At 36.5% G+C, this 144,179-nt stretch overlaps 1 long non-coding RNA gene across 2 annotated transcripts, besides 7 other annotated features; it reads left to right on the forward strand.

Annotated features, from left to right (window-relative positions):
• Positions 14,093-14,172: an enhancer, noted in NCBI's record as "active region_27335". NCBI's record gives its function as "activates an Ori minimal core promoter by ATAC-STARR-seq in GM12878 lymphoblastoid cells {active_cell/tissue: GM12878}" and the evidence as "EXISTENCE:reporter gene assay evidence [ECO:0000049][PMID:35858748]".
• Positions 15,482-15,551: an enhancer, noted in NCBI's record as "active region_27336". NCBI's record gives its function as "activates an Ori minimal core promoter by ATAC-STARR-seq in GM12878 lymphoblastoid cells {active_cell/tissue: GM12878}" and the evidence as "EXISTENCE:reporter gene assay evidence [ECO:0000049][PMID:35858748]".
• Positions 30,427-31,626: an enhancer, noted in NCBI's record as "P300/CBP strongly-dependent group 1 enhancer chr8:50079889-50081088 (GRCh37/hg19 assembly coordinates)". NCBI's record gives its function as "activates an origin of replication core promoter dependent on BRD2, BRD4, P300/CBP, MED14 and CDK7 cofactors, with strong dependence on P300/CBP, by STARR-seq in HCT116 cells {active_cell/tissue: HCT116}" and the evidence as "EXISTENCE:reporter gene assay evidence [ECO:0000049][PMID:35650434]".
• LOC105375826 (uncharacterized) lies at positions 31,590-92,004 on the forward strand. 2 transcript variants are annotated; one of them, NR_188094.1, is made up of 7 exons: positions 31,590-31,628; positions 31,781-31,906; positions 56,204-56,354; positions 77,806-77,971; positions 88,035-88,147; positions 91,237-91,317; positions 91,655-92,004. It is a non-coding gene; the product is annotated as an uncharacterized LOC105375826 (long non-coding RNA). The 2 variants fall into 2 exon arrangements; NR_188095.1 differs by lacking the exons at positions 56,204-56,354; positions 77,806-77,971.
• Positions 70,216-70,368: a silencer, noted in NCBI's record as "fragment chr8:50119678-50119830 (GRCh37/hg19 assembly coordinates)". NCBI's record gives its function as "represses an EF-1alpha promoter that drives an FKBP-Casp9 reporter gene in an ReSE screen in HepG2 liver carcinoma cells {active_cell/tissue: HepG2}" and the evidence as "EXISTENCE:reporter gene assay evidence [ECO:0000049][PMID:32094911]".
• Positions 114,604-114,783: an enhancer, noted in NCBI's record as "active region_27337". NCBI's record gives its function as "activates an Ori minimal core promoter by ATAC-STARR-seq in GM12878 lymphoblastoid cells {active_cell/tissue: GM12878}" and the evidence as "EXISTENCE:reporter gene assay evidence [ECO:0000049][PMID:35858748]".
• Positions 114,804-114,923: an enhancer, noted in NCBI's record as "active region_27338". NCBI's record gives its function as "activates an Ori minimal core promoter by ATAC-STARR-seq in GM12878 lymphoblastoid cells {active_cell/tissue: GM12878}" and the evidence as "EXISTENCE:reporter gene assay evidence [ECO:0000049][PMID:35858748]".
• Positions 126,927-127,221: a silencer, noted in NCBI's record as "tiled region #5408; HepG2 Repressive non-DNase unmatched - State 24:Quies". NCBI's record gives its function as "represses a minimal TATA promoter and a strong SV40 promoter by Sharpr-MPRA in HepG2 cells {active_cell/tissue: HepG2}" and the evidence as "EXISTENCE:reporter gene assay evidence [ECO:0000049][PMID:27701403]".

Below are 144,179 nucleotides of genomic sequence, written 5' to 3' on the forward strand. Positions count from 1 at the left end.
TTGACTGGGAATCCTTTCCCCATTGCCTATTTTTGTTGACTTTGTCAAAGATCAGATAGCTGTAAGTGTGTGAAATTATTTCTGGGTTCTCTATTCTGTTCCATTGGTCTATGTGTTTGTTTTTGTACCACTACCATGCTGTTTGGGTTACTGTAGCCTTTTAGTATAGTTTGAAATCAGGTAATGTGATGTCTCCAGCTTTGTTCTTTTGGCTTAGGATTGCTTTCCTTCTTTGGGCTCTTTTTTGGTTCCACGTGCAGTTTAGAATTTTTTTTCTAATTCTGTGAAAAATGATGTTGATAGTTTGGTAGGAATAGCATTTAATCTTTAAATTGCTTTAGGCAGTATGGCCATTTTAATGATATTGATTCTCCCAGTCCATGAGCATTAGAATGTTTTTCCATTTGTTTGTGCCATCTATAATTTCTTTCAGCAGTTTTTTATTTCTCCTTGTAGAGATCTTTTACCTCTTTTGTTAGATACATCCCTAAATATTATATTTTATTTTATTTTGTGGCGTTTGTAAGTGGGATTGTGTTCTTGATTTGACTCACAGCCTGAATGTTACTGGTGTATAGAAATGCCACTAATTTTTGTACATTGCTTTTGTATCCTGAAACTTTATTGAAGTCCTTTATCAGTTTTGAGAGCCTTTTAGCAGAATCTTTAGAGTTTTCTAAGTATAGAATCATATCATCAGTGAAGAGAGAGCATTTGACTTCTTCTTTTCTATGTGGGCGCCTTTTTCCCAATAAAAGCAAGGGGGACATAGTGACCAAAATTGTCAAAATCTACTTTCTTTGAACTCTGGAAATTCACCAAAGGCTTGCAACATTCTGAGGACCAAAAAGGCAAGAAAAACAGCTGAATATTGGTAGGAAGAGCAATCACTGAAGCATTTAAAACTTGCTCTATTTTGATCCCTCCTCTGAACTCTATGGCAGCCTTGAAAACCAGTTGCCTCAGAAGCATGGTGATGTGAAAACCAGCAGCCTAGCAGCCACTGGAAAGAGTGGAATAGGTCCATAGTTTCTGATAAAATCCCATCCCCAGAAAGATGTATCTATTTGATCTGAGAGCTCTCCAGAAAAGTCCCATTCACAAACTGTCTATAGTTCACCTGACACAAAATTCACTCAATGAGAAAGTCTTTTTTTTTTTTTTTTTTTTTTGAGACAAAATGTCACTCTTGTTACCCAGGCTGGAGTACAATTGCATGATCTCAGCCCACTCCAACCTCTGCCTCCCAAGTTCAAGCGATTCTCATGTCTCAGCCTCCTGAGTAGCTAGGATTACAAGCGCATGCCACCACACCTGGCTAATTTTTGTATTTTTAGTAGAGACATGGTTTCACCATGTTGTCCAGGCTGGTCTCCAACTCCTGACCTCAAGTGATCTACCCGCCTTGACCTCCCAAAGTTCTGGGATTATAGGTGTGAGCCACCACACCCGGCTGAGAAAGTCTTATCCTCTGAGTACTTGTTGAAAATGATTGGTGAACCAGGCACAGTGGCTCATGCCTGTAATCCTAGGACTTTGGGAGGCAGAGGCAGGCAGATCAACTATGTAGTGGTGGTGCTACCAGTTGGGTAAAACAAAAGACCTGAAAAAAAAATTTACTTCAAAAATAAGTTAAATGAGATATACTTAGGGTTTTTGAAAAGTTCTGATCTGATACAACTCTGGAGATCTATAAGACCATACATATGTGCATATTAGCATGCACAAGAAATACCTTAATGTCTCAGCAATGAGTGACCTTGAGGCTCCATGAAGGCAGAAAGCAAATGTCTGGGAAGAACTGTAAACTGCTGAAATATTGAAGATGTGAACCAACAGATACACAGAGCCCATTGGCAAAAGATGATGTGCTTGCTGAAAGGCATTTAACAAAATCTCTGTTCAATCGTTAGCTGACTAGTAAGCTAACTGAGAAGAGACATCAGAGGCAGCAGCTGAAGAAAGAGAAATACTTTATAGAATGAGTCTTCAAAAGTCATTAAAACCCAAACAGGAACAAAACCAATTCTTAGGAAAGAGGGAGATCTGATTTCCACAATTGCCACATTATATTTTTTACAATCTTCAGGAAAAAATATAACACATGCAAATAAACAAGAAAGTATTGTCCATACACAGAATAAAAGCTGTCAATACAAACTGTTTTTGAGGACAGTTGTACTCACTAGACAAAGACCCTAAATCAGCTATTCTAAATCTATTAAATAACAAAAAGAAACCTTGTACAAAATATTAAATGAAAACATTAGTGCAATGTCTCAACAAATAGATGTTATAAATAAAGAAATAGAAATTATAAAAAAGAACAAAATAGAAATTCTGGGGTTACAAAGTACAATAACTGAAATTAGAAAGAAGTTCTCTAGATGTGTTCAATAGCAGATATAAGTAGACAGAAAAAAGAATCAGTGAACCTGAAGATAGGACAACTGGGATTATTCATTCTAAAGTGGAGAAAGAAGAAAGAATTAAAAAACAAAGACTCAAAGAAATGTCAGGCATTATCACATGTACCAACAAACACGTAATGTGGGTATCAAAAGGAGAAAAGTGACAAAGAGGGGAAGAAAGAATATTTCAAGAAGTGATAGCCATATTTGGCCAAAACATTGCACCTCCAAGACACAATGAATTCCAACTGTAATAATCTCCCCAAATTTAGCATAAACCCTTTAGAATCACTTTTTTTTTTTTTGAGATGGGGTTGCATTTTGTCACCCAGGCTGGAGTACAGTAGTGTGATCATAGCTCACTGCTGCCTCAAATTCCTGGGATCAAGGGATCCTCCTGCCTCAGCCTCCCAAGTAGCTAGCACAGGTGTGCACCACCACACACGGCTAATTTTTTCATTTTTTTGTAGAGATAGGGGTCTCATTATCTTGTCCAGGCTGATCTTGAGCCCTTGGACTCAAGCAATCCTCTGACCTCAGCCTCCCAAAGTGCTGGGATTACAGGCATGTGCCACTGCACTCGGCCCAAACTTTTAGAAAGCCAAACACACGGACAGAATCATGAAGGCATCAAGAGAAAAGTGACTCATCAGACAAGAGATTCTCAATAAAACTAATAGCTGACTACTTATCATAAACCATGGAGCTCAGAAAGCAGTGGGATGATATACTCAAAATGCTGAAAAAGATTTGTAAACCAAGAATAGTTCAACCATCCCTCACAAATGAAGAATACATTAAAACATTTCCAGGAAGCAAAAACAAATAACCTGGAGTCAATAGACCTTCCCCACAGGGTGTAATATAGGAAGTCTTTCAGGCTGAATAAAATAATAGTAGACAGTGCTGTAGACTCCAAATCACAGGAAGAATAAAGAACACCAGTAAAGGTAACTACATAGATTTTTTTTTTCTACATGTCCAGTCTAAAAGATAATTGCATAAAGCAATCATTAAGAAGCTGTGTTGATGGACTTATGATATAAAACAATCTAATTTTTATGACAATAATAGCATAAAGCAGAGAATAGGAAACACAGCTATATTAGACCAAAGTTTTTGTATATTTTTGAAATTTAGTATTTAAAAACAAAATTTGGGCCAGTCGCGGTGGCTCACACCTGTAATCCTAGCACTTTGGGAGGCCGAGGTGGGAGGATCATGAGGTTAGGAGATCGGGACCATCCTGGCCAACACGGTGAAATCCCGTCTCCACTAAAAATACAAAATATTAGCTGGGCGTGGTAGCGGGCGCCTATAGTCCCAGCTACCAGGGAAGCTGAGGCAGGAGAATCACGTGAACCCAGGAGGCGGAGCTTGCAGTGAGCGGAGATCGCACCACTACACTCCAGCCTGGGCGACGGAGCGAGACTCAGTCTCAAAAAAAAAAAAAAAAAAAAAAAAAAGTAAAATTTAGTAATCCAAGCCAGAATGTTTTCTGTTAAGATGTTACGTGTAATCATCAGGACTATAACTAAGAAAACAACACAAAAACAAAAAGTAAAAGACATAACAAGGGAATTAAAGTTTAGACCAGCAAATATCTATTTAATGCAAAAGATTTCGTAATTGTATAAGAGAGGGAAAAAAAGGCTTAAGACATTTAGAAAACAAAGAGCAAAATGGCTGACAGAAGTCCAGTCTATCAGTAATTACATTGTATGTGAATGTGTTAAACACTTCAACAAAAGGACTGAAAATAACAAAATTGACTAAAAACAAAATATATGATTTCACTGTATGCTTTCTAGAGAAACACCTGATAGATTCGAATACATTAACAGGTTCAAAGTGAAAGGATGAAAAACGATACACCATGAAAATAATAACGATAACAACAAGAAAAGTTGGAAGGGCTCTAATAATATGTGACAAAATACACATTAAGACAAAAAAATTTACTGGAGATAAAAAGGACACTTTCCAATGAGAAACTGATTAATCTATTAGGAAGCACATCAATTATAATAGTGTATGAAACTAACCACAACAATAAAATAAATCAAATAAAGTCTGACAGAATTGAAAGGAGAAATATATAATTCAACAGTAGTTAGAGATGTCATTACCCCACTCGAATAAAGATGCAACAACTAGACAGAAGAGGTACAAAGAAATAGAATAGTAAAAAAGGCTAAATCATGCAAATCTAATAAAAGTAACTTCACCTTGCAAATACAGGATGCATGTTCTTTAACTTTCACAAGAAACATTATTCAGGATAAATCATGTATTAGGCCATAGAGTAAATTTTAATGCATGTAAACAGATTAAAATGATACAAAGTATGTTGTCAGGCCAAAATACAATCAAAATAAAAATTAATAAAAAAGGCAATTTGCAAAACTTACAAATGTGTGGAAATTGAACATTATACTTCTAAATGAGTGGGTTAAATGCAAAGTCTTCAGGGATATCAGCAAATACTTTGAGACCATATAAAAAGAAAACACAATATTGAAACATATAGAATGCAACTAAAGCAGTGCTTAGAGAAAAATTATAGCTGTAAATGCTTATATTCTAAAAGGAGAAAAATCTCAAATTGATAGCTCAACTTTCCATCTTAAGAAACTAGCAAAAGTAGAGAAAACTTAATGAAAATTAAGCTGAAGCAACAATGTAATTAAATTAGAACAAAAACAAAATAAATGAATAAAAATAGAAAAATGAAATCAAGTTTTGTTATTTAAAAAATAAACAAAAATGATAAACTTTCATTTATATTGGCAAAAAAGAGATGAAACTTTCATATTACTAAAATAGAGATGAAAATGGTGACATTCCACTGACTGTATGGAATTTTTTTTAAAAAAGGATTGTAATCAACACTAAAAAAATTTGAATTAAACTAATTTGATAACGTAGATGAAATTGACTAATTTCTAGGAACATAAAAACTACCAAAACTGACTCAGCTAAAAAAGTATAAAATCTGACTAGATTTATACCATGTAGTGATGTTAAATTAGTAGCTACAAAAATTTCTCAGGCACACAAAGTGCAGGTCCAGGAGGTTCTATTGTGAATCCTACCAAACAAATAAAGAACAATTAACTCCAATTCTTCACAAACACTTCCAGAAAACAAAAAGGCAACGGCAACCAAAATAACATGGTACTGCTTGGTACCAAAGCATACATATAGACCAATGGAACAGAACGGAGACCTCAGAAATTACACATCTACAGCCATCTGATCTTCGACAAACTTGACAAAAACAAGTAATGGGGAAAGGATCTCCTATTCAATAAATGGTGCTGGGAAAACTGGCTAGCCATATGCAGAAAACTGAAACTGGATCTCTTCCTTACACTTTATACAAAAATTAACTCAAGGTGGATTAAAGACTTAAATGTAAAACCCAAAACCATCAAAACCCTAGAAGAAAACTTAGGTAATATCATTCAGGACATAGGCATGGGCAAAGACTTCATGACAAAAACGCCAAAAGCAATTGCAACAAAAGCCAAAATTGACAAATGGGATCTAATTAAACTAAAGAGCTTCTGCACAGCAAAAGAAACTATCATCAGAGTGAACAGGCAACCTACAGAATGGGAAAAAATTCTTGTAATCTATCAATGTGACAAAGGTCTAATATCTAGAATTCACAAGGAACTTGAACAAATTTAAAAGAAAAAAACAACCGCATCAAAAATTGGGTGAAGGATATAAACAGACACTTCTCAAAAGGACATTTTAATAAATCTGTTAAAAAGTTAGTAGAACTAAAAAGTGAGTTTAGCAAGGTCCCAGGTTACAAGGTCCATATACAAAATCAACTATATCAACTACCTTAGACAAATCAAATAGAAAAAAAATCTCAAACAAAAACATACAAATTGAAATAAAAATGCAATTTCATTTATAATAGCATCTCTGGGAATAAAATATCTAGAAATAATGTATAAAAATATGTGCAAGACCTGTACACTGAAAACTACAAAACTTCTTGTAAAAAAATTAAAAAGCCTATGTGACTTGAGAAAAATATTCATAAGTTGAAACATGCAAAATTTTAAAGATGTTGATTTATTCTAAATTCATCAACAGATAAAACAAATCCAATCAAAATTACATCATGTTTTAAACTGACAAGCTGATTCTCAAATATATGTGGAAGTGTGAATGGCCCATAACCACCAGTAAAATATTAAAGTGAAAAAGCAAACTTAAAGAATTTATATGATCTAGTTTTAGTTCTAAGTATAAAGCATTTTTACATTAAAACAGTGTGGTGAAGGATTCACATATACATAAGTAAAATGGAATAAAGTTCCCAAAAATAGACCTATACATATAAGGTCAGTTTATTTTCTATTAAGCTGTGAAAGCATTTCAATGAGAAAAGGAGTGTCTTTTCAACCAATTGTGCTGGAATAACTGGATAGTCACATAAAGAAACTAAAAATTTACCTTATATCACTTCATCTCAAACCTTCATAGGCTTAAATGTAAATGCTAAGCTTATATAACTAGTGGAATAAATACCTGTGAACTTGGGTTAAACGAAGACTTTGATAAGACACAAAAAGCAAAATCTACAAAAGACAAAAAGATAAGTCAAACTTTATCCAAATTATGACTTTTGTTCCTTACAGGACACAATAAAAAATAAAGCTACAAATATATGTATACATAAATTTGTGTCCTGAATGAAAAAAATAAAAAGACAAGCTTCTATAACTCAATAGTAAGGCAAAAAGCCTAATAAAAATGGACAAAATCTTTTCTGACAAACACTTCACTAGAAGAGATGTATGAATGACCAATAAGCACCTAAAAAGGATGCACATCATTCCACATTGGAATGCCACTATGTGTAGTAGCTAAAATAAAATACTGACATACTAAGTGGTGGTGAAGAAAACGTGGAGCAACTGGTGCTCTCATACCTTTTGGTGAATAGGAAAGTTTTGGGCAGTTTCTAAAAAATTTAAATACACACTTATTACATAACCAAGTCATTCAAGTCATAGGTTTGTCACCAAAGGAAATAAAAATAAATGTTCATACATAAACCTGTGTTCACATTTTTGTAGCTATTTTTCATAAAATCACCAAATTAGAAATAAGTCAGATGCCAATGACTTTGAAATGGATAAACAAAATGTAGTATATCCATACAGTTGAATACTAATCAGCAATAAAATAAAACAAATTACTGACTCACACTACAACATAGATAAAACTTAAAATAATTAATAGAAAGTATCCAGGCCCAGAAGTCTATACAATGTATTATACCACTTATATGAATTCTAGAAATTTGAACTATTCATCATGGCAACAACAGATCATCCTTCACTTGAGGAGGATGTTGGAGGGATGCATGGACTAAGGGGCACAGGAACTTTGGGGATGAAGGAAATGTGTCTTTTAATTGTTGCTGCCATTTAGTGACTGACTATAACTGTCAAAACTTATGAAATTGTATACTTTAAAAGGATGCTGTTTCTTGTGCAAAAATGATATCCTAATAGAGTTAATTAAAACAGTAAAAGAAACTGGTAATCTGTGCCTCATTCAATGTCAAAGTTGCTATGAACCTTGTTTGCTGCATGCTTTGCTGTTTCCCTCTGTTGCTGGGAGGTTTCTACTGTGTTACTCCTACATCTCCGATTCAGAGAAATGGCGTTTGAGGAGTTTCACCTCAGGAACAAATCCAAAGAGCTTCATCTGCAGTTGTTTTGTTCTTCTCCTGGTATAATAAGTGTTTCTAATAAAAAACAATGAACAAATATTAATAAGCAATCAATTAGTGAAAGAACATCACGATGAAACATGGAGTGGCCCTGGCCCATGGAAGTCATCCTTTTTGGAGCAGAGTGCATTAAGCCTAGGACTTGAAGGTGTATAGGATTTGAACAATTGAAGGACACGGAAAGATCTAGACAATGGTGACAAAGGGAAAAAGCAGAACTCGAACTAATGTGCTGGGAAGTAAATAGCAGATTGCTTGAGGAAGAATAAATTTGATAAGCTCATCTGCATCTCAACCTAATTTTGATGAGAAGATCCTTGGTCTTGGCCTCAGCCTCAGCCTGCTGTTGCTGCAGGCAGTGGAGAGATGCAAAGCACTAGCTACCCCATCACTCCTCAGAACCAGGGGAAAGCATAAAGGATTTGCACTATTCCAAGCCCCTCAGCATTTCTGAGTGTATTGACATGCACCAGTAGATAACTGGAAGACACTCTTCTGTACAGACTGCTCTACGTCTCTCCTCTCCTTTACCATGACAGTTTAATCAAAGAGCCATTTCTGTATTTTCTGTTTCCATTTTCTCCTATTTGTTTACTCTCAACTCTTCTCAAATGCATTCCTGTCCCATCATTGCACTGAAACCCTCTTAACTGAGATCAACAATCACTTTTTATCAAATAAGACATATTTTTAATTTCGTTAGTATTTTAGCTTTCCATAACATTAGGCAATATCGACGTTTTATTCTTTCTTGAGACACCCTTCCCTTGGCCTCTATGTCATAATCTGTCACAGTTTTTAAATTTGCTGTAGCTGCTCCTTTTCATATGACCCCGCTATCTCTTCCTTCCTACAAGACATTTAGATATCAGTTTTTTAACTTTCGGCCTCAAGCCCTCTTCTCTTCTTGCACTATACTCTATCCATCCACAGCCATGCTTTCAATTACCATGTATAAGTGACTTCAGGCCACTCCACTGAGGTCCAGATCTATTTAGCAGCTGCTTTTCCAATATCTATACTATCTGTCTCAAATACATGTCATAGTCAACATGCTCAGGAATAAAGTCATGCTCTATTTCCTCAATAATTACTTTTTCTTGTGATCCCCAATTTCATAATTGCATCTATTTGGTTTTGCTAGCCAGAAATTTAGAAGTCATTTTAAACATTTATTTGGCCTCCTCTTTCACATTGTACCAGCACCAAGTTTCAGTAACTTTTTTCTGTTTCTGTCTACATCACCCTACTCCAGTTTTTCTCCACTGGAGCACTATTAGCATCTTGGGAGAAGATTCATTTGTTGTAGGCGACTATCTTCTGCAATGCAGCACATTTAGTGTCTCGGCTGTCGCTTAATAAATGCTGTTAGATTTTGTATCCACTGTGACATCCAAAATTCCCACACTCATTTGTAAACGTCCCTGGAGGAGTGAGCACCTTTCTTCTGATTGAGAACTGTTGTCTTGTCCAAGTTGCTGACATTTCTTGCATGCATTTAAATAGCCATTTGTGTCTTCCCTTGGTCATTTCCCCAACTCTGTGCTAGTCTTCTCCCTACACTGTAGCACTGATAGTTTCAAAGGTTAAAACTGATAATATCACCAATAAAATCCTACCTGCTTAAAAATTCTTCCACTGTTGCCAATTGTCATTAGGATAAAGATCTCTGGCCCAGGATGGGTGTCCACTGATGCCATCTGTGAGGCAACACACTGAACAATTTCCCTTCCTTGACCACACTAATGCTCCATCTTTCATGGAACTTTCACATGCAGATATGTTTCTTCTCCCTGAAACATGCGTTCCTCCCCCTGTGACTAGATTACCGTTAAATATTTTATATCTCAGCTTATTACCTCCTCAAGAAGGCTTTTCTAATTCCATAGTTTAAATACTTCCATAAAGCCATGTTTTATTTTTCTTTAGAGCAATTATTTCAGTTACTTATTTTATAGTCATTGTGATTACTAAATTATTAAATTTTAATTTCCATAGAAATAGGGATCATGTCTATTTTTCTTCACCAATTTTATTCTTAGTCCCTATCTTGTTGTCCCTTAGCCCCTACCTCACTGATGCTGACCAAATGTTTATGGAAAGAAATCAATATGTATTTGTAGGAAAGGTAGACCACCTCGAGTTCCTTTCATGATTGTCATTGTACAGTCAGTATTTCTCAGGCAATTGAGAAATTGCCTCAATTCCCTCTATTTCTCAATATTTCCATTGAGAAATAGAAGATTAGTTGAAACATCTCTTAGAGGAATCTCACAATGTAAATATCATATGTATTGAAATGTAGAAAAAGTAGATGAAAGGAGAAAAAACAGTGGGTGTGTCAAGGATAGTTTTTGAAAATTATACTTGTTCTAATTTGATTGACTAGCAGCTAAAAAAGGGTATTTCACACTCAAGTGACCAAAACCTATAACTCATGCTCTAAGAATTTAGGCTAAACTGAATAGAAGCTTGTTTCCACTGTGTGTTAGTATATTTAATCTGTAGGTGGAGATGTTCTTTCATGCCGAGGTAAGAGCATATCATAGAGATATGTGTTTTGATTTGATTATCACGTGCCGATTCTTCCGTGAAATGGTATATAAGGCTCTCAGTAAGGCAGCTGGGGACCTGCAATGTGCAGGAAAGAGATGTATTCCTCACTTTGTTCCTGAGGCTGAATATAAAGACATCTTCATTCTCTAAACATTATTAGCAAGTTACTAAAGGAAGCAAACATAGCTATAGAACCAGATGGATGTTTACATAAAATAAATACAGAGCTTTAAAAATGTACACATAAAACAATTACTAGCTCAGAGAAATGTAACAGTGAAAAGTAAGCTCCTGAGCCTAGTGGGTTTAATTAAGACCGTGTTTCCTGAACCTAGGGGCTTCAGGATCACTGGGTTGGCAGAGGAGGGACGGAAGGAAGAGAAAAGGGAAATATTTTGATGAATAGGATTTCAGTTAAATTGGAGCAGTACTTAGGGCTTCATTTCGATAAACACAAATAAAGGGGGATTTTAAAACATGCCAGTAGATCATTGTTAATATCCCTTCAAGGATTCCATAAATCTGTAGAGATGGATAACAGTGTTTGGAAATTATGAAGAAGAAAACTTTTCATTTGCATCTGGATTTATGATATGAAATTTTCTTCCTATTCCTTCTTTACTGGGGTGTGTGTGTTAGTCTTATTGTGACTATAGATGCTGGTGCAACAAAAATACCCTAATTACTGCTGATTTTTAGAAGGAATGTTAATTTATTTTACCATTGTCACTGGGGTGGAATTGAAGAAATTATGGGTAATTAGTTAATTAACCATATAATTGGCTATATTGGAAATAATATTGTATGCTTTAATTATAGAAAGTTTAGGCAAATACGTTAGTTGGGAATACAAATTTATAAATAGCTGCTGAAAATGTAAGTATGAAAGAATACAAACTCATACAATCTATATGCAACATACTTCATGCAGCTTTGTGAACAATTATTGTTAGCTTAGATCAGGTATCTGATTGTTAAGTCCTGACAGGTTGAATTATATATGCTGTAGGATATGTCTTGTTTCATCTCAATCTTCCTTTCCAAATTTCTGAGAGCTGCTTTCACAAATAGGGATTCCCCTGTTCCCAATCCAATGACTGCACTACTAGCTTCCTGCATCCCTTGTTTTTATTTTTTTATCACCATGCTAGGTATGGCTGTGCCTAATAGGCTCTGACTTTTCTGCTGACTCCATGAGACACTTTCAGTGTAAATTTGACCTTAAATGATTTTTGGCAAAGGTGAGACCCTGATGCCACTCTATCTCTGAATCTTAGAGACAGTTGAGAATTTTGCTCACTGAATTTGTTTTTGTTCATAGATTCTCTGCTCATTCTTCTATTCCTTTGTTTACTTATTCAATAAACATTTGCTTGGTGTCCACTGTGCACCTATAGTGTGCTCTAGTCCCTTCCCTTAAGGAGGTTATATTCTTTGTGTGTACTGTGAAACGCAGTGTGTGCAGGTGTGATGTGTGTAGGTGTGTGTGTGTTGGTGATTCTGTGTTTGTATGGGTAAGAGTACAGTGCTCAGACATACACAGCACATTGCAGTTGAGTGTGATCTTTTACAGAATTATAGGAAAATGGTGCTGGGGCAGCATTCTGAGGTGGGCACAGACCTATGTTTTGGAGAAACCTAGAAAGTGCATAGAGAGGACTTCATGGAAGAAGCAAAGCTTGAGGAGAACTCAGGCAGACACATAGGGTAGCCTGGGCTGGAGGGCAGGGGGAGAGGCATGAACGTATGTTACCTTTGAAGAGTTGGAAGCCGTTCAGCACAACTTGGAGACACGAGTCACTCCTTACTGGAGAGGTTATTGGGTGGAAAGATGAACATGAGATAGACAAATCAACTTTAAAAATTTTCTCTTTACTGGCAAATGGTGATTGCTTATGCACTATATGTCAAGCACCATGCTAAGCATTTGGGTCCCTTGTCAGAACAACACAGTGCCCACCCTCTAGTGGTGATGTCAAATCTCCTCATACACGATACAAATATTAGGAATTTATCATGTCGGCCATGGGAACTATTGAAGAATTTTTAACCTTTGTATGATTTAATCAGGATTATATTTTAATAATACAGAGGGGGCCTACTCTAGCAGTATGGGAAAGGAAATGGGAGAAACATATCTAGAACCAGAAGACCATTTTCAGAAGGTACTTCCAAGTTCTTGTTGGGAAATAAAGAAGTAATGGCAGCAATGCTCAAGGGAAGAGGGGACTAAGAGGCCTAAGAGTTTGGATTGACAAGACTTGGTTGAAGTGGAACCATCCATAATTCATATCTATGTACATGTGTATAACACCGATCTCTCTAGCAATCAGTTTGGGATGATTTGGGTAGGGAGTGCATTTGGGCAACAAATATATTAATTAATTATTTAACTCAACAAATATTTATGGAGCATTAAATATGTGTCAAGAACTTCAGGAAGCTGAGGCAGGAGAATCGCTAGAACCTGGGAGGTGGAGGTTACACGGAGCTGAGATCACACCACTGCACTCCAGCCTGGGCAACAGAGTGAGATTCCAAAAAAAAAAAGAAAGCAAGCAAAGCAAAGCAAAGCAAAGCAAAGCAAAGCAAAGCAAAGCAAAGCAAGAAAGAAAGAGAAAGAAAGAAAGAAAGAAAAATGCTCTAAGCTCTGGAGACACAGCAATGAAAATAAAAATGGCCTACTTACCTTACAGGAGGAATAAAAACAAGTGAAGACAGTGTCAGTGGGTAAGTGCCGTTACAGAAAACAAAGAGAGGTGAATGCCACAGCAAGTGCCAAGGGCTGGAGGAACAGCTATTGTATACCAGGTGACTGGCGAGGAAAGGCCATTTAGTAAGACAGCATCTGATTATGTACTTGGAAAAAAAATGAGAATCACTACACGGGGAGCAGAGGAAGGTGGAAAACTGAGTGATAAGGACTCAAGATGAGAGTGGAAGCCAGAAAGGATACCATGGGCCTGGCAGGAGTGAGAAAAGAGGCCGGTGGAGGAGAGGCGTTCAGAGAGTAGCAGGGCCTGTATCCACTATTGGGAAGACTGGGTCTTCCTGAGTGCCTGAGTCAGACTTGGGGGATTCTGAACGGAGCAGTGACATGATCTGGCATTTCAAAGGGACTCCTGTGGCTGCTGTGTAGAGAAGAGATGATGGGTGTGCAAGAGGAGAGGGAAGCACTGAGTGGAGCAGATGTTGCTGTTTTCCAGGCGACAGGTTATGATGGTTTTGACCCAGGAGGGCAAGGTGGCCCTGAAGGTTCATATCATGAATGTTTTAAAGTAGGACCAACAGAATTTTCTGAAGGATTGGATGTAGAATATTAGCAAGGAATCAAAGAAAAACATCAAAATTTTTTCCTGATTGTTCAGGTCAGAGAGGAAGAAGTTGCCATTTACTAACATTAGAAAGATATGAGAGTGTTAATGCTGGGGAATTTTGTTGCAGTCATTGATACGTTCAAGTACAGGAAGCTGGGGTGGCTTGGGGGGTAGTAAGTAGTACTCTGGTGGTTGGTGACATGCAGTCTGCGAATATATGGAAGGGGATACCCAGTCTGGGTGGAGGCATTAGCATTAGACCAAAGCTCGCACCTCTGCCTCTGAAGAAGTGGAACTGAGCAAAAAACAACAGGGCTGCAAGTAAAACCGGAGAGTGACTGAAAAAGTTCATACGATACCATCCATATCTCCTTGAAGTCCTAAGCAAAATTATCTTCTCACATTAGAGACTAGAATATCTTAAAATGCTTGAGAACTAATGAAACTTTCAAATAAAAGAGAAAAGCAGAAGAAAGCAAGACTTGGAGCTTGTCAGAGGCCCTGTGAGGGAATGTGGAGTTGGGTAGATATCCTGTTTGATGGAAGGCCCTGTGGTCGTAGACACAGCCATGAGCTGGGCCACTACAGAAAGGAGCAAGAAAACAAATTCAAGTGGTGGTGCTCCTGGAGCGTCCTGTGGTGCTCCCCTGGTGCTCCTGTGGTGCTCCCATGGTGCTCCTATGGGCCCACAGCTGCAGCAGGCCAAAGCTGGAGACTGGGACAGGCGAGCAGTGGAATGGGCCAATTCTGAGGTCTCTGGTGCTCCAGCTTTGGTGTGGCAGGAGTGGGGCTGACAGACTGAGGAAAGGGAGGGGTTCCAAGTTGGGTGAGGGGAGCACCTGCATCCAAGAGCAGGAGGCTGGAGGAGGGGACGGTAGACTGACTGCAAGAGCTGTGGGTTCACCATGCACACCCTCCTGTGTTCTGGCCTGATCTGCCTGGAGTTCTATTATGAAGTCTTCACAATTCCTTCCCTCTCCACTCCCGTACTCCCCTCCCCTTTCCTCTTCTCACCTTTTCCCTTTTTTTTTTTTGGGGGGGGGGTTTAAATTAACCAGAATATGTTTCTGCAATTTGTGATTTAGTTTTCTGACTAGCAAACTGTTGAAATGTTTTAGAAATATACTTTATTTTTTAGAATGGTTCACGGCAAATTGAGGAGAAGATAAAGGGTTCCCATCTACCCTGTCCCCACACGTAGATAGCCCTGCCACTATCAACATCATCCAGCAGTGTGGCATGTTTGTTACAACTGACGAACCTATTGACACCTTATTGTCACCCAACGTCTGTAGTTTATATGAGGGTTACTCTTGATGTTGTACATTCTATGGGTTTGGAAAAATGTATAATGACACATATCTATCATTATGGTATCACACAGAGTAGTTTCACTTCCCTAGAAATTCTCTGTGCTCTAGCTATTCATCTTAAAAGTTTTTATGGCTTTATGTTCCTCTCAGATAAAATATCAAATTAGAGGAAAATCTGAGGTCCTTTTGTGGTGTGGCCTCTGCTTCCCTCTTGATGGAAGGACCTGTGGTCATAGAGACAGCCCTGAGCTGGGGGCACGATCGGCTGCCTGCTCCTCTCCTCTCCCCAGCAGGCTACAAGAATCCTGAGGACTTTCAGAAGCACAAAGCCATCTTAATCTTCTCACACTCAGGCCACTGAAAACGCTGAGGCCAAACCTCTAAAAGCCATCTGATCTCACTTAGGAGATGAAAAGTGCTATTTTGTTCTTGTTGGACTCAAAAGCTAACTGCCAAGGGACTATGGGAATGGAATTTCATTATTGTTTAGAAAAAAATATGAATATTGACTTAGGAAAATTAGAAGATGTTTTTTACTCTCATTCAAATTATCGTAGGAAAGGGAAAATTATCATTTTATTTATTTTATTTTATTTCAATAGTTTTTGGAGAACAGGTGGCGTTTAGTTACATAGATATGTTATTTAGTGGTGATTTCTGAGATTTGATGGCACTCATCTCCCAAGCAGTGTACATTTACCTAATGTGTAGCCTTTTATCCCTCACCCACCTCCCGCCTTTGCCGGAGCGTCCCCAAAGTCCATTACATCATTCTTATGCCTTTGCATCCTCATAACTTAGCTTCCACTTATAAATGAGAACAAATGATATTTGGTTTTTTATTCCTGAGTTACTTCACTTAGAATGATCATCTGCAACTCCATCCGTGTTGCTGGGAATGCCATTATTTCATTCCTTTTCAAGGCTGAATACTATTTCATGCTGTACACATATCACATTTTCTTTATCCACTCATTGGTTTATGGGCATTTAGGCTGGTTCCATAGTTTTGCAATTGTGAATTGTGCTGCTATAAACATCCATATGCAAGACTCTTTTTAATATAATAGCTTCTTTTCCCTTGGGTAGGCACCCAGTAGTGGGATTGCTGGATAGAATGGTGGTTCTACTGTTAGTTCTTTAAATAATTTCCACGTTGTTTTCTATAGTGTTTTGTACTAGTTTACATTCCCACTGGCAGTGCAAAACTGTTCCCTTTTCACTACATCCACACTAACATCTGTTATTTATTTTTTAATTATGGACATTCTTACAGGAGTAAGGTGGTATCTCATTTTGGTTTTTATTTGCATTTCCCTGATAATTAGTGATGTTCAGCATTTTTCATATGTTTGTTGGCCATTTGTATATCTTCTCTGAGAATTTTCTATTCATGTCTTTTGCCCACTTTTTGATGGGATATATTTTTTTCTTGCTGATTTGTTTGAGTTCTTTATAGATTCTGGATATTAGTCCTTTGTCAGATGCATAGATTGTGAAGATTTTCTCCCATTCTGTGAGTTGTCTGTTTACTCTGCTGATTATTTCTTTTGCTGTGCAAAAGCTTGTTAATTTAGTTAAATCCCATCTATTTATCTTTGTTTTTGTTGCATTTGCTTTTGAGTTCCTGGTCATGCACGCTTTTCCTAAGCCAACGTCTAGAGGAGTTTTTTTTTTTTTGATGTTATCTTCTAGAATTTTTATAGTTTCAGATCTTAGATTTAAGTCTTTTATCCCCCTTGAGTTGATTTTTGCATAAGGTGAGAGATGAGGATCGTTTCATTCTTCTACTTGGGGCTAGCCAATTATCCCAGAAACATTTGTTGATTAGGGCATTCTTTCCCCACTTTGTGTTTTTGTTTGCTTGTTGAAGATCAGTTGGCTGTAAGTATTTGGCTTTATTTCTGGGTTCTCTATTCTGTTCCACTGGTCAACATGACATTTTTATACCAGTATCATGCTGTTTTGGTAACTATAACCTTGTAGTATAGTTTGAAGTAAGGTAATGTGATGCCTTCAGTTTTGTTCTTTTTACTTTGTCTTGCTTTGACTATGCAGGCTCTTCTTTGGTTCCCTGTGAATTTTAGGATTGTTTTTTCTAGTTCTGTGAAGAATGATGATGGCATTTTTATGGGAATTGCATTTAATGTATAGCTTGATTTTAGCAGTATGGTCATTTTCACAATATTGATTCTACCAATTTAGAAGCATGGGATGCGTTTCCATTTGTTTGTGTCATCCCCTGAGTTCTTTCAGCAGTGTTTTGTAGTTTTCCTTGTAGAAATCTTTCACCTCCTTGGTTAGGTATATTTCTAAGTATTTTATTTTTTTGCAACAGTTGTAAAAGAGATTGTGTTCTTGATTTGATTCTTTGCTTGGTTGTTGTTGGTATATAGCAGTGCTACTGATTTGTGTACATTGATTTTGTATCCTGATAATTTACTGAATTCATTTTTCAGATCTAGGAGCTTTTTGGATGAGTCTTTAGGGTTTTCTAGGTATACAGTCATATCATTGGGGAACAGGAACCGTTTGACTTTCTCTTTACTGATTTGGATGCCCTTTAGTTATTTCTCTTGTTGATTGCTCTGACTAGGACTTCCAGTATTATGTTCAAGGGATAAAAGTAGGCATCCTTGTTTTGTTCCAGTTCTCATGGGGAATGCTTTCAAGTTTGCCCTGCTCAGTATAATTTGGCTATGGGTTTCTCATAGATGGCTTTTATTAACTTGAGGTATGTCCTTTCTATGCCAATTTTGGTGGGGGTTTTTATCATAAAGTGATGCTGGATTTTGTAAAATGCTTTTTCTGCATCTATTGAGATGATCATACTATTTTTGTTTTTAATTCTGTTTATGTGCTGTATTACATTTATTGACTTGTGTATGTTGAACCATCCCTGTATCCCACTTGATCATGATGTATTATCTTTTTGATATGCTGTTGGATTTGGTTAGCTAATATTTCATTGAGGATTTTTGCATCTATGTTCTTCAGGGATATTGGTCAGTAGTTTTCCTTTTTTTTGTTATGTCCTTTCCTGGTTTTGGTACTAGGGCAATACTGGCTTCACAGAATAACTTAGGGAGGATTCTCTCTTTCAATATCTTTTGGAATATTTTTAGCAGTATTGGTACCAATTCTGCTTTGAATGTCTGATAGAATTCAGCTGTGAAATCATCTGTCCCTGGATGATTTTTTTGGCAGTTTTTAAAATTACCATTTCAATTTCGCTACTTATTATTGGTTTGATAATTGGTGTTCCTGAGGATAAGATAAATTTAAAAGTTTGGAAAACTTATTTGAGAGAGTTCTTGAGGAACTCTTCCCTGGCCTTGCTAGAGATCTAGACATCCAAATAAAAGAAGCTCAAAGGACACTTTGGAAATTTATCACAAAAACATCATCACCCAGTCATATAGTCATCAGGTTTTCTAAAGTCAAGATAAAGGAAAGAATATTAACAGCTGTGAGGCAAAAGCATTAGGTAACCTATAATGGAAAAGCAATCAGATTAGTTGATTTCTTGGCAGAAACCTTTACAAGCCAGAAGGGATTGGGGTTCTATCTTTAGCTTCCCCAAACAAAATTATTGATAGTTAAGAAATCAGTATCCAGCGAAACTAAGCTTCAGAAATGAAGGAGAGTTAGTCTTTTTCAGAAGAACAAATGCCGAATTTGCCACTACCAAGCTAGCACTACAGGAAATGCTAAAATGAGTTTGAAATCTTGAAACAAAACCTCAAAATACACCAAAACAGAACCTCCTTAAAGCATAAATCTCAGAGGGCCTATAAAACAATACCACAATGAAAAAAAAGTTATTTAAGCAAGAACTAGCAGGATGCATAGAATAGTACCTCACATATCAATACTAACATTGAATGTAAATGACCTAAATGCTCCACTTAAAAGATATAGAATGGCAGAATGGATAAAAATCCACCAACTAAGTATCTTCTGTCTCCAAGTATCTTCTGCATGTCAAACTGTTACCTTCATTCTTTGTCTTTTCCTAATGGTCTTCTTTGTCTCGCAGTTGCCCCATATCCTCCTCCATCTCCATCCCTTCCCTCCATTCTCTAGCTAATATTAGTCATTCTTAAACCAGTAATCTTCCTCTCTAGGATGCCAGGCATACTCTTTTTGTGCTTCCCCTGAGTGCACATCTTTTTATTGAAATTACTGTGTTTCCTTTGTATTTGTACAGTTGATGTCATCTCCTCAAAGAGAGCAATTGCACCTTGTTTACCGTTGAATCCCCATTGCCAAGCAAAATGTTGAGTACATGGAAAGTACTCCAGACATATTTGTTGAATTGAGCTCTCCGCAGTTTGTCTTTGGTGCAAAGAAAGCAATTAGAGTCCCCCATGGTTACATGAGCCCCGCTTCGTCTTCCTCTGACCAGAGGCTTCCCTGGAAACTCTTATTTTTGCTTTCTTCTAACTTTCCTTTTCTATTGCAAAATGTCTAATGTATTTTCAAAGTCTTGGTTTCTTTTCTAAACACTGCAGGAGTCTGCCAATTTTAGACTGTCATGTTTGCAAGAGTCATCTAAAAAGGGATGAATTGTTTCTTTTTTTATCATTTCAAAACACATTAAAACACAATTTGTGAAAGAAACGTAGAATAGTTTTTTTTTTCAAAAAGTTAATAGGAATGAATTTTGCTTTTTACTGAGATTGCATGAAATCACATCACAGGATGCCTTAAGGGGAGGGGTGGGAAGCAAGTAGCTAGAACAACTTTTGCTTGTGAGTTTTATTTTACATAGCAAGAGTGAACAAAGTCACTCACCTTTCATTTTTTCTCTAACACAATATGCTCTGAATGTTCTCATCCTTCTAATCCAGTAGCAAACTCTGTCTCCTAAGCTAATTTGGATTTCCATCTTCTCCCTGCTCACTCCTCTGTGGTTATCTGAAGCCCAGGGGGACCTCACTGTCCATATCCAGGAGTGTTGGTCTCAGGATGGTTATCACTGACCTTAGACTCTTGAAGTTGGTAGTATCACTGCTCCTGGGCCTACTTTGGGCAGAAGGATGTTTTTTAGACCAGAGCCCAGAGCCCAGAGCCCAGAGCTGTGCATTCCTAAATTAATTATACAACAATTCCCTTCTGAGGGCTTTGCATCTCCTCATGCATTCAAAAGTGTGGGACAGATCAACTCCATGTTGAAACATTTTGGACATCTGTCACCTTTCCAGTATTGGGAGGAATTTCCTCAAAAAGCTACATGTCCCTTCTCCCTCTTTGAGACTCTAGTTCTAATGTTTTACCTCTAGGATAATTCGGCTCTTTCTGAAAATAAAAGCATTTCACTATGATGAAGGTTATAGACAGGAAGTTCCAGAGGTCTACAGCTCAAAAGCCTGCTATCCTCAAATCCCTCCTTACACTCCAGAAGTATAGGGGAGCAGAGTAAGGAGGGAAAAATATTCATTCTTTCTGATATTTCTACATTAGTAGGAATTAGTATTAATATTTTACTGAGACACCGATTATCCTGCCACATGACAATTTATTGTATACCTACCATGTTTCAGAAGTTTCCTTAAGTACTTTACATGTTCCTTATCTTGGTGCATTCTGTGTTGCTATGAAGGAATACCTGAGGCTGGGTAGTTTATTGAAAAATGAGGTTTATTTAGCTCACACCTCTGCAGGCTGTACGAGAAGCATGTCACTGGCATCTGCTCAGCTTCTGGTGCGGGCATTTGTGCAGAGACAAAACATGGCAGAGAAGGTCAAGGGGAAGTGGGCTCGTAGGAAGAGGGGCCAAACCCAGGGCATCCTAGTTTTATAAGATCTCACTTCCACAGAACTAATCAATTCCCTTGAGAACCAACCCAGTCTCACAAAAGTAAGAACTCACTCACTACCATGATAGCAGCACGGAGCTTCTCATCAGAGATCCACCTCTATGAATCAAATACCTCCAGCTCAGCCCCGCCTCCCAACACTGCCACACTGAAGATTTAATTTCAACATGAGATTTAGTGGGGACAAACAACCATATCCAAGCCATAGCTCACCTCATGTAAGACCCATAACAAATTTACAAGGATACTGTATTGGTGAATAAACCAAAATTTCGAGAGGTAAAATTGTGCAAGATATCACAGTTGTTATTGGTCAATCTAAGAAACAAATTGTGACTTTAAATTTGGAATCTCATAAACTGAAATACTCTGCTAGCTAGAAGTCTGGCGAACCTGAAAATAACATGTTTTTGCACAGAAATTGGATCTTCAATGATGGAATAACAGTACTGCTCTATGTGGCCGAGCGCAGTGGCTCACGCCTGTAATCCCAGCACTTTGGGAGGCCGAGACGGGCGGATCAACGAGGTCAGGAAATCGAGACCATCCCGGCTAACACGGTGAAACCCCGTCTCTACTGAAAAAAATACAAAAAAATTAGCCGGGTGTAGTGGCGGGCGCCTATAGTCCCAGCTACTCGGGAGGCTGAGGCAGGAGAATGGCGTGAACCCGGGAGGCGGGAGCTCGCAGTGAGCCGAGATCGTGCCACTGCACTCCAGCCTGGCGACAGAGCGAGACTCCGTCTCAAAAACAAAAACAAAAACAAAAAAACCAAAACAAACAAACAAACAAACAAAACAAACCAGTACTGCTCTATGTATAATCCTAGGCAAAGGCCTTTCCTTTTTCAGTGTGAAAGATAATGGATTTTCAGAAGGGGAATTTTTATTTAAGATTTACTGTTTGTATGTTCTTAGCGTCTTTCCCAGAACCTTGGGCATTGCAAATGTTCCATGTTTATATAAATGCATAAAATGTTTTTATTGAAGAAATTTATCTCTAATGGTGGTTAAATCATAGAATTTCAAGTTATTTGGATCTCAACAGGGAAAGGGGTTTAGTGGAAAGAGCATAAGTTTTAAATCACTTCTCTTGGATTCTGGCTCAGCCACTAGGTAATCAAGTCCCGGTTACTTTGCAGCTCTGAATTAGATTTCCAGCTCTGTAGAATGGAATTAATGACTGTTGTCTATGAAGGGTGTTATGAGGATTAAACTCTCAGTCTATGTGAGTCTTTAATACACAGCAAGCATCCAGGGAGTTTCTTTCCTCTTTTATCCTCCCACTGGCACAGGCAATCATGCCTGGCCACTCATAATCACGTAGATTCACGGAATAATATGGGCCTTCATGTATTTTTTAAGGGTGGGCTGCATCTTCTGGTAACACACCATCACTGTGTGAATTCTATCTGCCCTCATCTGACTCCCAGTCATTGATGATGGAAGGCAGTTTGGTCAGATTCTGGGAGAAACACTAAAAAACTCAATAGTCAGAGATGCTGGTTCCCAATGACTTGCAGCCTGATAGCCAAAGAAAGGTCATTTACTTCAATATCTAAAGTATATGAGAGGAAAGGAAGGAGCTAATATGAGTTGCATATAAGGGGCTGGAACATTTCATGGCAGGGAGAGAAGAAAGTCCCAGTTGAGGGTTCACTAATGCTTTTGTGGGAAAGAGGGAAAGAGGGCCTTCAGGTCTTGAAGGGCAAGTTTGATTAGGGGAGGTCAGAAAAAGAAAACTAAAAAAAACCTACAAAGAAAAAAAGTATTTGTTATTGTTAAACCAAAATCATCTCTATGAAAATCAACTTTAAAGACCAAATAGTTATCAGCAATTAATCTCCATAGTGAAATGCCTCACATTATCCAGTTCACATGGAATACTTTTATAGTAACCACAGATTCTGCTTAAAGTGGATGTATACTCTTCCCCCTCCCTTCCAAACTAGTTCCATGCTCCTGAAAACATTATCTGTGAAATATAAATATAATTGGTGGGATACTCTAATGGAAGTAAAAAGAATCAAACTCAATTTCCTTAAAAGCCAATTTCCAAGGCACATTCTCTAAAAGCAGTATCCACTGGAGGGACTTGGCTGAACTGAGGGAGGCAGAATGGAAAAAAACAATGGCCCAAGCAGGGAAATGTTATTAGAAAAGTTCAGCTGTGTCTAATCCAGGTGTCGGGGGTTAGAAGAGTGGTTGAGGGCACACACTATAGTGCACAAATTCCACCTTGCAGAAAGCTGGTCTGACTTTGTACCATGGTATCAATTAATTAGTTGTGGATGCTCCAGGGTATGCGTGAGTGGAGGGCTTTCATGGGGTGTAAACTCCCAGGCACGTGGGGTCAGGGGACTCCTCTCTGCAGTGGGCAATTCTCCAATGAAAGTTGTGTAGGTGAAAGCCATGATCTGCAGCATTTGCAGCAGCTAGGTGAGGGTGTCCCCAGGAGCAAAGAAAAATCTGGGTAGGACACTAACAACATCTGTTGTATTCTTCTCTTTAAATCTCTCACATCCACTTGATTATCATATGAGTTCTCTCTATCCAAGTGTAGCATTCCCAGGATTCTCTGGGAACTTACCAGAGGAAGGTTGGTGGGACAGACTATAGTCTCCAAAGCTACAGTGTGTCACGAGACTACAGCTAGTATTCAACACCACTCTCCTTTCTCTACCACCCTTTGTAGATTTGGCTCCATCTCAGCTAACACTTCTCTGGTCCAGGTTAGTTTTCTTCTGTAAGGGGTGGGAGCCTCTGATTTGCATGCACTTATCAGCCTGTGGCTGCTGTACTTGCCCAGTGACAGTTGGGTCTGGGAGCACCAAGAGATGCCATCATGGAACACTATAGTGGGAAACATATTACCTTTCCTGCCTTTATTACGAGTTCTCACCACTCTCCCTGTGGAAGGAAGTACATGAAATGTGCTTATCACCAAATGGCCAGCTGGTCTCCAAGAAGAATGGTACCATTTGGGGGACTGACACCTGTTCTTTTTTGCTGACATGTCAAAATTCAGTGAGGGCAGTGGCTACACAATCCCTGATGAGAGGGAACTCCAGTTATTGGGCCCAGCACAGCCTGCACCTCTGCCACCATAGCAGTGGTATTCATGAGCCCATCTGTAAGCATGGGAGTATCAAAGAACAAAGGCAAGTTGACATCAGTCAAGCAATCCATCCTGTCTACGTGGTTGTTTAGTGACTACTCTGCAGTGGATGCTTTCTGGTAGGAATTAACATACAATAAAAATATTTTCACACTTTTTGTCAATTTGTAAGTCTATCCATATAATCTTGCCTAATCAAGCATCATTCACTACTGCCCATTGGGACATATATGTCTCTACCTTGGATTATTTCTGCTTCCACACAAAGCAGATGATGTGGTGCAAGGCTCAAGCCCCTAGCCCTTAGAGCATTTCCCTCATCATAGTCTCTTAGGGAATTTTTGAGTAGGGTCAGGGCATAGCAGCAGTTCTGGCTTGCACAAACTTGCTGAGCTGACCCATCTGTAAATCAGGCTTGGGCATTTGCTTCCTTTTTTAGCTGGTTGTGGGGAACCCCTCATGAGGCTACTGGTGTGAATTGAAAGAGACCTATCAAGGCAACACTGGCCAATGACATGGAGGCCTTAGCCACCTGTTTCTGAAGCCTAGGTCTTCCCTTTGCACTATGTAAGCCCACTGTCAATGTTTCACTCCTACCTTATAACTGATGGATGCTGCATGGCCTGACAATAGAAGCCATTGTATGCAACAGTACGGATCTAATGGTGGGCAGTGACAGCCTTATGGGCAGTTTGGTGTGCTGTATCCAGATGCTCTCTTTCTCAGGGCCTGGTAGCATGCCAGAAGCTGCTTTTCAAATGGTATTTGGACTTTGCTGCAGGCAGCCTGGTCTTACTCTGAGAATCTAGGGCCTGCACTGTGCCTCTCTTATTGACTCTTGCTGGAGGTGCCACATGGTGTCTTTTCCCAACACAGAAACATTTAGTACCAGGGGTTCTGCCAGGCCATATGGCCCAATTTGCAGAGACGGCTGTAGAGCAGCCAAGACCTGCTGCTGAAATTTGCTTTAGACTCCACTCAAAACTAGCAGTTATCATATCATCTAAAAAGTGGGTCCGAGAAGTATTCCTAAGTATGGAATATGCTGCCTCTAAAACTCAGAGGCCTACCAGTGGTTGTGATTCTTTCCTAATAGTTGAGGTACAAGTTGCAATACAATAGAGGATATGGTGGTTGTAAAAATATATCCACAAAATTTTTGATACTCTTCTCAAAAGATGAAGCTTAATCCCAGCAAGCCAGCCCTGTTGTCATGAGGATATCCAGGAAGCCTGTGGAAAGGCCTGAGGAACTGAGGTCTGCAGCGATAGCCATGTGAATGTGCTTGGAGGTCAATCCTAGCCCAGGCAGGCCCTGAGGTGTCAGAAGCCCCAGTTATTGGTTACACAGCAACAAGTGACTAATATAGGAAAGAAATGTTTTGGCAGGCCCCAGATACCAGGATCCAAAAATCTTTATCAATGCGGCCTCTGAGTCTTTGTAGAGTTTCCTTCCCATAGTCTGAATAACATGAGTCTTACCAAGATATATCAATACTTGTCACATTCCAATGACCATGATTCCGTTAATGCAATGAACCAATGAGATATTTTTAGGAATTTTAGATGATCCAGGAGAGAGCAAGGGAGATACCACAGACTTTCCATTCTATGCCCATTTCATGTTAGGATACATTGCTTCTGATTCTTCTGCCTATGAGTAAGAAAAATAATAATTTCCCAGACCAGTAACTGTATAGCAGGGACATGAGATTAGGTTCGTCTACTCCAGCAAAGCTACCATATCCTGCATAAGAGCTGTAACTCACTGTGGTAATTTATGGTTACCTGCCCTAATTCCACATGGTAGTATAAACCATCTCATATTTTGCCATTTTGCGAGAAAATGGTAAATAATTCATTAGCATTTGTTGTGAGGCATTAAAAAATACCACACTAATATATTAACTGAGCAAGGAAATGAGAGAAAAGGAGTAAAGTAAAATCAAAAGATAATATCACTGATGCTAATTTCCTGATTTTATGTGTTTTAGAGATTAATAATATGTCAAGCATTGTGTATTTCAAAGATTATTGAGAGCAAAATGTAATTGTGTAAACTTTTTGTTTAAATTGTGTAAACTTTTGTGGTAAAGTACTAAATCATTTTGTTGGGATATCTTGAAAACAATTTTATCCTACTGGAAAATGTTTATCTTCTTTATGTTCTTTAAGAGGCATTTTAATCTGGGATCTCAGGCTGTACTGTGTGCATTCCAGCAGTTAAAAAAGCCATTGGAGCAACAGACCATTGAAATCATCGCTGTCCTAAAGATACAGTTTAACAATGGCAAACAAAAACAAAAACGAAAAATGTACTGCAATCAGACCACAGTGTATAAAAGAGAGCAAAGACAGTGGCTGTAATTTCAATTCCAGAGATTACGTAGTAGAAGAAATAATGAAGACACTTGATACTGATGAAAACCTGTGAGGACAACAAAGAAACCTGAGTATTACTTGTATTAGAAATGGAATTTTAGTTAAGTTAACTGATTGGTATCTGACAGGAGATAAATGATAGAATTTTAGTATCAGTGTCTTTATTTTCTTGATGAAGAAACAGATGACCATGGATTGGGTCTTGTAGCAAAATAGCAGGCCTTGTCAGTAGGAAAACAGCATGGCCATCTGGCTTCCTGGTGCTGTGCTGCCCTATCTGTTTTCTTACAAGAAGGCTGTCTAAAAGAAGGGCAGCAGTCACAGCCAAGGCAGGCCGTGCATGGACGTCTCTTTGCCAGTTACCTTAGTAGTCTTCCACTGAGTTAGCTTTTGGTTACCACCTTAAACAAGCAATTTGGGTAAACAAGCAATATCTCTTTTAGATATAATTTTAAAACAATTTATTAGATTTAATTGGCATATGATAAATTGCACTCTTCAAATGCACAAGTGGATAGCTTTTGATAGGTGTACACCTGTGAAACTATCAAAGTATAACGAACATCAATAATGAACATCAATATTGTTCATTGTTAAAGACAATGAACATCCTATTTATCATTCCCAAAAGAATCTCCTATCCTTTGGTAATGCCTCCCTCTTGAGTCTTCCTGACCTCTCCTCATTCCCAGGCAATGATGTTACTTTAAATAAGTTTGCATTTTCCAGAACTTTATGTGAAGAGTACTGTATATACTATGATCTTTGTATTTCCTCTTTAACTAAATAGTTATTTTGAGATTAATATATGTGTTTGTCTGTTTAATAAATTATTTCTTGCTATTGCTGGGTAGAATTCCACTGAATGGATATACAGCAATTTATCTATAATTTCATCTTTTGGGCATTTGGATTGATTCCAGTTGTAGGTAATGACAAATTAGCTGGCTACAAATATTTGTCTAGAAGTCTTTGTATGGCTATGGACTTTAATTTCTCTTGTGTAAATACCTAAGAGTATAATTCCTGAGTCATATAGTAAATGTATGCTTAACATTCTAGTAGAAACTTGTATTGTTTTTCAAAGTGCTTGTACTGTTTTACATTCCCACCAGCATTGCTTGGGTTTCAGCGCATGCTTGCTAACACTTTGTTAAGTAAGTAACTATGAGTTTAGACATGGTCGTGGATGTGAAATCCCATTGTGGTTTTAACTTTCCCAGTAACTAATGATTTTGAGCATATTTTCATGTTTTTTTTTTGCAATGCATATATCTTTTTTTGTGTAGGATCTATTCAAATGTTTGTCCACTTTTAAAGTTATGTTTCTTGTTTTCTTATTGTTGAGTTTGGAGAGTTTATTTTCATATTTTGAATACATCATTTATGTGACTTCATAATCCTTTCTTCCAGTCTGTGGCTTGTCTTTCATTAATTAGTTTAACACTGTATTTTGAAGCCAAGAAATTCACAATTTAAATAACACCAAATTTGTGATATTTAAATTTTCTTTTATTCATGCTTTTGCTATTCTAATTTTTTTTTTGCCTGACTCAAGATCACAAAGATTTTTTCCTGTAATTTTTTTCCAGAAATTTCATATTTCTACATTTAATATTTGGGTATTATCTATTTTTATTATTTTTTGTTTATGTTGCAATGTATAGATCAAAGTTTTTTTCTATATATACTTACAACTGATCATTTGTTAAAAAGATTATTCGTTTTCTACAGATTTGTCTTTAAACTTTTGTCAAAAACAAATTGACCATATTTGTGTGGGTGTACCATGTTTGTATGGGTGTACTTTTACACTATTCTGTTTTCTTGATCTGGTTTTCTATTTTGATGCTGATATCACACCTTGATTATTGTAACTGCATAAGTCTTGAAGTCAAATGTTGTTTCTTCATCTTTTGAGATGACCATTGTTTTTAGTCTGATTATATGGTGAATTATATTATTATCGGCCTATTTATTGTCAGCCTTGCATTTTTTTGTATTATCCTTTTTTATATTGTTTGATTAGACTTATCAAAATTTTGTTAAGGATTTTTGTACCTATGTTCATGATGGACACTCGTCTACAATTTTCTTGTCATGCCCTTGCCTAGATTTTATATAAAAATCTTGGTGGCCTCATTGAATGAGTAGATATTTTCCTCCTCTTTACAATTCTACAAGATTTCATGTAAAAATTATATTATTTCTCAAGTAATTGGTAGAATTCCTCAGCAAAATGATATGGGTCTATGGGTTTATTTGTGGGAACTGAAGTTTCGATTTCTGTGATTGATGTAGGGCTATTCAGATTGTTTATTTATTTTTAATGAGCCTTGATGATTGTGTTTTTAAAATAATTTGTCATCTAAGTTGTATAACTTACTGGCATAAAGCTGTTCACAATTTTTTTTTGTTATCATCTTAATATGTCTAGAATCTGTAGTGATATCAATTTCATCATTCATAGTATTGGTAATTTGTGTCTTTATTAACTTTCTAAAAACCACAGCTTTGAGATTCATTGTTTTTTCTCTACTTCTTTTTCTGTTTCTTATTGATTTTGATTACTACTACTACTGTCATTATTGTTATTAGCTTCTGGAATCGATTTGCTCTTTTTTTGCTTGTTTGTTTTGGTTTTATTTTGTTTTAAGGTAAAAGCTGATATTATTGACTTGAAACTTTTTTCTTTTCTAATCTTGGTGGTAAGGCTGTAAAATTTTCCCTAAGGTCTGTTTTAGCTATATCCCACAAAATTTAATATATTAGCCTTTTATTTCTATTTATTTAAACATAATTTCTAATTTCCCTTTCAATTTCTTCTTTGCTTCATGGGTTATTTAGAATTGTGCTATTCAGATTTTGAATATTTGGGGGTATTCAAAAATATTTTTTGTTGATAATTTCTAATTTAATTCTGTGGCAGTCAGAGAACTTACTTCTGGTGGTTTGAATCCTTTAAACGGTAGTGAGACTTATTTATGGTCCTGAATTCTTTTAAACATATTGAGACTTGTTGATGGTCCATATTAGGTCTCTCTTGCTAAATGTTCCATGTACTTTTAAAAATAATAAATTTTCTGCCCTTATTGGATGGAGTGGAGTAATCCATAAATGTCAGTTAGTGCACATTGGTTAATGGTGTTGCTTGAGTATTCCATATTGTGCAAAAATGGTTAATGTAGCAGAGCTGAGACTGCCTATCCTTAGAAACTTATTCTTGAAAGGTTTACCCTTGACTGGCATCTGGGAACTTGATCGGTAAACATTTCCCTTGACTGATATAAAACTTTCTTTGAATGATAAGAGTGGCTCATTGTGCATAGACTGTTTGTGAAAATAATATGGCTTATCCTGAACACGTAATTTTTTCCTGGGAGTTTGGAATTTCGGTACATCCTAGGCAGAAGGTACCTGTATGACCAGCTCCTAATGAAAATGTGGGTACTGAGTAGCTAATGAGATTCCCTGAGTGGACATATTGCACACATGTATTTGTATTGCTGGGGGTAATGTACTCTGCATCAACCCTTACAGGAGGGAGAGAGGATAAAGTAGCTTATTTATTTTAATTTCTATTTCTCTAACTTCTTAAACATATGAATTGCAGTTATAATAACTGTTTCACATTCTCATTTAGAAACGTGTTATTTCTGGCTCAGCTTCTATTGACTGATTTTTATATCCACTCTGTGTTTCATTTTCCTGCTTCTTAGCATGCCTAATAATATTTGAATTTCACATTAACTTTAGGATCAGCTTGTAATTTATGTGAAAAATAAAGGTGGAATTTTGATAGAGATTGCTTTTTCCAGCTTTTGATAAATAAAAATTGTATATATGTTGGGTATTTAATGTGATGTTTTGATACATGAACAGATTGTGAAATAATTGCCACAATCTCTCACCTCACACGATTATGATTTTTGTGTGTGTGGTGAAAACATTTAAGATCTACTGTCTTATAAAACTCCAAGTATAAAATATAGTATTATTGACCATAGTAGTATTGCTATCTTAACAGCATTAAGACTTTTAACACATGAACATAACATGTTTTTCCATTTATGTAGATCTTCTTTAATTTCTTTCAACAATGTTTCTAGTTTTCTATTTACAAATGTGCATTACATTGCACATTTTTGGTTGAATTTATTCTTAATATTTTATTTTATTTTCTATTGTAAGTATAATAGTTTTCTTAGTTTAGTTTTTGTATTGTTCATTGATACTATATAGAAATGCAACTGAGTTTTAAATATTGATCTTGGTGTGAAACAGGTTAACTAATTACCAATATTTTCTGAGATCAGACAAGATCACACATGTTCAGACTGGTATGACCATGGTGACTAATTACCAATACTAAGGAAGGACTCCCATTGCATGGAGGATAACAAAGATCATTGCTATGCCAACCACCAGGAGCAGGATCCAAACACTTTTGTTCACTCCATCCTGGGCTGCACCTTTACTATTCACCCAAGTTCAGTTAGATACAACACTCACATTGTACAAGTTATATGGAACAGGATTATTACTTACAGATAGGTGGCAAGGGACAACAGAAGCCCAGGATCCACAGTGAGCTGGTCAGCCGAGGCTCTGGAGAGCTGTCGGGGGTGGATGGAGTCCTGACTGAACATGCCACACTTGGACTGCAGCTTAGGGATCCCAAAAGGCAACCCACCTTGAGTTAACTCAGGGGACATGTGAGTTGCTGGGCTAAAGCATTGAAGGGCGTCTTGCTTCTAAGATAAAGACTAAAGCTCAGGCTATCCTGAGCAATTCTTCTCTAACTCAAGAAGTTCTCTTCCCTAGGAGGGCAAATAACAAAGCCTGGTCTATTTCTAGCAGTTCCTCCCTGTCTCAGGATATTGCATGCTCACACATGCTTCAACTATTCTGAGAACTACAATCAACAAGACAGAAGAAGACTAGGTCTGTCAAGGCTATACAGAAACTGTCCAACACTTGGACTTTGCACTGTTGCTGAATGTGGTTATTAGCTCCGAGAGTTTTTTTTTTAATATTTTGGGGTTTTCTTTATAAAGGATAGATCATCTACAAATACTTCTTGCTTTTCAATTTAGATGATGTTTCCTTTCCTGCCCAATTTATCTGGTTAAAACGTCTGATACACTGTTGAATAGAAGAGGCAAGGGCACATGTTCATGTCTTGTTCCTGATATTGGGAGAAAGCATCCCGTTTTTCACCAGTAAGTATGATATTGGCCCTGGTTTTTCTTAGATTGCTTTAATCAGATTGAGTAAGTTTCATTCTATTCCTATATTGTTGAGAGTCTTATCATGAAATAATGTTGGATTTATCCAAGTATTTTCTCTATTGAGAAAATTATGTCTTTTTCCCATTTATTCAATTAATATTACGTGTTATGTTTACTAATTTTTTCTATGTTGAACCAAACTTGAATTTCTGAAATAAATCTAATTTGATCATTGTTTCTAATCTTTTAAACACGTTGCTAAATTAATTTAGTTTGCTAGTATTTGCTGGCAGAATTCACCAAAAAGTCATTTCATCTTGGGTTTTTTGCTGTGAAATAGTTTTAAAATTACTCTGTCACAAGCCTATTATATTGTCTATTTCTTCTTGGGTTAGTTTAGATGGTTCATGTCTTTCTATAAATGTATCTATGTCATTTGATTATCTAATTTGTTACCATACAATTGTGCATAGTATCTTCATAAAAATTTTATATCTGTAAGGCCAAGAGTAATGCTCCTCTTTTCATTTTTGATTTCAGTAATTTGAGTCTGCTCTCTGTTTTTTGTCAATCTTACTCAAGATTTGCTATTTTGTTGTTCTCTCCAAAATGTTACATATTTGGTTTAATTTTCTCTATTGTTTGTCTAAGATTTATTTCATTTCTTTCCACTTTAATATTTATTTTTTCTTTCTTTCTGCTTGTTTTGTGTTGAGTTTGCTCTTCTTTCTGTGGATGGTGAAAGGTTTATTTTAGATCTTTATTGTGCTGTTGTGTAAATATTTAAAGCTATAGATTTCCTTCTAAGTACTGCTTTTGATGTTCCCCATAAGTTTTAGTATCTTGTGCCTTTGTTTTCATTAATCTCAAGGTTCTTTTTAATTTTCTGTGTGATTTCTTTCTGACCTATTGTTTATTAGGTGTGGTGTTTAATTTTCACATATTTGTGACTGTGAAAATTATTCTGTCATTGATTTCTAATTTCTTTACATTGTAGTCATACTCTTGTACAATTTTACCATCATTTTAAATTTATTTTGACTTTTTTATGGCCTAACATATGGTATATCATGGTGAGTGTTTCATGTGTACTTGAGAAGAATGTGTATTCTGCTGTTGCTAGGTGGAGTGATCTGTAGATGTCTGTTAGGTCTAGTTGACTTACAGCATTGTGTAAGTCTTCAATTTCGTTACTGATCTTCTGTCTCCTTTTTCTATACACCATTGAAAATGAGGTATTGCAGTCTTATTATTGTGAAATGCCTACTTTTCCTCTCAATTTTGGCTTCATGTACTTGTAGCTTTCTTTTTAAGTACTATATATCTTAATATTATTTGTGCTTCTTGTTGGCTTAATCATTTTATCATTAAAAATGTCTTTCGGCTGGGTGCAGTGGTTCATGCCAGTAATCCCAGAACTTTGGGAGGCCCAGTAGCCCAGTCGGGTGGATTGCTTGAGCCCAGGAGTTTGAAACCAGCCTGGGGTAGATGGTAGAAACCCCATCTACTAAAAAATAGAAAAATTAGCTGAGCATGATGGCTTGCACCTGTAGCCCCAGCTACTTTAGAGGCTGAGGTAAGAGGATCTCTTGAGTCCAGGAGTTCAAAGTTGCAGTGAGCCAAGATTGCACCACTGCACTCCAGCCTGGGTGCCAGAACAAGATCTTGTTAAAATAAAATAAAATAAAATAAAATAAAATAAAATAAAATAAAATAAAATAAAATAAAATAAATAAAATAAAATAAATAAAATATTTCTTTGTGTCTAGTGACAAATTTTGTCTTAGAATATATTTTGTCTAATATTAGTTTAGTCACTCCAGTTCCTTTGTGATAAGTTTGTGTGACATAACTTTTTTCTATTTGTTTACCTTCAAACTATTTGTATATTTGATTATAAAGTGTGTCTATTGTGATAAATATTTTGTTGAGCTATTTTTTTAGGCATTTCAGCAATATTTGCCTTTTAATTAGAGAGCTTAAATAATTTACATTTTATGTAGTTACCAATAAGTAGAATCTATGTCTATCATTTTCCTATTTGTTTTCTATATGTCTTATGCCTTTTTTCTCCCCATTCTTCTATTATTGGTTTCTAGTTTTCAGTAGATACCTTCTATGGTACCATTTTAATTTATTGTTTAATATGTATTTTTTAATATGTATTTTTTGAGATTTTCTTCAGTGATTGCCTTGGAGATTACAAATAATATTTTAACTCCTTACAATTTCGTTTAGATAAATACCTGCTAAATTTTCATAGTATACAGAAAGTTTTCTCCTATATAGCTCCATTTTCTCCCCTCCTTTACGTTATTGTTATACAAATTACATCTTTACACGTGTGTTTATATCAGAACATGCATTCACCCAGCTGTCTTTTAAATTACATAGGGCAAAAATACAAGTCAAACAAAAGTTATATTTATACTGTCTAACGTTTACCTATGTGGTTACCAGTAAGGTGCACTTTATTTCTTCATGTGTTTCCCACTTACTGTTTACTGTCCTTTCCTTTCAACCTGAAATACTCTCCTTTGAATTTCTTGTAGGGAAATTTTTCCAGGGACAGATTCTCTCAGTTTTAGTTTATTTGGGAATGTCTTAATTTCTCCTTCAATTTTGAAGAGCAGTTTTCTAGATACAGCATTGTTTGTTGAAAGATTTATTTATTAGTATTTTTATTTGGTTCTCTTTATGGGACCATGGAAGTCAGAAAGCAGTGGGGTGACACATTTAAAATACTATTAAATATAGCTGGTTTCGTTTCTATCTCTTTACTGATATTCTCTGTTTTGGTAAGACATTATTCTGATACTTTCTCCTAGTTCTTTAGAATGTAAACTTTCACTCTTTGAACATACTTAAAATAGCTAATTTAAATCTTTGTCTAATAAGGTCAATATCTGATATTCTTTAGTAAAGTGACAATTATTATTAATTGCTTTTTTTCCCTCCTACAGGCCATGGTTTAAAATAATTTTTTATATGTCATTAAAAAATCTGGACATTTAAAATGATATAATGTTTCAATTCCAGAAATAATAATCTTTCATTTCTCTCTGGTTTGTTGTTGTTGCTGCTTGCTGTAGCTTTGTTTGTTTAGTGAATTTTGTTATCTAATTATTTAATGTCTGCATTCTTTGGCATGTGTAGTCATTGATGTCTCAATTCATTTAGCTTAGTGTTTAGCTATTGACTAGGCAGAAATATGCCTCCATTTCTGGAACCATTAAGTCTCTCAGTTTTTGCTGAGAGGCTTTCTGTGCATGTTGGGGCATGCTTTCAACATTCAGCTAGACACCTTACAGCTCTGCCTGAGCTTTCACTTCTGGCTTGTGCAGTGTCACAAGGTCAGCCAGAAGTGACAGCTTAGGACGTTTTCAGGCCTTTTTTGAGAACACCATGTATACCAGCCTGTGAATGCACACAGTCCTATGCATGCATGTGGACTTCTAGATTTCTAAGGGTATATCAGAGCTTTTAAAAGCCCTTATGGGCATCTCATTCCCAACATTTTCTCCTAAGCTTTTGGTTACTCTATCATTTGCCCAGACTGCTATCTGGCATCTGAGGCAGTGATGAAGTTAAAACACTTGCCCGTAAATGATTTTGACAAATGCTCCCTTTAAAGAGATTTTCACACCTGGCAAGTGCCATGTCAAGTCAAATACAGAAAACCTTGAAAGTGGGTCTTCCTCAGAACCACCAGACAGTTCAAATGATGACAATTCTTTGGGAATGGGGCTTTGAAAGAGCTCCAGCTTCCTTCTGCTTCCTTTTGCTTCTTTCCAGGTTGATCATGCTGTACCAGGAATGTGTTCTATTATTTTTCAAGGATACTGGGGTGATGGAGAAGGGGTAATATGACTAGAGTAAGCTAAAATGCCAAAAAGCTCACTCTTACTGAGATTCAGCAAGTTTTCTTGTATAAATCCTCCTCTGCTGTAAAACTTTGGTTAATTTCTAGAATGCTAAAAAAGTTTATTCTGATCTTTCTCCTAGTTTTCTTTTGATGTATGAAGAACAAAATGTTCAAAAGTCCCAATTTCACCATTTTTTTGATATCCTATTCATTGTAATTTTTTATTGGATGTCAGACACAGAATTTTACTTGCTGAGTGCTGGATATTTTTGCCTCTCTGTGATATTCTTTAGCTTTGTTTTGATGCAGGACAACTTCTTGAAACAATTTTGATCTTTTTCAGTCTTTATTTTAAGCACTGGTTAAACGAGGTCAGAGCAGTGTTTATTCTAGTGTTACTTTCTCCTCAATACTAAGACAAACTCTTAGTACTCTACCAAATACCCAATGAACCATAAGGCATTTTAAAATTTGAAAATGCCTGTGTTGTCAACAGGGCTATGCTCAGATCTGTGTAAACCTCATGTACAGTTCTCTTTATCAATTTTGCTATTTCTTTCTTCCTCTTGGATATTTTCCTCACATGTATTTATTTACCAGTATTCAGGTGAAGAGTTAGGGGGATTCTTTGACGTCTTCAGTTTTCTGTGCTGCTCTTTCCTCTTTGGTACTCAGTCCTGTGGATTCCTGATATTTTGAGATCTCCGGGCTCCCAATTCCTTATTTCATGGAGACTTGTAGGCTCTTACTGGGTTTCTCCCTCTCTTTATAAGATCTTTAAACTTTATCAGTTTGTAAGCTGGGAAAATTGTAGTACTCCATTCTTTAGTTCCTCTTTTTGTAGATATCACTGTCCTTCTTTGACTGTTACAATTCAATATTTTAGTGCCATTAAGGTGTATATTTTCTCTTATCTTGGTAGTTTTAGATTACAGGGTGACTCTAACTTCTCTTATTCATTCTTGACTAGAAAAAAGTAGTCCTAGGTAAGGTTTTAAAATTTGAATATGCTTGTCCAGTGCTCAGTTAAACCCTTTCTTGCTTAAAATATAGCCCATCATCTTGAAGCCATTAACAATAATTTTTGTCTGAGGCAGAATTCTTCAATTACTTGAGAGAGGATCTTTAATAGAAAGTAACTAATAGTTATGCTCAGAGGTTTTATCTCCTCCTAAAACTGCATTTTCAACTACTATTATTCATGCCCTATTTAGTGTCTGGGAACAGTTTTTCATACTCTGTACCTTCAAGGCCTGACATTTTAGTCAATTATATTTCAGAATATATGCAATGTATATGTATGTTGGCAAAAATATATTTCTTTTCAATTCTGTTTATATATCACATACCTATATATTTTATTTGTTTAACTCTTTTGAATTAAAAGAGAAAGCAAAAGTGGTCAATCCAAAATTCTGATTTTATTCTGCCACCTGCTCTGAAACTACTGTTATCCTTTATCAAGGGATACTTTCCCTCTTTTAACATCAATGTTTTCACCAATGACTATCCTCCAGTGTGGCTAAAAATCAGGTTTGTATTGTTAGGGAAGTCAAAGAGAGTAAACCTTGGGTAATATTTTGAAGTCTGACAAAGTGACTAAATTAGCCACAGAATCTGAACTTAGTAGACTAGTTCAGTGAAATATATAAAGAACTCAATGACAGCATGGTTCAGGCAATGCCAAAGCTCTTGAATCAAATTGTAGCCAGTGCCATATCACTATAGAAGGCTTATTTCGATTAAGTAGTTGTGGTAGTTTTTGTTCTTATTTTGCTTACTACAACCATGACTAAATCTTCAGCATTTATTCTTATCAATTATAATTTATTTCATCTTTTGATACCCCCATTTCTTCTAGAATTTTTTTCAAATATGCTCTTTAAAATACATATTTTTCTCTGTACACTCCCTGTAAATTATCTACAATAGTATATAGAAAAAAAGTTAGAAATTATTCTGAAGAAATTTTACTTAATGTTGTTTTAAAAGTATTTCTAGTTTGCACAGGGGTAGAGCAAGATGGCAGAATGATTGTCCCTCCTTGTAGGGACATTAAATTAACTATCTACACAAAATATCACCTTCATAAGAACCAAAAATCAGGTGAGCACTCACAGTACCTGGTTTTAACTTCATATCAATGAAAGAGGCATGGAAGAGGTAAGAGAAACTGTTTTGAATCGCTAATGCCACTTCTCCCCAACCCCTGGCAGTGGGGGCATGGTGTGGAGAGTGATTCTGTGTGCCGGGAAGAGGGAGAGCACAACAATTGTGAGGGACTGAACTCAGTGCTGCCCTGCTATACCAGAGAACAAAACCTGACCAAACTCAGCAGAAGCCCACCTATGGAGGAAGCATTTAGATCAGCCCTAGACAGAGGTGAATCACCAATTCCAGCGGTTAGATATTCAGTTCCTGCAAGCCTTGCCAGTGTAGGATAAAGTGCTCTGGGAACTTAAATAATCTTGAAAGGAAGTCTAGCCACAAGGATGGCAACTCCCAGGTGAGTCCTAGTGCATAACTGTGCCCAGAGTCAGAGGACTCGTGTTGGGGGTGGGCAAGCAACCTACTGAGACACCAGCCCAAGTAGTCTAAGATGTAATGGCATCACCTCTCCCCAACCCCAGGCTGCACAGCTCACAGCTCCAAAAGAGACCCTTTACTTCTGCTTGAGAAGAGGAGAGGGAAGAGTGAGGAGGACCCTGTCTTATATCTTAGAGACCAGCTCAGCTACAGCAGGATAGGGAACTTGTCAGAACTGTGAGGCCCCCTTTCTAGGTCCTACCTCCTGAATGACATTTCTAGACACACCGTGGGACAGAAGGGAACTCACTGCCTTGAAGGAAAGGACCTACTCCCAGCAGGATTTATAACCTGCTAACTGAATAGCCGTGTGCTCTAAATAACCAGCAGCAATAGCCAGGTACTACGTCGAGGGCTTTGGGTGAGACCCTGAGACTTGCTGGCTTCAGGTGAGACTCAACATATTTCCAGCTCTGGAGGCTATGGGGGAGGCTCCTTTTCCTTCAGAAAAGTGGAGAGAAATGTAAAAGAGACTTTGTCCTTTACCTTAGGTAGCAGCTTGGCCACAAAGAGTAGGGCACAAGTGAGCTCTTGGGGTCCCAGATTCCAGGACTTGGCTATTGGATGGTATCTCTCTGGATCTGCCCTGGGCTGGGGGTGAGGGTGGGGGCACTTCCATGAAGGGTGAGTCCTAGGCCAGGCAGCATTCATTGCAAGCTGACTTAAGAGCCCCTGAGCTTTAAGGGAACATCAGCAGTACTCTGGCTGCACTCCCCATGGGCCTGTGGTGGTGGTGGCCATGGGGTGAGGGTTCTCTGTCAATGGAATGGCAAGGGAAGAGTGGGAAGAACTGTCTTGTGGTTTGAGTGTCAGCTCCGCCACAGTAAAATAGAACACCAGGTAGACATTAGACTTAATCTGCACTATATACCAAATGGATCTAATAGATATTTACAGAACATTTCATTCAACACCTGCAGAATACATGTTATTTTCCTCGGTGCTTGGATTATTCTAAAGGATATACCATATATTAGGTCACAAAACAAGTCTCAAAACATTAAAAAATTGAAATAATATCAAACATCTTCTCTGACTACAATGGAATAAAACTAGACATCAGTAACAAGAGGAATTTTAGAAATTATACAAACACATGGAAATTAAACAATTTGCTCCTGAATGAACAGTGGGTCAATAAAGAAATTAAGAAGGAAGTTGAAAAATTTCTTGAAACAAATATTAATGGAAACACAATATACCAAAACTCGTGAGATACAGCAAAAGTAGTATTAAGAGGCAAGTTTATAGCTATAAGTGCCTACATCAAAAAAGAAGAAAAACTTCAAGTAAACATCCTACTGATGCATTTTAAAGAACTAGAAAAGCAAGAGCAAACCAAACCCCAAATTAGTAGAAGAAAAGAAACAATAAATATCAGAGAAGAAATAAATGAAATTGAAATAAAAAAATTAAAAAGATCGATGAAACAAAAAGTCGGCTTTTTGAAAAGTTAAACAAAATTGACAAACCTTTAGCCAGACTAAGAAAAAAGAGAGAAGATTCAAATAAATAAAATCAGAGATGAAAATGGACACAAGCGATACTGCAGAAATTCACAGAATCATTAGTAGCTACTATGAACAACTACAGGACAATAAATTGGAAAATCTATAAGATATGGACAAATTTCTAGACACATACAGCTTATCAAGATTGACCATGAAGAAATCTAAAACCTGAACAGACCAATTACAAGCAACAAGATCAAAGCTGTAATAAAAAGTCTCCCAGTAAAGAAAAACCCAGGACACAATGGCTTTACTTCTGAATTCTACAAAAGATTTAAAGAACTAATAACAATCATACTCTATTCTGAAAAGCAGAGGGGGAAGAAATACTTCCACAATCATTTTATGAGGCAAGTATTACCTGATACCAAAACCAGAAAAATACATTGAGAAAATAAAACTAAAGGCCAATTTCTCTGATGAATATTGATGCAAAAATTCTCAACAAAATGCTAGTAACCCAAATTCAACAATACGTTAAAATGAGCATTCTTCATGAACAAGTGAGATTTATCCCTGGGATGCAAGGATGGTTCAACATATGCAAATCAATCAATATAATACATCATATGAACACAATGAAGGACATCAACCATATGATCATTTTAATTGATGTTGAAAAAGCATGTGATACAAATCAACATCTCTTAATGATAAAAACCCTAAACAACTGGGTATATAAAAAACATAAATAAACATAATGAAAGCTATATAGGACAGACCCACAGCTAGTATCATACATCATGAGGAGAAATTGAAAGCCTTTCCTCTAAGATCTGGAACATGACAAGGATGCCCACTGTCACCACTGTTATTAAACCTAGTACTGGAAGTCTGAGCTAGAGCCATCAGACAAGATAAATATATAAAAAGCATCCAAATTGGAAAGGAAGATGTCAAATTATCCTTGTTTGCTGATGATATGATCTTATATTTGGAAAAACCTAAAGAATCCACAAGAAAACTATTAGAACTGATAAATAAATTAAGTAAAGTTGCAGAATACAATATTAACATACAAAAATTGTAGCATTTCTATAAGCCAACAGTGAGCAATCTGATAAAGAACTCAGAAAAGTAATCCCATTTACAGTAGCCATATATAAAGGTAAATACCTAAGAATTAACTTAACCAAAGAAGTGAAAGTTCTCTACAACGAAAATTATAAGACATTGATGAAAGAAATTGAAGAGGACACACAAAAATGGAGGCATGTTCATGGATTGGAAGAAGCGATATTGTTAGAAAATCTATAACACCTGAAGCAATCTACAGATTAAATGTAATTCCTATGAAAATACCAATGACATACTTCACAGAAACAGAAAAAACAATCCTCAAATTTATGTGGAACCACAAAAGACACAGAATAGCCAAAAGTATCCAAAACAAAAAGAACAAAACTAGGAGGAATCACATTACCTGACTTCAAAATATACTACTGAGATATAGTAACCAAAACAGCATGGTACTGGCATAAAAACAGACACATAGATCAATGGAACAGAATAGAGAACCCCCAAACAAATCCACACACCTACAGCAAACTCATTTTTGACAAAAGCGCCAAGAACATACACTGAGGAAAAGACAGTCTCTTCAATAAATGGTGCTGGGAAAACTGGATATCTATATGCAGAGGTATGAAACTGGAGCTCTTTCTCTTGTCATATACAAGATCAAATCAAAGTAGATTAAAGACTTAAATCTAATACTTCAAACTATGAAACTACTACAAGAAAACATTGGTGAAACTCTCCAGGGCACTGGTCTGGGCAAAAATGTTTTGAGTAATACCCCACAAGCACAGGCAACCAAAGCAAAAATGGACAAATAGGATAATGTCAAGTTAAAGCTTCTGTACAGCAAAGGAAACAACAAAGTGAAAAGATAAGCCACAGAATGCAAGAAAATATTTGCAAACTAGCCATCTGACAAGCGATTAATAACTAGAATATGTAAAAAATTCAAACAGTTCAATAGGAAAAAGACTATTAATCCCATTTAAAAATGGCAAAAGGTCTGAATAGACATTTTTCAAAGACAAGTGAAACCCCATCTCTACTAAAAATACAAAAATGAGCTGGGTGTGGTGGCGCATGCCTGTAGTCTCAGCTACTCGGGAGGCTGAGGCAGGAGAATCGCTTGAACCCAGGAGGCAGAGGTTGCAGTGAACTGAGATCATGCCACTGCACTCCAGCAACAGATCGAGACTCCGTCAAAAAAAAAAAAAAGACATAAAGATGGCTAACAGACATGTGACAATGTGCTCAACATCATTGATCATCATAGAAACGCAAATCAAAACTTCAACGATGACAAGTGTGGTGGCTCATGCCTGTATTCCTAGCACTTTTGGAGGCTGAGGCTGGTGGACCACTTGAGCTTGGTACAACATGGTGAAACCTCATCTCTGCAAAAAGCACACAAAAAAATTAGTTGGGTGTGGTGGCATGCACCTATATTCCCAGCTACTCTGGAGGCTGAGGTAGGAGGATCAATTGAGCATAGGAGGTCGAGGCTGCAAACAGCTGTTATCACACCCCTGCACTCTAGCCTGGATGGCACAGCAAGACCCTGTCTCCAACAACAAAAACAAAAATAAAAAACAAAAACAAAACCCTAAATAAACCTTCCATGAAATACCACTTCACCCCAGTTAAAATGGATTATATCCAAAAGACAGGTAATAACAAATGCTGGCAAGGATGTGGAGAAAAGGGAACCCCTGTACACTGTTGATGGGAATGTAAATTAGTACAATCATTATGGAGAACAGTTTGGAGGTTCCTCAAAAAACTAAAAATGGAGCTACTATATGATCCAGTAATCCCATTGCTGGGTATATACCCAAACAAAGGAAATCGGTATATTGAAGAGAGATTTGCACTCCCGTGTTTGTTTCAGCACTGTTCACGATAACCAAGATTTAGAAGCAACCTAAGTGTCTATCAGCAGATTAATGGATGAAAATAAATGGGGTGCTTATACAAAATGGAGTACTATTCAGCCATAAAGAAGAATGAAATCCTGTCATTTGCAACAATATGGATGGAATTGGAGATGATTATGTTAAGTTAAATGAGGTATAAACAGAGAAACATCACATGTTCTCACATATTTGTGGGAGCTAAAAATCAAAACAATTAAACTCATGGGCATAGAGAGTAGAAGGATAGTTTCCAGAGGCTGGGAAGGGCAGTGGGAGTGGAGGAGGTAGAGAAGGGAGGTGGGAATGGTTAATGGGCACAAAAAATAATTAGAAGGAATTAATGAGACCTACTATTTGATAGCACAACAGAGTGATTATAGTTAACATAATTTAATTGTACATTTATAAACAACTAAAAGAGAATAATTGAATGGATTGCAATGCAAAGGATAAATGCTTGATGGGATGAATACTCAACTGTCCATGATGTGATTATTTCACATCACATCCCGGTATCAAAACATCTCAGGTACACCTACCATGTACCCACAAAAATTAAAAATGAAAATTTGTTCTAGTTCTATTATGTTATTGTTGTTAAATCCTGCAAGTACATTTTCTATCCAATTTAATAATCTCATCTGGACTATTATTATTTTATACATATTTTACTTATTTACTAACAAATATATAAACTATGAGAAGTAGGTATTAAACAAAATGTATTTGTTTTATTAAAATAAAAGCTAGCTTCATTTTGCAGAAAAAGAGGTGTGCTATGTTATTAGGAACAGGGAAAATTGCAAACATATTTATATTGTTAGTATTGCCTCTTGTTTAAATAATCATTTTTCAACAAAATGTACAATGGACTACTGCATTTTAAAACAATTCCAAAAGCAAACTTAAAACTTAACAAGAAAATTCTTATTATATATATATTTTTTAAAAAAAGCTGAATGCAAAAATAAATCTAGCACCCTACTGACAAGAAACAGCCAATATTAACATCATTCTCCAATAACAGTACCAACTGATTTTAGGACTGGGGAAGGGATTATAAAAGACAGGCCCGGACATCTTGTCTCAGAAAGGAAGAAAGTGCCCAACACACACACATGCACATCCACACGCACACACACTTTGATGCGGGTACTTCAAAGGAGCACACCGGCCCCCTGAAATGAGCTCATAATGGCCAAACCAAGAAATATTTGAGCAAAACCAAAAAAAAACAATTCAATAGTATTAAATTATAGCCCAAAGTATAAAATAAATATCCATGAGCACATACAGATACAGATAGACATATAGGTAGGTAGATAGATAGATAGATAGATAGATAGATAGATAGATGATAGATAGATAGAACAAATCTCCCAATGTAGAAATATTCCAAGTGATTTACATAGACATTCTGAATTCTGCCCTCACAATGGAAAACTGTAACTCTGCATTCTCCGCAGGTGTGGACTGTGTGCATAGGCACTTCTTATAAAGCCTACAATATGGAAAGGGGAATAAAGAGTACCTTTCCTGTGGAGAAACATGACAAACACTACCTCAGTTAAGTGACCTTGGTCAATACCACTGGCTACACATCATGTTGATAGCATGCACTCTTGAGAGGATAAGATGGAATGGGCACTTATCTCTGGGCCTTCCTCCCAGTACCCTATAATACCAGTCTTCTTAAAACAAAAATATTAGAGAAGTTTTAACAGAACACCTTGTAAAATATCTCACCAAGGCTCCTCAAAAATATCAAGGTTCTTAAAAACAAAACAAAACAAAAATTGAGAAACTGACAAAGCCAAGAGGAGCCTGGGAAGATATGGCAACAAATTACAATGAGGTAACCTAGATGGGATCCTGGCACAGAAAAAGGACATCCTTTAAAAACTAAGGACACTTCTATAAGGTGTAGGCTTTAGTTAATTAGTTAACAATAATGTACCATCATTTGTTCATTAATTAAAACAAACGTGTCATAGTAACATAAGATGTTAATAATAGAGAAAACTGAGTGTAGGATGTAGGGGAACTCTGTACTATCTATAATTTTTTTCTTTTATTTATTATACTTTAAGTTTTAGGGTACATGTGAACAACATGCAGTTCTGTTACATATGTATACATGTGCCATGTTGGTGTGCTGCACCCATTAACTCGTCATTTAACGTTAGGTATATCTCCTAATGCTATCCCTCCCCCCTCACCCCACCCCACAGCAGGACGTCCCAGTTTTTTTCTGTAACTCCAAAACAGTTCTAAAATTCTGTGTATTAAAAATTTAATCTGTTCTATGGTTTCAGTTTGAGATAAAAATATAGTTATGTATATCACCCTGGTGAACTCTGGATGCTGGGATTTCAATTTTTAAATCTCTTCTGTATATCTTTCCTGTAGTTTACATTTTTTATAGTTTTCAAATTTGCCTTACAATGAGATGTATTAATTTCATTATTATATAAAGCAGTAAACATGTTTTAAAAATTCTTAGGTCCTTAGAAAATGCCAATTATTTGCTCTAAATTTTAATAATAATGTATTTACAATACAGTATTTTGCAATATGCTTCAAGAAAAATATATTTTTGTTATGCCACTTTTGTTTAGGTTTTAAACCATAAGTTCATCATTATTATCTTAAGCATTTTATTGGCTCTAGGAATTCTTATTTTATTACCAATCACATTAAGCGATGTGTCCAGGAATCAATGTTGTCTCAAATGCAGAAGTATAGTCTTCATCTAAGGTAAGCCTGGCATGAGCATCTATGGTAGGATCTCTTTAATGACCACAGTGTTATACTTGACACGTGCCCAATTCTGTCCCCCTAGTTTCTAATTGCACATGAAGTGGTTTATCATGAATGAAACATCCTTAAATTTAAATTTAATGGGAATATAAAATCTGATAAAAGCTAAATGTTGGGACACACGGAGGATAGTTTATGAACAACTATTTAAGTACTGTGGAAAAATACTGTTATTATAGTTAAGAGTATTTGATGTTCTTAAGATCTTGCATGTATTTCTAGTCAAAATTTGTTTTCATTTTTGTCATACTTATTAATCTGAATGGTTTAGTGCCTGGCACACTAAAGATTCATTAAATCATTGTTGGATAAATTGGTAGATATAAAAACATAATCACGGCTCAAATATGAATTATATGTGAGACTTTTATGCTATAGAGTAATCAGTAGAAAACATATCTTATTAGTTAGTGTAAATATTCAATTTTAAGCAAAATTAAATGTTGATCCTTAAAACATAATTTATTACAATTATAATACTTCATGAAGAAACTGCCAATCAGCTCATATGGAAGTTTTTATGTATTTTATATATTCCTTAGGCATAAAATCCATTTTTCCAATTTCATGTAAATGTGCTTTGATTTTTTCTGTATATCTAATTTAAAGGAAATAATTAACACATTAAATACCAACTTACATCTTCTGTGGAAAATGAGACTTTGCTTCTTGATAATTGTACCTATCTCAAAGTTTATTCTGAGGCTATCTGTTGAGCCCCATCTGAGAAAAAATAAATAGAAGCACAACACAAATGAGTATTTTAGGGTATTAATACTATTAATCTACATATTTCATAAGATACCATCAGATCTTATACTTCCTCATGTAAATTATCCAAAATGTGATTATTCTGAATCTCCTTTTGTTGCTTTTGTTAAAGACATTTAATTAACGTTAACTTTCATTACATTTACTTATTTTTTCTTTTTATAGTTATAAACAAGGTTCTTAAAATTAAGATATATCATACTCTTATGGTGATATTTTTATACTTTCATATGCAATTTTGAGCTGGGCACTCAATGCAGTTTTTGGTTGGTTTCTCAGTAAAATAAAATATTATAGTAACAATTATTTACTTCCCCTCCAGCAGTGTTTTAAGTGTTCTTCCATTAGTAAATTGGTGTAAGAGAAAAATTTCCACATAATAACAAAATAATTTTATTGTAAATTCAATTTATCACGGCTCAATGTCTATATAATAAGTTTGTTTTCTTAGTATAGGGTATATTTTGAAGCAATATTATTATAGCATTTATAAATGTTACCTGGACATAAGGCTCATTTTCCACATAGTGTATTATAATTTAAAGCAGTAAGTTTATTAATTTTTTAATCTGATCATCTTTAAAATGATATTAAAATACAACAGTTAAGACTGCACTTGTACCCCTTAAATTTATACAAATAAAATATAGGACAGTGGTTAGATAATTTGTGTTTTTTTCTTTCTTTCTTTTTTTTTTTTTTGAGATGAAGTCTTGCTCTGTCACCCAGGCTGGAGTGCAGTGATACAATCTTGGATTTTGGCTCGCTGCATCCTCTGCCTCTTGGGTTTAAGCGATTCTCCTGCCTCAGCCTCCCAAGTAGCTGGGATTACAGGCACCTGCCACCACACACGGCTAATCTTTTTTTTTTTGTATTTTTAGTAGAGATGGGGTTTCACGATGTTGGCCAGGCTGGCTTTGAACTCCTGACGTCAAGTGATCTACCTGCCTCGGCCTCCCAAAGTTCTAGAATTACCGGCGTAAGTGCCTGGCGGTGATTAGATAACTAATGGCTAAAGTTAAGTGAAGAAGATGTATATAAGCAATGAAAAATGAGCAACCTTCAAATATGGAATCTAATGATAGAAATAATGGTTATTTAAATAACTACAAGGGTAATAAAAGACATGATGGTTATTTTGGTTTTTTTATTTGCAAATGCCAGGATCTATAGGCTTCTGGATGATGTGATCCAGACAAGCATTTTCCTTTCTTATTTGATCCCTTAAATGTGACACTGATTACACAACGGATGTATTATATGACCTCCAAAATCATACATTTAGGGTTTTTTTCTCCTCCTGTGATACAACACTTTATTAATAGGGTTATGTAAGGAGAGTTCCTCTGATCTTTAAACAGCTAAAACATGTGAGTTAATTGAAGATTACTTTCAGAAATAGACCCAACTGGGATGTTCATTCTAAAATTTCTGAGGAAAGAGTGTAAGACAAGCTGCTGAGACTTAGTTGTTTCTCTGCTCCACAGAGTGCCAACATCCAGGAAATGGGGTAGTGATATGGTTTGGATATTTGTCCCTTCCTAATCTCATGTTGAAATGTGATCCCCAGTGTTGGAAGTGGGACTGGTGGGAGGTGTCTGGGTCATGGGGGGAAATCCCTCATGACTGGCTTGGTGCCCTCCTCACAGTGATGAGTGAGTTCTCACTCGCAGTTCATGTGAGGGGTGGTTGTGTAAAATAGCCCAGCATCACTTCCTCTCTTGAGCTTCCTCTCTAGCCATGTGACACACCTGTTCCCCCTTAGCCTTCCACTATAATTGGAAGCTTCCCAAGTCCTCACTAGAAGCTGAGCAGATGCTGTGCCCTGCTTGTACAGCCCACAAAGCCATGAGCCAAATAAACCTCTTTTCTTTATAAATTACCCAGTCTCAGGTATTCCTTTATAACAAGCAAAACGGACTAACATAGGTAGCAAATCAAGAATCATTCAACCATCATACATTTACCATCACAGTGATTCAGCAGCTGAACTTCAAACAGGGAAGACAGATACTAATAATCTGTAATAGTCCTCTATTCAAGGAGTTTTATGTAAGGCAAGTGGACACAGATATGCAAATAAGTGCATTTTCCCCCTGTGTTTTGCACATATCCACCCAGTGCAATTCCAGAAGTGAAAGTCATGGATGAGTCCTTTTTAACCTCTCATATTCTTCACCCAAACTCATATCCAATTCACTGATGCAAACTAAAATGATTTTTCGATTTCATTAAAAAAAACTCATCTACTAAAAAATACACTGATATTTCTTTGATCTTCTCATCACAATCATATCATTAATCATCACTAAGTACTTGATATTTCTCTTAATCCATTCACTTTTGCAACCATTCCTTAACTTGAGCTACTACCATCATCTCTAGTCAAATTTAAGGCCATGGCATCTGAACATGTCCTCATTTGTATGCCATTGCATCCTATCCCTGGCCAGGTGATCACTGATTCTCTACAATGCAACTGAATAATTAATATCTAATCGTATGTGCAAAATTACAAATCTTAAGTACACAGTGCAACAAATTTTTACCAAATAAACACATTCTATAGGTTTGTCAACCATGTTAAAATCCTCTATACTCACACTGATTGTTTTGTCCATTGCATCATTTGAGGTTTACTAAAATCCCCAAGTGTGCTACAGACTTATCTGTTTCTTCTTTTGTACTGTTAGATGTTACTTAATAGAGTTTTGAGGTGGTGTTATTATATGCATTAGAAATGAGGAAAATACAGGTCTTCTTGTTATACTGACTTTTGTCATTATGTAATGTCCCTCTGTCTTCAGTAATATTTGTAATCAAATTGCATTTTGTATGATATTAGCATAGTTTCGATTAATTAATTTTTAAGGTACATCTTATTTTATTCTATTATTTCAAACTTACCATGTCCTTTATTTATGATATGTCTCTGGGAAGCAGAATACAAGGCTTTCTTTGAGGTGTATGTGTCCTATTTTAATTGTATTTTTATCTATCTTGACATTATTGTATTTTAGTTGAGCATTTAGTCCAATAAGACTCAATACAATTACTAACATATTTGGCTTAAATTTAAAGTCTTAATAGTTTTCCATTTGTACCGTTTTTCTCCTTTTTCTTTTTTCTCCTTACTTGCCTATTATTGGGTTGAGAAAGTATATACTTTCTTCTGTTATTATTATTATATTTTCCCATCTGTTGGCTTTTTAGGTATGCATTGCTTTTAAACTCTTAGTGTTCAACCCAGAGCTTACATGTTATATTGTTATTTTTGTTTTAATGAGTCACTCTAACAAATTTAAAAGAGCAGAAATCATACAAAGTATGTTCTAAGACAACAAAATATGAAAATTAAATACAATAACATTAAGATAATTGGAAAATCCACCAAATATTTGGAAATTAAGCTAAAGACTTCTAAATAACACATAATCTAAGGAAATCTAAAGATATATTTAAAACACTACTATGAGCATAATAAAAATTAAAATAAAACATTAGAGTACATGGGAGGCAGCAAAAGCAGTGCTCAGAGAGAAATTTGAACATTTCTATTTAAAGATGATCTAAAATATAAAACCTTAGCTTCCACCTTAGAAAATTAGAGGAAAAAAGAACATATCAAGCCCAACTCAAGCAAAAAGACAAATCTTATTAAAGGTTTGCACACAAAATATTAAAAAAACTCTAAAAACTGAGCAATACAAAAACAATCCAATTAAAAATGGGCAAAAATTTTGTAAAGGCCCCTCACCCAAGAATACAGATGACGACTAAGCAGGACAAAAGATGTGCAACATTGTTTGTCATTCTGAAAATGCAAATTAAAAACAAGATACCACTCACACTTATGAGAATGTTTAAAATCCTTCAAATCTGATGTTGTTGAGAAATATGCAGAGCAACAGGAGCTCTCATTTATTATTAATAGGAATTCAAAGTGATGCACTAACTTTGGAAGACATTTTGGCAGTTTCTTACAAAGCTAAATATAATCTTATGCAATCAGGCCATTGCATTCCAGGTATCTACTCAAGTTATTTTAAAACTAATGCCCACAAAAATACTGGCATGTGAGTATTTATAGAAGCTTTATTCATAATAAAGCTGGAAGCAACTGAGATGCTCTTCAAGAGATGAATAAATAAACAAATTGTGGTGTTCCATAATAGAATATCATTCAGCATTGAAAAGAAATAAGCTATTAAGCCATGCAAAAACATGAGTTATATATGCTACATGAAACAAACCACTCTGAAAAGACTAGGTACTGTATTATTTCATTTATTTGAAATTCTGGAAAAGGTGAACAGATCAGTGACTCCTAGGGTTTATGGAAGAGGGTGTTTGAATAGGCGAGGCACGGAGAATTTTTTTTAACGTGGTGATCTATTCTGTATGATACTATAATGGTGAATGCATGTCATTGTGCATTTTTCAATTCCCATATAATTTACAGCACTAGAGCAAATCTTAATATATGTAAAATTAAAAAAAATAAGAGGTAATGGGATCCTAGAATGAAATGCAGAATGTGATAAAAGGATCTAACTGTATTACAAATATATGAAACAACCTCAATAAAAGAAATGTGGGAGAGTGTGCTGACCTAAGTGACTCTGCAAATAAATGAAGCCTGTAAGATTAAAGGTACAAGGAAATGTACTGAGGCATTGTATTGTACTGTAGCTGATAAACTTGTTTTCCGTGGGGTTAACAATTCTAAAACCACTACACATGTACAGCGGATTTGAATGATTATGTAATGGTTGGGTGTGGTGGGAGCCAGGTCTCTCACTTCTGGAGTGAGAGGCTACTGACTGGCAAGGGAGAAAAAGTCAGTGTGAACTCATCTCTACTTTGATATAAACACAGATTTACACATAACTAATATTCACAGATAAGTTTACACACACAGGCAGCATACGGCTACTTGTTGAAATGACTGATTCTAATACTGCATCAGGAAATACGTAAAATGAATCTGTAGTATTTTGAGGTTCCAGAAAGTAAGAAAGTACAGAACACACACACACACACACACACACACACACACACTTACTGTGCTACGCCAATGAGCATAGGGGCCAACTGAGCTTCCACATGGCCAAAGCTGAAACTATTTGAACAAAAATAAGTAACACAATTTCAGATTATTACCCATAGTATAAAATATATGTGTTGGGTTGAAACCCAATATATAAAATAAATGCCTGTGTGTGTGTGTGTGTGTGTGTATATATATATATATATGCATTTATATAATTAATTAGTTAATGAATGAAGAAGACCAGATGTATCTGTCAAGTAGAATTCAATGTATTTAGATACTCTGCCCTCAAAGTGGTGGACCCTAGGTCCCTCTTCATTAAGTATGGGCTGCACATAGTTATTTGATTAGAATGTATACAGCATGGAAAGGGGAACTTTATAGTGATTTTACAGTCAGAAACCTAAAAAACCCTCCCTTGGTAATCAAAGTCAATATGAACAGTGACAATTCATTTTGTTTGTTCCCTGACATGATGTAATTAGAATGACCCCTTACCTCTGTGATCATTCTCCCTAAGACCCACAGCCGCTGTCTGACTGTGTGAAACAGACAAATGCCAATGAAGGGATAGTCTAGAAAATATGTCACCTATACTCAAGACTGTTCAAAGTCATTAAAAACAAGGAAAACCTGAAAAACTAAGGAGCCTGAGGAGTACCCTAAAGAAACATGTTGACTAAGTTTAAGACAATATTTTACATGGAATCATGTATTAGAAAATAATATTGGGGGGCTGGGTGCAGTGGCTCACGCCTGTAATCTCAGCACTTTGGGAGGCCGAGGTGGGTGGATCACGAGGTTAGGAGATCAAGACCATCCTGGCTAACACGGTGAAACCTCGTCTCTACTAAAAATACAAAAATTAGCCGTGCGTGGTGGTGAGCGCCTGTAATACCAGCTACCCGGGAGGCTGAGGCTGAAGAATTGCTTCAGCAGGCGGAGCAATGCTGAACCCGGCATTCGGAGGCTTGAACCCGGCAGGTAGAGGTTGCAGTGAGATGAGATTTCACCACTGCACTCCAGCCTGGGTGACAGAGCAAGACAAAAAAAAAAAAAAAGGAAAATAATATTAGGGGAAAACTTAGAAAATCTGAATAAAACATGAGCTATAGTTAGTAGTAATGTATTAATATTCATTAATTTGTGACAAATTAATCATAACAATATATTATGCTAATAATAGGGTAAACTGTGTGTGGGCTGTATGGTACTTTCTATACTATATTAGAAACTTTTTGATAAATCAAACTATTCTAAAATAATGTTTATGAAAACAAAATAAATTTCAGTCAATAGAAATAAGCACCTTAAAATAGAGTAGATAATGTAATAGTGGCTTCATGTTGAGATGAGGAATGAGCCGTATGTTTCTTAGTGAAAATAATTTTACATGTTAAAGTATTTATATTATGGGAATGACTGATATGTGTTGTGTGTTTAGATAACTGAATTTATGATATACTCTGGAGTTTTCTTTTTCTTCTATTAATTTTTTGTATGTACACTATACCAATAAAATCAAGAGGTTCTTTTTTTAACATTTCCAAAGTAAAATAAAATGCTAAAGAATTGTCTTTCATATGTTGTCAATGGGCAATATGGCATTCTTCCTTTTGTTTTGCAGGAAAGGAATACATAAGAGAGAAGTGCCCACCAGTGTAAGACTCTGCTCTAATTTCAGTTCTGTATTTATTGTCTTGAAATAAGTTAATGCAAATACGCAAATAAAAACACAGCAATGAATTCAAAGGCATCACTAAAACCAATGATAAAAAAGAAATATAAATGATATTATAAGACATTAGATTAAATGGAATCATTAATAATATTTAATTAAAATTAGAGAAGGCAAAATAAAGATGGAGGTGGGGTGGGGTTAGGGGTGGGGAAGGGAAACAAAGTATAAATGCAATGAATAGGAAACAGTTATAAAGATATTAGATATTAATACAAAATGCTAATATCACTTTAAATGTGAATGGTCTAAATTGACCAATTAAAAGACAGAGAATGTCAGAGAGGATAAATAGGACCCAACTCTATGTTGTCTATTAAAATAAAGAAGTAAGGAAGTAGAGAATGTCTCAAAAAAGGAAAACACCCAAAAGACAAAATCCAAGGTGGCAAAGAAGAAAATGGCTGAAAAAAAATACCTTGGATTTAGCTATTAAGAATTCACGTGTGATCTCTGTATTAATCATGTTTGTAGACTCTTAAGAGGAGAAGTTGAGTTGTACTGGATTGAGGGGATTGAGGAGTATAAGACTACTAAGTGGAGTCAGTGAATACATTCTTCTTCGGAATTTTTTGAGGGAAAAATGAAAGATCAGACAGCAGTTTGAAGAGGAGTCCTGGTGAAAAAGTTTCTTCCATTTATTTTGACTCTTTCCTTCCTTCCTTCCTTCCTTCCTTCCTTTCTTCCTTCTTTCCTTCCTCCCTCCCTCCCTCCCTCCCCACTCTCCCTTTCTTTCTTTCTTTATTTGTTTTCCTTCTTTCTTTCTTTCCTTCTTTCTGTCTTTTTCTTTCTTTCTTTCTTTCTTTCTTTCCTTCTTTCCTTCTTTCTTTCCTTCTTTCTGTCTGTCTTTTTCTTTCTTTCTTTATTTCCTTCTTTCTTTCTTTCCTTCTTTATGTCTTCTTTCTTTCTTTCTTTCTTTCTTTCTTTCTTTCTTTCTTTCTTTCTTTCTTTCTGTTTTTCTTTCCTTCCTTCCTTCCTTCCTTCCTTCCTTCCTTCCTTCTTTCCTTCCTTCCTTCCTTCCTTTGTTCTTTCTTTCTTTTTTGAAATGGAGTCTCACTCTGTTGCCTGAGCTGGAGTGCAATGGTGCAATCTCATCTCACTGCAACCTCTGCCTCCCAGGCTTAGGTGATTCTCCTGCCTCAGCCTCCCAAGAAGATGGTATTACAGGTACCCGCCACCACACCCAGCTAATTTTTGTATTTTTAGTCTCGAACTCCTGACCTCAGGTGATCCAACCACCTCAACCTTCCAAAGTGCTGGGATTACAGGCGTGAGCCACTGCAACTGGCCTATTTTGAACTTTCTGGTGTGGGAAATGATGCATGAATGTGATGTATGTGGAAGAAATCAGTATTATGTAAGATTCAGAATTCAAGATGTACAATGACAGATGAAATAAGGTGATGGCACAAGGAAGGTTCTGAGAGTATGTAGATATATTTATGCAAATTATATAAGAAAACTGAGGGAATTCATTTCTTGACATGTCATTTTCTCAACAAATTATGAGATGTATACATGTTCTCACTCGTAAGTGAGAGCTAAGCTATGCATACACAAAAGCATATAGAGTGGTATAATGGACACTTGAGACTCGGAAGTGGAGAGGCTGGAAGGGGGTGAAGAGTGAAAAACTACCTATTGGATAGTAAATGTACACTATTTGGGTGGTGAGTGCACTAAAAGCCCACACTCCACTACTATATCATTCATCCATGTAACAAAATGTCATTGTACCCCTAAAATTATTGAAATTAATTTTGTAAGTACATGATGTCTCATTAGATTTCAAAAGAAGAAGAAGCTTGAAATGGAAGTTTGGGTCTGTTGTAATAAAACAGAATATATACTTTGAAGTGGCTGTCATGTCTCAGTGTTTATGGGAGCCTAAAAAAGTCAAACTCAGAAGTAGTAAGTAGCATGGTGACTACCAGAAGCTGGGGTGAAGGTGGTGGGCGGGGAAAGAGGAAATGTTGGTTAAAAGTTTCAAAGTTTCAGTTAGACAGGAGGAATCATCTCTTGCACAGCAGAGTAATTATAGGTAATGGCGTATAATTTCTAAATGCTAAAACAGTGGATTTTAAATGTTCTTGCCACAAATAAATAAGTATGTGAGGTGGTGGATATGTTAATTAGCCTTATTTGATCATTCCACAGTGTATACATGTATCAAAACATCACGTTGTATCCCATAAATAGATACAATTAGTATTTGTCAATTAAAAATGAAAAAAGAAGACAATGGTAATTGTGCTCAATGGTTTCATACTCTAGAGGGGAGTGGGATGTAAGACAGTATAGAAACCAACATTGTATAAGGCAGAATATTTAAAAATAATACATCATATTAAAACCAGCTAAGACTTTCGGAGTAAAAGATTATGACGGCTGTTTACAAAGACCACAGCAGGGAGTTCCAGGTAGTTTCTGTCTAAGTAAGCTTTAACCACTTAGAAACTGGGAGTGTGAAAAGGGTCTTTCTGCAGGCTGACTTTTTATTGGATACATTCTAGATCCTCGAGTTGTAAAGTCCAAGGGTTATTTCCTGAATTCTTGCTCTAAATTTGCAGCATTCATTTCTTAGTGTTTATTTTACATTCAGATGACAGCCACATTTGCCAGAATCAAGACACTTCTATGACTTTTATTCAATTACAGCATATAGATACATAATATGTTCTTTTATATTGCAAACAAACATATTTTTCCATCCTTGATGAATCTTTCGATCTACTTTTGTAGCCTTGCTGCTTTCTGATTGAAAAGTCAAATTTTAACATGTTTAAAATGTGTTTCTAGGATGTGTTAATCATATGATGGCATGGTGATTAATTGAGAGATGTCCATGTTGTAACAAGTTTTTCCAATCTTCAGTTGTTATTCTTTTAGTAATTAATGAGTCTATAAAGAGAGGACTTGCTAAAGGTAAAGCTTGGATCGTTAAGGTGACATTTTGTTAAGGTTAAAGCAAATTATATAATCCTCTGAAGGAGCGCTTCTGGTTTTCCCAGCTCTGGCCAGGACAGCCTATCTGTGCAGGAGGCATTGCTGGCACCCCGTGGGGACTGAGGACCAAGGAGGAGCTGCTCCCCCACACACGGTTCGTACTTCTGCTCTGTGAAGAGAGACAACTGTGCCCTGTCACCTTCACTGAACTATGAGGTGTGTCCTGATGCTGTGCATGACATCTTGGGTTTGCAGAACTGTTCACTCTCTCCCTGGATTTAAAATGAGTTCAAATTATAAGACCTTCATTTTATTGGTAATATATTAAAATTTGGGGGAAAGAACTAGTTTTAAAACTTTCTATTAAGCCTAAAGTAGTGGCAAATTTCATAATTAGATTGCACAATATTGGATAGCTTAAAAATTTCAAAATTGCCAATTTGTTACTTGTCTGTATTTGATGTATACTGTAAAATACAAAATGCACTTTATGTTTTCCATCGTGCAACAGTGAAACACTGGAGATTCATTCAATCATATAACGGGTATTTATTGAATGTCCATGATACGTCAGGCAACTTGGATTGCTAAGATAAATAAGATGTTTAAGTAGTGTCATTTAGTGTTACAGATATGATGACAGAAGTATGTGCTGTATATATTAATGCTTCTGAAGCAAAGTGTGGGCAGGCAGATTACTTTATAAAAAGAAATAAAAGTCATCTCAATTAGAAGGAAAGAAGTAAAACTAGCTCTATTTGCACTTGAAATTATCTTTCACATATAAGATCCTAAAGCAACCAGAAAGAAGCCATTAGAATGAAGAGCTGGTAAGTTTAGCAAGGGTTTGGTATACTCAGTCAATATACAAAAATCAATCTGCCTTTATGCACTAGCAATGAAACAATCCAAAATTTAAATGAAAACAATTCCATTTACAACAATAGCATCCAAAATGAAATGCTTAAGAACACATTTAGCAAAAGAAGTGCAAGACTTCTACACTGAAAACTAAAAAACATCGTTATGTGTGAAGGGGAGGGAAGAAAGGAGGCTAGAGGATAACTTAAGAATTAAGGGCATCTTATTTTGGGTTGATAATGTTGAGGATGCTTATGACTGAAAGGGAGTTATTCATTCTTCAGTGATTTCTTAATTTGAAATATGGAACCAATGTTTCTGCATAACATAAACATACAAATGAATTAAAGTGAAAATTCTAAGGTTCCCATTATTGCTATGCTTATGTTTATGAGAGAATTTTAAGATTTTATCAAGTTCCCAAAGTACTCGAAAAAGAAAAAAAAATCATGGTGGGTATTATATAGCTTAAACATTCCAGTTTGCCCAGTCTTGATAAAAATCACTTAAAAAAACAGAAAAAAATTGAATTTTTTTAGGTTTGATTTGGTTGTTGTCATTTCAAAATCAAGGTTCCCAATCAGCTTTCTGATTGCTATCTGATAAAGGTAATTAAAAATAGATACATACAGCACATTAGAGCATTACTGCTTATGAAAGGATTCCAAATAAAGTGTTCAAATACAGGGGTTATCTTAGTCTAGAGATGTTAATATTTTATAATATCAAGCTCCATGGTACATATAATTCACTTTATAAGCTATTAAAAAGATATAACACTTTATATGTTTTATAAATGATTTTCCCCAAGCCCAGATCACTTACAGTAATAAATACATAAATACACAAACATGTGTATATATATATATACACACACACACACATACACACACACGCACACATACATAGTAAAAAGCTTTCTGATTTTCCCTAGGATTAATACTTTCTGAAGAGCCAAATTTCTCAAAAGGCACAAGAATTTACCACTTCAAGCTCAAAAACCTAAAAATAAAATTAGCAAACAAATCACCATGCTTTATTTTGTGGTAAATTTTTCAAAAATGTATTTCATATCATTCAGACTTCTTAAACCAAAGAAAAGTTTAAAATATTTTGTCATTATAAACATTATTATGTTTTGATTTTAAACATTGAAAAATTTCAAATATTATTAGAATTAAGTGACAAAAAGTCCACATAGGACCAGACCAAGCTCTTGTAGCCCTTTTTAATAAAGCATATGATTTCGATTTTTCTTATTTTTTCATACTTTCTTATTTCTCAGTCTATTTCTAAGAGGTAAGCTGGCTGTAGGGGTGAGGGGCGAGTGTATGCACTGTATAGCTAGCAGGCATTGCAAAAACCTGGCATAATTTCTGGACAATGAGAGTGTCATGCCTTTGCGATGTGCAGCGTAAGTAGAGCGGATGCCTATGACGGCCCTTCCCATGGCCTGGGCATCAGAACTGCTTCAGAGTCCAAGGAGGGGTCCTAGGTCACCCGTTATTGTGTGTGGAGGATTGTCCTCAAAAACACTTTTTTCTCCCTTTTAAATAAAATTGATATCTTAGAATTGTTACTATATAGGGAGACACAACTATACCAAATAGTTGTCATCTGCTTTTTGACTATGTGAGCATTGAATAAGTATAAAAACATTTCAGAATAAAAGCAAATGTAAAACAGCCTGGGGAATACCTTAAATTTGGAATGAAAACCCGGCAGCTATTTGCAGGCGTATCAATATGGAAGATAACTTGAAATTAAATTGTTCTCAACAAATAACACAGAGCTTTAGGTGCAATTGACTCTTAAACGTATTTGAATGAACTTGGAGATCATATGCTATATCAAGGGGCAACTCTAAGATAATCAATAGAAGTTTTAAAAGATGGAGATTTTTGTTCAACAAAAGAAGAAAATTCTAATGATGAAAGTTTTCATTGTAATAGACCCCTCGGGAGCTGGGCACTGTTCTAATGGTCTTGCAGCATTAATTTGATCTCAATCCCCATGGGCAAGACCTCAGTACATGTCTATATCAAAGCGATAGCTAGAGGAAGAAGAAGGGGAAATAAGGTAGGGAGAGAATGGGCAGAGGAACAGGAGAAATACCTTCAGGAATGGTGAAACTGAGTCACAGAAAGGTTAAAGCAATCACATGGGTGGAAAGTCATAGGGTCAGGGTTTGAACCTAGGAAGGCTGAATCCAAAGCCCACAATCTCAACCTATAAGCTATGATGCCACCCAACTACGAGTTTATACTGAATATTCTAAAACAAACTCTCACGTTGTAAACCCAGGTATGGGAAATATTTACCAAAACTGGCCCAATTTTCAAAAATAAACAAGTTTTTTCTCCTGCAGCTTACAGTTCACAGGACGTGGCCTCCTTTATGCATAGCCCAGGAGGTGCACTGGGGTTAGGATCAGCATGCCCTGGGCAGTTCCATGTGATCACAGTGCTGCCTTGCTTTCTGGCAGCCTCCTTCTGGCTCTGCTTTGGGTTTGTAATCAGGAGGGGCTACATTAAACCATATAAAAATAAAGCCTACAGCTGTTATGCTCATGGGTGATGACTGGTAATGAGACCTAGAAAACCCTCTAGCAAGGCTGCCTTCCATATAGTGGGAAATAATTTTTTTATATAAAGCACTTAGCCTAAAGTGTCTCTGTGTGTGTGTGTTTCACATCCATTTGTTCATGCACCCATTATTTCTTTTGCTTTCCAAATAAGGACATTTGCATATGTGACCCCCTTTTTCTTGGAAGGCTCTTCTTCAACATTTCTCCTTTTCTTTAGTTTTCTTCTTAAGCGGCACCTAGAGTGAGAGGCCTTCCCTCTCTATCATTCTCTCACACTTTTTCTTGTTTGTTTCTTTATTGAGTTGATTTTTTTTTTTAGGCTTCTGTTTGCTTCTTTTCATCTCTCTCCCCATAAGAATGGAAGTTCCAGGAGGCTAGGGTCCACTCTGTCTTGTTTCCATTGTATGCCCAGCACCTGACTCACAGTCTGGTACACTGTACAGCAGGGGTCCCCAGCCCCCATGCAGTGGATGGGTGCCAGTCTGCAGCCTTGTTAAGAAAGGAGCTACACAGCAGGAGGTACTGCCTGAGCTCCACCTCCTGTCAGATCAGCGGGGGCATTAGATTCTCCTAGGAGTGCAAACGCTGCAGTGAACTGTGCATGTGAGGGATGTAGGCTGAGCACTCCTTATGAGAATCGAACTAATGCCTGATGATCTGAGGTGGAACAGTTTCATCCAGGAACCAACCCCCACCACATCGGTCAAAAAACTGTCTTCCATGCAACTAGTCCCTGGAGCCAAAAAGACTGGGGACTGCTGCTGCAGAGGATAAATACATGCTTGTAAATGGATTTAAAAAGTTTATTGGATACTGCTACACATCAATTGGCAAAGAAAGAAATTAAAAGGATGGTTCCTTCTCTGTGAAAACTTACAGTGTAATTCTAAGTCAATTTACAATGCCATATGACAGTGATGTGTGATATGTACCGGAAACAAAATGGACAATGTTTGACAAACATTATATTTATCTGGGGGAGTCAGAGAAAATAACCTGAGTGATGCCCCACTTCGGAGGATGCTTCTTTGAGTAATCTCTGAGGCATTTTCCATGGCCAAAATGTAAAGCACTGATAGAGAGAAATCATTTCTGCCTGTCTGGAAGACACAAGTGGCTTTGTCTTACTGCATGCCCATGCATCCATGGATCTATTAACAGCTTCTGAGGTGTAGCCAGAGACATAATAACACACAACCCAACAAACAAAAACACATGACAGGGGCTCTATGTATAAATTTATATTCACCAGATTTGCAGAAAGAAAAACTGAGAATTCTCTGCAATTAATATAAAGCCCAGGGCCAAAGACCTGACCATGTTAATGCACATAACTTTGGAAAATAGACGAGGTGTGATAGACTCTTCTAAGAGTTTTAGTAAGTCCCAAATAGGATAAGGCAACAATGAGTACCTCACTGCATACTTTTAGTAGGTTACAGCATGCAGATAGTGATACATTTAACTAAGTAACTATATATAGTTCATACTATGGGCTTAATCATTTTAGAAGAATCTTATTTTAAAATTTTCTGCAATTTGAGCAATGAAGTGCAGGTTGGGTGGTGCAGTTGGATGAGCTGCTCCCTACAAATGGGCTTGGAAAGGTCAGCACCTATCTGGTGGGAAATCATATTTTTCCTGACTATTTGAGACAGTCAGGGTGGGGGCCAGTTGGGCTGTAGAAGATTGTCTCCCTTCAATGTCTGTGAAAGAGCTTCTAAGGAGAGTGAGAAGCCTTTGGCATGCAGCAAAATCTTTACATTGGAGAGAACATAGAGTCATTGGAAATTAAAAGCCACTTCTAGAACACTAGGAACAAGCAAAATAGAACTGCTGAGTTGCAGATTTTTGTTTTTAAGTTGAGGATATCTGAAAATTTTTGAGGTAAGCTAAACACTCTCTGGCCTTCCGACTTCCATCTTCCCACGGCAGCCAATCAGACCTCAGAGTGCCCTGTGAGCTTCTGTAAGCTGCTAAGAAACCACCTAGGAGCTGACCACTTCCTCATCCAAATAAGCCTGCTTGCTCTTTTCATCTTCCTAGATACTTAGCCTATTTTGCTTATTAAACAAATAGAGAATATGATGATACCATGATTCTGATTCCACAAGCCACATGTAAAACCTACTAATCTCAAATTTATACTTGTTAACACTGTGCATGCCCCAGCATTGTGCTAAGGTGTATTTACAAATTCGCTGATCTGGAGGGAATTAAATACACTGAAGTAGGATCTAAGTGCTAATAATATAACTCAGGAGAAGATTTATACTGCACCAAAGAAACAACTGGAGCCCAATGCTGGGTAGGAACTATGTCACAGTCAAAGATGCAAAGAGCAGCTGAACATAAGGAGGGGCTCCGGCTTATAAGCTTCCCTCTCAGGGCTCTGTCCAGGCACTAACCATGAGCAAGATGTGGATCATCCTCCCCTGGGTTTCACACCAGTGTGTGCTGGCACCACCCTATTTTTCATTCTTTATTCTCTTTACTCCCTACATTTATTCCATGAAAAACGGAGACGATTTATTGTTCAATATGTTTTCCTGTGTGATCCTATTGTGAAACTTTTGCCATTGCATGTTTGTTGTGTTTTATGTGTGACATTTCATGCCTTCAAGTGCCCTATGACATAAACAGAAAGAATACATTCAATTTTTTATAAAAGAAATCAGGCTCAGATGGTTCCTCTGGGTTCTGCCCAGTCCACACAGCTTGTAAGTAACCAAGATGGGTGAGGACCCAGAGCTTCTCATGTCCGTTCCAGCCATCCACATGGACCTGCCTCCTACCCTCAACTTGAGTAATTATCTATTTTCTTTAAGACATAAATCAGTTTTCAAAGGGAATGCTTCCAGATTTTGCCCATTGAGTATGATATTGGCTGAGGGTTTGTCATAAATAGCTCTTATTATTTTGAGATACATCTCATCAATACCTAATTTATTGAGAGTTTTTAGCATGAAGGGCTGTTGAATTTTGTTGAAGGCCTTTTCTGCATCTGTTGAGATAATCATGTGGTTTTTGTCTTTGGTTCTATATGATGGATTACGTTTATTGATTTGCATATGTAGAACCAGTCTTGCATCCCAGGGATAAAGCCCACTTGATCATAGTGGATAAGCTTTTTGATGTGCTGCTGGATTTGGTTTGCCAGTATTTTACTGAGGATTTTTGCATTGATATTCATCAGGGATATTGGTCTAAAATTCTCTTTTTTTGTTGTGTCTCTGCCAGGCTTTGGTATCAGGATGATCCTGGCCTCATAAAATGAGTTAGGGAGGATTCCCTCTTTTTCTATTGATTGGAATAGTTTCAGAAGGAATGGTACCAGCTCCTCTTTGAACCTCTGGCAGAATTTGGCTGTGAATCCGTCTGGTCCTGGACTTTTTTTGGTTGGTAGGCTGTTAATGATTGCCTCAATTTCAGAGCCTGTTATTTGTCTATTCAGAGATTCAACTTCTTCCTGGTTTAGTCTTGGGAGGGTGTATGTGTCCAGGAATTTATCCATAGGATGCCCTCTCTCACCACTCCTATTCAACATAGTGTTGGAAGTTCTGGCCAGGGCAGTCAGGCAGGAGAAAGAAATAAAGGGTATTCAATTAGGAAAAGAGGAAGTCAAATTTCCCTGTTTGCAGATGACATGATTGTATATTTAGAAAGCCCCGTAGTCTCAGCCCAAAATCTCCTTAAGCTGATAGTCAACTTCAGCAAAGTCTCAGGATACAAGATCAATGTGCAAAAATCACAAGCATTCCTATACACCAATAATAGACAAACAGAGAGCCAAATCATGAGTGAACTCCCATTCACAATTGCTTCAAAGAGAATAAAATACCTAGGAATCCAACACACAAGGGATGTGAAGGACCTTTTCAAGGAGAATTACAAACCACTGCTCAATGAAATAAAAGAGGACACAAACAAATGGAAGAACATTCCATGCTCATGGATAGGAAGAAGCAATATCGTGAAAATGGTCATACTGCCCAAGGTAATTTATAGATTCAATACCATCCCCATCAAGCTACCAATGACTTTCTTCACAGAATTGGAAAAAAACTACTTTAAAGTTCATATGGAACCAAAAAACAGCCCACATTGCCAAGACAATCCTAAGCCAAAAGAACAAAGCTGGAGGCATCATGCTACCTGACTTCAAATTATACTACACGGCTACAGTAACAAAAACACCATGGTATTGGTACCAAAACAGAGATATAGACCAATGGAATAGAACAGAGCCTTCAGAAATAATACCACACATCTACAACCTTCTGATCTTTGACAAACCTGACAAAAACAAGAATTGGGGAAATGATGCCCTATTTAATAAATGGTGCTGGGAAAACTGGCTACCCATATGTAGAAAGCTGAAATTGGATTCCTTCCTTACACCTTATACAAAAATTAATTCAAGATGGATTAAAGGCTTAAATGTCAGACCTAAAACCATAAAAACTCTAGAAGAAAACCTAGGCAATACCATTCAGGACATAGACATGGGCGAGGACTTCATGTCTAAAACACCAGAAGCAATGACAACAAAAGCCAAAATTGAGAAATGGGATCGAATTAAACGAAAGAGCTTCTGCACAGCAAAAGAAACTAACATCAGAGTGAACAGGTAACCTATAGAATGGGAGTTAATTTTTGCAATCTACCCATCTGACAAAGGGCTAATATCCAGAATCTACAAAGAACTTAAATAAATTTACAAGAAAAAAATCAAACAACCCCATCACAAAGTGGGCAAAGGATATGAATAGACATTTCTCAAAAGAAGACGTTTATGTAGCCAACAGACACATGAAAAAATGCTCATCATCACTGGCCATCAGAGAAATGCAAATCAAAACAACAATGATATACCATCTCACACCAATCAGAATGGCGATCATTACAAAGTCAGGAAACAACAGGCATTGGAAAGGATGTGGAGAAATAGGTACACGTTTACACTGTTGGTGGGACTGTAAACTAGTTCAACCATTGTGGAAGACAATGTGGCGATTCCTCAGGGATCTAGAACTAGAAATACCATTTGACCCAGCCATCCCATTACTGGGTATATACCCAAAGGATTATAAGTCATACTGCTATAAAGACACATGCACACGTATGTTTATTGTGGCACTATTCACAATAGTAAAGACTTGGAACCAACCCAAATGTCCATCAGTGATAGACTGGATTGAGAAAATGTGGCATATATACACCATGGAATACTATGCAGCCATAAAAAATGATGATTTCATGTCCTTTGCAGAGACATGGATGAAGCTGGAAACCATCATTCTGAGCAAACTATCGCAAGGACAGAAAACCAAACACTGCATGTTCTCACTCATAGGTGGGAATTGAACAATGAGAACACTTGGACACAGGGTGGGGAGCACCACACACTGGGGCCTGTCGTGGGGTGGGGGGAGGGGCGAAGGATAGCATTAGGAGATATACCTAATGTAAATGACTAGTTAATGGGTGCAGCACACCAACATGGCACATGTATACATATGTAACAAACCTGCACGTTGTGCACATGTACCCTAGAACTTAAAGTATAATTAAAAAAATAAAAAAGACATAAATCAAATCCCAGCTCCTCTATGAAGACTTTTCTATGGCTTCTGGCTGTGGTTATAAACTCCAATTTGTATCTGTGCTCTAAGCCTTTCCTGCTAAGAGGTCTTGGACAGGTCACTTTTTTGATCTGAGATGCAGTTTGTCATCTGCTATATAGTGTAAATAAGCTGAATCAACACAATCTTAGTATTGAATAGACACCTTGTTATCATAGGCAGATAATCATAAAATGATGGTCATAACATCCATGTCCAAACATGCATTTCCAAAATAGTCATATTCAAGTTTCCAAGATCCAAGTCACAGAGATGGATTTTGTTTTATTTACTTTTTATTTTATTTCTTTTTTTTTTTTTTTTTTTTTGTGAGACGGAGTCTCGCTTTGTCACCCAGGCTGGAGTGCAGTGGCACGATCTCGGCTCACTGAAAGCTCTGCCTCCCGGGTTCACGCCATTCTCCTGCCTCAGCCTCCCGAGTCTGGGACTACAGGCGCCCGCCACCACGCCCGGCTAATTTTTTATATTTTTAGTAGAGACGGTGTTTCACCGTGTTAGTAAGGATGGTGTCGATCTCCGGGCCTCGTGATCCACCCACCTCGGCCTCCCAAAGTGCTGGGATTACAGGCATGAGCCACCACGCCTGGCCTATGGCCTATTTTTTTAAGTGTTAGAAAAAAAAGAAGCTGGAAATAATGTGAAAGTTGGTAGCACAGTTGACCCTTGAACTACACAGGTGTGAATGGCTGGGTCCACTTAAATGCGGCTGAAATGAACACACAGTATTAGTGGGATGTGAAATCTTGGATGTGGAGGGAAGAACTATCTCACCTGCTGGTTCGGCAGCGCCGACGGCGGAACTTGAATATGTACAGAGTTCGGTAACTGCGGGGATCCAAGAACCAATCCCCTGCAGATACTGAAGGATGACTGTAAGTAATTTGTACAAAGTTTTGAAAATGAGATTTATCCTTTTTTGTTTTCTGCCCATGGTCACAGACTTTGGTGGACCTCCACTGATAACAAAATAAACTGTTAATATTTTATGAATGCGTTTAAGATCTTTTGTTATTTGAACCCAAAAGCTATTTTTCTCATTTTCTCTCATTCTGTCTCCAATACACATAATAAATCTTTCACACGACAGTAATCACTTCTATCAAACACCCACACTTTCTCCCATTTCTGCCTTTTAATACTCTATTATCACCCTTGGAATATTTGTGTATAAGCCCATTGACATCTAATCATATATTTCAAAGTTTTGCCCAATTTTTAACCCTAGACCATTCTTTTAGCAAAATTAACTTCAGTCCTTCTGTGCTCTAATAGTGCCTGTCTTCCATCTTGATTAGATCTCCTCTCAATTTAAATAATGAGAGCGTGTTTAAACCAGCAAAATCAAAAATGGAGACTTCATTGTAAAAGTACTGGTGTCTTAGTCAATGCAGCCAGATGGTAGGTAAGGGCTAGAAGCAGGAAGCCACAGGAGTTAAGGCCTCCCGGTGTGCTTCCCCTGTCTCTCCTGCCTACTTTCTGTGTCTGTTTGCAGTGTCCACCATACCGTGGGCATGCAGCAGCTGGCCATGCTGGCACTCCTGTTGTCACATTCTAGTGATCCACTCAAACTTGAGTCTGGACTCTCTTAGTTATAACTTCAAATTCCCAGGGAGAGACCTTTCCTTTGCCAATGGGGTCAAATCTAGTCAGATATTATGTAAATTTCCTATGGACTGAGAGAGGGACAGTTATTGTTGGTAAGGACTGACAAGCTATCCAAAAATTTTCCGGTGGAAATCTCCAAAGGAAATATCATTGACTTTTCTTCATTCAAGAGAGCATCACATGCTATATTCTTTGCAACAGTGATATTCTTATATTTATAGTAAGATTCTTCTAGTTTCTGGAATGCCAGTGCTGAAAAGCAGAATGCTGAGAGAGATTAACTATAAAATAACTTTAAAAACTAGATCTTTTAGTGCTTTTCATTGCTGCCATTATAATTGTTATCTTTATCATTGTCATTATCACCATCCCTAATAGTCATGGATACTTTGCCTTGATCTGGTTTCAGACACACAGCCATTTGTGCCATACAAATAGGAAGAGTGCATTTAATAAATTTAGTTTAATAAATAAGTTTCTGTTAGCTTCAGTAACTAAATAAGAATGAGTAAAGATATATTTTTGATCTGTGTCCCGACCCAGAAGCCTCCCCGGAGGCAGAATAGCTATGCTTCCTGTACAGCCTGCAGAACCCTGAGCCAAGCAATCCTCTTTTCTGTATAAATTACTCAATCTCAGGTATTTCTTTATAGCAATGCAACAATGGCCTAATACAAGTAACTTTTAGAATATTAGAACATGTAGATGTTTTTAAAGGCATAAATGTGATGCTGAGGAAAATAGCTAATCTTTTTTAACTTTGAAGATTCCTTGAGAGAAATTGTTGATGCAAACTTTTTTTTGTATTATTAAGTTTTCTCTGAAATAAAGCATGATTGATATTCTCTCTTCTGAATTCTGAGCCTTTCTTTCTTTTTCTTTCTTTCTTCCTTTCTTCCTTACTTTCTTTATTTCTTTCTCTCTTTCTTTCTTTCTCTTGAGATGGAGCTTTGCTTCTGTCACCCAGGCTGGAGTGCAATGGTACGACTTTGGCTCACTACAACCTCTTCCTCCTGCGTTCAAGCGATTCTCCTGCCTCAGCCTCCGGAGTAGCTGGGATTACAGGCACCTGACACCACTCCCAGCTAATTTTTGTATTTTTAGTAGAGACGGGATTTCCCCATGTTGGCAAGACTGGTCTCGAACTCCTGACCTCAGGTCATCCACCTGCCTCAGCCTCCCAGAGTGCTGGGATTACAGGCGTGAGCCTCTTCTCCTGGTCTGGGCCATTATTACAAAGTGAGATAATTTGGGAGGGCAACCGTGTTCACATCAATGCTTTTCACACCAATGCTTGTTGCACATGGGAATACCTAATTCCTGTCTCAAGTGAATATTTATTTTATCAAACTGTTCCTAAATTATGAATCAGGTGCTTAAGCAGGGACTGAATTATTAACCAGCAGTAATTTCTTTAAGTCACATAGAAGCAAGGCTGAAAGCACTCTTCAAAAAATTATGCAAGCAATTACATTGTTGTCCTAGAGTACGTGGTGTATCTAGGTTCCACAGAAAGCAATGTGACACTTAGGGAAGACATTGTGACATATTTCACAGTGTGTTCGTAACTTTAAATTATAAATATAAAAATTTCTAATTCAAAATAAGAGTTGACCACAGAATTTATATTGGTGACAGAGCAAGAATCTTCCTTAAAAAGGGGCAGCTAAAATTGCTAAGAATCAATCTTGATATCAGCTTCATCATGGGTTGAGAAGAATTAGGCTGTTAATGCTGCTACTTCTACTAATGGTGCCTATGATTTATAAAATTACACCACATTCCATGCTGCATATGAATGCTTTAAATATATTATTTCTAATACTTTTATTAGTCTTGCAAGAGGCTCCATTAATCTTTATTTTACAAAAAGGAAAATGGAGGCTTGGAAAGTCTTAATGATTTAATGATTTGCCCAATGTCATTAGTTAAGTGTGGAGTAGGAGCTGGGAGTCGAACCACACCTCTGTATGTCCTCACCTGTGTGTTCCCAAGGGCAAAGTGACACAACATCATGTATCATTTTTGCATGCAGCCCTCCACCCAGTGACCACAGGTAAATGAGTTGGCTGGGCCTACAGCCCACATTAACTTGGGTTCCACCTCCTCTAGCAGAATTGAATTGGACATCAGCTTGCTCAGTTTGACATGCAATGACTACCCACAGGTGCTAGGAAAAGCTAGCATTTTCAAACATGTGTCCCTGCTATGTACAAATCACCTGAATATGATCCTGTCTTCCACCTAGGCAATGACTGCATGGGTTTTTTCTTATTGAGGTTTGAACAGAACTGAGACTGAAACACAGCGTTCCAAATAAACGGCCTGTCACAGTTTAAGAATAACTGAAGTATTTAGCATTCATGCATTTTCAGAATTGTTAGGGATTAATTATAGTGACATAAAATTTCTGGGAGTTTTATGAGTAAGAAGCAAATTGAAACTTCATTGTTTACTTCCCTTTGTATTTTTCACACACTTTGTCCTTTATGAATCATTATCACAAACTGACTGACATATACATTCATCTTACGTTATTGAGAATTTTGCTAATCTTTTACATACTTTTATAATGTCACTGTTGTAAGAGCATTCTATGTGGAGATTTTGTTTTGAAATTTATCTCTTATTTATTCTGCAGGTGTCTGCTGAACATCTAATTTGTGCCAGGACCATAGTTGAGACTGAGGGGAACAGACACTCTCAGAATCCACTTATGACAGCTCCAAATATCTATGCTCACCTTTGTCTCTTTTCCACTGGTCTCTGTGGAAGATATCTCCTTTCACTTTAAGGCTAATCCTTCCATGAGTAGGTCCTATTGATTTTAACAGTCTTTTTCTCCCCAGTTTGTTCTATTCCCTGCAAGTTCTACTCTTTCCTTTCTCCCATCTGTTCAACCCCTTATTACTACTGCAATTCCCAATGTCCAAGCTACAAAATGTCCCCAGTCTTTCTCATTCTCAAGCCCACATACCCACACGCCGGAATTGTTTCTCTGTAGTTCATTGCTATATGCTCATAGCTTCTCAATAAATATTTACTGAGTTTAATGAATGGATAACATAAGGCAATATAAAGGTAGGTAAATATCTGATTCAGAGGAAATTTTTTTAATTTTTAATTCTATTTTTAGGTCTGGGGTAGATGTGTAGGGTGTGCAAGTTTATTACATAGATATCTGTGGGCCGTGGTGGTTTGCTGCACCTATCCACCCATCACCTAGGTATTAAGCCCTGCACGTATTAGTTGTTTTTCCTAATACTCTCCCTCCCCCCATACCAGCCCCCAACCGGCCCCAGTGTATATTGTTCCCCTCCTTGTGTCCATATGATGTCATTGTTAAGCTCCCACTTATAAGTGAGAATATGTGGTGTTTGGCTTTCTCTTCCTGCATTAGTTTGCTGAGGATAATGGCATCCAGCTCCATCTGTGTCCCTGCAAAGGACATGATCTCATTCCTTTTTATGACTGCATAGTATTCCATGGTATATATGTACCACATTTTCTTTATCCAGTCTATCATTGATGGGCCTTTGGGTTGATTCCATGTCCTTGCTATTGTGAATAGTGCTATAATGAACACATGTGGATGTATTGATTGCTGGGTCAAATGGTATTTCTGGCTCTAGATCTTTGAGGAATCACCATACCATCTTCCGTAATGGTTGAACTAACATACATTCCCACCAACAGTGTAAAGGCATTCTTATTGTTCCACAACCTGGCCAGCATCTGCTGTTTCTTGACTTTCAATGTTGGCCATTCTGACTGGCATGAGATGGTATCTCATTGTGGATTTCATTTGCATTTCTTTAGTGATCAGTGATGTTGAGCTTTCTTTCATATGTTTGTTGGCTGCACAAATGTCTTCTTTTGAGTATCATCAGGGTGATAGGCAACCTACAGATAGGGAGAAAATTTTTGCAATCTATTCATCTGACGAAGGTGTAATATCCAGAATCCACCAGGAATGAAAACAAATTTACAAGAAAAAAAACAAACGACCCTATTAAAAAGTAGGCAAAGGACCTGAACAGAGGAAAATATTTTATAAATTTATGGGCAACATTTTGGTCTAGTCTCTAACAAGTAGCCATTTATTCGATAATTTAAAATATTATTACCTAAAAATGCATTTTCATAAATTTTGTTTAAGGTAGAGTGATCACTTGACCTCTTTGAGGGCAGTCTCTTGTCTAATTTGGTTTTATATCCTTATTTTCTAAGTGGTTTCTTACCATGGAGTAGGCATTCAACAAATATTACTCAAGTAAATTGTATTTGGATTATTCACTTTTAAATATTCTCTTTGATATGACATTATAAGCCCAAATGATGAAAAAGCCTTCAAGTTCGCCCAGGTATTCTGTGACTAGAACTTCTATGTAAATCTAGTTGCTACACCTTTCTTCCGATAAATCATAAGCAAATGTCTTTAAGAGTGAGCTGCTATCTGCACCCAAGAGGCTACCACATCACCACGTAGGTGATCATACAGGAAAGTCGTACTGTAGCAGAGTCTTCTACCGTCATTTGCCTTTATGCCCTTGAGTCTGCTTGGAATGTCAGGGTTTCAGACCTGGCTAGAGGATCCATAGCAACTCCATTCTTTCCTTCATGTCATCAGTGCCTGGACTTTGCTGAGTCTTATTTATAGCAGCCCTGTAGGAGATACAGGCAAACATATATAACCAGTTACCTGAAGTCCATGCCTGCAGAGGACCATTTTCAGGAAGTCCTTGTCAGAAGTTGAGATCTTCTTACAAAACATGAGTATACATGTTTTTCCTAGATAGTGTTTATTATCTCTCATTCAGACTGCTGCTCTGGAAGGCTCTGTCCAGGACCATCCTATATTTGCTTTCTCCTACTATAGGCTAGTTTTCTTTCATTTATGCCCTGAAATATGGGCCAGAATCTTCTCTTTTTTTCTACAGTGCAGAACATGGGAGCTCTTTTACAGAGCAGATACTACTCCAGCGGCTTTACACACGTAGTCGTCATATCTACGCTACAAGGTGGGCATTTGTGTCCACATTTATACCGATAAGTAAATAAGATTATGAAAGTTTAAATTACTAAAAAGTGTTAGAACTGAGATTCATATGCTTTAAATTCTATGTATTTCTATAGCAGTTATTTTTAATTAATGGCATATTTATTGTGTCAGAATAATAATAGCAATTTGGATGAAAAATGAATTAACTCTATCAAACATGTCTACTTTAATTATTGGGTTCTATATCCTTGATTCCTAGGAGAACAGCTGTATAAAAACCAGGGATTTATGAGCTGTTTAGAAAAAAGTAGTGAAAACAATTAGGTATAACACTCATATAACATTTCTTTTAATTCCATTACTTTGCTAAAAATTATGTTAATTATAGAAAAAAGAAGTAATTTTTAAAATTGCTAGTGAATAGAATTTCAAACTAAAGGAAGGGTGAGGTTCTATTTTATATCTCTTAATTGTCAAATAAAATCATGCCTAATTATGTGATGTACTGGGAAAGCTGTTGTACGAGTAGAGTGATTGATGTGTGTTACCAGCTGGCAAAATCACATGCTACAGAATGACAACACTGTATTCTTATGAATATATATAACTCACATATAGAATATGGTAGTATAATTTGTATTATATATATATATATATATACACGCACACACAAATTGTGACCTAGTTATTTTACTCTTGGCTATGCACTTTAAGAAAATAATTCAAAGAATATTAAATTAACACCCAACAAAATGGTGTTTCGGTGTTACAGAAGAAAATAATTATACATATATAAAATGAAGATTAGAGATTTATGATGTTTAAATTCTATGGATTATTAAACAACCATTAAAAAAATAAATCCATGAAGATGCAATTGTCTGGGACCTTAGGAAGCTGACTGCAAGGGGGCTGACTTATGGGAGGCTCTCAGGGTGTGCTCTTGAAAAAAGGCCAAGGAAAGGAAAGTGGGAAGGACAGCTGGGCAGAGGAAGAAGGTGTGCTGTGAAGGTAAGCTCAGTGGAGGCCTCAGCCAGTACCCTGGGAGTTCTGAGAGTAGGAAGACTCTCAAGATCATCCCTAGTTGGGGTGAAAGGGTGGGAATTTACATACCCAGGTTGGTTAGTGGTTGGATGTGACCACACCAGAAGGGGCCTGGGCCTGGCCATGGCTGCCACAACTCTCCTTAGCTGGGCCGTCCCTGTGGAGTGAATGACTGAGGGTGTTCTGCTAGAAGAACTCCAGGCACCTGGGGGAGAAAGTCTTCCATTCCCAAAGGGAGGTCATCACAGCACCTGCTGTGGAAGATTATGGGGCAACATGATAAACATAAGAATTGAAATAGAAAACAAAATAGAAGCTTTCATTAAAGCTATATTGAAACTTGTATTCTTATGCATCAACTGCGAGGCAACACAAAGGAATTGGTGAAGCTGAAACATATTTCTTTGTACTATTTTCATAATTATACTTTAGTGTAACATAGGCTAGTCTGAAGGTTTTATCTATAGTCTTTATTGATTTAAGGAGTTTGCTTTCTGTGTTGCCTCACAGTTGATGCATAAGAACACAAGTTTTGATAAAGCTTTAATGAAAGCATCTATTTTGTTTTCTATTTCATTTCTTGTGTTTTTCATGTTGCCCCATAATCTTCCACTGTAGGTGCTGTGATGAACTCCCTTTGGGAATTCTAATAGATTCCAATAGATTTTTCTTATGATTGGGTATTGAATTTCATCGCATGATTCTGAGATTATTACATGATTTCTCCTCTTTCTTTTATCTGTTTATGAGATGAGCTGTTATTGATTTTCTTATTTTAAATCACCCTTGCTTTAGAGGAAAGAACCTGTTTAGTCAATAGATCGTATCATTTAATATATTGTAGAGATTAATTTGCTGATCAGTTGAGGATATTTATATCAATGCTCATGGAAGGGCTTTGATTTGTAAATTTTCCTTTCTTGTCCTTTTCAGGGATATGCTGACCTCGTACAAAGTTTACAAATGTGTTCCTATTTTCATTCTTATCTGTGGAATTTGTGTGTGGTCAATACTATTTCTTCCTTTAATATTTAAAAGAATTCACTGGTCAGGCCATGTAGGGCTAAAGTTCTTTTGAGGAAAGGATTGTAAGAATAGTTGACAATAGGAGCATTCAAATTTTTATTTCTCCTTCTGTTAGTTTTGATCAATTATGTTTTTATCATAGCATAAAATTGCAGTCTATCATAATGTTCTTTTATTATCTTTCCAAATATCTGTAGGTCTGCAGTGATATTTGCTTTTTCAATCCTTGTATTGATAGTTTCCTGTCTCATTTTTAAAAATCAATTTTGCTAGAAATTTACAAATGTTACTAATTATTCCAAATAATCAACATTTGGCTTTTGTGATGCTTGTTTTATATTCTCTAAAATATGCTTGTTTTATATTCTCAAAACTGTGTTTTTATCTTTACTAGTATTCTTTTCTACTTTGTGTTAGGTTTGATGGTTTTTTAGCTTACTTTTTGATATGAGCGTTTATATTATTTATTTTCAGCCTTTCTTTTTTCACAATATATGCATTTAATACCACAAATTTTTCACTAAAGTGTTGCTTTAGTTGTGTGCAACAAATTTTGATGTTTTGCTATAATTATAATTCAGTTGAAAATATTTCTAGCTTCTGTTATCTGTCATAGATTATTGTTGTGATTTATAAATTAATTAGAAATGTGTTGTTTACTATTTAACAAGTTTCCTATTTTTATAGTTTTATTTTTGTTATTAATGCCTGGCTTCTTCCTACTCAGCGAATATACTCTGATGAAGTCTATCGTTTGATAGTTATTGAGGCTTTCTTTATAGTCCAGCATATGGTCATTTCGTTAATATTCAGTATGTAGATCTAAAGACAAATTCTGTAATCGTTAAATTGTTCTATATAGATAAATGAGGTGAAGTCTCTTAATTGTATATTCATAGTTATGTTACATAATTTCTTGATGCATCAGTTTCTTCACTGTGTTACTCAGATTTTCTGTATCAATGAAGATCAGTCTTCCTGTTCACTTATTTTCTCGATTATTTTAAGACATATTAAAATCTCCCAAAATGATCACATACTTGTCCCCGCTCCCTTGAATTCCCTAATTTTTGCTTTATTTATTTTGAAACTATATTATGTAGATTTAGAAGTATTATATCTACTTATCTGAAGCTATGTTATAGAGATTTAGAATAGTATAGCTATTTAGAAAAGTATAGCTTTATTTTCCTTTATAATTTAGAATAGTCTTCATCTCTAGAAAGTCTTTTTACCTTTAAGCACATGTTTTATTAGAATCGTGACATAAGCTTTCGAAAAGTATTTTTATTGTTTTCCATCATTTTAGTTTTAAACTTTATTTTTTATTTAAAACCTGTCTCACACATGTATCATTGAGTTAAATATTTAATATTTTTATGGCATTACATAGTTTGGGCTTCCTGAGAAGACCATGAGATGAGGATTTTGATATACAGAGTTTATTCAGTGATGATCTTATGCTTCACTGACACGCTTCACTACATTTTAGTTGGCAAATTAGATAGGGAAGGAGAGGAAGCCTCTGTTGGTAATTTGAGCTTAATCTGACCAGGGTCAATGACAGACAGCACAGAAGGCACACCTCAGAGATAATTTCCACACTCCAAAAAATGAAGTGTTTAGGCTGTTCATTTTCTAACTCTGAGGAGTCGTTGGTTGAAGGTTATTCCTGGGAGGCACACAGGTGTAGAGTAGGATGCTATAGCCAAAGAAGGCCTCCAGCCAAACGTGCACAGGGGTAGGAGAATAGAGACTGGACCATTATGAAAGAAACAATAAAAGCTGGTTGATATGGGCAGATAATTAACACTAGCAGCTATATCCAGTCCTACAATGTTTGTCTTTAATTAAATTACTTAGAACATTTATATACTTAGTGTAAGTATATATGCATAGGAATTAGTTAAAATTTGCCATATAATGAATTGGTTTTTATTTTACTCATTGTTTATGTTTCTTTTCCACTCTGTTATTGTCTTTTATGGATTAATCAGATTTTTTTTGCATTTTCTCCTTGTATTAACTTGTCGTATTTTCTTTTACTCATCTATTCATAATTACCACAGGGAGTAGGATTATATCATGTAACATAAAATTATGTTATTACTTCTCAAATAATGTCACAACTTTAGAACATGTTAATGGCATTAATTTCCTCCTAACTTTTACTTAATTGATATTATGCATGTAAATGCCACATATTTTTCTTACACTGTATACAAAAATTAACTTAATATAGACTTATGTAAGATCGGACACTCTAAAACTGTTAGGAAGAAGTCTAGTAGAAAAGTTCTACGACACTGGTCTGGGCAATAATTTTTTGTGTTCTAACCTCAAAAGCAAAAATAGACAAATGGGATTACACCAAACTAAAAAGCTTCTTCACAGCAAAGGTAACAGTGAACAGAATGAAGAGACAACCTCCACCACAAGAGAAAATATGTGCAAACCATACATATAATGAGGGGGTCATATTCAAAATCTATAAGGATCTCACAGAACTCAGTAGCAAGAAAACAAATAACACAATTAAAAATTGAGCAAGGAACCTGAAAAGAGAATTCTCAAAAGAAGACATACGAATAGCCAACAGGTATATGAAAAATTGATCAACATTACTAATCATCAGGGAAGTGCAAATTAAAACCACAATGAGGTTTCACCTAGCAGCTTTTAAATGGTTACTATAAAAAAAAGATAAAGGTTGGTGAGGATATGAAGGAAAGTGAACTCTTTCACACTATTGGTAGGCATGTATATTAGTAGGGCTATTATGGAAAACAGTAAAGAAGTTTCTCAGAAAATTAAAAATAGAACTACTATATGACCCAGCAATCGCACTTTTGGGTGTATACCCCCCAAAAAAACAAAAACAGACCATCAGAAAGATATTTGCACTCACATGTTTATTGCAGCATTATTCACAATAGACAAAATATGGAATCAACCTATGGGTCCATCAGCAAATGTATGGATTAAGAAAATGTGCTACATGTACACAATGGAACCCTTACAAAAAAAGGATATCCCATCATTTGCAACAAGATAAATAAACCTGTATGACTTTCTGCTAAGTGAAATGAGCCAGTTACAGAAATACACACACTATAATCTCACTTATGTGTGGAATGTAAGAAGTCAAACTCACAGAGGCAGAGAGTAGAGTGGTGGTTACCAAGAGCTACAAGGTGAGGTGGGGATTGGGAAGATGTTGGTTAAAGATACAAAATTTCAGTTACACAGGAGCAATAAATACAAGAGATCTATTGTACAACAAAGTGGCCATAGTAACAATATATTTTAAACTTGAAAATTGCTAAGAGAATAGATTTTAAGTGTTGTCACCACACACACACACACACACACACACGCACACATTGTTAGGGAGCCAGATGCAGTGGCTTGCACCTGTAATTCAAGCTCCTCAGGAGGTTGAGGTGGGAGGATCTTTTGAGCCCAGGAGGTCAAGGCTGCTGTGAGCTATGATCCAGCCCAGTAAATATTTGAGGTAATGCATATGTTAATTACTTCTATTCAGTCATTCCATAAGGTACATATATGTTGCAAAACATCATGTAGTATAACATAAATACATACAATTATTATTTGTCAACTGAAGAGAAGAAAAAAACACTAATTTGGCATAATTTTAAGTCTCATAAAGATTGCTATTATTGCCTTATAAGTAAATATTTAGTTAATTTTTATTTAAATTTACTCACACATTTACCCATTATATTCCTCATCCTTAACTTCTGAAATTTCTTCTTTTAACCTGGAGTTATATTCCATATGCATAAAATATTCTCCTTGATAGTTCTTTAAGGTCAAATTTAGTTTTCTCAATTTTGTTTGTCTAAAAATACATTTTTTTCACATTCATTGTTGCAGGATATTTTTATAAGACATCTATTTCCCAGATGAGATATTCCCTGACAAGTTTTAGGATATCATTATGTTGTCTGCTGGCTCATCAACTGAGAAATCAGCTGCCAGTCTTATTGTTGTCTCTGTAAAGGAATGTGTTTTTCACATCTGGCTACGGCACTTACCCAAGGTAAGGACCTATGTGAAGAAAGGCATGCACGTATTACATAACATAATACTAACTACTTCTCTCATGCAGATATCTTGTTTGAGCATTCAGAACGAAATTAATAAAGTTGAACATTCAAAACCTAATAGTCATCCTCTCCTTTCCTTCTGGGACTCACAATAAACCTATATTACACTTTTAGCTGTGTCCTATATATCTCTAATATTCTTTTTGCATCATTTATTGTGTTTTTCTCTGTGTCTCAATTCATCATTTCTAATGAACCATCTTCTGATTCTCAAATCCTGTTTTCTGCGTGTCTAATCTGCTGTAAAAACACTTTAGTTATTTCTTATCTTCAAATATTATTATATTTTTTAGATTTTAGAATTTCAACTTAAAAATAAATTCTACTTAACTGATGAAAATGTGCATCTTTTAATTTATTGTTTAAAGATTTTCCTCTATTTGTAAAGTTTGCTTCTGATACTATTTAAAGGCCATTGGTAGTTCACATTGATAGTTGGATCAAACAGAGGCTTATTTTTATTATCTCTTTTTTCTTTTGTTTTCATTCTGTCCTTCTGCCTTTTTGTATAATTAGTGTGCTGTTTTCCCCCTTAGGGGAAAATCCTTGCTTGTAATGGTGCTGTATTTTTTCTTTTTAATTGATATGTAATAATTGTATATATTTATAGGTATGTGTGGTATTTTAATACATGCATACAATGTGTAGTGATCAAACCAGTGTAATTAGGATATACATCACCTTAAACACTTATTTCTTTGTGTTGAAAACATTTCAAATCTTCTCTTTTAGCTATTTTGAATTATACAATAAATTATTATTAATGGTAGTCACCCTATTGAGCTAACACTAAAACTTCTCCCTTCTATCTAACTGAATGTTTTTACATTAACCAGCCTCACTTCATTCCTCATCCTCCATTTCCAGCCTCCAATATCCATCATGAGATCAACTTTTTTAGCCACACATTTCCATGAGATCAACTTTTTTAGCTACACATTTGAATAAGTACATGTGTCTTTCTGTGATGACATGACAAGAACATGTGTCTGTCTGTCGTTCTGTGACTGGATTATTTCACTTAACATAATGATTTCCAGTTCAGTCTATGTTGCTGCAAATGACAGGATTTCATTCTTTTTTAAAAGTGAATAGTATTCTATTGTGTATATCTACCACATTGCCTTTTTTCATTCATTCATTGATGGACACTTAGCTTGATTCCGTATCTTGGCTATTGTGAACAGTGCTGCAATAAACATAGATGTTTAGATACCCATTAGTGGGATTGCTGGATTGTATAGTCGTTCTATTTTTAGGCTTTTTTTCTTTTAGAAATATCCATTAAAAAATGACTGTGATAATTTACATTCTCACCAGCGGTGTGTAAATAGTTCCTTTTTCTCTGTATTCTTTCCAGCATTTTTTTGTCTTTTTGATAAAAACCATGCTAATTGGGTAAGAAGATATCTTCTTGAGGTTTTGATTTCCAGTCCCCTGATAGTTGTTGATGTTGAGTATTTTCTCATATATCTGTTGACCATTTGTATGCCTTCTTTTGAGAAATGTCTAAGCATGTCCTTTGCCCACTTCGTAATGGGATTATTTGTTTTCTTGCAGTTGAGTTGTTTGAGTTCCTTGTATATTTTGTATATTACTTCCTTGTTGGATGAATAGTTTACAAATATTTTCTCCCATTTCATAGATTGTTTCTTCACTCTGTTGATGGTTTCCTTTGCTGTGCAGAAGCTTTTAAAATGTAATATAGTCCCATTTGCCTATTTTTTTAGGTTGCCTATTTGGTTGCCTTTTGAAAAGGCCAGACCAATGTCTAAGCTATTTTCCCATGTTTTCTTCTAGCAGTTGTATAGTTTCAGGCCTTACATGTTAGCTTTTAATCCATTTTGAGTTGGTATGGTGAGAGATAGGGGTCTGTTTTCATTCTTCTGCATAATGAGTAAGTTTTAATTGCATGCTGGGCATTACATACAAAAACGTTCAAATGTTATCTTTCTTTAGAGAGAGTTTGCTTTTCTCTAGGTGAGTCTGATAAAGGAGGATGCGGTCACTTTAGTCCACTCGGGGACTGTGTGCAGTCAAGGCTGGTCTGTATGTTTGATGAGACCAAGTCTGCCTCTTATTTCCATTGTCCCTCTATAGTTTTAACTAGTAGTCTTATATTTCCTCAAGGTCTCCATTCTTTGTTCTTTCTAACTACATAGTTTTTTCTCTCAAGGCTTCTAGAAATTATGTTGCACAAACTCAGGATAAAAGTGGCTGCACAAGTCAGATCTCCTCTTGAAGTTTGTTTCCTCTCTCCAGCTTCCTCTGTCTCAGCAGCTCTCTATTGATTTTGAACAGATGATGTCATACTTTACTGGCTGTCCTGTGTGTGCTTCATAAGAGTGGTGGTTTCCTACTAACTACTCTGTCCTAGCATGGATGTGCAAGCACAGATTTATTTTATGATCATTATGTTTGCACCATGCCCTTATAGGTATTCATTTAATAATGTTCAATCAGGCAAATTCTACTTGAGTTTGGCAGATAGTTGGCCAGAAGCCATTACCAGTTTACTAGCAAGAGAATTTCATTTTACATAATCTACAATTAGGTTACTGTTTAATTAGTTTAATATAATATTATAATTATATGTGGATTAAATTATTGATAATTTATTTCATTATTTTTAAATTTAAAAAATCATCTCAAATTGTCTTATTTAGGTATATGAACTAGGAAAATCCTAAATGACAGTGGTACTCTAGAACTCTTGAACTTAAGACTGTCTATAACCAGGTAAATAACATCAGTAAAGAAATACTGTCTAAATGATGCCTGATAGAAATGTATTGATGCGGAGAAAAGAAGTGGGAAATTGAAGGGGAAGGCTTCTTTTTTTTATAAGAAGTTAAGAAAATTGGAATAAGAAACAACAGAATGGAGAGTACTTTATAACACTGAAGAGAACAGAAATGTATTGCATTGGAGAAGATATTTTAAGATCAGAAGTAAACATATTAAGTGTTTTGTTAGAGGGTTTTAAAGTGTAATTATGGCCGGGCATGGTGGTTCATGCGTGTAATCCCAGCACTTTGGGAGGCCAAGGTGGGCAGATCACCTGAGGTCAGGAGTTCGAGACCAGCCTGGCCAACATAGTGAAACCTCGTCTCCACTAAAAGTACAAAAATTAGCCGGGCCTGGTGTCACATGCCTGTAATCCCAGATACTTGGGAGGCTGAGGCAGGAGAATCGCTTGAACCAGGAGGCAGAGGTTGCAGTAAGCCAAGACCACACTACTACACTGCACCCTGGGCAACAGAGCAAGACTCCGTCTCAAAAAAAAGAAAGTGTAATTATATAAATTTTGCAAGGTTAGAAATATCCCATATGATTAAGGTATAGTCTACTAAGTCAGTAAATTTAAGAGAGCCCCAACTTGCCACAATATGGGGCTTCTACCTCATTATGCGGTGTTAGAATGAGGAAATGCACATAGCAATGCAGTAGGCTATAATTAGGGAAAAAGTGACCTGAGGAGAAGTTGGAGAAAGGTTTACCTGTGGTAAATGATGATACTGAAAGAGAACAGACATATGTATATTAATTAAACAGTTTAGTTTTGAAGCCTTGAGTGCTGGAACTTTCTGAATAATGGAGATACGTTGTCTTCCTCACTCTTGTATTTATAGTTTATGCAAATAAACTATGTGTTCGTAAATCAACATTTCTTACCAGTTCAACATGGTGTCCTTATCTCTTGGAGGGAAACTTGAACTGGAAGAGAAAAGTCATAATTATAATTGCTAGAGACAGCAGTAGTTAATTTTAATGCTCCCTTTCTGTGATAGATGCTACTCTATTATATACATTAAATAATTGTCTCCTCATAACAACACTAGGCATCTGTGTTACAGATGAGGAGATGGAATCATAGAAAGGTTAAAACTAGCCCAGGGACACCAAGTTAATGCAAGCACTAGATGTCCAGAGGAAGCACTAGATGTCTTCTCTGTTGGGCAATATCTTTCCCAAGATGTATGTTCTGGTCTCAGCTTAAACCTTAATGCTCAGGAGGTCTTCTGTGAACCCTGTCTGAAATAGCTGCCTCATCTGCCACTATCCATCATTGTATTTCCAATCTCTACACATTTCCAGTAACAAAAATTTGTTTTTATTTGTTTATGTAATTATTTTCTTTGTTAATATTATATACCTGCTTTATTTATTGCCATAAAATGTGAGACATTTCATTTCTTGTTTCCTTCTGTATCCACAATAGGTACTTAATAGGCACTCAACAAATATTTGTTGAATGAAAGAATTAATGTCAAATTGGTCAGTTGGCTTGGGTACAGCAATTGTAGTGTCTTGCTGCTATGATAATCTTTCCTAGTAGCCACAATTGGCAAGAAAGGCAAAGGACACCAAATGGAACTCAGAATAGGTAGACAGGGGGATCAAGAAGGATTATTCCTCTCTGGATTGTGTGCCAAAATATGAATACTTCATTGTCTAATCAGCACAGTAGGTGCAATGGTCAATATGGTTACACTAGAATTATCTTTTCACTGGAATCAAGAGAAGGCAAGACACACTTCCATATTGAGATTAGTAAGTGGGAAGTTGGAACAAGATATATTTTTGAATGAGCAATATTTTTCCAGCATATTTGAAATACAGAAATGGATCACTAGAGACACTGCCTAGAGTCTCACAACCAGGAACATAAATGCCGGTGTCAGACAGCCCTGCCAGCACTGTGCTTTACCGAGTGTGTGAGCTTGGGCAGGTTACCTAATCTTCCTAATTACATCCTTGTAAATTGGCAGCAGACAGCATGTTTGCTAAGTCTTCATGGTTGTTTTCATAGGCCTCTCTTATGTGATAAACTGTGAGGGTTTTTACAATATACAACAGACATTTCAGGAAAGGTTGATGTTCAGATATAATTCATTAAAAGACACTGTCAAAGGGGGTAAAAAAGAGTTAGATACAAACCACAGAAATTTGAACTTGCAGTATCACTCAAAGAGCATTTCAAATGGGAAAAAAGTGAAAAAACAATGCTTTCATGTCTTCCCATTTCCCATCACTTTACCAGAGGAATATGAAGTCTCATAAAACTGCAAATGGAAAATAATGTATCCTGTCAAGCTTGGTTAGGTATTGGGCAGTTAAATGTCAGCTCAAAATATTTATCTTAGAGCATTTCCTAGTGATTTATTCCTTGCAAAAATGCTATGTGTAAGTATAGTAAAAAAAAAAAAAAGCCCTTTGGTATGTTGTCTGTTGTCATAAATACATCTTCTCTCTCATTTAGCACCATTATACCTTCCCTTTCATTCCTGTTTCTCACTTTCTTTTATGTCTGAGTCTTCTAGGTTTTATCTCTAACATCCCTACACTTGGTAATTGGATGTATATGTCTGAGTATTAATATATATTGAAGATTGTGCTATATTTTGAAATAGCATGAAAAAAATATGGCTCATGATTGCCACTTAAGACACCCAAAATGCAGGTCAAGCTTCATGAAGCACATGCAAAACTGAAGAACAAGGAGGGGAGTGACCGTCAAGTGGAGATTGATAATCCCCTTTTGCTGAGGAGCAGCATAGCATTTCGGATTGTAGGCACTGGCTTCAGCAGGCCCAGAGCTTATCACCTAAGCCTGTTGCTTATGCATGAGCTCTGGAGAGTCTGTTAACTTTCTGACTCTTAGTGTCCTTACGTGTAATAGAGTAGATGTTAATACAGTTACATTAGTGAATGACATAAATGAAGCACTTAGTTTGGTATCTCATTCTTGTAGCTGCTCAATAACTAATATCAATTGTTAGTAGTTTGAATCCCTGTTACTTCAAAACTACTGGAATCAGTAATAATTTGTGTGTGTGTGTGTGTGTGTGTGTGGTTTAAATTCTGCTTGTGTGTTCATGCCACCTATGTGTACAGGAGAAATAATTGCCTGTGCTGACTACTGAGTCTAGAGTCCCATTCAGGCCCCCATACCCATTTTGGCCTTTGTCTCGATTCTACCACGGATGGTTTTTGCTGCTGTGGAAAAGAGGGCTGCTATTTACTTGTGTGGCACTCCCTGGATTTGCATAGTCTACCACACTCATTTACGTGCATGGAAGCCCCCTTAAGAGTGCACTTTCCGGATGGCAGTTGGGCTTCTCTCAGGGAGCAAAGACACATTATGTTTCTTCAACTACACAAGAAAGTAGCCGGAAATGTCCATGCTCAGTGGGCTGTACCTGAAGTTTATGCCATGTGTCATAGATATTCCTTAGGCAGAAAATAATTTATAGAGCTCAGATTTTTCATGTTGGCATATGAAACCATGACATGTTAATATGTCATATATAAATTATATGTTATCCCATATATTATATGATATATGATATAATACCTTTTTTTATATTGGCAGAAAAAATAGTCATATAGAATAAAGAAATATATTAGTAGGTGACAGCAGATGAAGTACTGAGATGTATTATGAAAAGCACATTTCTATTTAAATGAAAATATGTGATCTTGTAATGAAATTCAAAAGGACATAAATTCTTTCACTTCTTTGATTGAAGGATCACTGTAAAATGATCTTTACAAATTGGCATGAGTAGATCAGTTACATACAATTTTGCACTTCTAAATTTGAAGTTCTCATAGAGGTTCCTTCAACTTTTGTCTGTAAATCTCTCAAGGGTAGAATCTGTGTCTCCTTTTAAGGGGTGATAATAAATATGTTTATGATTAATATAATTAATTGCTGACATGATTAATGATATTCAATAAATAGTTGAGTTAATGAATTGTTCAAAAGTGGTTATTTAATAGTTGTGTCTGGTATATTTTTAAAATAATATTTGTTCAAAAACTATCTGTATGTCCTTCACTGATTTTACTGAACAATCAATTATATATCACTTATGATATGTCGGGTAATATTCTAAGTCTCTCACATGTATTAACTGGTTTAATTCTTATGATAACCAGAAAGTAAAAAGTTGGTGCTTTTATTAACTTATTTAACAGAAGAAGAAACTGAGAGACAGAGGCTGTAAATTCTTTGTCTAAATTCTCATGACTGTAAGCAGCAAGCTGGAACTCATACCCAGGCAGCCCCACTCCAGACTCAGTGCCCTTCTAACAACTCAGCTGCCTCTTGTGGATGCCAGCTAAGAAAGACCACCCTGAAGACACTGGATTTTGATATTTCAAAATCCTTAAAAAGTACTCCTTAAAAAGTACAGTCTAATTTAAGGAAATTTCTTATGCATTGGTTCTTGTAAGCCAGTCACATAATTCCTTCTTGGGAGGTATTTGAGGATGAGAGAGATTTAACATTTTTTTCTGCCTCTATTTGGGTCATGCCAAATATGTCTATGTACAGTACAGTTTCAGAGGACAAGTCATCACATTTCATTTCATTTTTGGTGCATAAATGAGTCCTGTCTCTCCTACAGAGTTTTGGGTGGTGGAGGGAGTGGAAACTGCTAGAAAACATTTGTATAGAAGCTTCAAGGGGATGGATAAGGTAGGAGAGAAAAAAATAATGCTCATTTTTATGGACACTAAGGTGCCCGAAATGATTTTCTGATTAAACTAACAGTGCATGCTGTCAACTCATGTGTTCAAAAAAGGTTGCTTTGGTAGCAAGCAACAACCATAGTTTTCATAGTCATCTTCAAATGAGACAAGATATAAATATTCTTAATATTTTTAAGATACTAAGTTATCTCACAGAAAGTTACTTTATCTTCATAGCACTTTACCAGGATTATCCAAAAGAAATCAGGAGTATTTGGTGAAGTTTTTTCTATGCTTACTTGGTGGGAGAACTCCTTTACTTTTAGTAAGTGATATCATAATCGCTGACATGTCTTTGCAAATGCATGCTTTTTAAACAATTTTCTCTATTCTATTTTTAAAAATTATTTTAAACTTCTTATTGTAATACTTTCTCTATTCACGCACGTAACATTTTTTATTTAGGAAACAGGCATGAATGCCACTTTTGTCCTTTTGCTTTTTATAAAAATAACATCTTTATGTCTTTTTTTTGGCCGAATTCGTGAGTGAAGTTTTCTCTTCATAACAATAATGTGCTCCACTGCCTTAGAATTCCATGACATCTAAGAAATATCATGTATTTATAGCAGTTGCAGTAATAATGATACCTACATGTAAGTGGTATCTTCAGTAAGTCACGTACTGCAGAGAGCACCCTGCGTATGCTATATAAAACAATCTTTAAAGGTCACTCTTGTTATCCTATTTTACAGACAGAGAAACAAACCTCATAAGTAACTTATGCAAGGTTTTGAAGATTGTAAATTGCAAAGCCAAAGGTTTATCTCAGCCTCCCCTTCAATAGACATCCCCATTTCACACCTTAACATTTGGCAATATTTTTACATTCTTTGTCTTTTTTCTTTTCCATAAAGTGTTTTGAGAGATAGGAAGTGCATTGACTAATAAAGAAACTGAGGTTCTGTGAAGTTCAGTGATTTTCTCAAGTGAAAAATGCTAGAGAGGTAGTTAAAAACCTGTGTGCTAGTAACCATTGACCTTTCTCCTTAAAGACAGAAGTGAGAAGTTTGAATTACAATTGTCCTTACGTGCCATGCCTTGCATTCTCTCTTTTTTTTTTATTATTGTTATACTTTAAGTTTTAGGGTACATGTGCACAACACTCAGATTCGTTACATATGTATGCATGTGCCATGTTGGTGGGCTGCACCCATTAACTCGTCATTTAGCATTAGGTATATCTCCTAATGCTATCCCTCCCCCCTCCCCCTACCCCACAACAGTCCCTGGTGTGTGATGTTCCCCTTCCTGTGTCCATGTGTTCTCATTGTTCAGTTCCTACCTATGAGTGAGAACATGCGGTGTTTGGTTTTTTGTCCTTGTGATAGTTTGCTGAGAATGGCGGTTTCCAGCTTCATCCACGTCCGTACAAAGGACATAAACTCATCATTTTTTATGGCTGCATAGTATTCCATGGTGTGTATGTGCCACATTTTCTTAATCCAGTCTATCATTGTTGGACATTTAGGTTGGTTCCAAGTCTTTGCTATTGTGAATAGTGCCACTATAAACATACATGTGCATGTGTCTTTATAGCAGCATGATTTATAATCCTTTGGGTATATACCCAGTAATGGGATGGCTGGGTCAAATGGTATTTCTAGTTCTAGATCCCTGAGGAATAGCCACACTGACTTCCACAATGGTTGAACTAGTTTACAGTCCCACGAACAGTGTAAAAGTGTTCCTATTTCTCCACATCCTCTCCAGCACCTGTTGTTTCCTGACTTTTTAATGATCGCCATTCTAACTGGTGTGAGATGGCATCTCATTGTGGTTTTGATTCGCATTTCTCTGATGGCCAGTGATGGCGAGCATTTTTTCATGTGTTTTTTGGCTGCATAAATGTCTTCTTTTGAGAAGTGTCTGTTCATATCCTTTGCCCACTTGTTGATGGGGTTGTTTGTTTTCTTCTTGTAAATTTGTTTGAGTTGATTGTAGATTCTGGATATTAGCCCTTTGTCAGATGAATAGGTTGCAAAAATTTTGTCCCATTCTGTAGGTTGCCTGTTCACTCTGATGGTAGTTTCTTTTGCTGTGCAGAAGCTCTTTAGTTTAATTAGATCCCATTTGTCAATTTTGGCTTTTGTTGCCATTGCTTTTGGTATTTTAGACATGAAGTCCTTGCCCATGCCTATGTCCTGAATGGTATTGCCTAGGTTTTCTTCTAGGGTTTTTATGGTTTTAGGTCTAACATTTAAGTCTTTAATACATCTTGAATTAATTTTTGTATAAGGTGTAAGGAAGGGATCCAGTTTCAGCTTTCTAGGTATGCCTAGCCAGTTTTCCCAGCACCGTCTGTCGCCCAGGCTGGAGTGCAGTGGCGCGATCTCGGCTCACTGCAAGCTCCGCCTCCCGGCTTCACACCATTCTCCTGCCTCAGCCTCACGAGTACCTGGGACTACAGGTGCCCGCCACCAGGCCCGGCTAATTTTTTTGTATTTTTTTTTTTAGCAGAAACGGGGTTTCACCATGTTAGCCAAGATGGTCTCGATCTCCTGACCTCGCGATCCGCCCGCCTTGGCCTCCCAAAGTGCTGGGATTATGCATTCTCTCTTTACATCACAGTAAGTATTTTCAAAACCCATTCATTCATTCATTGAATACTATTTTCATCTAAAATGCCATGAACTATGGCAGCCACTAGACTTACAATGAATCACATAGCCTTGTTTCAAAGGGTGCATATTCTAGTAGGCATGAAAAGTATACAAACAGCTATAAATAAAGGGTTTTGTGTTGGAGGTGTACACAGAACACTGTGAACACAATGCGTGCACTTTACTTTGATTGAGTCAACTCTGTACTACATGGTTATACTTTTATCTTATCCTGTAGTGTGTCAGCTAAGGAAGTAACAATCCGCAGAAAATGATAACAACTGTCATTACATATGCACCTAACAAAAGAACTCCAAAATGCATGAAGGAAAATTTGACAAAAATGAAGGGAGAAATAAACAATTAAAAAATTAATAGTTGGAGAGTTCAGTATCCCACTTTAAATAATGAATCAAATTATAGGAAGATAATGGAGAAATTAAAGATTTAAACAATACCATTTAAAACCAACTAAACTTACTAACTTACTGTTTAAAACCAACTAAACCTAATAGACATCTAGAGAACCCTCCACCAAATAATCCCAGAATATGCATTCTTATCAAGTGCACATGCAACATTCTTCAGGGAAGGCCATATTATATTTATGTTATAAAATAAATCTCAGTAAGCTTAAAATGATAAAAATAACGTTAACTATCTTCTCCAACTAAAAATAAATATAATAGGAAATCAATAACTGCAAAAAATGGGAAACTCACAAATATGCAGAAATTAAAAGTATACTCTAAGAAACCAATGCTTACAAATAAATATAATAGGAAATCAACGACAGCAAAATATGGGAAACTCACAAATATGTGGAAATTAAAAGTATACTCTAAGCAACCAATGGTCCAGAGAGGAAATCAAAAGGGAAATTAGAAAATACTTTGAGGTAAGTAAAAATGAAGACACACATATCAAGCCATACCAAAACTTATGTGGTCCTGCTAAGGCAGTGCTTAAAGAAAAAGAAATTATACTTAAATGCCTAATTAAGAAAGGAGAAAAACTTAAATCAACAACCTAACTTTTTAGCTAAGACCCTGAACAAATAAGAGAAAACTAAATCTAAAACAGAATAAAAAGAAGTATAAGTATTAAAGTGGAAATTAATGAAATGGAGAACAGAATAACTAGCTGAGAAAAATCAATGAAAACAAAGTGGACTTTTTGAAAAGAGCAATGAAATTTACAAATTTTTAGCTGCATGAACCAAAAACAAAGGAGGGAAGTTTAAAATTACTAGGATCAGAAATAAAACAGAATGCATTACTCCTAACCTTACATAAATAAAAAGAATTATAAAGGAATACTATGATTAATTGTATGAGTCAAGAAGAGATAGACAATATGAAAAGATGTATAACAAATAGAGATTGAATTAGTAATTAGAAAAAAAGAAACTACCCATATAGGCTTTTCATAGGGAAAGCCCATTTCTGGACAGCTTCATCAGTGAATTCCATGCCAAATGATTAAGCAAGAAGTAGCACCAATCTACCAACTCCTTCTCCTGGAAAAAAGAGGAAGAGAACACTTCCTAACTCATTCTGAGGCCAGTAGTACCATGAGACAAAAACTCTGACAAGATACAAACACTATAGAGTATATATTTTTTATGAATATGGATGCAAAAGTCCACAACAGAATACAATTGACTCTTGAATAATGTAAGGACTAGGGGTGCTGATTCACTGTGCAGTTGAAAATTCACATATAACATTTGACACCCCCAAAACCTAACCACTAGTAGCCTATTGCTAATCAGAAGCTTACAAATAACAGTCAGTTAACACATATTTTTTATGTTATATGTATTATATACCGTATTTCTTACAATGAAGTAAGTGAGATAAAGGAAAATGTCATTAAGAACTCATAAGGAAGAGAGAATACACTTACAGTATTCTACTGTATTTATCAATAGTGTAAGTTTATGTAGTCTGTTTACTAGACAAGTTGTCTGTCTGAAATGGCAGGTAGTTACAGCTACAGACCTGGATCTACAGTACACATCAAACAGTTGAACTTTTTATTTGAATGCCATGACTTTTCTCTCCTTCTTGGAAGCACTTCCAGTATCACTAGTGACACTTTGTATGGGTCCCATGGTGTTAACGTTTATACTATTGCACTAAACATGATGAAAAATACTGGACAACCAGGAAAGATCACTTTTTACTTTGATGTGCAATTTCCTAGACAAAATGAACTGCTCACACAGAGATGATTAGAGTCGCAAGGTGTTTTAAGCAGATACAACACTCAAGCTTACCACGATATCAACAGGAAGTGGCTAAGAAATGATTACAGTGGTACAGTATGTTCATTGTATGCAGTAATGATTTAATACTGCATATTTACATTTGTTTACATCTCTCTTGACTGCGAATGGCATTATGTCTTATCTGTAAGCATTTGTGTGCAAAAGTCTTAATAAATGTTAACATTTTATAATAGATTTGTGTATATTTTATAGTAGTAAATCATAAAATAGGCTAATATCTACATATATTTTATGCATTCATGACATATCTAAATTTTTCTTTTTTTTTTTTTTGAAATTTCTAGGCTACATGGTTCAAGAGCAGGTTTTTGTAAATTGTCACAAAATTCCAAAAATGTCCAATGTATTTATTGAAACAAATCTGTGTATAAAAAATCTTAGAAAAATCTTATTCTAATTTCTAACATCTGAAAATTAATGCAATGCACAATAGAATAACAAACAAAAATCACTTGACTTCTTTAATTGCAGAAAAAAGATTTGACAAAACCTAATATAATTTTATGACAAAAATATTGAACAAATTAGGAATAGAAGGAAACATCTTCAACCTGATAAAGGGTATCTGTGAAAATCCTGCTGCTAACATTATACCTAATGATGAAAGATGGAATATTTTTCTTCTAAGTTTAAAATGACAAAGATGTTCATTCTAGCCACTTTTATTCAACATTTTATTATGTTTGTTTCTCCAGAGAATTAGGCAAGAAAAAGAAAGAAATTTTTCTATATTGGAAATAATTAAAATTATCTCTATTTTCAGATGACCATGACCTTGGATATGGAGTCCACTCAAAAGTAATCTGAACTAATAAACAAATTCTGCAAGGTTGAAGAATACAAGGTCAATAAAAATAATTAATTATATTTCTATGTGATACAATAAACAATCTTAAAATTAAGAAAAAAAATTCATTTACAGTAGAATAACAAAAAAATACTTAAAAATAAGTTTAATCGTGAGATACAAATTGGTACCCTGAAAACTACAAAACATTCCTGAACAATATTAAAGGTCTAAATAAATGGAAAATTGTCTTGTGTTTATGGATCAGAAGACTTAACAATTTGAAGATGGCAATACTTCCCAAATTGACACACAGATTTAATGCAATACCTGTCAGAAAACTAGCTGACTTTTGTGAAAATTGAAAACTGATTGTATTATTTTGGAATTGCAGGAGATATGGAATCACCAAAGAATACTGACACAGAAGAACCAAGTAGGAGAGTGTGCAATTCCCAGTCTCATATCTCATTACAAAACCAAACTAAACAAGGCATTGGCACAAGAATAGACATACAGATCAATGGAACAGAACTGAGACCCCAGAAATAAAACCAAGTGGTCAGCTGACTTTTTGAAAGCTTGCCAAGACCATCAAATGGGGAAAAATTTTTTTAATATACGTTGCAGGGATAATTGGATATAAACATCCAAAAGAATGAACTTGGATGCTTATCTTGCACCATATGCAAAAATAACTGAAAATGAATTCAAGGCTATAACTATTAACTCAGAAAAAAAAAATGAGCTGCATTTTCATGATCCTAGGTTTGGCAAAATACTCTTAAGTATAACTCCAAAAAAAAACCCACCAAAAAACCTAGATAAGTTAAATTTCATCAAAATTAAACATTTTGGGCATCAAAGGGCATCATTAATAAAATGAATAGACTTACTACAGATTGTGAGAAAATGCTTGCATATCATACGTCTGGTAAGCAAATTGTTTCTAGAGTAATATATTAAAAAACTCTTACAACTCAATAAGAAGAAGACAAATAACACAAACTAAAAACTGGCAAAGGATCTGAATAGATCTTTCTCCCAGCAAGATCTACAAATAGCTGATAATCACATGAAGAGGTGCCTGGCATCATTAGTCATCAGGAAAATGCAAATCAAAAAACCACAGCTAGGTACTACGTCACACCCACTAGGATGGCCAGAACCCAAATGACAGATAGTAGGTATCAGAAAAGATATGGAGAAAGTGGAACCCTTATACACTGTTGGCAGAATTTGAAATGATACATCCACCTTGTAAAACAGTTTGGACATTCCTCAAAGGATTAAACATAGAGTTACCATATGATCCAAAAACCCTACTCTTTGATACATACACAAGAAGAATGGAAACGTATATTCACACAAAAGCTGAAACATGAATGTTTATAGCAGCATTATTTATATAGCCAAAAGATAGAAACGACCTAATTCCTGCCTGCGGTTGATGCTGATAAACAAAATGTCCTAAATGTCCCCAACTGCAGTGATGGTTGCATAGTTCATGAATATACCAAAATCAATTGACTTGTTAACTTTCTAGTATGTGAGTCATATTTTAATGAACTGTTAAGAAAATTTAAAAACATAATGAGTAGGAGAGACCTTCATGTTAAGAAGATGAGAGGCTGCCAGGCGCGGTGGCTCACGCCTGTAATCTCAGCACTTTGGGAGGCTGAGAGGAGCAGATTGCCTGAGCTCAGGAGTTTGAGAACAGCCTGTGCAACATGGTAAAACCCTGTCTGTATTTAAATACAAAAAATGAGCCAGGCATGGTGGCCAGTACCTGTAATCCCAGCTACTCAGGAGGCTGAGGCACGAGAATTGCTTGAACCTGGGAGGCAGAGGTTGCAGTGAGCGGAGAACATGCCACTGCACCCCAGCCTGGGCAACAAAACAAAACTCTGTCTCAGAAAAAAAAAGAAAAAGAAAAACAAACAAACAAACAAAAAACAAAAGAAGAAGAACAAGAATGGGAGAGCCTTGATGTGGTTGGAGCAACTGAGGTGCAGAGTAGGGAGTGTGAGTGTGGGGAGGTGAACAGGTGGCAGCAGGTCCCCAGAGGCCTTGTGTCTGTGGTAAGGAGTTTAGAGTTTATTCTGAGAAGGAAGGGGTAAAATGCAAACATTTTTAAAAAGGGAGTGACTTAATCAGCTTGATGTGTTATGACAGACTCAACATGGAGAAGGATGGTTTGATAAGTGGCCAGGTTGGAGGCAGGAACACTGAAGAAGTAATCCAGGAGAAAAGTGATGAGGGCTAAATATCAGCAAGGAGACGGAGAAGAATGGTGTAGTTATAGGAGATTTAAGGTATGAAATGATCAGGCCCTGTTGATGAGGTCAGGAATAAGGAAGACTTGAAAACCTGGGGCTCTGAGGACTCCTGCAGGTGACAAGCTGAGTGGCGACTCCCTTCCCCAAGGGTGTGGCAGGGGAGCTGGAGGTCATCTGCAACCCCCACTTGGCTCTTTGGCTGGATCTAGAAAGCAAATTGACACCAGACATATTAAGAAGACAAAAGTATACCTAGATTTCATTAGTTTTACATGTACATTATGCTCTTCATAAGAGAGTAAGGTCTGAAGAAGTGACCAAAGCAAGATGTTTTTATACATTTTAGACAAAGAACAATACATTTGAGAAGAAATGAAAGAACAAAGAGAATCTGGCTGGGGCAGTGAATTTCTAGGGGAGTTGACTAGGAGATATATGGAAGTGGGGTGTAAAACTAGCGGAAGATAAGAGTTATTTGGATAAGTATAATTATTCGGATCCATTGCAGCCACCCAGTTCTCAGTCTCTGGTGATAAGGGCTGTTTCCTTGCCCTAATATGGTGAGGGCACCCCTCCCAGAGGAATCTTTATGGCTTGCTGCATGTAGGAAGAACAGTGAGCTCACCCTATCTGAAACTACAATTTCTCTAATTTTTTCAGCTTGAAATAATCAATATGCCAATTACGCACATTTTGGGATGGTAAGTTCTTCACTTCTTCAGTGTACTTGTTTGCTCCCTTAGGGTCCAGGTGCATTCTCTTCCATGCCTTAATTGCTGACACTACTTGGGAGAATTTATTCTTCAGTTTGTAGCTCATCTGTGAAGGGAATTGAAGAAGGAGTTGCAGTAACATTTAGGTAAGAAAGTGGATGGAAATTGGCGACAGGCATTATATTGAGTAACTGCTTACAAGTCAGTAAGAAACAACACTGCATACTGGCAGCCTTAAGTAACTTTCTGGCAAAGAAAAGAATCAGTGATTCTAGTTATACAGCTTTATTGGAAAATGTTTTTAGAAAACTGTAATCAGAAAAGTACATTCCTTTAAGTTAGTTTTTCAAACCTTTTTTAAGGCAGCTCGCAATACTTTAAAAATTAACATACGTATTTATTTTGAATAGCAGCTTATACATTGATTTTGCATACATATTTCAATTAGTAATTCAAAGAAAACCTTTGATTTGAGCATACTCAAATAATAATAATATTATTATTACTATCATGTTCCAGAATAGGAAATTGAGATTCAGAGATATGAAGAGACTTCAGCTACTGAGTGGTGAAGTCAGATTTGAAGTTCATGACTTCTAGCCAGAAACTCCATGTGGTCACACTATTTAGGTGATATTTTCCTGTCCCTACCCATCCTATGTATTTTTATTAGCCAAATGTTTATTCTTTTAAAATAAATAACAATATCATAAATACAGGGTTGTGTTTGTCTTTAAAGTAATCTAAGAGTCGCTTAAATCTATAGCCTCAGAAACTTCTTTATTGTTGCCCTATGAAAGGCAATTTAACATCCTTTAGCTCACCATCATGTAGCTATGTTTTGTTTTCTTAGGAATGCTGTAATTAGGTCTATTGTTGGTATTACTTACTTTTCTCTGTCCACTTTCACTATGTAGGCAGAAAACTGAGCTCTTATAATGAGAAATAATTTCCCATGGAGATTAAGCTCCACAGTAGTTTTATAGATACTGAGTCGAGAATAGCATGTTTTACAGATTGAGGAATCAGGCAAGTGGGTAAAAGAGAGCTTTCTCTTTAACCAATAATCAGGATTTTGAAGATAAATAATGCTTTAAAGTTTGTATTGAAAACTCCTTATGAAGTTTCGTCTCAAGAGTGGGAGGGAGAGCTTTAGTATTGCATTGTGAAAGTCAAGAATTACAATTTATACCAAAATACAGATCATGATGGACTGATATAATGCAAAAGCAAGGGCAGCCAGTTTTCCAGCTGACAGATAGAGTTTCAAGTGGAGGCAAATTAGGCCTATAACATATTCCATCCTGAAATAGCCAGATGAGCCTTTCTTGGCCAATGATAAGTCTATGAGAACCCAGGCAATTATTTCCAGCCTGAAAAATGAGATGACTTTGAAATGTATGAGCCTCACTGGCTGCACATCTCATCCGTGCCCACGTCCTGTGCATTATTTTCCATCCGTGACCACGTCCTATGCATTATTTTCCTAAGGTTTTCTGGAAATTCTTTTTTCCAGTCTGTACCTTTCTGTTGTACTCTAGCTAGTGTCCAATTCTCTCCACTCTGATCTAATCTTCACATTACATTATTTACTTTTCCTGAACCTTAGAAAAGTCTCTCTTTCACCCACACTCCTTTCAATAACAAAATGTGGAATGCAAGACAGATACTTTATCTGTCCAAGTGACTTTGAGAAACACATTTAGCTCTCAAAGTTTCCGTTTCCTTATCTTTAAATTGAGGGAAAGACAGAGAAATCAGAAAATGCTGCAAAGTTAAAGGATGCAAATTTACACAATAATTTTCTAGATACTTGACATTTTGATTCATCATTTTCAAAACCGTTGAAATTAAAAATACAGTTTTTAGTGCATTCTTTTAAAAAAGAAATAATTGGCAACACCTGACCAATATCAAATACGGAGGTGATCTGTTTTGGCTTATTTCCTCTGTAACATTTAAGAGTGGCTTCTCCTGAGTTCACTGGCATCCCAAAACACGAGACACATTGATGGAGCTTCAATGTGAAATAATCATGTGGAAAATCTTTCCACCTTTCTTCCTTCTTGCTCCTTAAGACACTTCCATCTTGTGACCTGGAGTACTGCCAGTATAGTAATTGCATCTCAAATAGACTGTTAGTATGCAAGCATTGCAGATGTTTACCTGTGGTACAATAAGGAAGCTGAGGATATTAAAGCGATAATGTATGAGGAGCTGGTGACATTAGATGACTTGATGTATCTGTTAGAAAGAGGAAGGCACAGGCAAGAACATTCTTTATATCTACATTTCCTGCCAGGCTGTGAAACACTTCACTTAATGAGCATCTTTCCCTGCAGAGTAAAGTGACATCAATTAGAAAATAAGCTTATAATTGAACCTTTACCTTTGAAATAATGTATTTGCACAATTCCCAAAGGCAGCGTGTGCATAAACCCAAGGCTTGTTTTCCATCTAAACAACTTCTGATTTTACTCATTTACTAAAGAAAGGCAAGAAGCACCATCAAGGGTTAGGTATACAGGTTAAGTTTTGTTAGCTCATGAAGGTTGTATGTGATGGTTTTTCAAAGCTGTGTTTAGCAACTGCAAGAAGATCCCCTGGTTTTACATGCACAAAATAATTTATCTGAATCCTTCTATCCTCAGAGAGCAGCATCAATACTGTTGCCTATTTGGCATCAAATGGGATTTATGCAAATCCCTCATCTGTGCAGAAATCTAATGATTTTTAGTGTCAGTGTTTCTAATTCTTCGTGGTGTTCCTTATATTGGTTTCTGGAAAAATTACTGCCTAACCAACCATGCTTTTCTTCCAGATTGATTTTCTTCGCTAAGTAACCATGAAGTGTATCATATTGCAGTATAGCCTATTCTTAAGTGCATTGTTAGAGTGCCACTCTCCTGAATCACCCTGAATGCCTTGTTTTCAAAACTTCTAGGTTGTGACTATCGTACAAAAAAAAAAAAAAAAAAAATCATTCCTGTAGGATAGCTATCTCCTAACCTTGACAGCTTCTTAAGAACAGGCAGCACTGCAGCTGTTAGGGATTAGGAAGGTCATGGCCAGACTCACCCTCCATGTTGAACCTAAACAGTATTGTTGGGTAGGAATATCTTTCATCTCAAAGACGTTGTAACAAATGCAGATACGTTTAAAAAGGCTGTGAGGGACTTGAAGCTTTTTAATCTGCAAATTTGCAGAATGCTTTTTTTTTGGCGTTTTTCTGGGATGTATTTTATATTCCACAATGAAAAGTAAAAGGTTTGAAGTACAAAAGAATTGATATAACCTAGAGCCAATTATGTGCATAAATCCCAACCATCATTCCTCTCTTCTTCTTCCCTTTTATATTTCATTTTCTTCCTGCTTGTTTTACTTTTCCTTCTTCTTTTCCTCACCCTTTCTTTCTTATCCTTGCCTCACATTTTTCTTCCCCTCTCTCATTTACTACCTCTTTGACATGCTGTGCACCCCACAGTGGAGACATCATAGTATGAGGTAAAAAAACAAAATTAAATATGTTATGATGCCTAACTATGTTTTTCAGGGTCCCCTAAAGCATTTCTCATACTTTTAAAAAAAGTATTTAGATTTTAATTTTTGTGAGTACATAGTAGGTGTATATATTTATGGGATACATGAGACACTTTGATACAGGCATTAAATGTGAAATAATCCCATCATGGACAATGGGCTATCTATCACCTCAACATTTATTCTTTGTGTTTCAAACAATCCATTTACACTCTTTTAGTTGTTTTAAAATGTACAATTAAGTTATTATTGACTGTAATCACCCTGTTGTGCTATCAAGTAGTAGGTCTTACTCTTTCTAATTTTTGTACCCATTGAGCAACCTCACTTCCCCCCTAACCCCCTACTACCCTTCAAAGCCTCTGGTAACCATCCTTCTACTCTATGCCCATGAGTTCAATTGTTTTGATTTTCAGATTCCACAAATAAGTGAGAACATGCGATATTTGTCTTCTTTTTGTGCCTGGCTTATTTTACTTAACATAATGATCTCCAGTTCCATCCGTATTTGTTGCCAATAATAGAATCTCATTTTTTATGGCTGAATAGTACTCCTTTGTATATATGTGCCACATTTTCTTTATCCATTCATCTATTGATAGACACTTAGGTTGCTTCCAAATCTTAGCTCTTGTAAATACTGCTGCCACAAACATGAGAGTGCAGATATCTCTTTGAAATACTGATTTCCTTTCTTTGGGTATATACCCAGCAGTGGGTTGGCTGGATCATATGGTAGCTCAATCTTTACTTTTTTTGAGGAACCTCCAAACTGTTCTCCATAGTGCTGGTACTAATTTACATTCCCATCATCATCGTAGAAGGGTTCTCCTTTCTCTACATCCTCACCAGCATTTGTTATTGTCTGTCTTTTGGGTATGAGTCATTTTAACTGGGGTAAGATGATTTCTCATTGTAGTTTTATTTGCAGTTTTTTGATGGTCAATGATGTTGAGCACCTTTTCATATGCCTATTTGCTATTTGTATGTCTTCTTTTGAGAAATGTCTATTCAGATATTTTACCCATTGTTTGATCAGATTATTTGATTTTTTCCTATGGAGTTTTTTGAGCTTCTCATATATTTTGGGTATTAGTCACTTGTCATATGGGTAGTTTGAAAATATTTTCTTCTATTCTGGGGTTGTCTCTTCACTTTGTTGTTTCCTTTGCTGTGCAAAAACTTTTTTAACTTGATCTTATCCCGTTTGTCCATTTTTGCTTTGGTTGTCTTTGCTTGTGGGATATCACTCAGGAAAATTTTGCCCAGACCAATGTCCTGGAAATTTTCCTCAGTGTTTTCTCATTTTCTTAAGGTGTCTAGTTTGATTTGGTTTTGTTTTTATTGTACAAGTTTTCTGCAGTAAAAATAAATACTAATGCTTCTAGATATTCATAATTTTCATTAGAATGCACAAATCTCTGGGGAGGAGTCTGCACTAAAGATAGAAGGCATTCAGGATTGAATAAATGTATTTGATCTCAGAATCTTTTTAAACAACAGTTAGAAACATTTCAAGGAGACAATTTTCCTAAAACATTTTGGGAAACTTTTGCTGTAGTTCAGTCTACTCGAGAAAAACACAGCAAGAATGCATTCCTCCTGGCCCACACTACACCATCCAGTAATCAAAACATGTGGCAGCACAAGGCAGTATTTCCTGAATTTTCTAGAAGTTTGAAATCTCTTTCTCAAATTGAGCCAAAAGCCTGCTTTCTAAAATTTTCATTAATACCTTGCTTCAACTTTTTCTACTTCTGCCAGATATATAAAATCTCTCTTCCACATGGAAATTACTGAGGCATGTAAAAGCTATTATGTCATCATTTCACTGAATTAACTATCTCCTTGACAAAACATTACTGATTTCTTCATCTGTCCTACATATGATATAGTAGAAAACTCACCCCACCACATCCATTACAATTCCTTGTATAAAAACATCATTTTTATAGATATAAATATGTCCCACTTGTAAATATTTTCACTTAATCTGTCAATTCAACTGAAGAAATTTTGGGTGCTTTCTAGATAACAAGTGTTCTGTTTTAGTCATGGGTACCACCATTAAGAGGTTCACATACACAAGCACAGGGTGACATATGAGATCACGTGCTGATGATCTGTTGTGTGTGTGAAGATGATCTCTTGGCATTTAGCATCCATTCTTATCTCTCTTAGTGTGTTCCTCCACTGAAGAACGTGAAAAACAAAAACTCATGCTCCTATATTTCTTGGCAGCAAGAGTTCTAGATGAAAATTACATTTCAACAATTAGAATCATCCTTTGAGATTTGGAAGGTAAAGATGAAAAGGAAGCCATATTCTGCCTTCCTTTGCTGTTTGTAGCTACAGAACAGGGTTCTGGAACCACATTTTCTGCTTGTGTGTGGTTTTGCTTTGCCCCCTTTTTCCTGCAAGAGTATTCCAACATCCAGTTTCTCATGCCCAGGGGTCAAGAAGGAAGTAGCCATACTCAGATTTCCAATAGAGGCCACCAGCTTCACTAGTGGTGGAGAGAAACACGTGTTTCCAATATGGCTAGGCTCTCTGATTCTGACTTTCGATCCTTGAATTTTGGTTATTGTGCTGCCTTCTTCAACTCATCTGCTTCAAAAGCAGCCTCCAGATGCTCCAACCTCATAACAGTGTCATAGATTGCAGTTCTGATGTGTTCGTTTCTGGGAGCCTTTCTTTCCCAGCATAAAGGCTGGTCACACTTCTCTTCCAAGGGCTTTGTAAGCACAAACGTTATTTAGTGCTTTAAATAAGTATAGTAAATTCTGTTTCTGGCATGAAAACTTAGTTAATAAAGTATTTACTACCAGAGCAGTTAATAGCCAACATTTTAAATGATAAGATTCTAGGGTAGTCAAAATAGAAATGGGATAAAGGGACTGGGCATGGTGGCTCACGCCTGTAATCCCAGCACTTTGGGAGGCTGAGGCAGGTGGATTGCCTGAGCTCAGGAGTTTGAGGTCACCCTGGGCAACATGGTGAAACTGCATCTCTATTAAAATACAAAAAAAAAAAAAATTAGTCTGGTGTGGTGGTGCATACCTGTAGTCTCAGCTGAGGCATGAGAATCGCTTAAGCCCCGGGAGCGGAGGTTGCAGTGAGACAAGATCACACCACTGCACTCCAGCTTGGGCTACAGAATGACGCTCCATCTCAAAAAAAAAATAAATAAATAAATAAAAAAGAAAGAAAAAAGGGATAAAGGAAGTGAAGATATATATATATACTGTTGAATAGCAAGAGTCTGATGGTCTGTCATACACAATGGAAAAAGTAACTCAAATTATTGCAGTTGTTCATCCAAAATGAGTCTCCTATTGAAGATAAGGATTTAGGAGATCCATTGGCTACTAGAATAGAAATGGAAACTGAAATTGGCCTACACTTAACTCTGGAATGTTTTTTCAAAAGGATATATATGTATATATATCCTCATTAATCAAGCATGGTTATATAGATGTAGGTTCTGTAAAAGCTCAACATTAGCTTCCTGGGCCCAAAGATGACCTGGCTAATACAACTGCTAGAGCCCAAATTGCCAAAAGATGACACCAATATGAGTCTCCAGCATGGAAGCTGAAAATATAATTTTTCTCTTCATCTGGATACTTTTGAGAGGACCGGGATAACTCTTAATAGTTATACCAGGAGAACAAATATAAACTGAAACTCTTCCATGAAAAGTTTCGGTCGCGTGGCACTGAAACCAACATCAATTTTAAATTGAATTAAATTGGGCCCAATATATTCTAGAGGGAAGAGCAGTTTCCTCCCCTGAAGTGGAAACTTTTTCTGGATATGGGTTTACACTCAGTGTCCACCAAGCTTCTAGCAGCACATCGTGGACGTCCTGAATGCTTGTTCATCACCACAGTGTTCCACACATCACCACTTCTGTCCTACAGACTTAACAGTAAAAGAGATGACGCTGTGGCCACCAAATACCATGCTCTTTTATGTATTCAGACCTTACAGAACAATAAAATGGAAGATTCAAGACCACTTATGTCACCAGGTGGGAGGTGGTGCCTTCTAAGATTAGGGTTCCACCCTGCAACTTTCTCTGAAACAGTGATTAATACATTCTGTAGTTTCTCTCATACTCAAGAGTATTAGAGTTCTGGATGAGAAGGGTAGAGGCGAAGTGGCATCTGCTACTATTATATTTAATGATCACCACACAAAATTTTTCTTTCTGTATCCATGAACTTGGTTTACACTGGTTTAGTGATTTTAGTATCTAAGAGCAGAGTGTCTCCACCGGGGGAACTGCAATGCTTCCACAGAAATAAAAATTTACCATTTGGAATTCTGATACCCTGAACCAACTAATAAAAAAGTGGGCTGGGCGTGGTGGCTCACGCCTGTAATCCCAGCACTTTGGGAGGCAAAGATGGGTGGATCACGAGGTCAGGAGATTAAGACCATCCTGGCTAACACGGTGAAACCCTGTCTCTACCAAAAATACACACACACAAAAGCTGGGTGTGGTGGCGGGCGCCTGTAGTCCCAACTACTCGGGAGGCTGAGGCAGGAGAATGGCTTGAATCTGGGAGGTGGAGCTTGCAGTGAGCCGAGATCGCGCCACTGCACTCCAGCCTGGGCGACAGAACGAGACTTCCATATCAAAAAAAAAAAAAAAAAAAAAAAGGGTGGGGGACTCCTCTGTTGTCTGATGCTGGGTTTATAAAATACAGGTGCATATGACTGCAACTATGCAATGTGCTTAGAGAGGGATATATAGAGATCCCAGCGAGTCCTCTGGGATTCAAACTAGTACTGCCATTTTTGGTAGTAAAAGTTAATGAAAAACAAGGGTAACCCCATCAGTGAAGGCTTAGGACCCCTTAAAAATGAGAGCTTAGTAGGCCGGGCCCGGTGGCTCATGCCTGTACTCCCAGCACTTTAGGAGGCCTAGGCGGGCGGATCACCTGAGATTGGGAGTTCAAGACCAGCCTGACCAACATGGAGAAACCCCGTCTCTACTAAAAAATGCGAAATTAGCCGGGCATGGTAGCACATGCCTGTAATCCCAGCTACTCAGGAGTTGCTAAGGCAGGAGAATCGCTTGAAAAAATGAGGGCTTAGTAGCCCACCAGGTAAAAAATGCTGACCTGTTAACTTTCTAGTTGAGGGTAAAGGATACGTGGAATGGAGAGTGGAGGAAGGAAGTGTTAACTGTGGCCACATGAAGCAAAGATAGCACTAACAGTCCCTTGGTCTTCTTGTTCTGTATGTATTTATTACTGTCAAACAAGATGCTCCTCTTCTCTCTCTTTTGCTACTATTTTACATAGAGTATATTGATGGTTACTCCTTTTAAAATTATTTTTTAAGTGACATGATGTTAATTTGCAAATTAGAATTAACAAAAAAGTAACAAACATCCCTTAAAAAAAAAACACAAAGACTCCTAGTACTTTGGGGAGGAGGTCATGTTTTCCTTATAAAAACAAAATTTGGATTGTGTTAGGTGGAGTGATAAAGTTGATGCTATTAGTAGCTTTATTTTTCATTGTGGTAAAATAGGCATACCTTTTTTTTTTTTTTTTTTTTTTTTTTGAGACCGAGTCTCGCTCTGTCGCCAGGCTGGGTGCAGTGGTGTGATCTTGGCTCACTGCAACCTCCGCCTCCTGGGTTCAAGCGATTATCCCGCCTCAGCCTCTCGAGCAGCTAGAACCACAGGCGCATGCCGCCACACCCAGCTAATTTTGTATTTTTAGTAGAGATGGCTTTTCACCATATTGACCAGGATGGTCTGGATATCTTGACCTCATGATCCACCTGCCTCGGCCTCCTAAAGTGTTGGGATTAGGTGAGCCACCATGACCTGCCAGGCATAACATTTTTTAACCATTTATAAATGTGCAATTTGGTGGCACTGAACACATTCACAATGTTGTATAATCATCATTGGTATCTGTACTCAAAACAACTTCATCATCCTCAACATAAACCGTGTACCCACTAAACAATAACTTTGCATTCCTCCTCCCGCCTGGCCTCTGGTTCCCTCTATTCTACTTTCTGTCTCTATGGCTTTGCCTATTATGGGTACTTCACGTAAGTGAAATAATACAGCAGTTTGCCCTTCTGTTTCTGCCTTACACCACTTAGCATAATATTTTTAAGTTCCATACATGTTGTAGCACATAAAATTGCTTTCCATTTTATGGCTGAATATGAGTGCATTATATGTGTACACCACACTGTGTTCATCTGCTGATGGACACTTGGGTTGTCCCACTGATTTTCAGCTATTGTAAATAATGCTGCTATGAACATTGTAAATATTTTTGTGAGTTCTTGCTTTCAATTATTATGGATATTTACATAGGAGTGGAAATGCTGGGTTCTATATTTGACTTTTTAAGGAATAATTAAAGTATGCAACACAGATGCTGCGCTATTCTACATAGTGCAGAAATCCGTGAAACTTCCAATTTCTCCCCATCCTTAGCAATGCCTGCTATTTTCCATTTAGTTATTCTTATCATTATTATTATCCCAGTAGGTGTGAAGTGGCATTTTATTGTGGTTTTGATTTGTAACTCCATATTGACTAGTGATGTTGAGCCTGACCCCCGTGCTTATTTGTCATTTGTATATTCCATGTGTTAATGAATCATTTGCTTATCTTCTATGGAGAAATGTCTATTCAAATCCTTTGCCCATTTTTTAATTGGGCTATTTGTTCTATGGTTAACTTTTTAAATTCTTTGTATTTTGGATATTAACCCATTCACAAATACTGATTTGCAAATATTTTCTCTCATTCCATGTATTGGCTTTTCACTTTCTTAATAGTGTCCTCCAATACACAAAGTACTTAATTTTGACAACGTCCAATTTATCTATTTTTCTGTTGTTGTTAATAGTGCTTTTGGTGTCATATCCATGATATCATTGCCAACTCCAAAATCATGATATTCCTCTGCATTTTCATCTAAGAGTTTCATATGAAAAGCTTTTATGTTTAGGACTTTGATTCACTTTGAGTTATTATTTGCATATGTTGCATGGTAATGGTCTAGTTTCATCCTTTTGCCTGTGAATATTCAATTTTCAAAGCACCATTTCTTGGAAAAAAAGTGTCATTTTGCTATTGACAGGTCTTGTAAAATCAGCTTTATTAAGGTAAAATTATATTAAAAACCCCTGCACATGTTTAGTGTATGTAATTTGATACATCTGGAGATAAAACAGAAAAACACCCATGATATCATCAACAGAATCAAGGCAATAAATATATTTATCATCTCCAAAAATTTGCTTGCTTTTCTTTTATTTGTGGTAAGAATAATTAACATCCATACACCTAACAAATTTTTAAGTGCATAATACTGTACTGTTAACCACACGCACTATGTTCTACACAATTTATCTTGCATACCAGAAAATGTATTCCCAGTGAGCAATAACTTTCTATTTCCCCCTCCTCCCAGTCCCTAGAATCCACCATTCTATTTCCTGCTTCTGTTAGTTTGATTATTTTAGATACCTCTTATTACCAGAATCACACAACAGTTGAACTTCCGTGACTAGCTTAGTTCACTTAGCTAATCCCCCAGATTCATCCATGTTGTCACCAATTTCATTGTATGTAAATCTTACATTTTCTTTACCTACTCATCCACTGATGGACACTTAGATTAATTCCATATCTTGGATATCGTGAATAATGCTGCAATAAACATGAGATCGCAGATATCACTTTGACATCCTGATGTCAGTTTTTTTGATATATGCACATAAATGGGATTTCTAGATGATATGATATTCTGTTTTTATTTATTTTTATATTGTTTTTAATAGCAGCTGCACAATTTTACATCTCCTTCAACAGTACACAAGGGCTCTGATTTTTTCACAATCTCATGTGCACTTGATATTTTTTTTGTCTGTTTGTCTTATAGCCAGCTTAATGAGTGTGAGATGACATCTTATTGTGGTTTTGCTTTGCATTTCTATGATAATTAGTGATGTTGAGCATCTTTTTATATACCTAATGGCCATTTGTATGTCTTATTTGAAGAAATGTCTACTAAAGGCAATTGTCCATTTTTAAATAGGGCTATTTGTTTTGTTTTTTTTTTTTGATGGCTATTGAGTCACAAGAGTTTCTTACATATTTGGATATTAACCCCTCCAGATAAATGGTTTGAAAATATTTTTTCTTATGTCATAGGTTGTCTTTTTACTTTGCTGAGTGTTTGCTTGGTTGTGCAGTAGCTTTTTAATTTGATGTTGTCTCACTTGTCTAGTTTTGCTTTTGCTAATGACACCAAAAACCAAATGAATCTAATGGGCATATTCGAAAGATTTTACCAAAGGGCAGCAGAATACATATTCTCTTAAGTTCTCATGGAATGTTCTCCAGGAGAGATCACATGGTAGACCACAAAACAAGTTTTGACATATTTTAGAAGATTGGAATCATATCAAGTATCTTCTCTGGTCATAACAATATGAAACTAGAAATCGTAAGAGGAGGAAAATTTGAATATCCACAAATACATGAAAATTTAAAAATACATTCCTGAATAATCAATGGGTCAAACAAGAAATCAAAAGGGAAATAAAAAAGTTATTGTAATGCAAACAAAGATGAAAACACAACATGCCAAAAGTTATGGGATGCAGCAAAAGTAATTATAAGAGGAAAGTTTACAGCAATAAATGTCTACATTAAAAAAGAAAATCTCAAAGAATTAGTTTAACATTATTCCTAAAGAAAGTAAATAGGGAAGAACAAATAAAACCCCAAATTAGCTTAAGGGAGAAAATGTTAAAAATTAAAACAGTAATAAATCAAACAGAGGTGACAAAGACTATAGGGAGAAAAAAACAATAAAATTAATAGTTGACTTTTTTGAAAAAATAAAATTGAGAAATTCACAGCTAGTCTAAGAAAAAAGAAAGAAGATTCAAGTAAACCAAATCAAATAAATTATAACAGTTACCCCAAAATAAAAATAGTCATAAAGGAAAATTATAAGTAATTATATGCCCACAAATTGGATAACCCAGAGAATATGGATAATTCCTATAAAAACATAACCTGCCAGGATTGAGTCAGGAGAATTATAAAGACTGATGAGATCAATAACAGACACAGGAATTAAAGAAGTTATCAGAAACCTTCCAACAACAACAAAAAAGCCCAGGACCAGATGGCTTCATGCCTAAATTCTACTAAACATTCAAATAAAAATTAATACTAATATTTTAAAATGCTTTCAAAAAGTACGGCTAGAAGAAATCCTTTCAAATACATCATATGAAACCAGAATCACCTTGATCTCTAAGCCAGAGAAGACCTCACAAGAAAAGACAACTACAGGCCAATTTCTCTGATGACCACTGATGCAAAAGCTCTTAATAAAATATTAGCAAACCAAATCCAATAACACATCAAAAAGATTATAAATCAAGACTAAGTGGAATTTATCTCTGACATGAAAGACTGGTTTAACATACACAAATTAATCAATGTGATACATCACATTACTTAAATGACAGATAAAAACTACAAGATCGTCTTAATTGGTGTGGAAAAAGCACTTGATAAAGTCCAGCATTCTTTCTTGATAAAAACACGTAACAGTTTAGATATAGAAGGACATTTCTTCAATATAATCAAGGACTATTTTAGTGGGAGAAAAGACATAAATTATTTAACCTGTGTGTATGGGAGGCTTCAGAATGAAGGCCCACGCCCTCAACAAGGTACAGAAGCTTATGTACCATCTCAGAGATGCAGAAAGAATGCAGGTTTAAAGCATGGGCAAAAACAGATTATGTGGCTAAATCAGGTTTAGTGCAAGACAGATTATGACAGGGAGAAAGGAAGAGGCCTGGCTAGCAAAGGTGGCTTTGTTATGTAGATGAAGTCTCATAAGCAGCAGCCCTCAGAGAAAATTGATGGTAAGTGTTTCTTTCCAGGCTTTTAAAGGTGTCAAACTCTCAGTCTCTCTTAGATCCAGGAAAAGCCTAGAAAGGAAAGACCTGGGTGCATTAGTGGTGATTCTCTACAGATGCATATTTCCCCCACTAAAGACAAATTTGCAAGGCCACTTCTGTCTGCTGGCTCCATTGTAGCCATTTTAAAATATGTCAAAGAAATATATGTTGAGGTAAAATATTTTGATTTCCTTCAGTCCCTACTTTGAAACTTAAAAAAAAATTTCATATATTAAAAGCCCACGTGATAGCTTTGGAAAGATTTGGATTAGAGGTTGTTAGATAGAGGTAGACAAAGGAGTGAAAAGACAAATTGAAATAAACAGAAAAGAACAAATTTAAATATGTTGTTCTATATCTTCTTCTAGTCAGTCCTGAGAATAGACCAGTTCAGTTAAACCACTGTCTCCCATTCCAGGAGGTGCCATTGCATGGGCTAGGCCCCTATATATGATGCAGGCGAACAAATCTTTAGTAAGAGGTTATTTCTAGAGAAACAAGAAAAACAAAGGTTAATGTGCAGAGCAGTCAGTCTATAGACTGTTTTTTCTAGTCTCTGAAGCATCTTCAGTTTGCAGTGGCAATATGACAGTTTTCTAGATTATAGTTCAAATCAGGCATTCAAATGAACTTTCTGGGGAGTCAGTACATCAACAGGCAGGCATGAAGGTTGTATATTTCTGTATATATGTTTCTGTTATTTCTCCTGAAGTTTTTGTCTACCTGCAGTTTGCAGGGCTTTAAGAAAACCAGTTTTAATTTCTAGTGATTCCAAACCAGAAAAATGGAAGAAACATTTGAAATCATTAGTTTGGAGACCTGTAGACAGGAAAGAATTCAGGATCCAATCTAAATTGTAGACAAATAGTAAAAACTCAAAAATAATGAACAATGCTAGAATCTAATAGCAGGTATACTATAGTTTCTTTTGAAACATAATTTTTCTCTCTCCAGTCCCCCATTTTTACCAACAACAAATCATAGTAGGACTAATTGATTTGGAAAATCAATTTTAGTCTTATTATATTTGGCCTGATTATTTGCATAAAGTGCAGAAAGAATAATTATTGGCCACATAGACTCTTTTATGTTGCTTTTGCAAGAACATTTTCATGAGGAATTGCTTTTAGTTCATGTGATGTTAGTAATCTTTAATAAATAAAATTAGTTTCAAAATTATCTTCAGTAACTTAAAATCTAAATGTTATATTAAATTAAGTAATCCTAAGTTTATCACTGGAACCAGGGTTACTAAGAGTTAGAATAGTCATTATTTATGTAATTAAAACTATTAGATATGAAAGAAGCAATTCTATATGCAAAGGCTATTTTTAAAAGTAAGATTTATCTTTGGTAAAAAGTTTAGAAGAAGACATAGAAATGTAGTTTTTATTGAAAGAGAAAATAAGTTTGCCTAGTTTAGAGGTTTTTTAGGATTGTTTGAAATTGAAGGACTACAAAGAAGGATGGATATAAACTAAATAGATATAAAAAGTTGGGGAAAAGAATGGGACAATTATAAAAGTTTATGGAAGATTTATAGAAATCTCACCAGATGGATTTGTTTATAAAATTTCATTAAAATTAGCTTTAGTGTTAATATACTATGCAAAGGTAAAATTTGATTTTCTCTTTCAAACAAGATTTTTGTGTAGTATTAAGAGATAGTAAAGAATTTTTGTTTACCTTTTGAGTAAACTGCAAAAAAAAAAAAAAGAAAGAAAAGAGGAATGAGACAGACAGATCCAGTTTGGCCTATGCTATCTTTATTGGGTCTTATTATTGGGAAACTGTCTCCTTGATATCAAAGGGTAAAGGTTCTATGCTTTATAAAATCTTTGGATTTCCACTTTGGCTAAACAAGTGACTTATTTTACAGTGACTTGTGATTCTGTAATACTTTATAATATCAAGTGTTTTAAACCTTTGATATTTCACAAACTTTCCAAATTCTAAGTTTAGTCTTTTGACCTCAAACTAAGTTTTGTATATTAGGGCCCCTGAAGTCCAAGGCAGACATATTTGACTTATTTGATATGTGAAAATCATACAGGAAGCATTGTCAAACATGAAATTGTTTTTAACATTCTTTGGGTTATATTTATATAAATGTGTTAATAATATGTGTTCCAAAGTTGTATGAGACTCCTATAATTCTGATATGTCTTAGCATATGCTATCAGCAATAATAATTATTATGTTCAACTGTTGTGTGCCACAGAAATAGCCAAATTTCCTTGTTAATTTTGTCTTTGGCCTTTTTAAATTTTGTCTTGGACTTTTTCAACCACAGACAGTTATTGTTTTCTTTCTTTCTTCTCAAAAAGCAGTTTGTGGTTAGCTACAGTCCAATTCTTGCTTCTTTGGTGGAGTTCATGGAAAGGACCCTGACAGATTCTCCTGAATGCAGGATTCTGATAACTTTAGAGTTTGTGCCATTTGACTACACAAGAAACTTCCAGGACTCTCATTGGAGAGTTGATGTGTTCATGAGGATTGCGGATCCAGTATTGGACAGAGCAGTAGTTAATTGCATGGGATCGAACTAATAGAAAACTAAAGTAATTGTTTGGACTTTTTTGCATAATACATTACTGCTGGCATGTGAGGTGGCTTTACAAATTCTGCCATATGCACTGCTGCTTTTAAATGTCCTAATGTTTGGCCTGGGTGCCAAAAAAGATAAAGAAATAAAACAGGTGCCGTTCATGTAAATCCCATGGAAACTTCCAGAATCTGGAGATGAAGCAATGACAGCCAGGTTCTCTGTCCTAACCTCAGCAAGCAACAGCAGCCATCAGCAGTCAGAACACAAAACTCCAACATTTAGAGGACAAGGTCCTGAATTCTCACCCTGGCTCTAGCAAGCTGCACCAGAAAGATAGGCCCACTTGCCTGCCAGAGGGCTGTGAGGTAGAGAATGTGTAGTCACTGCAGTTGACCAAAACTAACCACAATTTCCCAGCCAAGCCTTCCTCTGGAAGCTGAAAGCATTAAAATATACTCCAGAGGTTCAATCGCTACTTCAGACAGTTTCTGTTCAGTATAATTGTATTCAAGGTAGAAAGACGGATTCATAGTGTCTCCTCCTCTGCCATCTTCCCTGACATTACTCCTTACTTGGGTTTTAAGTGCAGCTAGAATGATCTTTGTGCAGATCTAATGAATCTTTATTCATTAGAATGCCAAATCGCCAAACTGGACTTGGGAATATGGTTGATTGGCACTTATGTCCTTGTAGTGCACCCTCTGCTGCAGAATCTGAAAGCTAAATTTTTTTACAACTCCTTGGCAGCTCATATTCTGGATCCACCAATTAGCTGCATTTCATTTGAGACTTAGAAGGGGAAATTGAGGCAAGTGCTATACAGGCATATGTTGTTTTACTGTGTTCCACTTTATTGTGATTCACAGATATTGTGGTTTTTACACATCAAAGGTTTATGTCAACTCAGTATCATGCATGTCTATTAGCACCGTTTTTTTCAACAGCATGTGCCCAATTTGTTAGCATTTCTTAGCAATAAAGCATTTTTTAAATTAAGTTCTATATATTGTCTTTTTAGGAATAATGTTATTGCACACAATACAGTATAGCACAAGCATAACTTAATATGCACTGTGAAAACAAAACATTCAAATGATTCACTTTATTGTGGTGGTCTGAAACCAACCCCACAATATCTTCAAGGAATGCCTGTGTTGTATCTGTTCTTAACATCTTTGGTTATCAACAAGGTTATGTCATATTGTTTTCCTGTGGTGTTGTATCTAGTTTCCTGGGTAGTAAATTTGGAGTCTCAGGTTCCTGCCACCTGCAGCTATGTTAGTGTTGGTAGCTATGACAGCTTCTTGGATCACAGGTTGTGCAGTGGATTTGCATTGTGTAGGTCTTGAGAACCCCTACTCCAGGCTGCAGAAGTGTCAGTTGTCTGAGATTCTGACAGTCTCCCAAGAGGTCCTGAGTAAAGTTCCCTCTTTCAGTCCTTCTGGAGATCTTAAAAAGCACCTTATTCTCTGATTAAATACCCTCCCGATAACATGCTCCCATGGGATCTGTTTCCTGCAATGATTCTGATTGTCACTTGTGTGATAGATGAAACAATTAGGTTGCATTACAACCTGTAGGAAGAGCACAGAGGAAGAAGTGATGGAGTCCAATGAAACTTCTTCATCCTAAGTAAAGTATTAATCAAATTTTACGTGGATCAGATAAAATACTAATATTGAGCTCCACTTCCAGATATTTTATCTCCATATGGTGATTTGAGCTCATGTATTTCCCTTTTTACCCAGCTTGATTAGAAACTCTAAGAGGAGAACTGCACATTGTATGCAGGAAAATTGATCCCATGACCTGTTTTTAGAAGAATATATTCTAACTTCATAGGAATAGAAAAAATGAGTTACTTGAACTCATATTGCTCTTCCCTAAGTGTTAAGTAATTATTCCATTTTATTGATAATTTATCTATGCCATTCCAGGAAGCATAGCACTATATGTCTCTGACAATTTCATCTATTACATCCTTAGAATAGTACCTGGTATTCTAATGTCATTGACCAATAATGTTAATTAATGTTATTACTATCACTATACATAGTTCACCTAATTTGATATTACAAAGCCCATGATTTCTGCCCAATGGGCATGGTGTAGAAATTATGTATTTTAAGTTGCTGTGTGTTACTCTGGTAACCTAATCAAGTTGAATGGTTGATTATAGTTTCATGAATTTACCATCTGCTGTTATTTGATCCAGGTTGTGTTCCATTCTATCCCCAATGTCCTCTCCAAATTTTTCTGTGTTGAATTAAAAATGACTTTGATCCTAGGATTCATTGATCATTTCCATTATACAGAGACTGTGTGTTTATAGTAGCATTTGAACCAAATAATATTTTGGGGGGATAGATTCTTTTATATTTCCTTTTTTTTCTGCACTTGATCCTCACAGAAATTCTGTAATATAGATCAGTTATTTATTGTTATCTCTATTTTAGCAATGAAGATGATAAAGTGTATACCGATGAAACAATTTGTAGAATGTCACACAATTGAATATGAAAGAGCCAGACCATGGCCCACACCTCCTGAGTCTTGGTCTAGTACTTTCTGATATAACCACATGGCTCCCTGGGAGTCCCTGGCTTGCTAACTCTCCTGGACTCCCAAAGAGTCCAAAAGAGACTGGATGCCCAAAGAGACTGGTAGGATGTGTAGGTTTGAATCCACCATGCCACTGATCAATGCCTTTCCTGCTGGCACTGAAAGGCAATGAGCTGCTATGTGCCAGTGTGCCAAGTTCTGGGGTAGGGTGTGGGGAGAAAGAAGAAAACACAAAAGCAGAAAATAATAGAACAAATGTGGTATAAGTTGAAGAGAGTCATTTTCTTCACCTAAAACTGAGCATTCTTTATGTGACAAAGAAAGATGGTTATATATACATATTTTACAAATAAATATATATTTAAATGTATGTACACATATATGTACACACATATATATGTACATTCACACACACACACACACACACATATAATATATGTTATATGTTATATGATGTGTAACACCTACAAGGTTTGGGGTATTTTGGGCTAAAGACTATCTTGAAAATCATTGTGAAGTGGCTTTTTCCCCAATACCCCATATTTATTCAAAATGAAGGCACTGATAGATCAAGAATCCATCAGTTAGAGTCTTTTCTCAGCACAGCTCTAATGTAATCTGGACTTTCAAAATTCCTCCCTACCTCCTCTTTGAGTGATTTGTACCCTCAGTATTACAATATTTGGTTCAATTAATTCAGTTTAATCAATGCCTATTGAAAGTTTATCATAACTTACAAAGGGCTGATACACATTATAGACTAATTGTTTGTAATATAGATAATGAAATATACATATATAATTTCATATATCCTTCACTATATGCGTGTCTGCATATATATGAGATACATATAATATATATATAAATGAATGTTTCTTTTTGTCATTTTATAAAATTTTTTAGTTTAAAATTTCTATAGAAAAGTTGTTTTGTTTATGTTTTACAGTGCTATTTATGTGGTCTCAATATAGGCTTTTTATTTATTTGTTTTTATTATTCATTGTCAAATTATAGTTGTATGTATTTATGGGGCACAAAGTGATGTTATGATTTTGGAATACAATGTGAATTGAAAAATCAAGCTAATTGATCTATCGATAACCTCAAATATTAGATTTTTTCATGATGAGACCATTTGAGATTTACTCAGTGATATTGCAGTGTAGAGTACTAAATTGTTAGCTATATTCACCACATTGTGCAGTAGATCTAAAAAAAAATCAACCTTATTCCTTCTATCTAACTGAGGCTTTGTACCCTTTGATTATCATCTCCTCATTTCTTCCACTCCCCAGGTTTTAGATTCTACATATAAGTGAAAACACACAGCATATTTTTCGGTGTTTGGCTTATTTCACTTAACATAAAGTCATCCAGTTTCATCCATGTTGTCACAAATGACAGACTTTTTCCCTTTCTTAAGGCTGAATGGTATTTCACATTGCGTATATATACTTCATTCTTGTCTTGTTTCAGTCATTTTCTATTTCATTCAGCAATCTCAAATCTATCACTTTCTTCATCATCATAAGTGCATTCAATTTATTCAATCAAATTAATCAGGTGCCTTCATATTCTTAGGTTATAACTCAGTTCCACACTAGAAGTAGAGGTTTTTGGGTTGAAATATTGGTTTGGAAGAAAAGCTAGTCCCTCAGGAAATAATTCAACAAACGGAACTCATATGAAGATGTTACCCTGACCTGTGGCCCTCTCCTTAACTCTGCAGAGCCAGTAACAAATTTTGGTGAGTCATAGATTAGAGCAGACTTTGGCCAATGATTCAGGGCATAAAAGACTTCATTTTGAAAAGGAAAGATAGGAGAACCAGAAAATCCTCATGGTCAGCACTGCTTCTTCTCAGTGTAGGAAAATCTGCACAGGAAAGCACATGTGGTCATAATTAGAATGGGGTGGGCTTTGTGATAGAATAACCGGAATCACAGGATGTGTGCGTGTCTCTGAGCCATAGTCCGTCGTCCCTGGGGCTGCACACATCTGCTGCTGCTGCACACACCTGCTGCTTGTCACGCACCTTCTTCAGACAGTGCCAAACACACATTGACTTGCTTGTGTACAGGTTTCTGTAAGCCTTTGCTTTCTTAGCTACAGTCATCTTTAAATCTCACCTCCCTGAGTTTAAAATCATGTTTATGAATCCTAAATTGTTAGACATAATTTAGCCTCCTAGTAAATTTATATTTGACCTATGAAATTGTTCCTCCAAATATCCCTGATTCTATACTTTTATTAATTTTGGCTAAACAGTTAATGACACAAAGACAGGTGGAGATGAAGTCCCTCTCACACAATACTGGAAGGAAGCCACAACTGTGTTTCCAATCCTCCTTTATCTCCTCAACCAGACTGCCCACTTGGTATTGACAAGCAAGTGCAGCTCTTGCATATGCACTTACAGACTATTTTTAAAAACTGGTTTTGAAAGTTCTAATGATTGTTTTCATGAGTAACTTATGCTTTATTCTATGGGTTAGGAAATTATAAATACATTTTGAAAATGCATTGCTGATTGAAAGTGCATTACTGACAGAACACTGATTAGTAGAATTGTTGTAGGATGTTTTTCTGAAGTGAGCACTTGACAACTGACTGTCTTCTTTTGTCTATCAATACCAGCTGGGTTCTGGGAATATTGTGTAGTATATAAATATGGAGGTGCAGTTCAGGTACTGCAATGCAAGTCTACAAAAGTAGTTAGTCAGAGACTGTAATTTTGGTTATAAAACTACTTTCCTGTGAAGCAGGTTTTAAAATATGTTGAAGCAATATGAAATAGATTTATATCAAAGATCTTCTAGTCCAACTCCTCCCCATGCACATACAGTGCAAATCAGATACTAATTGTAGAAACTTTGCCTTTTGAATACTGAAACATGGTAGCTAATTAACAAGCAAAGTATTTTTGAGGGTAGATGAGGAGACAGAAAAGGACAATCATATGCAGTATAATTTCATGTAAAGAAGAGTTGCTGAAAATAATGAATTTTATAAAAGTTTGAAGAAGTTGCCAACAGTGAGGCTGGTGGTGGCTGTATTGTAATAAAGTTCAGGGGAGGCCTCTGTGAAGAGGGATTAGGCCAGTAAAGACATGAATATGTGAGGGCACAACCCATGTGGCTATCTGGGGGTAAATATTTCATGGGAACCATAGAAGCAAAGGACTTAAGGCAGAAATGAGTTTGATGATTTGTGCAGGAAGGAGACCCACATGGCTGCAGTGAAGCTGGGCAAGGAGACGAGGGGAAGAGCTGGTTCCTGAAGGTCCCTGTTGGCCAAAACAAGATGTTTACATTTTATTAAATGTGTGAGACACTGTTAAATAATTTTGGAAAAAGAAAATTGATTTCCTAATTTATTTTATAAGATTATTTTGACAATACACTTACTTATAGGAATAAAATTTTTCTAAATATTAAAAGAAAAACACTCTGCAAGGTGGGGAGTAGAACATGTGGAATAGGCAATTGTGGAGGTGGAGGACCACAGTGGAGGCCGTTTTAGTAACAGCCACAAATAATTAGGGCATGGACTGTGGTGGAGGGCAGAGAGGTAGTAAAATAGCCAAATTGGGGGAATATATTCTGAAGGTAGAACTGACTGATTGTAAAGTTTTTTGGTAATGATATACTAAAACAATCAAAATACCTCATACATTTCTGTCTGAGGAACTTGGTAAATAGTAATGACATTTACCAAGATAAAGAAGAGAAAGAGAAGAGTGATTTGGTAAGGGAAGAGAAAGAAAAGGGAGTGACAGAGCAAGGGTGCTTGTTTAATCACATCAGGTTTGGGTTATTTATTAGGTTTCAGAGTGGGGATGGTGACTAAGTAAGTAGATACACTGTTCTGGAATCTCAGTGGGAGCCTCACATCACACCTATATTGATGTACCGAAGGCCTTTGAAGCTGTAGAGCTGAATGAGTTCTTTGTAAAGAGTGAGTGTAGATTGAGAAACAGAGTTCTGAATATCCAACTGTGAAACATTGTGTATTCCAACATTTAGAGGTCAGACCAAGGGACATCCAGCAAAGACTGAGAAGAAATAGCCAATGAGGTAAGAAGGAAAGCATCAAGAAAGCAGTGTCTGTGAGGATAGTAAAAATGTATATGAAGACAAGGAGACAGTAAACTGCTCACTGTTTCTGAGAGGCCATTAATAGAACCCTTATGATTGGCTGTTGTGGGAAGTCAGGGACCCTGAACGGAGGGACAGGCTGAAGCCATGGCAGAAGAATGTGGATTGTGATGATTTCGTGGACATTTATGAGTTGCCCAAATTAATACTTTTATAATTTCTTACGCCTGTCTTTACTGCAACCTCTGAACATAAATTGTGAAGATTTCATGGACACTTATCACTTCCCTAATCAATACCCTTATGATTTCCTATGCCTGTCTTTAATCTCTTAATCCCGTCATCTTCGTAAGCTGAGGAGGATGTATGTCACCTCAGGACCCTGTGATGGTTGTGTTAACTGCACAAATTGTTTCTAGAGCATATGTGTTTGAACAATATGAATTCTGGGCACCTTCAAAAAAGAACAGGATAACAGCAATGTTCAGGGAACAAGAGAGATAACCTTAAACTCTGACCACTGGTGAGCCGGGTGGAACAGAGCCATATTTCTCTTCTTTCAAAAGCAAATGGGAGAAATATTGCTGAATTCTTTTTCTCAGCAAGGAAATCCCTGAGAAAGAGAATACATCCCTGAGGGTAGGCCTCTAAAATGGCCGCTTCAGGGGGTGGCCATCTTTTATGGTCAAAGCTGTAGGGATGAAATAAGCCCCAGTATCCCGTAGTGCTCCCAGGCTTATTAGGACAAGGAAATTCCCGCCTAATAAATTTTGGTCAGACCGGTTGTCTGCTCTCAAACCCTGTCTCCCAATAAGATGTTATCAATGACAATGCGTGCCCGGAAACTTCATTAGCAATTTTAATTTCACCCCGGTCCTGTGGTCCTGTGATCTCGCCCTGCCTCCATTTGCCTTGTGATATTCTATTACCTTGTGAAGCACATGATCTCTGTGACCCAAACCCTATTCTTACACTCCCTCCCCTTTTGAAAATTGTTAATAAAAACTTGCTGGTTTTACGGCTTAGGGGGCATCAGGGAACCTGCCAACATGTGATGTCTTCCCCTGACACCCAGCTTTAAAATTTCTCTCTTTTGTACTCTGTCCCTTTATCTCTCAGACCAGCCAACACTTAGGGAAAATAGAAAAGAACCTATGTGAAATATTGGGGGTGAATTATGCCTGATAATTGGCCATTGGTTTCGACATTGTGCGGTCATTCTTAACTTGGACATGACCCCTTTCAATGGAGAAAAGGTGACAGTAGCCTGATTGAAATGGGTTCAAGAAATAATGGGCTTTAATGCAGCAGTTAGGATATACAAAGACAGAGAAGACATCCTACCTTTTCATAAAAATAAGAAAAATCTAGATCAAATATCTGTGAGTGACACAGTGAATCATGGTTGAAATTAATTCCAGGAAATGAATCTCTTCATAGGGGAGCAGAAAACAGCACAAACTACCTGGGGGCAAACTCAGGCTCTGTGTTCAGTGTTACAAATTAAAAAGAAAGGTTGGCAAAGATTAGAGACTTTACTGGATTGAGGGGAGGCCAGCCAATCTAGTGGCACTGGGAGGATTTAGCAGGGTAGGTTAGTGTCTGGGAAAGATACAAAGCATTAATAGTTCAATTAATTCATCAATTCAACACTCTTCCTCTAATTTTGCTGAGAGGCTATCAGTACAAGCATGATAAAACTTGAATAAATAATTTATGTAAGTTTGTGCATAAAGGGCCCTGCTGTAACTGAATCAAAGGTGAGTCTGAGGTTGATGCATGGACCAACTCTCTCCAGTTTAAATACTAGTGGGATCTGAGATTCAGCTACTGTAAGCCTTAAATAACCTGTTTTTCAAAGCTTATATCCTGAATGCAAGTCTCAAACTCTTGAAATATGCCATTCAAAGCCATGTGTCCCAGAAGTGTGATTTTGCCAGTGTATCAGTGGTTATTATAGTTATAGGGGGCAACACATATTTCAAGTGAGTTGCTTGAAATAATTTAGAAAAAAATGGTGCTTTAAGTTAATATGAGAGGGGGAAATGATTATTTCTCTCATCTGTGCCACACTCCAGCACTAAAAATCTGTGTAGAATTGAAATTCTTATGTGATAGAGTGGATAAATTGCCTCAGAGGAGGTAGAGATATGGAAGACACTAGAAATGCCTTCACATGGATGAAGTAAGTAGAGCTTTTCAACTCAGTCATGGCCTGTGGATAACTCTTTAGTGAGGAAACTGCCGTTGCTGATTTTTTTCTCCTCTATCCCCCACACTCACATCCATGTACCCACTTCTTCATGTTTATCTTCTTACTATTGGAACTGGATCATTGCATTATACTTACACATTCAGTAATGAGGTGCCGTATGCTGTGTGGACACAAGAGCCACCCCACTTAGCTCCAACAGTAAGGAGCAGCAAAAGCATGTTCCCCCAAGGATAGCAGCTAGGTAATGGGAAGCCGTGTACCTACACATAATTCAGTGTCAGAATTAATGGCTACTGACTTAGAAAGCTCATTTCTTTGCCTTCTAATGCTTATGGTACAAGTTTGCTACAGCCGTCATAGCAAAGAACCACCGACTGGGTGATTTAGAGAACACAAATTGTTTTCACTCAGTTTTGGGGGCTGAAGGTCTGAAATGGAGGAGTTTCCAGGGTTGGCTTCTCCCAGACTGCTCTCCTTGGCTAGCAGATGGTTTTCTGTTCCCTATGTCTTCATGGACTTCCCTTTGTCTGTATGTCATCTCATCTCCTCCTCTTGTAAGGCACCGGTCATATTGGATTAGGGCCTGTTCTAAGGACATCATTTTAACTTAATTATCTTTTTGAAGACCCTGTCTCCAAATATGCAATCAGATTCTGAGGAGCTGGGGAGTTAACACTTCAACATTTAAATTTGAGGGGCCACAATTGATTCATATGTTTATATATAGATGCAATATATATATAATTGCATAATAAATATTATTCATTGAATTATTCATAACATGATTGAAAGTATATAATTCAATGTTATTCATTTATTATGTGATTATATATATTTTGCATCTATATATAAATATATGAACTGTAAGCATGTAGATATTTTGTTTACAGGTTCATTGCTTGCATCTGGACATTGAGAAACAATGTAATGGAAAAAATAAAAGTACTCATATGAACACTAATTCTTAAAGTAGAGGATGTGTTAAATTAGTGGTTGAGATAATTCATTCAAATTCAGAAATTTATTCTACCCATCCATTAATAAGTGATTACATGCCAGGCACTGTGCATTCACAATTGTATTCAAAGAACTCATGGTCTAGATTGACAGAAGGATACATAAACTAAATATTTTAATATAGATTACTAATATGAGTATTAAAATAAAAGGGAAGTGCTACGTTTAATCCGAACTTCTGAGTTCTAAAAAGATATTCAGGAGGATGTGAAGTTCATACCAGATCCTTAAAGATGAATAAGCTTTATCCTGGTTCAGGACATTGACAGGCATAAAAGAAGGGAGAGAGAAAGGGATTCCAGTTGGAGTCACAGCATGAAAAAGGCATGGAGTCCTGAATCAGCTTTGATTATTAATCAATATTTCCTGATTGATTCTTTAAAGGGCTCACCTTTGACATAATGAAGTTAAGTCTGATTCCTTAGCTCAGCGTCTGAAGCCTTCCAGCTTTGGGCTGCAGCTCAGTTTTCTAAGTTTATCTCACTATTCTCCAGAAATATATGGTATGTATAATTAAGATGACTTCCATGTAAAAGCCTTGTTTTTTCCTGGCCTTTGTGAGTTTTTTTAGAATTATTTATGTATTTATTTTTTACTAATAAGTGAATGAGGAAAAATTGTTCTGTCTTCTTTATAACACAGCTCATTTCTACTAATCCTTAACCTAACATATCCAATGCTTTCACCTCCATAAACTTTTGTGCACCCCAAACAGCTAGATCTCCCTATCTTGACTGTTCACATTCACTATTATTTGTGTTTCCATAAACTTTGGCCTCTGGCTGGACTCCCTGTCTCAACATCCACCTCTACCATTTCCTGGCTATGCAACCTTGGCTAGATAACTTCACTGGCCTCAGATAAGCAAGATATGTAACAGGGTTAATAAAAGTCTCTGTATCAATGAAATTTTTGTGGTACATGTTATTTCTTTTATTTTGAAAATTGAATATGCTAACAGATAATGGGCGAATACCTAAGAAGTATGTGAAGTACTCAGGAAGTGCTATGAATTTTTGCTCTCACAGTATTTTTGTTCTGTTTTGTTTTTTCTTATAGTCCTTAGATAGTGACTTCCATGAAATGAGAAATTAAGGTTTGAGAGTTTGTGTGTACTGACTCAGGCTAGCTGGTTTAGGAAGCCTGGTCTGTGCATGGAGTCAAGGAAATCCAGGTTTATATCCAAGCTCTGCTAATAGCTGGCTGTGTGACCTTGAGGGTTGCAGTAAACCTCACTGATTCACAGCATCCTTACCTATAAAATAGGAGCAATACAACTTTCCTTTCAGGAAATTAAGTTAATTTTATAGTACATGTAACATTATGACTCATAAACAATGGATGGGTAATAAATAACCTTATCATTATCAGTTCCCTTTTGTTTTAGTTGCATTACTAGTATTGGTAGTAATCATTGCTGTTCAATAGCACACACTCTAAAAGATATCGTGTGGGGGGGATTATAAGACAGACACCCCCACAGTCTCACAATTTAGGGTTTGAACCCTAGGCTTAACAGTTAAGCTTTGGGGAGATTTTTTTCTTAATCTGAGTATCAATTTTCTCTTCTTTGACAGGTAAATAATAATACTTATGTCTCAGAGTTTTCTGAGGGTGAAACAGGATAGTGTTTGTAAATCCGTCAGTGTGTGATAGGAACTCAATAAGCTTCTGTAGAATGAATGTCAGGTCTCTAGAATGAAATGCCAAATGATCTAATTTCTGTTTTCAAATTTGCTACTATTAAAGTGATTGTGTGATTTTAGAAACATTATTTCATTTCCTTGTCTAAAATATGAATGAATTCAACTAAATTATTTTTTTAACATTTTTAAGTTTTTTTTTGTTTTTATAAATGTATGTGGTACAAGTGTCATTTTGTTACATGAATATATTGCATCGTGGTGAAGCCTAGGCTGTCTATGTAGCCATCACAGAGTAAGGTACATTGTACCCATTAAGTAATTTCTCACCATCCACTCACCTCCAACCTCCTCATTTTCCACGTCTTCCATGTCTATCACTCCACACTTGATGTCCACGTGCACATGTTATTTGGACTGCACTTATAAGTGAGAACGTGCGATATTTGTCTGTGTCTGAGTTGTTTCACTTAAGATAATGGCCTCCAGTTCAATCCATTTTCCTGGACAAGACATGATTTCATTTTTTTTATGACTGAGTAGTATTCCATTACATACTTTTTAAAAAATCCAGTCATCCATCGAGGCACACTTAGGTTGATTCCATAACTTTGTGATTACGAATACTGCTGCAATAAGAATACAAGTCTTTTTGATATAATGATTTATTTTCCTTTGGGTAGATGCACAGCAGTGAGATTGCCAGATCAAAAGGGAGTTCTATTTTTAGTTCTTTGAGGAATGTCTACACTGTTTTCCATAGAGATTGTTACTAATTTACATTCCCACCAATAGTACATTACATTCCCTTTTCTATGCATCCCTGCTAACATCTGTTATTTTCTGTCTGATTGGTGAAAATTTAAAAAAAAGAAGGAGGAAAGGAAAAAAAAAAAAGAAAAAAAAAAGAAAAGAAATTATCCCTAACATTCTGTGGTAGATATGGTAGGTTGATAGTTAATATTTATTTCACCATCCTTATAATACAGGCTTATCTCTTTCCAGAGCAAAAGAAACGTTACCCAACAAAATCCCCTTTGCTACTACACTCAGTTAGCACTCCTTCAAATAAAATGCCTGTAACAAATGTGAAAATATAAATTAGAATTGAACAGAATAGTAGATAGAATAGAAAATATCTGGGTGCTTCACACCTAGGGAGAGTTAGTGTTATTTTAGAACACATGTATGTAAATATACTTGTATGGTGATAATAATGACTAGGTTTCTAAGCTACACTTTCTTTTATTGAAAATAAATGGAGGTGTCCAGGGTTGAAAAGGAAAAGCAAGGCTGCTGCTTATTTCACGGACATAAAACACTTAAATTCATCAGAGAACGCTCAGGGCATAGGGATTAGCCTCCTTTATTGAAAGGGCAATTTTAGTTGAATGAGTGGTAAGTACAACAGCAAAAAGGATTTTGTCTATCTGCGTATGTGGATTTATGTGTACTGCATTGTCATGTAAAGTATGTTCTCTCTCTCTCTCTTTTTTTTTTACAACCAAATATGTTTTAAAAACAGACTTCCAATATGCTTTCCTTTACTGTAGAAGCTGGATAGTTAAACATTAAGATTTACCAGATTACCTGGTAGTTAGGATTCCATATGGGATTTGGATTCAAGGAATCAGACGCTGATGTGAGATACAGATGAAGGAATGAAGTAAAGGCTTTGATGCTGTTGGAGATCACATGCTTTTGTTCTGGTAGGTGTGAGAGAACAGGCATTGGGTTTTCCTATGGAAATGTTGGGTCCTAACTATCTTGAGCGTTGAAAAGACTTGTGCTGTTCATTTCACGATGGAATTTCAACACAGGCAGGGTGCAGGTCTTGATCCTGGCTGGCAGTTCACAGTGAGCTTCATTCCAGAGGCATATATTCCTGGTTCCTCAGTTCATGAGTGTCACAGATTTCACGTCTCCTCTGGCAGGCAGCATCATTCTAGTATAATTTCCGGAAGTAAAGCATAGAGTAACTTCTTCAGCCCTTCCAAAATGTTGTGGGCAACCTCATTCTCTTTTTAATTCCTTTAAGCTTCAAATAGGTCAAATGTTCTAGGTTATTTGCAGCAGAATCCTTGCTAATGTAGTTTGTTTCATTTTTAATACCCTGAGATGATAATGATGGTGCTCATAGCAGTGATAATAATGACTGGATTCCTAAGCTCAATTTTCTTTCATCCAAAATAAATGGAAGTATCTAGGGTTGAAAAGGAAGACCAAGGCTGCTGCTTACTTCATGGAAAAAACATACTTAGTTATTTGTATCAGAGAATGCTCAGGGCATAGGTATTACCTTGCTTTGCCGAATAGGCGTTTTATTTGAAGGAGTGCTAACTGAATGTAGTAGCAAAGGAGATTTTGTTGGGTAATGTTTGTTTTGCATAAACACAGGAGAGAGAGGCATCACGTGGGTCTGAGGAAGGATATTAGTGCTCCCGCTCAATGCTTCCCTGGGGCTTTGATGGTGTACAAACTGCTGCAACGTAACAGACAGCATTTTGGAATAAACTCAGGGTCTAGCACATTTTTTATTACATCTTTGCAGTTGTGTAAATTAAAGCTGCTAAAATGGCCTTCATTTCTGTTTTAATTTAAATCCAGTCAAAAGATGTACTGCTCTAGCTGCCATTCAGTATAATTCTGTATCAAATTATATTTCTCAGCAAAATTATTATAAAATCCTAAAAACAGAGGTTTATAATAGCAAATGCCAGTTTCATTCATGGAAGCTCAGAGAATCACAATGATGTGAATTTCTTCAGGGAATTAGACTCCGTCTGTGGCAGCTAAAAGTATGCGTGAATGGAAGGAGCGCCAAGGAAACGCGTTTATGCTGGAAGAGCCAGCACACTCTGCTCCTGTGCCTCTCTAGCCACAAAGAAATCACTTCTAGGCTTTTTGCTAAACCACACATAATGTTCCTAATTGTTGTGGCGGGAAAATTAAAGACAGGCATATGTTGAAAAATAAGGCAACCCGGATAGCGGGGAAGTGATTAACACGATAGCGTGATTTCCGCTGGTTAGAGGCCAGGACCTACTTGAAGGTGAAGTCTTCTAGTTTGAATTAAAAATTTTCTTTCTGAATAAGCATTTTTACTTGTTTAAATATTTAAAATATCAGTGTCTGTGAGTTCTCAGCAATAAGTAAATGGCCAGTAGTTACACTTTTAATGTGAGATGTAAAAACACATAATCTAAACATAGAAACATATGGGCACAGAGATTCAAATGGTGGATAATGTCTTTTTTGCACAAGATTAAAGTATATTTCTTATGATCTTGAAAAGCCATGTTTAAAACAAAGTGTTTATTTAAATGGCAGATATTTTCTCATTTAAGTGTCAACGAAATGAGGTCCACTCAAAGAGAAGAGAAAGGTTAACATATATACATATATAGGGACAGTTGTTGAATAGTACATTAACCCTAATTATAGTGGATCAACATGCTTGTTTAAACATTAACTTCACAGTTCATGTTATCTTTTTGCATCTGTCTGACATTTATTTGACATCTATGGTTTTCCTGGATAGGGTACATTGGGTTGATGTCCTGACATGGCTTACTGAGGGCAGAATAGGGTCTGGAGAAAGGAAACCTAAGGTAGATTCATGCTGACTTCCTAGAACTCAATCAAAAGGAAAATTCCAACTTTCCACTCCTAAGTAACAAAAGGACTCTTTGCAACCTTCCCCTTTCTTTCTGCGTGGCAGTTGAAAAATTGAAAGTACGTCTTCGTATCTTCACTTCAGCCTCTGATTGGTCCCCTCCAGCAACCAATCAGACTGATCATGGGCCACTACTTCATTTACATAGGGTGTACACCAAGTAACCAATGGGAAATGTGTTGAGGATATTTAAGGCCCTGAAAATTCTGTAACCAGGCTCTTAACCACCTTAATGGGACCCACTTCTACTGTGCAGAGTGTACTTTCATTTTTCAATAAATCTCTGCTTTTGTTACTTCGTTCATTCCTTGCTTTATTCGTGTGTTTTGTCCAGTTCTTTGTTCAAGATGCCAAAAACGTGGAAACCCTTAACATAACTACATTGTTACTTAATGGGACAGACCCTTTCTCATGTCATGCCTCATGCCTGAGCTTAGTAGATGATAGGTATATGTTCAGCTGAGGAAATGGATTAATTCAACTTCATTACATGTTTTTCAGGTCTAATTTCTTTTAACTTCTCAATATTTTAGCAAACATACTTATTGTCTCACATATTTTTAGAACACTTCCATTCATCAGCTCTTCACTGACTTTAAATCCTTTTATTGATTCAAAGTTTATTGAGCAACTTCAATGAAATACGTTACAATATGATACCTGCATAAAGAAGACAATTTTCTGCCTAAAAGTACACAATGGCATAACAAGGTTTTGGGGTTTTTAAAAATGTGGATCACATTATTATGGAAACTGAGGAGAGGTATTGAACCTACCCTGGTATGACTGAGAGGTCAGGAATTCCTCCACATGGAACTGATACACAGGCCTGATTTTAAAAGATGAAGAGAAAAATATCTGGCTATAAATCTCCATCTTCTGTGGCGACCTCTCATAAACACCTTCCGTGGCTTTCCTCAAATTAATGAATGAATCTTTTCAGATGATTTACAATGAGATTCCTTTATGATACTTGTCTGACTCTTTCCTGTGGCACTTGTAGTTTATTTATATTACTACAGTGTATAAAAATTTCCCTTCCAAACAGATGCCCATCTTAATATTTTCTGCATCCTGAAGTCTTTTTCATGGTACATCCTGAGTAGTTCCATGTGTCCTTGTGTCACAGTAAAGCAGTTGGCCTCTCTTGGATAGAGTGTATGATTATTGTCATATTCCATATTCTTTCTTGCATGTTGATTATATACCCCTGCGCTGTGGAATCAGACATGCCTATATGACTTGCTTTGGCCAATAAAACATAAATGGAAATGATATTTGTCATTCCAGGAAGAAGCACTATAAGAAACCTAATGTGGTACACTATGTTGTCTTTTACTCTCTGCAAAGGGCAGAATAATGCCTCCAAAGATATCCGTACCTTGATCCCAGAATTTGTGATTATGTTATTTTACATGGCAAAAGGGACTTTGCAGCGGTGACTAACATAAGGACCTTGAGATGAGGAGATTATCCCCAGGAACATAATCACATGAGTTCTTAAACACAGGGGACATTTGCTAATGATGGCCCAAGGGAACTGACTATAGAAAAATGGAAAGAGAGTTGCTTATCAGCGTAAGAAACTTTTGGCCTGAGACGATGGGGTTTTCTAAATATAGGATCATGTAATCCACAAACAGAGATAGTTTGACTTCCTCTCTTCCTATTTGAATACACTTTATTTCTTAAACACAGGGGACATTTGCTGATGATGGCCCAAGGGAACCAACTATAGAAAAAAAGGAGAGAGAGTTGCTTATCAGCCTAAGAGGCGTTTGGGCTGAGACGACAGTTTTTTAAATATAGGATCATGTAATCCAAAAACAGAGACAGTTTGACTTCCTCTTTTCCTATTTGAATGCCCTTTATTTCTTTCTCTTGCCTGGTTGCCCTGGCCAGAACTTCCAATACTATGTTGAATACGAGTGGTGAGAGAGGGCATCCTTGTCTTGTGATGGTTTTCAAGGGGAATGCTTGCAGCTTTTGCCCATTCAGCATGATATTGGCTGTGGGTTTGTCATACATGGCTCTTATTATTTTGAGGTATGTTCCACCAATGCCTAGTTTATTGAGAGTTTTTAACATGAAGGGATGTTGAATTTTATCAAAGGCCTTTTCTGCATGTATTGAGATAATCATGTGGTTTTGTCTTTAGTTTTGTTTATGTGATGAATTACATTTATTAATTTGCATGTGTTGAACCAGCCTTGCATCTTGGTGATGAAACCAGCTTGATTGTGGTGGATAAGTTTTTTTAATATGCTGCTGGATTTGGTTTGCCAGTATTTTATTGAAGGTTTTCAAATTTTACATTATTTTAAAATTAATTTTTCCATAAATTATTGGGGTACAGGTGGTATTTGATTACGATTAAGTTCTGTAGTGGTGATTTGTGAGATTTTGGTGCACCCATCATCCAAGCTGTATACAGTGCACCATGTTAGTAGTCTTTCAGCCCTTGCCTCCCTCCCAGTCTTCCCCCCAAGTCTCCAAAGTCCATTTTATCATTCCTATGCCTTTGCGTCCTCGTAGCTTAGCTCCCACATATCAATGAGAACATATGATGTTTGGTTTTCCATTCCTGAGTTACTTCACTTAGAATAATAGTCTACAGTCTCATCCAGGTTGCTACAAATGCTGTTAATTCATTCCTTTTCATTGTCGAATTGTATTTCATCATATATATATTCATATATAGATGTGTATATATGTGTATACACACACACACACACACACACACACACACACACCCCCCACAGTTTCTTTATCCACTTGTTGATTGATGGGCATTTGGGTTTGTTCCATGATTTTACAGTTGTAAATTGTGCTGCTATAAACATGCATGTGCAAGTATCTTTTTTTGTATAATGACTTCTTTTCCTTTGGGTAGATACCCAGTAGTGGGATTGCTGGATCAAATGGTAGTTCTACTTTTAATTCTTTAAGGAATCTCCACATTGTTTTCCATAGTGGCTGTACTAGTTTACACTCCCGTCAGCAGTGTAGAAGTGTTCCCTGATGACCACATCCATGCCAATATCTACTGTTTTTTGATTTTTTTATTATGGCCATTCTTGCAGGAGTAAGATGGTATCACATTATTGTTTTGATTTGCATTTTCCTGATAATTAGTGATGCTGAGAATTTTTTCATGTGTTTGTTGGCCATTTGTATATCTTCTTTTGAGAATTGTCTATTCATGTCCTTTGCCCACTTTTTTGATGGGATTTTTTTTTTTTTCTTACTGATTTGTTTGAGTTCGTTTTAGATTCTGGATATTAGTACTTTGTCAGATGTATAGATTGTGAAAATTTTCTCTCACTCTGCTGGTTGTCTATTTTCTCTGCTGACTGTTCCTTTTGCCTTGCAAAAGCCCTTTAGTTTAATTAAGTCCCAACTGTTTTCCTTTGTTTTTATTTCATTTGCTTTCAGGTTTTGGTCATGAAATCCTTGCCTAAGCCAATGTCTAGAAGGGTTTTTCCAATGTTATCTTCTAGAACTTTTATAGTTTCACGTCTTAGATTTAAGTTCTTAATCCATCTTGAGTTGATTTTTGTATAAGGTGAGAGATGAGGATCCAGTTTCATTCTCCTACATGTGGCTAGCCAATTATCCCAGCACCATTTGTTGAAAAGGGTTTCCTTTCCCCACTTTATGTTATTGTTTACTTTGTCAAAGATCAGTTGGCACTAAGTATTTGGGTTATTTTTGGGTTCTCTATTCTGTTCCATTGGTCTATGTGCCTATTTTTATACCAGTACCACACTGTTTTGGTGACTATGGCCTTATAGTATAGTTTGAAATCAGGTGGTGTTATGCCTCCAGATTTGTTCTTTTTGCTGAGTCTTGCTTTGGCTCTGCAGGCTCTGTTTTGGTTCCATATGAATTTTAGACTTGTTTTTTTCTAATTCTGTGAAGAATGATGGTGGTATTTTGATAGGGATTGCATTGAATTGGTAGATTGCTTTGGGTCATTTTCACAGTATTGATTCTACCTATTCATGAGTATGGGATGTGTTTCCATTTGTTTGTGTCATGAAAGAAATATGATTTCTTTCAGTAGTTTTTTGTAGTTTTTCTTGTAGAGGTCTTCTGACTCCTAGGTTAGGTGTATGCCTAAGTGTTTTTGTTTGTTTGTTTGTTTGCAGCTATTGTAAAAGGGTTTGAGTTCTTGATTTGAATTTCTCCTTGGTGGCTGCTAATTTGTGTACCTTAATCTTGTATCCAGAAACTGCTGAATTCTTATATCAGTTCTAGGCGCTTTCTGGAGGAGTCTTTAGGATTTTCAAGGTAAACAGTCATATCATCCTCAAACAGTGACAGTTTGACTTCCTTTTTATCGATTTGGATGCCCTTTATTTCTTTCTCTTGTTTGATTGCTCTGGCTAGGATTTCCAGTACTATGTTGAAGAGGAGTGGTGAGAATGGGCATCCTTATCTTGTTCCAGTTTTCAGAGGGAATGCTTTCAACTCTTCCCCATTCAGTATTATGTTGGCCATTGGTCTGTCATAGATGGCTTTTATTACACTGGGGTATGTCCCTTTTATGCTGATTTTGCTGAGAGTTTTAACCATACAGGGATGCCAAATTTTGTCAAATACTTTCACTGCATCTATTGAGATGATCATGTGATTTTTGTTTTTAATTCTGTTTATATGGTGTATCACATTTGTTGACTTGCATATGTTAAACTGTCCCTGCATCCCTGGTATGAAACCCACTCAGTCATGGTGGATCATCTTTTTGATATGTTGTTCTATTTGGTTAGATGGTATTTTGTTAAGGATTTTAGCATCTATGTTCATCAAGGATATCAGGCTGTAGTTTTCTTTTGTGGTTATGTCCTTTCTGGTTTTGGTATTAAGGTGATGCTGGCTTCATAAAATGAATTAGGGAGGTTTCCTTCTTTATCTATCTTGTGGAATAGTGTCAAAAAAATTGGTACCGATTCTTCTTTGAATGTCTGGTAGAATTCTGCTATGAATCCATCTGGTTCTGGACTTTTTTTTAACCAGTAATTTTTAAATTAACATTTCAATCTCACTGCTTTTTTTGGTCTGTTCAGGGTATCTAATTCTTCCTGATTTGTGCTAGAAGATTGTATTTTTCCAGAAATTTATCCATCTCTTCCAGGTTTTCTAGTTTATGTGGGTAAAGGTGTTCATAGTAGCCTTGAATAATCTTTTGTATTTCAGTGGTGCCAGTTGTAATATCTCCTGTTTTGTTTCTTAATGAGGTTATTTGGAGTTTCTCTCTTCTTTTCTTGGTTAATCCTGCTAATAATCTATCAATTTTATTTATCTTTTCAAAGAACCAGCTTTTTGTTTCATTTATCTTTTGTACTTTTTTTGTACAATTTCATTTATTTCTGCTCTGATCTTGGTTATTTCCTTTCTTCTGCTAGGTTTGGGTTTGGCTTGTTCTTGTTTCTCTAGTGTCTTGAGGTGTGACCTTAGCATGTCAGTTTGTGCTCTTTCAGTCTTTTTGATGTAGGTGTTTAGGGCTATGAACTTTCCTCTTTAGCACCACCAAGAGGTTTGAATAGGTTGTGTCGTTATTGTTGTTTAGTTTGAAGAATTTTTAAATTTCAATCTTGATTTCGGTTTTGACCCAATGCTCATTCACGAACAAGTTATTTATTCCATGTATTTGCATGGTTTTGAACATTCCTTTTAGAGTTGATTTCCAGTTTTCTTCTACTGTGGTCTGAGAGAGTGCTTGATATAATTTCAATTTTCTTAAATTTATTGAGGCTCATTTTATGGTCTACCTTGGAGAAAGCTGTATGCACTGTTGAATATAATGTGTGTCCTGCATTTGTTGAATGAAATGTTCTGCATGTATCTGTTAAGTCCATTTGTTTAAAGGTATAATTTAAATCCATTGTTTCTTTGTTGACTTTCTATCTTGATGACCTGTCTAGTGCTGTCAGTGGAGTATTGAAGTCCCCCACTGTTATTGTGTTGCTGTCTATCTCATTTCCTAGGTCTATTAGTAATTATATTATAAATTTGGGAGCTCCAATGTTAGGTGCATATATGTTTAGGATTGTGATTTTTTTGTTGGACAATGCCTTTTACCATTATATAATTTCCCTCTTTGTCTCTTTTAACTGCTGTTGCTTTAAAGCTTGTTTTGTCTGATATAAGAATAGCTACCCCTGCTTGCTTTTGGTGTCCATTTGCATGAAATGCCTTTTTCCACCCTTTACTTTAAGTTTATGTGAGTCCTTATGTGTTAGGTGAGTCTTTTGAAGACAGCAGATTATTGGTTGGTGAGTTTTCATCCATTCTGTGGTTCTGTATCTTTTAAGTGGAGCATTTAGGCCATTTACATTCAATGTTAGTATTGAGATGCGAGGTACTGTTGCATTCATTATGCTATTTGTTGCCTGTGTACTTTTTTTTTTTTTTGCTTTTTAACTTGTATTTTTGTTTATAGGTCTTATTTGATTTACACTTTAAAGAGGTTCTGTTTTGATATGTTTCCAAGATTTGTTTCAAGATTTAGAGCTCCTTTTAGCTGTTCTGTAGTGCTGGATTGGTAGTGGCAAATTCTCTCAGCATTTGTTTGTCTGAAAAAGACTGTATCTTTCCTTCATATATGATGCTTAGCTTCAGTGGATACAACATTCTTGGCTGATAATTGTTTTGTTTGAGGAGGCTGAAGATAGGTCCCCAGTCCCTTCTAGCTTGTAGGGATTTTTGTTGAGAAATCTGCTGTTAATCTGATAGGTTTTCCTTTATAGGTTACCTGGTGCATCTGTCTCACAGCTCCTAAGATTCTTTCCTTCATCTTAACTTTGGATAACCTCATGACAATGTGCCTAGGAGATGATCTTTTTGCAATGAATTTCCTGGGTGTTCTTTGTGCTTCTTGTATTTGGATGTCTGGGTCTCTAGCAAGGCCAGGGAAGTTTTCCTCAATTACTCCCCCAAATATGTTTTCCGAACTTTTAGATTTCTCTCTTCTTCAGGAACACTGATTATTCATAGGCTTGTTTGTGTAACATAATCCCAGACTTCTTGGAGGCTTTGTTCATATTTTCTTGTTCTTTTTTCTTTGTCTTTGTGGGATTGGGTTAATTCAAAGACCTTGTCTTCAAGTTCTCAATTTCTTTCTTCTAATTGTTCAATTCTATTGCTGAGACTTTCCAGAGCATTTTGCATTTTTATAAGTGTGTCCAATGTTTCCTGAATTTTGAGTTGTTTTTTCTTTAAGCTATCTATTTCCTTGAATATTTCGTTCTTCACTTCTTGTATTGTTTTTTGGATTTCTTTGCATTGGGCTTTGCTTTTCTCTGGTGCCTCCCTGATTAGCTTAATAATTAACCTCCTGAATTCTTTTTCAGGTAAACAGATATTTCATCTTGGTTTGGATCCATTGCTGGTGAACTAGTGTGATTTGTGGGGGGCGGGTGGTTTAAAGAGTCTTGTTTTGTGATATTACCAGAGTTGGTTTTCTGCTTCCTTTTCATTTGGGTAGGCTGTGTCAGGGGGAAGGTCTAGGGCTGAAGGCTGTTGTTCAGGTTCTTCTGTCCCACAGGGTGTTCTCTTGATGTAGTACTTTCTCTCTTTTCCTATGGATGTGACTTCCTGTGAGCCAAACTGCAGTGATTGTTGTTTCTCTTCTGGGTCTAGCCACCCAGCAAGTCTACCCAGCTCTGGGCTGGTACTGGGGGTTGTCTGCTCAGAGTCCTGTGATGTGTACCATTGATGGGTCTCTCAGCCATGGATACCATGTTCTGGTGGAGGTGGTTGTGGGGGTGCAATGGACTCATGAGGGGTCTTAGCTTTGGTGGTTTAATGCTCTATTTTTGTGCTGGTTGGCCTTCTGCCAGGAGGTGGTGCCTTTTAGAGAGCATCAGCTGTGGTAGTATGGAGAGGAACTGGTGGTGGGAAGGGCCCTAGAACTCCCAAGAGTATATGCCCTTTGTCTTCAGCTGCCAGGGTGGGTAGGGAAGGACTATCAGGTGGGGGCAGGGCTAGGGATGTCTTAGCTCAGACTCTCCTTGGGCGAGTCTTGCTGTGGCTGCTCTGGGTATGGGGGGGTGGTTCCCAGGTCAATAGAATTGTGTACCTAGGAAGATTATGGCTACCTCTGCTGAGTCATGCAGGTGGTCAGGGAAGTGGGGGAAAGCTGGCAGTCACAGGTCTCACCCAGCTCCCATGCAAACTGAAGGGCCAGTTTCACTCCTCTTGTGCTGCCCTTAACAGCCCTGAGCCTGTTTTCAGGAGGTGGGTGAGATGGGCTTGAAAACTTGCCCCAGGCTACCTGCCTCCCAGCTGCCAAAGAAAAGGGCTTGGTTTGTCCTCTGCCTGTGGAGTTTGCCCACCAGTTTCACACCCTCCCCCGACTTCTGGTCAAGAGGTATCTCACCCTGTTCAAATTGTCACAAAGTTCAGCTGGAGATTTCCTTCTTTCCATGGTGTTCTCCCCTACTCCTCTGGCCACCTTCCCAATGTATCCCTGTGGTGCCACACAGGAATAGCCTGTTTGGGGACCCAGTGAGCTCCCAGGGCCTTCTGCTACTTCCTTACCCCTGTATTTTGCTCAGCTGTCTAAATTAACTCAGCTCCAGGTAAGGTCAGAAACTTCTCCCGCAAACAGACCTTCAGTTTCTCCAGTGGCAGTGTGTGCTAGGGAATGGATGGTCTCCTTTTCCCACTTCTGCAGTTGGGACACTCACAGTATTTGGGGTGTCTCCTGGGTCTCGCAAGGAGAAGTCCACTACTTTCAGAGGGTCTGTGGATCCTCTCCAGATTGCTGGTTTGTTCTTGCAGTCTATCAGGAGCTAATATTCACAATTCAAGCCTCTGCATGCTGTTCTGTCCATCTGAGTCAGAGCTGCAATCTAGTCCTGCTTCCCATCTGCCAGGATGACTCCTGGTTTCTTAATGAAAATTTTTGCATCAATGTTCATTAGGGATATTGGCCTGAAGTTTTCTTTCTTTGCATCTCTGTCAGGTTTTGTTATATGGATGATGTTGGCCTCACAAAATGAGTTAGTGAGAAATCCTTCCTTTTCAGTTGTTGAGAATAGTTTCAGAAAAAATGGTAACAGCTCCTCTTTGTACCTCTGGTAGAATTCAGCTGCAAATTTGTCTGGTGCTGGACTTTTTTTGGTTGGTAGGCAATTTATTACTGCCTTGATTTCAGAAGCTGTTATTGGTCTATTCAGGGATTCAACTTCTTCCTAGTTCAGTCTTGGGAGGGTATACATGTCTAAGAATTTATCTATTTCTTCTACATTTTCCAGTTTATTTGCATAGAGGTGTTTACAGTATTCTCTGATGGTTGTTTGTATTTCTGTGGGGTCAGTGGTGGTAGCACCTGTATCATTTTTATTGTATCTATTTGGTTTTTCTCTATTTTTCTTCTTTATTAGTCTAGCTAATGGTGTATTTTTTTTTCAAAAAAACAGCTCCTGGATGAGTTGATTTTTTGAAGTATTTTTATTTATCTATCTCCTTCACTTCGGCTCTGATCTTGGTTATTTCTTGTCATCTACTAGCTTTGGGGATTGTTTATTCTTGCTTGTCTAGTTCTTTTAGCTCTGATGTTAGGGTGTCAATTTGAGATCTTTCTAGCTTTTTGATGTGAGCATTTAGTGCTATAAATTTCCCTCTTAACTCTGCTTTGGCTGCATCCCAGAGATTCTGGTATGTTGTCTCTTTGTTCTCATTGGTTTCAAAGAACTTCGTGATTTTTGTCTCATTATTTACCCAGAAGCCATTCAGGATCAGGTGGTTCAATTTCCATGTAGTTGTGTGGTTTTGAGTGAGTTTCTTAATCTTGAGATCTAATTTGATTGCACTGTGGTCTGAGAGACTGTTTGTTATTATTTCAGTCCATATGCATTTGCTGAGGAGTGTTTTATTTCCAATTACATGATTGATTTTAGAATAAGTGATACAAAACCAATGTGCAAAAATCACAAGCATTCCTATACACGAACAACAAACAGAGAGCCAAATCATGAATGAACTCTTAGTCCCAATTGCTACAAAAAAGAATAAAATACCAAGAAATAAAACTAACAAAGGAAGTGAAGAACCTCTTCAAAAAGAACTACAAACTACTGCTCAAGGAAATGAGAGAGGACACAAACAAGTGGAAAAAACATTCCATGTTCACGGATTGGAAGAATCAACATTGTGAAAAGACTGTCCAAAGTAATTTATAGACTCAAGGTTATTCCCACTAAACTACCATTGACATTCTTCACAGAATTAGAAAGAAAACTACTTTAAAATTCATGTGAAACCAAAAAAGAGCTCATATATAGTTAAGACAATCCTAAGCAAAAAGAACCAAGTTGAAGGCATCACACTACCCAACTTCAAACTATACTACAATGCTGCAGCAAACAAAACAGTATGGTAATTGTACAAAAACAGACACATAAACCAATGGAACAGAATAGAGATATCAGAAATAAGCCCGCACATCTATGACCATCCGATTTTTGACAAACCTGATGAAAACAAGCAACTGGAAAAGCATTGCCTACTTAATAAATAGTGCTGGGAAAACTGGCTAGCCATATGCAGAAAATTGAAACTGGACCCCTTCCTTACACCTTATAAAAAATTAACTCAAGATGAATTAAAGACTTAACTATAAAACCCAAAACTATGGAAACTCCAGAAGAAAATCTAAGCATTACTATTCAGGACATAGGCACAGGCAAACATTTCATGATTAAAAACACCAAAAGCAATTCCAATAAAAGCAAAAATTGACAAATGGGATCTAATCAAACTAAAGAGCTTCTGAACAGCAAAAGAAACTATCATCAGAGTGAACAGACAACCTACAGAATGGGAGAAAATTTTTGCAATCTATCCATCCATCAAAGGCCTAATATCCAGAATCTACAGGGAACTTCAACAAATGTACAAGAAAAAAAACAAGCTACCCCATTAAAAAGTGGACAAAGGACATAAATAGACACTTCTCAAAAGAAGACATTTATGTGGCCAACAAACATATGTAAAAAAGCTCAACATCACTGGTCATTAGAGAAATACAAATCAAAATCACAATGAGATACCATCTCACACCAGTCAGAATGGCAATTATTAACGATTCAAGAAAGAGCAGATGCTGGCAAGGCTGTGGAGAAATATGAACGCTTTTACACTGTGGGAGTATACATTAGTTAAACCACTGTGGGAGAAAGTATGGAAATTCCTCAAACACCTAGAACCAATACCATTTGGCCCAGCAATCCCATTACTGGGTTTATACTCAAAGGAATATAAATCATTCTATTACAAAGATACATACACACATATGTTCACTGCAGCACTATCCACAATAGCAAAGACATGGAATCAACCTAAATGCCCATCAGTGATAGACTGGATAAAGAAAATGTAGTACATATACACCATGAAATACTATGGAGCTTATAAAGAAATGAGATCATGTCTTTTGGAGGGACATGGATGGAGCTGGAAGCCATTAGCCTCAGCAAACTAACTCAGGAACAGAAAACCAAACACCGTATTTTCTTACTTATAAGTATGAGATGAACAATGAGAACACATAGACACAAGGAGGGGAACTACACACACTGGGACCTTTTCAGGGGTGGTGGAGGGAGAAAAGAGAACATCAGGATAAATAGCCCTGTAGGGCTTAAAACCCAGGTGATGGGTTGATAGGTGCAGCAAACCACTATGCCACACGTTTATCTATGTAACAAACCTGCACGTCCTACACATGTATCCCGGAACTTAAAATAAAATAAAATTAAATTATAAAAAAAGAAAAAGGGAGAGAGAGAGCACTGCGAGAAGGACTCGATTGCCATTTTTGGCTTTGAATATGAGGGATGAAGGCAGGGAGGTAAGGCATGTAACAGTGTTAGTTTCTCAGGGCTGCCAGAACAAATCGCCACAAAGGTAGTGTCTTAAAACAACAGAAATGTATTATCTTACAGTTCCAAGCAACAGAAGTCCATGAGTATCAGCAAGATAGATCCTTCTGAAGACTCTAGAGGGATTTCCATTCCTTGCTTCTTCTAGTTCCTGGTGGTTGCTGCTGTCCTTGTCTTACGCCCCATCACTTCCATCTCTGCCCCCATCTTTACCTCACCTTCTCCTCTGTGAGATTGCTAAATATATTTCTGTGTCATGCTTATAAGGGGCACTTATTGGATTTAGGGCACACTCAGATAATTCAGCATAAGTCTCTTTTCTCAAATCCTTAATCACATATTTTTCCATATAAAATAAACTTTTTCTTTTTATTTTTTACAGTATCTGGTAATATTCACAGGTTCTGGAGATCAGGATGTGTGTACACCTTTTGGGGGGCCACCACTCAGCCCACTGGCGTGCGTGACAGCAAGTACCTGGGAAAGGTGAGGAAACAGAGTCTCCCCTGGGCCTGCAGAAGGAGCACAGCCCCGCCTGCCTCCATCTTAGCCGGCTGAGACCCAGGTGAGTCTTCTGGCCCACAGAACTGTGAGATCATAGGTTTGTGTTGGTTTCGTTCACTAAGTTTGTGGTAATTTGTTACAGCAACAATACAAATTAAGACACTGTGTGCTGGCAGCTGGCAATGCCCTAGACAGAGGCTGCCGCTTCGCCTGAATGTGGTACTAGCCCTGAGAGAGGCAGAGCTAGGCAGGGGCCACGCGGCGGAGTTTCCGGTTGCAGACTGCGGGCACTGAGGCGTTTGGGACTGCAGCCTGCCTTAGTCTGTCCTGCATAATGAACACCTCTTTCGTTTTTAGCCTTTATAAAGCTGAAAAGTTTAAAAAATAAAACAAACAAACCACACAAGGTATTTGAAAACAGGTAGAAATAAGTTTTTAAATGGCTCTCCTACTTGTCCTTAGACATTGGATTGATGTCTTAATCATTTTGTTCTTTGATTTTCATTTTAGTTTGTAGAACGGAAATGAAAATAACAACTGAATTTTCAGTTATGTTTAAGCTTAACATTTTCGTGGGACTCTTATTATGCGAGCTGTTACTAATCGTTCCTCCCAGATGCTGAGTTACTCTCTACGCTTTTCGTGTGGAAATCAGGGCTGCCTAGTTTATTCTCTTCATTTCGCTCTCATGGTCCATGGCATTATTATATTACTAGTCAGCAGGAGCTTGTCAATTTGTGCTTATTCTACCTATGAAGGCAAAGATTCTGCACAGAATAAAGTAACTCCTCTCTGCATTTTTCCTTACATGCATAAATATTCTTGGAGCAAAGCCAACAGAACAGCATGATTATTACCCGATCGATTCCGTTTTGAGTATCTGCTATCATACTCCTATTGGGCTTCTGTGAAACATTATAGAGTCTCAAATTCACTAAATATCTCTTTGTTTTCATAATCCTTAGAGTTACTTTTCTTTTTGATTTAAACTTCAGGATCACTTCCCAAGGCAAGGCAAACTATATGTGATAAGCCATTATTATGGCCCCTCACACATGTAAGATTATTCAATCAGTCCATTCCTTGCAACTCAGAATGAAATTTCTACTGTCATTCCAAAAAATCTACATTATCGAGGACTCAATAAAAATATCACTGAATGCAAAAATAGGGAATTTGCAATATTCCCCCTATAAAACACATGTACTCTTCCCTTTACTGGAACTTTTTTGATATGCTCCTGTGAAAAAAAAAGAAATCACATATATTAATTACTGTAGCTTTTCTAACTATTTCGGCAGGATGGTATATACCAAAGATAATCGATAATTTAGATGACATTGATTTTTTTAAAAACCTGTAAAAGCATATTTATTTTCCCAAAGCTTTTAATGCTATGGCCACAATTCTGAAGCATTCACTGATCTTTTCAATGAATATTTTGAGTTTATGTGTGGGCATTCAGACATACATTTAGATGAAAAAGAAGTATTGATATTATTCTAACTCCTTTGAAAAGTAAATGTGATTTTTTTGCATAATATATATTCAGACGTATGTGGGATTTTTGGTGTTGTTTTATTATTTCGTCTTCTTTCAAAACATTGATGTTGATTATTTGTAACCATCAAAACCAATAATTGGAAGAAATAGAAAAGGCCTCTGAGCTAGCAGACATGTTAATACATGTTATTAGAAATAGAATTTTTGTAACACAAGAAAAAGCTTGAAGGCAGGGTAAGAAGTGATATTACTGATAAATGGAAAACATCATTTACTTGGTCTCAACAAAGTTAAAAAATGTCCTTTTTGGTGAATATGAGATATATTCCTGTACAAACTCCTCATAGAGTTTTCTAATGGGAAATAGTTACTTGGAATGAAATCTTATTGAAAAAAAATCATTTTTGTATGTCCCATAGGAACTAAATATAAAATGAAGCATGATAAATGAGTTAATTTTAGCACCACTTAAAGGAAATCTATGAACAGGTAATTGTATGAACCTTGAATTGACTATTAATGCCAAGAATAATCAGAATAACTTAATTACATATCAATGGGTTTCTCTTTAAAGCATTTAGATACAGTCACTTGGCTTTATTCACTTTGCAAATACTTTTTTTTTCTTTACAAATGGAAGGTCTGTGATAACCCTGCATGGAGCAAGTCTATCAGCAACATTTTATCAACAGCAGGGAGGCACTTCATGTCTCTGTGTCACATTTTGGTAATTCTCACAGTATTTTGAAATTTTCATTATTATGATAACTGTTATGATGATGTGTAACCAGTGATCTTTGTTGTTAGTGTTGTGATTGTTTTGAGGCGCCACAAACTGCACCCATGTAAGACAGCAGACTTAATAGATAAATGTAGTACATGTTCTGATTGCTCCATCGACTGGCTGTTCTCCTGTCTCTCTCCCTCTCCTCTGTCCTGCCTATTCTCTGAGACACACAGCATTGAATTTAGGTTGATTAGTAACCCTACAATGGCCTCTACGTGTTCAAGTGAGAAGAGAATCGCAAGACTATCACTTTGAATCAAAAGGAAGAAGTAATTAAGCTTAATGAGGAAGGCATGTTGAAAGCAGAGATAAGCCAGAAGCTAGGCCTCCCTCTTACAGTCAACAGCCAAGTTTTCAGTGCAAAGGAAAATATCTTTAAAAAGATTAAAAGTGTTACTCCAGTAAGCAAGTGTATTATAAAAAAGCAAAACATCCTCATTGCTGATGTGGAAAACATTTTCATGGTCTAGGTAGAATATCAAACCAGCCACAACATTCCCTTAAGCCAAAGCCAGAACAAGGCATTGTTTTCAAATCTATGAAAACTGAGAGGTGAGGAAGCTTCAGAAGAAAAGATTGAAAGGAGCAGAGGTTTAAGGAAAGAAGCCATCTCCATAACCTAAAAGTGCTAGGGGAAGCAGCAAGTGCTGGTGTGGAAGCTGCAGCAAGTTACCCAGAAGATCTAGCTAAGATAATTGATGAAGGTGGCTACACTAAACAACAAAGTTTCAGTGTAGTTAAACAGCCTTCTATTGGAAGAATATGCTCTCTAGGACTTTTATAACTAGAAAGAAGTCAATGCTTGGCTTCAAAATTCCAAAGGACAGGCTGACTCTCCTGATAAGGGCTAATGCAGATGGTGACTTTACACTGAAACTAATGTTCATTTACCATACTAAAAATACTGGGACCCTTGAGAATTATGCTAAATCTACTCTTCCTGTGCTCCCTAAATGGAAAAACAAAGCCAGGATGACAGCAGATCTGTTACAGCATGGTTTACTGAATATTTTAAGCCCACTGTTGAGACCAACTTCTTAGAAAAATATTTCTTTCAAAATATTACTGCTCATTGACAGTGCACCTAGTCACTCAAGAGGTCTAATGGAGACATACAAGGAGATTAATGTTGTTTTCATGCCTGGTAACACAACTTCTATCCTGCAGCCCATTGATCAAAGAGTATTTTTTACTTTCAAGTCTTATTATTTAAGAAATTCATTTTGCAAGGCAATGGCTGCCATAGATAATGATGAAAGAAGGTCAAAATATCAATATTAACAGGGGTTTAGAGAAGTTGATTCATCCTTCATGGATGTCTATGAGAGGTTCAAGACTTCAATGGAAAAAGTAAGTGCAAATGTGATGGAAATAGCAAGTGAAGTGAATTAGAAGTGGAGCCTGAAAACACGAGTGAATTGCTGTAATTTCAGGATAACACTTTAAAAGATGAGGAGTTGCTTTTTATGCATGAGCATAGAATGTGGTTTCTTGAGATGAAATCTACTTCTGATGAAGATGCTGTGAACGTTGTTGAAATGACAACAAATGATTTAGACTATTCCATAAACTTAGTTGATAAAGCAGCAGCAGAGTTTGAGAGAACTGACTTCAATTTTGAAAGAAATTCTGTGGGTAAAATGCTATCGAATAGCACTGCATCCTATAGGGGAGTTTTTCATGAGAAAAGTCAATCAATGCAACAAATTTTATTGTTTTCTTACTTTAAGAAATTGCCAAAGCCACCACAACCTTCAGCAACCAAACCCTGATCAGTCAGCAACTTTCAACATCAAGACAAGACCCTCCACCAGAAAAAAGATTATGACTTGGTGAAGTTTCAGATGATTATTAGCATTTTTTTTGGAAATAAGGTATTCTTTAAGTAAGGTACATTGCCCTTTTAGACATAATGATATTGCACCCTTAATAGACTACAGCATAGCATAAGCATAACTTTTATATGTACTGGGAAGCCAAAAATATAATGTGACTTCCTTTATTGTGATATTTGCTTTACTGCAGTAGCCTGGAACCAAACTCTCAATATCTTCAAAGTATGCCTGTACCTACATTCTTGTAGCTTATGATTTATCTGCCTGTGTGTTATTTTATTAGGTTGATATTGAGTTGAATGAAGAAATAAGTGCTGGTTAAACATCATTTGGCAGCTTTTAAATCTTAATAAACAGTATTAAATGCCTACTATTCACCCTCTGAAAACATCAAGCTTTATTAGCAACCTGCAACATGAAAGGTTAAAAAAAGCTCAAAGGCATTTATACTTTCTCCATTAATGAAGAATGAAAACATATAATCATATCTTCATTGTATATATTATTCATGTGATTTTTTAAAAAATTTCAATATAGAGATACTGTAAAAATTTTCTACAAAATAAAATTACCTTCATTTACACTTAAATCTCTACAAGCAATTCATAATGGTCTTCTATAAGCCAGAGATAGAGAAAGCTTTCTGTTAGAATGCTGAAAGTGAGTGTTTTGTGCTACAGGTACATCATAAACATATAAGGGCAAAATTCCTGATCTGGTGGAGAACTGAGGGAATGACTCAGAAATATGTATTTTTTAAATGTACAGATTTTCAATTGTTTTCTAATTAGAATATATAGTCCATTAATATTTAATGTAATTATTAATATGTTAGCATTTATGGTTGTGTTTTCATCATGTATTTTCTACCAGTATTTTGTGTTCTTCCATTCCTCCTTTCCTGTAGATAGGATAGGGAGATCATGATCTTTCCACCTACAATCAAGGTGTGCTTCCAATAGAACCAACAGAAAATGAAATAGCCTGACAACTACTGGCCATCTAAGAGGGAAGGTATCTATTGCTTAATCTGCCTCTCTGCTCCACCAAAAAGAGCGGTGAAAGGAAATGGAATTTCCTCCTCATAGTGGGAGAATGCATCACTACCTTTTTCACTTTCAACTCACCCCAATACATACTCTGAATTTAGAGCCACTGGGATAAAACTGAGGATGGCACTGGGGTTTGGTGGAAAGGAGAAAGACTTAGACTCCATATGGAATAATTGTGTTGAAATGAATAGGACTGAATGTAAATCAAATGAAAATGCCTTTTAACATTTTATTGTGAAAATTTCAAGTTGTACACAAATGATTTGAGAACAGTATAATTAAACCACGTCCTTAAAACTCATCCTCTATAATGATGAACATATGTGTTCAAATACATATGGATAATTGTGTTTCCTCTATAAACTGATGGAGCTCAGGACATGCTACCCCAAAATATGGCACCGTGGCATTTAGGAAGCAGCAGACCTGGAGGGTCACTCTCATCTTCTCTTCACCCTTCTTCCCTGAAGCAGGTCATAAAAGAATTCTCTGACCTTCCTCTGAAGTAGGTCATAAAACTTTCATTCCAGAGGTGCCCTCTCTATTATGCCTGGAGAAAAGAAACGTTCTTATTCTCGAAGACTCAGAGACATACAGAAGAATCTGAACAAACCCTTGTTAGGTTCCCTGCAGTTTATTACCATTAAGTCATACCCTCTTTGTCCAATCATGCTTCTTCATGACTGTCCACTCAAAAAACTCGGCGTGAAGATACACAGGTTTCCCTGTTCTTCATTTTTGAAGTCACCTAAGACTTAACATTAAACAAACGTGTATGCTTTTCCATTACTAATCTGTCTTTTGTTATAGATGCCTCATCCATAAACCTTGTGATGGGTGAGTAAAAGATATTACTGTTGACCCTTGAACAATGTAGGAGTTAGGTCAGCAACAATGTGTTGACTCTGAGCAGTAGAAAATCCAAGCATAACTTTTGACTCACCCCCAAAACTTAACTCTAAATAACCTACTGTTTACTGGATGCCCTACCAATAACATAAGCAGTCAATTAATACACATTTTGTATGTTATATATACAACAGAGTATTCTTACAATACAGTAAACTAGAGAAAAG

This window comes from Homo sapiens, chromosome 8 (assembly GCF_000001405.40).
Source record: "Homo sapiens chromosome 8, GRCh38.p14 Primary Assembly".
Classification (NCBI taxonomy): domain Eukaryota; kingdom Metazoa; phylum Chordata; class Mammalia; order Primates; family Hominidae; genus Homo; species Homo sapiens.